At 38.0% G+C, this 144,179-nt stretch overlaps 1 protein-coding gene and 1 pseudogene across 3 annotated transcripts; one reads left to right on the forward strand and one right to left on the reverse strand.

The window, feature by feature from the left end:
* Positions 1-47,988: 47,988 nt before the first annotated feature.
* Positions 47,989-95,452, reverse strand: Vgll3 (vestigial like family member 3). Of its 3 annotated transcripts, none has more exons than XM_052158662.1 (4): positions 94,778-95,452; positions 82,303-82,588; positions 70,673-71,200; positions 47,989-49,225 (listed from the first exon to the last, which is right to left on the reverse strand). In XM_052158662.1, the coding sequence occupies exons 1-4, from the start codon at positions 94,901-94,903 to the stop codon at positions 49,182-49,184; spliced, it is 984 nt and encodes a 327-aa protein (XP_052014622.1). In that variant the 5' UTR covers positions 94,904-95,452; the 3' UTR covers positions 47,989-49,181. The 3 variants fall into 3 exon arrangements, with proteins under 3 accessions (XP_052014622.1, XP_052014621.1, XP_052014623.1); XM_052158661.1 differs by having other exon boundaries at positions 82,303-82,591; XM_052158663.1 differs by having other exon boundaries at positions 82,303-82,420; positions 94,778-95,447.
* An 18,360-nt stretch (positions 95,453-113,812) lies between these two features.
* On the forward strand, positions 113,813-114,544 carry LOC127666042 (proteasome subunit alpha type-7-like; annotated as a pseudogene).
* Positions 114,545-144,179: the final 29,635 nt, after the last annotated feature.

Raw genomic sequence — 144,179 nt, forward strand, 5'->3', positions numbered from 1 at the left:
ATCTATCTATCTATCTATCTATCTATCTATCTATCTATCTATCTATCTATTTTTCTATCTATTTATTTTCGAGACAGGGTTTCTCTGTATAGCCCTGGCTGTCCTGGAACTCACTTTGTAGACCAGGCTGACTTCGAACTCAGAAATCTGCCTACCTCGGCCTCCCAAGTGCTAGGATTAAAGTCGTGTGCCACCACCGACCATCTGTCTTTTCACTCTTTATTATCAATATAGAAAATTGACAGTTCCCACTCAATTCATCCCTTGTATGTTTTGATGTGGAATGTGTTTTCAAGACATGAAGTAAAATATTTTAAGAGTTAAGCTTTACCTAATTATAATTTAGAATATAAACTACTTTTAAAGGGATGGAATTATAATCTATTTTATCTGGAGTTTTATCAGTTTTACTGTGTATTTTTCATAAAGAAACAAGGTAGGAAAAGTTTTATAACTAATTCAGTAAAGTTTAACACCCAATAAGCCACAACTTCTGAGATCATACATTATATAGGGATTGCAACTGGGCACAATGAGACTATAATAAGGAACTTTCTTATAAATTTTTCTCTGCAGGATGCTTGGTACACTCATGTTCCATATCACACCCTTTTATGGTTACTTAAGAATAACTAAGAGACATTTAACTATGTATAATTAACATAATTAAGAAGCTAACATAGTACAGTAAACATATATATGGTATAAGCATTACTTAATAAGTATATATATTCTAGAAAAGTCTTCATTTTAACTGAGAAGATAGAGGCTTTGAATCATGGAAGGTAAAATAGGTCAGGTCAGAGAAATGAACACTACAAAGTCGTGAAAGTAAAACATGTAAACATAAAACTTAAAACATCAAAAGCTTGCAGTCAGCAGAAAGCTGTTTTGAAATTCTTTCTGAGCCTGACAATACCTCTGAAGAATGAAAAGAGCGATGCATTGCAAATCCTGTGTTGACCTCTACTCTAGTCACCTAACAAGTTAGTCCAATGCCCTTGTCAACAAACATGCTAGGAAATGGACACATTCTGATGCAGTCAGTAATATAATCATTAAGTTTACAGCACTCACAAAATAGTAAATAATAACATGAACTCTTAAAGTCCTTGGTAATGATTTATTGTTATTATTATTATTATTATTATTAGTAGTAGTAGTAGTAGTAGTAGTAGTAGTATCCTTTTGTTAATTGAGTAATAGACACAGGATCAAAGGACAAATATATTCTAAATTCTCTTCTTTTCATAACAGAAAACAAAATACCTGGGCATTTAAAATGGATTGCTCCAAAAGCATGCTATATATTTTTATACTAAAAGGCTTCAAAGAAAATAAATAATTTCCAAAGCCTCTTTAGTCACCAAGTTGCTCTTACACAAGAGGAATGTGATGAGTTAAGTGTAAATGCATAAGAAACATGTGGATTGGATTTTCTTTAAAAATACACAAGGGTTTAAAAATTAAAGAGAAAAAGTGTTTGGCACAATGCATTTTTGGTGAAGCCAAACCAAAAGCATTTGAGACAGTTTCAGATTGTAGTATGAGTGGCCTTCAGCATTTCTGGTTTCTGGGTAATAAATTTTTCTAAAAGTTAATGCTATCTTTAAGAGAACTCAAATACTAAACCCTGTATCAGGAGTGGATCTAAATGAATAGCATTTTAAAGGTCTGTACTGAGTTTCTTTCTCTCTTTTTAAAAGCTAACTCTCATCCTAAACTTTCGAACAAATGCCCACCACATGTGTCATGCTCTGTCTCTATTTCATTATTTCTTCATGATGTTTCTGTTTCACGTAGGAGAAGAGACAACATCTGAATGTGAGTAAGAAAAATGTCAATCCTCCCCTAGTGGTAGGATTAATTTAACCACAACTTGTACTCTCAGATTGATTCAAATGCATTCTGAAGTTGAATTATATTTTTTAAGTACTTTTTGGTCCTGTTTAATTCTGACCTTTCCTTAAATATTAGTCAAAATAATACTTTCCGAGAATGACAGTTTGTTCCTATTTGTAGGCAAGGATTGTTAAGATACTTGGATGTCTGGGTTTTTATTTTTTTTAATTTATTTTTTATTTTTTGGAAACTGATAAGCTAAGATGGAGGGTGTGCTGGGAAGGCAGCTTCGTTGCTGACAGCCTTCGAATGGAATCACAACACATTAAAGTCCAGTGCTTTCCCTTCTGCTCTCTGCATCGGACTCACATGGTTTCTTTACTCAAACATTCATCTTAAGCACTTGAAGCCGTTGCCTTTTTATCTCAGCAGACAGAATGTGACACTGACCAACATGCTGATGCTGAGGTTCTCCCTGTCACCTTGTGCCATGCCCACCTCTCTTGTCACAGATGTATCCAACATTGGAAGCTGAAAATTCTTCTATCCCAGCCACTAAGCTGCGAGGATATGAAAGAGAGGCCAACAGTTTCTCTCTGCCCCTTAATACACTTTCAGATCTGAGTTAAGAGAAATTTAATATTTCTAACAGAAAACAGTGGCTTGATGGAGCTCAAAAATAGTATACTGCCTCCATGCAGAAGGCTCTTGGATCTATGCCCCATGAAAAGCTACTGCTTTTCAAGTCTGTAACCTTTAGTAATCACCACTGATCAAAAGCTTAAGTGCTACTTGGAATTTTCAAAAGCAATATTTATTCAATAAACATTTGCTGAAGAAAAATATGATTCCTTATATTCATAGTACTTAAAACATAACCACACCTATTTCTATTCTATAGCAACTATTTCTTGAATCATCCAAATTCTGTGAAAGGAAGGATGGTATTATTATTATATTATATTATATTATATTATATTATATTATATTATATTATATTATTTATCATTCCATTCATTTACATCTCAAATGATATCCTACTTCCTGGTTACCCCTCCACCACCACCACCCCCAGCCCACATCTGCCCTCCCCCTTCCCCTTTGCCTATATAAGAGAGCTCCCTTACCCACTCTCTTACCACACTGCTCCAGCATTCCCCTACACTGGGGAATCAAAACTTCCTGGGACCAAGAGCCTCCTTTCCCATTGCTGTTAGGTTAGGCCATCCTCTTCTACATATGTATCTGGAACCATAGCTCCCTCCAGGTACATTCCTTGGTTGGTGATCTAGATTGTGTGAGAAGTGGGTGGTCAGGCCAGCCTATGTTGCCCCAAAGATGGCCTTTTAAATGAATTCATATGCTTATGCTTGAAAATTGTTAATACACTTCATATAATGTTTACAAAAGTAATTAAAGGTGCATATAGTAAAAGAGAGTGTATATTATTTAGATGGGGGGGGTCAATCTGACTAACCAAAGGCTTAGAGAGGTTTAATCTAGTGGGCAGAGAGAGAGAAAGAAAGAGAGAGAGAGAGAGAGAGAGAGAGAGAGAGAGAATGATAGCAGACGAATAAACAGTCACCGCAGAAGTGAAAATCAGAGTAACTCCAAGTAGATTTGACATGGCCTCACTGGCTCTGTGATAGAATGCCCTACACACAAAGACTTCAGAGGCCACCGGGAGTTAAGGACAACTCTGAGCAGACAAACATCAAACTAACAGACACCTCAATGATATAACACAAGCCAGGATTCAAAGTGACTTTTGAGGTGTAGATATCCCAGGCCCTCCAGTATCTTTATTTTAGCCATTTGCAAAGACTGAAACATAGAGCAGAAAAATCACCGAGTTAGTCATGAGATAAATCAGTTTTCTGTATTCTGTTTCAACCATAATAGGAAATGAATAATCCTATTATTCCTTCACTTCAGATTTCCTCACTATTTACCAATGACTATAGTGTACCATACATTTCACAGACACGTCTAGAAAATATTCCCAACTACCATTCGCTGCAAAATATCCTTAATTAAGTTTTGAAAAACAAAATATAAAAATCTGTTTGGATGTGGCCAGAAAGAACAGCACATTCCCTGGATCACTTGATAACATACATGAGATAATCTTGCTATTTAAGAATATTTTAAGGAAACCATTTTAATCCTGTTCATGGAGAACCTAAACCTGTCTGCATAGAACGTAGGTGTCATGCTAACACTACAAATTCTGATTCAGTTGATGGAGGATGAAGCTAAAAATCTCCTCATTCCTGCTGAGTTTTGATTATTCATTATTTTGACCATGAGCAAATTTCTTCAGCTCTTAAATTGTCTCATTTATAAAACGAATAAGTGTAAGTTAGAATGAGGAGATAAGGGAACATTTTTTCTCTTATTCTCACATCCTCTTGGCTAAAATTCCACTGTGCTTTCAGAGAGTATGTCACATTCTACATTCTACATGAAATGCCATCTATGCATTTCTTCCCTTTAGTTGCTGAAACTCAGAGGAAACCATCAAATCTACAAATACAGGGAATTAAATCCCAGGGAAGGGCTGATAACAGAGGTCACAAATCTTTGTTCTTCCTTCAAGACCTTCAGGGAGAGTCAGGCTCACCCCAGAACCGAATTTCAGTTGTGTTTTCCCTGTCCCATGTCACTCTCCTCTTGTCATTTTTGTTGCCTGAGACCACCTTTTCTGTAAACCAGCTTTTCATAAACCCTTCTTTCAAACTCTGCTTTCAGATTTACTGATTCATTAGTATGTTTTGCCACAGCATACAGAGAGGAAACTTTTCACTTATATCATAGTTCTAAAGGCTAAACTATATGGAGAAAACAGTAATTTGGAGGCTGTTGAATGAGCTGATATCTTTCTTGGTGGCTCTGTTTGCAGATCTTAATATATATAACTCTGTCTCTTCCAATATACATGCTGTGATACTGCTTTTGTTCTGTTCCTTGCTGGAGGAATTGCATCACTGGGACAGTTGTTGAGGAGTCCTTGGCCACTTTGAGTTCATTCTCCCTGCTTCCTGTTCGTGGGTCCAGAAGTGAGCATTCACCTGCCATTCCCATGGTCATAGCTGATGCTTGGGGCCATGCTTCCCAGCATATGATAATAATAAACTGATATCCCTCTTGATCTATAAGGCTCACTTAAACCCCTCCTTCTATCAGTGGCCTTTGCCATGGAGTTTTATCATATCAGCAAACAAATGACCAATTCCTCTGCTATGAAGAATTAATAAAACTTAACATGAAATGAAAACTTTCCTGAGGGGTGAAAAGGCATTCTACAGTACAAAATGCATTTTCTCTGTGTGAAATTCTCTAGACCAGATTGCAGTTTGTGAAGAGCCTCGATACCCTCCATATGCATATGAACTAGTGAAACATTTCACCTCAGTGGTGATTCTTGACTTTTGTCACACTAGTTCACATGCATATTACATGAAGCTTGCACACTCTATAAATGGCAGCATATAGATGTGATTTTATTACTGTTAAGATGCTTCATTATTATAGGCAATATTCTGATCTCAAAATAAAACAATAATCTCAAAAATATACATATTGTGGATAAAGTCTACCTAGAATATAATACAGCTGTCCATTGGTATCAAACCCCAAATTTAAATAAAGGAAATAATACATCTTATTTAAATTTGACATGGTTTTGGTGGTGTCTTGACTTCTTTTTTAATTCTGAGAATAGAACAGAGTGTTTAAAGCATTCTGTACAAGTGTTCTTCCACTGAGATGTGGTCCCACCTAGCCGTTTTGAACAACTTCCAGACTAACGTGGCACACAGTTATAATCACTGTTTGAGATACTGAGGTACAAGTGCAGTGAATTCCAGCTAAACTGAAAATAACAGTGTGATCCTTTCTCAAAAGTAAATAAATAGATAATTCTCAAACATTAAACTAGAATCAAAGTCAATCACCAAACCCCTGATGAATGCTACCTAACATCTCAGTGAGGTTCTCAGCCTCTGATTGCAGATCTGTGAAAACCCAATATAAGATCAAGTATAGGTTTAAAACTGTTTGAAGGCCTATTGAGTAACCATCCACTTACTTGCAGATGTCTATGAGAAGTGCTCCACTCCTATGTTACAACATCAGTTAAACATTTGCTTGCATAGTTACCAATAAAAAGAAAAAAATGGTAAAAAGTTCTGCCACCAACTCCAGAAAGCCAAACTAAACCTTTTACATAATAAATTATAGAAAAAAAATGTTTTAGGAACTTTTTATAACAAAAACATGTACAAATAAGTTTACTACAAGCTTGGGTGAGTTACATGGTTATACTGCTGATCCATAAATACTCATCTATTCAGAGAGTCAACTTTTTCCCATGGACTTTCTCTTTTTCAGAACAGTAATATAGTACATGACAATTTTTGTAACCCTTTCTCTTATTCTTTCATATGACAATCAGTAAAGTTTCATCCTCCTAAACCTTTCAGTTGAGGGATTACTTAGGTAGTGCTCATATACCTTTCCCAGTGATCAATACCTTTGCTCTTGGTTTAGCTTTGATTAGTTACCAAGGTCTTTTCTAGGTTGTCATTATCTCAGGTGGGATAGAGGATGTCATTTCCATGTAAGTGAAATAACCTGACAGCAAGCTATGTCTCTCGGCCACAGTGTGTCTTCATCCCCGTCCCTGCGATGGCTGTATTCAGAAACATAATGTATCCTGGGGTCCTTTCATTTCAGGAATACTGATGCTTGATAAAGCTCTGTAGGGAATATCTCTTCATTGGTACATCCTACAATTTTCCCCCAGAGCATCTCCCTCAATTCTATCTGATTTAACATGTATAAATCCAAGATCTGGAATAAAACTTTTATTTGAGAAAGAGGCAGAACTTCAGCCTCGTGAACTGTCAGATTCCATATGCAAGGTGACTCCTATCTAATTGATTCCATTTAAAACAGAACCACTTATCGCAGGGAAATGAACTTGAATGAAATTGTAAGTAGGTGAGAGGATGAATAGGCATGCTATGGCTAATTAATGTGAAACATAATCATTTTATCAGACAAGGAATGCACAGTGAATAAATATGAATAGTTAGAGTCTTTCATAACATTTTTTAGGCATTTTTACATGCTTCATCTGTATATATTATATCTAAAGGCTATAAAAAAAAAAAACCTCCTAGAATCACAAAATGTCAGAAGAGGAATAACCTCAAAGAGCATCCAATTCCATCTTTTATTCTGCTGTCCTTCCTTTTGTCCAGGGAAAGCTAGATAACATTGAACTTGAACCTCAGCATCTGAAGCACAGTATCTAAAGGACCTTATACCTGGTCCAAGATATAGGCTCCCTCTCTCACCTTCTCATAAATGCAATGAAGATAATAGTAGTACACAATGTCCATGCAATGAGATAACTGGGTGTCTGTCTGTCTGTGTGATCTTAGAATTTTTCATATACTGAAAGTGTAACATTTTATTATTTATTAACAGTTCATCAAGAACATAATCGATACAATCACTGATTGTCACTGGAAGTGTAAAGATAACTGTCATGTTTGCTGGCCTTAAAATACTAAAAATGCTTGGGAGGAATGCCAGACTATTTCAGACTCCACTGAAGTATGAATGAAGATATGATCCTAAAGCAATCAATGGATGAAATAATACAATCAAAAAGTACTTCAGCTAAGTGAAATTTATGGAGCTGTCTTTCCTCAACAAACCAAAGCTATGGAATGCATTTAAGAAAGAGGAAAAAGCACCCTTCTGCTTGTTCCTTTCTGCTGAGTCAGACTCCTAGCTGGTCTGCTCCAGTGAAGACACCATATCCTGACCAATCGTGGGGACTCAGAGTACTTGGTGAGAACACACACCTTCCCCTCCAACTCTGGAGTCTCAGAGCTGCTGCTGGGGGGCCGGTGGACTTAGGACCCATCACCCATCAAAACTGCAATGCTCCAGAATACCACTCACATTCTGCCACTTCTGCCCCTTCCACATAGTCCTTTTGGCTATGCAGACTGCTAGCTGGTCTGCTCCCCTCAAGACACCATATCCTGACCCACCCTAGAGGACCCGCTACACTCAGAGCAGTTGAGGACCTGCTGCACTCAGAGAAGTTGAGGATCATCTGCATTCAGAGCAATTGTACAACAGTTTGACTGCTCCACTGAAAACTCAACAATCTGAAGGCCTCCCAGGAGACATACTGCAGCCAGAACAACAGATCAGCAGCTTCTCTGTCCCTGTGAAGAGCCAGCCCCCTGTTGGAAGGCCTCACAGGTGGTCTGTTTCAGCCAGGGCCTCAGACCTATCAGGAGCCATGAAGCAACCCAGGGACAAAAGAGTCAGACTCCAGACAGTCACCAAGGATATCCAGATGGCAAAAGGCAAGCACAAGACCACAAGCAACAGAAGCCAATATATGTGAGCATCATCAACACCCAATTCTCCTGCCACAGCAAGCTGTGGATACACCAACACACCTGAAAATCAGGAATCTGTCCTAACATCCTATCTCATGAAGATAATAGAGTCTTTTAAGGAGAATATCAATAACTCATTGAAAGAAATATAGGAAAACACAGGTAAAATGGTCAAGGAATTGAATAAAAAGATCCAATACCTAAAAGTGGAAGTAGAAACAATAAAGAAAACACAAATGGAGGCAAACCTGGGAATGGAAACCATAGGAAAGAAGTCAGGAACTACAGAAATAAGTATCACCAACAGAATACAAGTAATTGAAGAGACGATCTCAGGTGTAGAAGATCCCATAAAGGAGATTGATACAACTCCTAACCCAAAGCATCCAGAAAATTCAGAACACAATGAAAAGACCAAATCTAAGAACAATCAGAATAGAGGAGAATGAAGATTCTCAGCTCAAAGGACCTAAAAATGTCTTCAACAAAATCATAGGAGAAAACTTCCCCAAACTAGAGAAAGAGAAGGCCACAAAGGTACAAGAAGCCTATAAGACACCAAATGAATGGAACCAAAAAAGAAAATCCTATTGTCACATAATAATCAAAACACTAAACACATAAAACAAAGAAAGAATATTAAAAGCTGTAAGGAAAAACGGTCAAGTAACATGCAAAGGTAGACCTATCAAAACTACACCAGACCCCTAAACTGAGACTATGAAAGCCAGAAGAACCTGGTCAGAGGACACGCAGACTAAGAGAACACAAATGCCAGCCCAGGCTACTATACCCAGTAAAACTCTCAATCAACACAGATGGAGAAACCAAACTATTCCAGGACAAAACCAAATTCAAAGAGTATCTATCTACCAATCCATCTCTACAGAGGATCCTAGAAGAAAAACTTCAACACAAGGAAGGTACCTGCACCAAAAAAAGGAAAAGATATTAAGCATCTCACAACAAAGCCAAAAGTAGAGAAATACAAACACATAAAGCCACTTGCAAATACATATCAGGAACCAACAGTCATCTCTCTTTAATATCTTTCAATATTAATAGACTCAACCCCCTATAAGAAGACATAAGCTAACAGACTGGATTTGCATACAAGATCCAGCATTTTGATGCATACAAGAAACACACTTCAATAAAAAAAGACAAACATTATGTCAGAGTAAAAGGATGGAACAAAGTCTTCCAAGCAAATGGTCCCAGGAAACAAGCAGGAATTGCCATCTTAATATCCAATAAAATAGACTTTCATCCAAAAGTTATCAAGCATGATAAAGGACACCATATTCATCAAGGGGAAAATCCACCAAGAGAAAGTCTCAATTCTGAGCATTTATGTCTCAAATACAGGAGCACCAACATTCAAAAAAGAAACTTTATTAGAGCTCAAAACACATATTGAACCCCACACAATAATAGTGGGAGACTTCAACACCCCGCTCTCACCAATGGACAGGTCATTGAAACAGAAACTAAACAAAGACACAGTGAAACTAAGAGAGGTTATGAACCAAATGGATTTAATAGATATACAGAACATTTCACTCTAAAACAAAAGAATACACCTTCTCAGCACCTTATGATACCTTCTCCAAAATCAACCATATAATTGGTCCAAAACCAACCTTCAACAGATACAAGAAGACTGAAATAATATGATGCATCCTATCACCATTACTATTATTAAAGGCTGGTCTTTATTTTTTAATTGTTTTTTTAATTCGATATATTTTTATTTACATTTCAAATGATTTCCCCTTTTCTGGCCCCCCACTCCCCGAAAGTCACATAAGCCCCCTTCCCTCCCCCTGTTCTCCCACCTACCCCTTCCCACTTGCCTGTTCTGGTTTTGCCTTATACTGCCACACTGTATACTGCCACACTGAGTCTTAAGGCTGGTCTTTAATAACAGCAAAAAACTACATAAAGCCACATACACATGGAAACTGAACAGCTCTTTGCTCAATGATAACTTGGTCAGTGAAGAAATAAAGAAAGAAATAAAGACTTCCTGGAATTTAATGAAAATGTTGACATGCCATACCCAAACTTATGGGGCACAATGAAAGTAGTACTTAGAGGAAAACTCATAGCTCTAAGTGTCCTGGTAAATAAACTGGAGAGATCTTACACTAACAACAGAAACCTCCAACAAAATCCCAATACAATTCTTCAAAGATATGGAAAGAGCAATTCTCAAATTCACTTGGAAAGGCAAAAAACCCAGAATAGCGAAAATAATTTTTAACAATAAAAGAATGGCTGGGTGAAATCACCATCCCTGACCTCAAGCTTTACTACAGAGCAATAGTGATCAAAACTGCAAGAACTGGTAGAGACAGACACATTGATCACTGGAATAGAAATGCAGACCCAGAAATAAAACCTCACACTTATGGACACTTAATCTTTGATAACAATGCCAAAAATATACAATGGAAAAAAGAAAGCATCTTCAATAAATGGTGCTGGTCTAACTGGCTATCTGTATGTAGAAAAATGAAAATACACCCATATTTGTCACCTTGCACAAAGCTCAAGTCCACGTTGATCAAGGACCTCAATATAAAATCAGATACACTGAATTTACTAGAAGAGAAAGTGGAAAAGAGCATTGAACCCATTGGGACAGGGGGATATTTCCTAAACAGAACTCCAATAGCTCACGCTCTAAGATCAAGAATTGATAAATGGGACCTCATGAAATTGGAAAGCTTCTGTAAGGCAAAGGACACTGTCAATAGGGCAAAACGGTAACCAACAAATTGGGGAAAGATCTTCACCAACCCTACATGCAATAGAGAGCTAATATCCAATATATACAAAGAACTCAAGAAGTTAGACTCCAGAAAACCAAATAACCCTATTAAAAAATGAGCTACACAAAGAATGAGCTAAACAAAAAAATTTCACCTGAGGAATATCGAATGGCTGAGAAGCACCTATAGAAATGTTCAACATCCTTAGTCATCAGGAAAATGCAAATCAAAACAACCCTGAGATTTCACCTCATACCAGTCAGAATGGCTAAGATCAAAAACTCAGGAGAAAACAGGTGGTGGTGAGGATGTGGAGAAAGAGGAATACTCCACTGCTGGAGGGGTTGTGAACTGGTACAACCACTCTGAAAATCAGTCTGGCAGTTCCTCAGAAAATTGGGCATGATACTACTAAAGGACCGACTATACCACTCTGGGGAGCATTCCCCAGCATGTAATAAGGACACATGCTCCACTATTTTCATAGCAGCCCTATTTATAATAGCCAGAAGTTGGAAAGAACCCAGATATCCCTCAACGGAGGAATGGATACAGAAAATTTACACTATGGAATACTACTCAGCTATTAAAAAACAATGAACTCCTGAAATTCTCAGGCAAGTGAGTGGAACTGGAGAATGTCATCCTCATTGAGGTGACCCAATCACAAAAGAACACACATGGTATGCACTTACTGATAAGCAGGTATTAGCCCAGAAGCTTGGAATACCCAATAAATAATTCACATATCAAATGATGCCCAAGAAGAAGGAAGGAGAGGCCCCTGGTCCTGGAAAGGCTCAGTATAGCAGTGTAGGAATACCAGGACAGAGAAAAGGGAATGGTGTGATTGGGGAACAGGGGGAGGAAAAAGGGCTTATGAGACTTTCGGGGAGGGGGGATCCAGGAAAGGGAAAATCATTTGAAATGTAAATAAAGAATATATTGAATAAAAAATACCAGTAAAAAATTAAAAATAAAAATAAATTTAAAAAATCAAAGAAAGAGCTATAAGCTATTGTTATGACTATGTGTGATCATGGATTGAGGATAATCCCACATCCATTAGGAACATACACATTAATCACTGGTATAAAAGAATGACCAGATTGCAATCAAAGAAGAATGTTTTTATTTTCCAAAGTTCTATCACTGTGGCCATATGTCAGACATAAGCAACTTAAAAATAAATTTATTCTGACTAATTGTTTCAAAGATTTAGTCCACTGTCACCAAGTCCCATCAGTGTCCACCCAGGATGAGGCAGAGCATCATGCGAGCAGGCATGTAGGGGGGAGCTCTTTGCCCCCAGCAGGCAGAGCACAGGGAGGATGGTTAAATTAATGGATTTTTTTTTTTTTTTTTTTTTTTTTTACCAATTTCAGGTTGCTTAGATAATTCTGTCTAAAACAGACACCCAGAGTTTTGTGTTTGATTCAGTTCCTTCCCAGGGGCTACTTTATCTGATGAAATGGATTATCAAAATGAACCAGAACACACAAAGAAATATTAAAGAAACTCCAATTCAACACTACTCATCAAGTTATAAAAGAACCTTTCAAAGAAAGAAGTCTGAGAAAACTTAAGAAGGTAATCAAGGTTTCAAGTCATTATTACCATCAAATTGCTACTTTGACTTCATTTCTTGATGGATTGTCACAGTGTGCTTCTCATTAAAATGGGTCTGTATCTATCAGAAAAAAATTAAAATCAGTACTGCTTACAATGATTCTGAGAGATATTTATTTATTCATTTATTTTGAGAGCAAGTCTCAATTCCCCAGGTTGATCCCAAATTCAAATACCTGCCTCTGTCACAAAGTTCTAGGATTACGGATGTATTCTGTATATCTGACCCAGATAAAGGAACATATTTGCAACTTAGTCATGCAGTCACTGATTTCATGAGGGATTGTTCTTTGAAGTATTGTGTAGGGATCAAAAATGTTCACTATCCCAGTCAAAATGGTGCCCAGAGCTTCCATGCAAATTAGTGTAAGAATCTGAGTACATATGTTGTTGTTTTTTTAATCTCACCTCATTTTCTTTTTCTACTTGACTAAATTCAAAATGGGTTTTAGCAGCTTGGGGTTCAAACTTCTTTCTCTGCATTTTTCTAAAACATTTTTCTCTCTGCAAAGCCGGTCTTTGTGGGTGCAGCATTCCCAAAGAGGAGTTTTGCTACTAAAACCAAAGGAATTAAAGACATTCATGGGGAAAAAAGACTGGTTAATTTTAAATAATGGTAACTCTTGTAAGCTATTCATCAGATTAATATCTGAGGATAAACTTTGGTAGGAAATCTTCTGAGAGAGACGTAATGGGATAGCTGCAAATGGTAATGCTGCTGTAGTCAGGAAGATCTTTCCTGGTGGAACAGAAGACATAATGGAGAACAGACAGAATAACATCAAACAATGCTCATGTTTCAGAGAGTAGTCTAATGTTAGTCTCTAATTTATGTAGCTCAGAAAGAGTCAGTAGTAAATAAATAGTATCATTTATGTTCATATATTAGTGAGGCTAAAACCAAGGTCCATAGTGATTATTTTCTGAGAAACACTACATTACCAAGTAGGGATTAAACATTAGGTTGAGCCTTTTAGAAACTAATGGTGCAACTTTAAATCTAACTGGAAATCGGACAAGGGTGCTAATGTAATGATTAAATAAAATGAAGCTCTATAGCTAGGTCCTAATATAACAGTCCCCCTCCCAGTGTGTGTGTGTGTGTGTGTGTATGTACCTGTTTACATTAATAAACTCAAGTGTGAAAATGATTGTAAAAATTAAAATGTAATAAATCTCTGAGTCTTGCATAATATTTAGGAGCCTTTCAAGTTTTGGTATGGTAGGAAAGGGCAAGGAAAAATAACACACAAACACACACACACACACCACATACCACACTTACCGTATATCACACACACACACATACTACACACACAAACACACATACACTACACACACAGAGCAATATACATGTAATAAACACGCATGCCACAAACACATACAAACACACACATATACTACACACAAATATTACACACACACACACACACACACACACTGCTCCAGTACACCTCTGACCATCCACTAACATGAAGGAAAAGAATCCTGAACCTGGAACAGCACCCAAGAGCATCTTAGTCATCACCAGAGAACCACAGCAGAGTCTGTCCTGACCAGAGCTAAGAGGAAAGGACAATGCCACCAGAGTTTGTTGGAAGAAAAGTGTTTACTTGGACATCATTGAATAATGAAAGTTGATGCTTTCTCTGATGAAATGTATTTCCTTAAATATAAGTTCACATTGAAGAAATCCAGGAGAGCGACTGAAGATGGAAACAAAAAACATCAAAAGAACTCATCATACTAATATAAAGATAAGCAAATAATCATACTAATGTGGTAGGTATCTTTACTTATTCTTTTACATAAACAACTAAAAATAATAGGATACTATAGGTTATGAATATCTTCAATGTTTTTCAGAGTTGATTGCAATTTTGATTTTTGGAATACATAATACTAAGAATGCCACCCTGTACAAATTCATAGTGCCAAGTGCTAGAAATATGCTTAGGAACATTTCAGAAATTATTGGAAATTCTGTTCTAATTCCAAACAAAAATTCACTTAATATTTTTGATGAAACTCAAATCAACAACTCAAATGGAGACATTTAAATCAAACATAATAATAAAATATAGTCAAAAATATCTAACCATGCTACTTACTTACAAGTTGAAAAATCACAGTAAGGAAATGTCAATAGCCTTTGTCTTCTTTAATTATACAGACACAGGAAAGTTGTTGCAATATATACCATCCCAGAGTCGCCGATCTGAAGCTGGTGTTTCAGACAGTGCTGGTGTCACATGCAGCGAGGGTACTACCGGTGCAGAAGCACAAGTCATGGGTTCAGAACCCAGGCTGCAGTGATGTCACTCTGCCAAGAGGGTAAGCACTGAAGACACATCTTGTTTTCATTACACGTTTGATTTGGAATTAATTTCAATTAATTTTGGCCCCTGCAAATCCACAAAACCTTGCTGCTGCCAAACTTTCCAGAACCCACACACAGCTGTGAGCCCTGTATGTGGGTGGCACCAACGTTACAGAAGCTGCATGCTAAGAAAGCCTCCTCTGAGCTTATACTGTATTCTGTGACATACACCCAGGGATTGCAAATAGTACTAATGCTTTCAATGGCCTCAGCTGAGTGAAAATTTATAAAACTTAGTATGATCATTCATAGCTACAGATGTTAGAAACTGTGTAATCAAACCCAGTGGGGCCTTCTCCTTCGAAACACTGAGCAGTATGCTGTAGGAACAAGTTTGTAAAAGAATTGAATCTCTCTTTTTCCCTAAAGAACCATTCACTAGGGCTGGAGAGATGGCTCAGTGGTTAATAGTACTAACTGCTCTTCCAGAGGTCCAGAGTTCAATTCCCAGCAACCACATGGCGGCTCACAACCATCTGTAGTGAGATCTAATGCCCTCTTCTGGTGTGTCTGAAGACACCTGCAATGTACTCATATAAATAAACAAATAAAAATTTAAAAAAAAGAATCATTCATTTAACTATTCCAGGAAACATACTCTTACCTTAAACTGTAAACTATTCCCTCATCTGAGTTATCCTCTAACCAGGGCTAGGTGTTTGAATTCTGACTTTAAGTGTAGGCACATTCATAAAACAGGAGCTGCTTCCTAAAGGAATCTTGTAGGAATGTAATGCCAGCCCAGATGGATACATCTACAACACAATTCTTGCATCTAAAGTTCAGGAAATATTAGGGAAGAGGAGCCAGAAAGTTTGTAAGAACCAGAGAGGACCAGGAAGTCTGCTTGAGACTGTGCCTCCTGGAAATGACAGGGAATCCAAAACAACACTGAAGCCATTTGGTTACCTAAACAAGACCTAGATAAAGACAACACAAATAGCGTTGTTAACCTGAAAAGGGGAGATACCATGGGACCCACCCATAGACAAAGAACTACAGGCAGCTAATGACTGCTGAGATAGAAGTAACGGGAAGGGAAGGGGGAGGAGTACAGGGAGGGGAAGGAGAGGGGGGAGGGGGAGTGGAGGGAGAAAATTAATTTTCCCTAGGTATGAGCACCCTAATTGGTTATCCAATTGGTTATACCATATGCTCAGGCTCAAAATCATGTGTGTGTGTGTGTGTGTGTGTGTGTGTGTGTGTGTACAACACTAAATCAGCTCAGCAGGTTCTGTTTATATACTTATGCTTACATTTAAGCATATCAATTAAAGAAAAAGAGACCACACATTTGAGAAGGAGCATGGGAGATTTGGAGAAAGGAAAGGAAAGTGGTAAATGAAGTAATTACATTTTAATTCAAATGTCTAAAATTTAAAAAAAAATAAACAAATTCAACTCCAAATGGAAGCATGTATAAACTCATAAGTCTTTGCAAAGAGATACTATGAGACTCAGAGATATAATTTAAGATAGGAAATAGATAATGACAGCAAAACTTACATTTCCATGAGTACAATAAGAAGATAAGTAGCCTATAGTCTTCATAAAATAGGGGATTTTTATATTACCCCTCTCTTAAAGTGATTCTCATTTAAAGTAATTAATATCTAGATATAAATTAAATTTTGGTACAAAATTAATGATAAAATAGCACTCTACATGAACAGTATCTAATTCACTATAAATTAAAAATGAGGAGGGCTGAAGAAATGGCTCAGCTGTTAAGAGCACTGACTGCTCTTCTGATGGTCCTGAGTTCAAAATCCTAGCAACCACATGGTGGCTCACAACCATTCATAATGAGATCTGATGCCCTTTTCTGGTGTGTGAAGACAGCTACAGTGTACTTAGGTTTAAAAAAATAAATCTTAAAAAAAAAAACAAGAAAAATGAAATTCACATCACATCAAGTTGAACCTGTCCATTTTCTGAAAACCATTTTCAGCAAATCTGTGCTTCCAGATCAAGAATAACTAACTAGACTTTGTATAAATCATTGTTCAAATACTGAAGAGGAAAAAAATCAGCCAAACAAACAAGCAAGCAAGTAAGCAAAAACAAACAAACTTGTAAGGTATTGCAGTGGCTATTCCTGGTTATCAACTTGACTACATCTGGAATGAACTACAATCAAGAATTGAGAGGGCACACCTGTGATCCAGATCTCAAGGCTGGAAGACACAAGTTTCTAACTTGGATCTTGACATGGAGATCTTGAGGTATAGTGGCCATAAAAAGCTTAGGCTTAGGTAAGGTAGTACATGCCTTTAATCCCAGGACACTGAGAGAAGGAGATCTCTGAGTTCAGGGTCTTGATGGGACAAAGCAAGTCTCAGATCCAGGTGTGATGGCACACACCTTAATCTAGGCCACACCTTCTGCTGGCGGCCTACAAAAGGACATTGGAGGAAGGAAGATTCACTATTCTTCAACTTCTTGCACTTACTTGCTAGCAAGTATGTTGGAACCTAGTTCTACAGATGACCAGATTAAACAACTATTCTGGTGGAACTGAGCAACTACTAGTTTCTTGAACTTCCTGTCTGCAGCTGCCCATTGTTGGGTTAGTTGGACTACAGACTGAATCATCACAACAAATTATTCCCTGAATAATTAGAGCCATTCCATACATTCTGTAACTCTACAGAACCCTGAGTAACACAGATAGTAGGCTGTATTTTAATTTTTTACTAAATAGTATTTCTTTAAATATTGTTTCCAATGCCACTTAACTTTTCTTGTATGTCATTGATTCCAGAGTACTTTTCTTTTTCTTGATTTTCGTTTACTCAAAATGTATTAATTATTTATTTCAAATTGATTACCTTAGTTTCACTTCTGCTGTGTCCCTATTATAAAATTTTATTTTCTTTACTTTCAAAATTCTGAAATTAGTTCTTTTTACTTTTTACTCTGATCCATCGTTTATTTTGCTAGAATATGGTCTTATGTATTTCTTTCAAGAAAAATAATAATAGCTTGATTAACTACATTTTTGAATTTTTCAAAGTATTTTTATCTCATTTTGATTAATGGCTTGACTCAATATGAATATCAGCCTCTAAAATCATATATTTTATCCAGTTAAAATCATGTATCATCCTTTAGCATCCCATGATGCTTATGAGAAATAGGATGCCAAACTTGAAGTTGATCCTTGATAACATAGGTTACTTTTCAAATTGAATTCTTGTTTGGAATCCTTCTGCAGTCAGATTTAAAGATTATTTCATACTCCCTGCCTAATAGAATCAAGGGATAGATTAGGTTAGCCCATAGTTGTATAGAGTGACTGGGAAATAAACTACACAGCATTTGGCAATGCAGGGGGGGTAAATTCAGGATGCTACATCAAGATGGTTAGTAAAAGACAGTGTATCATTGTATACCAGAAATACTAAGACAATAGATTTTTCATACTCTGACTATAAAAATAATCAATGCTTAAATCAACCTCTATGTTAACCAGCTCACTCTTGCCATTCCAAATTAGCAAATAATTTCCATCCCATACGCAAACACATCTTGCTGTATTCCAAAACTATATAATTTTTGTTACTTTAAGTTCATTTTAAATGATCTCAGTCTAGCTTTCCCAAATATGTGTAAATATATATATTCATGTGTATATACATATATATGCATATATATTCTTTGTCATTGAATGCTGTTTTTATAGTTTGTGGATTCATTTTATCACAAATATATTGGTTTTCAATATTTTTATGTTCACCATTAAGAAAGTCCTATTCATTATCCTCTTGATCATTTCCTTTTCTCCATATTAATTTTCCATTTTTGTGTGTAAAAAATTTGAGAGGTAAAACAATATGAGTTTACTCTCACTGTTAAAGAGATCAGAAATTCTAAAGCTGGGATGTCAACAGGGCTACACGTGCTCTGGTCACTTAAAGAATTCCATTTCTTTGTCTTTCATGACTTTCTATCTTCCTTGGCTGTATACTCCTTTCCTGACTCCTTCTGATTTCTGCCTCTGTTGTCACAAGTTTGTACTCATCTTCATAAAAGGATGTTTGTAATCACTCTAATGTTGCTGGATGATTAGAGGATAATCTTCTAAGCCTTAGAACCATTTCTTTATCACTTTTCCTGTTTTCCCCTCCACACAGCCCCTAGCCTATCTCCTCTACCCCTGCTTCTATAAGGGTGTCCCCCAACCCCCACTCACTCCCATCTCACTACCCTGGTGTTACCCTATACCTTCACAGAACCACTGGCCTCTCCTCTCACTGATGCCAGATAAGGCCATCCTTTGCTACATATGTAACTGGGGCCACTAGTTCCACGATTTGTACTCTTTGGTAGGTGGTTTAATACCTGGGATCTCTGAGGGTCTAGAATTATTGTTCTTCCTATGGGGTTGCAAACCCCTTCAGCTCTATCAGTCCTTTCCCTAACTCCTCCACTGGGATCCCTGTGCTCAGACCAATGGTTGGCTGTGAGCATTCATGTCTGTATTTGTCAGGCTTAGGCAGAACCTCTCAGGGGACAGCCATATTAGGCTCCTGTAAACAATCATTTCTTGGTATTCATAATAGTGTCTGGGTTTGGTGTTTGTATATGGGATTGATCCCCAGGTGGGGCATCAAATGTCCTTTCCTTCAGTCTCTGCTCCACACGTTGTCCTTGTGCTTCCTCCTGTGAGTATTTTGTTCCCCTTCTAAGAAGGACTGAAGCATCTATACTTTTATCTCCCTTCTTGAACTTCTTATGGTCTGTGTACTGTATCTTAGGTATTCCAAGCTTTTGAGTTAATATTCACTTATCAGTGAGTACATACCATGTGTGTTCTTTTGTGACTGCGATACATCACTCAGGATGATATTTTGTAGTTTCGTCCATTTGCCTGAGAATTTCATGAAGTCATTGTTTTTAATAGCTGAGTAGTATTCCATTGTGTAATTGTACCACATCCATTTCTCTGTTGAGGGACATCTGTATTCTTTCCAGCTTCTGGCTATTATAGATAAGGCTGCTATGAACATAGTGTAGCATGTGTTCTTGTTATATGTTGGAGTATCTTTTGGGTATATGCCAGGAGTGGTATAGCTCAGTCCTCAGCTAATACTATGTCCAATTTTCTAAGGAACCACCAGACTGATTTCCAGAGTGGTTGTACCAACTTGCATTCCTACCAACAATGGAGTAATGTTCCTCTTTCTCCATATCCTCACCAACATATGATTATATCATTTCCCCTTTCCTTTCCTTCTTCCGTATCCCTGTTCCTGCCCATTTTCAAAGTCATGGCCTTTTCTTAGATTGCTACATGCATATATATCTATATCTGTATTTGTATCTGTATCTGTATCTATATCTAGAGAGAGAGATAGGTAGATATACAATTGTATATGTATAATAAATAAAATCCCCTCAGTTTGCCTCTTACTCATCTGTATGTTTTCAGGACTAGCAGTTTGCAGTGAATAACCAATTGGTTGCTCATTTCTGCTGAATACTATTACTCCCATCCTCAACATTCTTTCCCCTATACACTTTGGCATGTCTACATTCTTTTCAGCTTTTATTTGGGCAGTAATTTGGTGGAACAAGGCTTTGACATCTTTGAGAAGTATTCTGTTTAATAAACCTTCCAATTTCTCTATTCTGCTCTTTTCAGTTACCATTTTCAAAAACTAGAGGTATCGTCTATATCTATCCATCTTCCTGTTTTCTAAACCTATCTTACTCTGGTAATCATGTAGACCTTCACTTCAGATCTATTTTAACACTTCATGTGGGTATTGCACGTATTATTTTCTTCATATATTATAGTAATTTTTATTTTATGAAAATTTTATCTGTGCTGACTATAAACTGGATACAGTCTTATGATTCTTGGTTAAGTAAGCACTACATTGAAATCATTCAGGAAAAAAATGAATATCCTAATGATAGCTTCTCTTTCTGCCCACCAGAAAACACATTATCATCCTGACAGGTGGTATTTCCATTTTCCCAAATTTTCTTTAAAGAAATGAAATAAATATGCACCCCCTTGAGCATCTTTGATTGGAAATTTCATAAGCATAAACTTTAATTTACATTTTTTTTACAATTAATGAAAAACTCTTCTGTAATGAGATCTTAACTTCCTTTGGTCTGCAATAACAACATACCTAAGGAAGGATGGTTTATAAACAACAAAGATATTTTCCCTTGTTCTGAACACTTGTAAGTCTACAATGAAACACTGGTGGATATAATATGTGGTGAGCACTCAATTTCTTGTTTATAGTTCTAGTTACCATTCAAGAGACTTCTCTTCTTAATAGCATTAAATAGGAAGGGAGGACTTAAACTTACAGACTTGTGGGGTAAACAAACATTAAGATCATTATAGATATATACAAAACATTGTAAGAAATGAAGCTATAGGATCTAATGGCATCCTTAATGGAATTGGGTATTGCTTTGTGATCCAATTCTATTCATTTTTATGATGGAAATATTTTTGTAGTGGACACTAGATTTTTGGGGACCGGAGATGGGATTTCATAGTTGAGGCAGATACAAGTAGAGAAATTGACAACAGGATTTGTTATGGTAGCTCTAGATGACGGTTAATTTGAATAGATTGGGATATTTCTAGCTGATGATGGAAAGTTCCCTCCTCCTATATCTAGGGATAAATAAGTAAGTAAAGAAATTCTACTCAGTGTGTGAGTAGTACTATCCTGTAGACTGGACATCTGGATGCAATGACAAAGATAAAGACTAATTCTAATGATTATCTCCTTCTCTTCATACTAAAGGTAATGATGATATTCTCTCTGTCATGTTGGACTGAAAGCTTTGAGCTGTGATAAATCCAGTCTCCTTGACATTCTTGGGTATTAAGCCATACTGACAAAAAGCTGATAAACACCTTGTTATTTTCAGAAATCAGTAAATTTATGACTAATCACTGAATCAGTAAGAAGATACAGATAACTGTCATATTAATTACAATACTTGATCTTGTTTATGTAATCCACGAAACTCATTGGCATTCAGTGAACTTCCATTATGCTCTTAGGCAGCCACAACTATCTCTCAAATCCCAAGTGACCCAAGACTATGATATAGAAATACATTTGCACCCTGTGTTCAAATAGCATATTTGAAACAACATATTTTCTATTTACAAATACTTTATATTGGTCCCTTTGTCTTTCCATTTGCTTTTCCACTAATGATCTTTTCATTTCAGCTGGGTAAGGGTTAAATTACATTCTCCTTTTTGTTCTGTTTTTTTTTTTTCTCCCTTGAGAGCTATACTGCATTCCACCCTCTTGATTGAAAGAATAGCTGCTCTTACATAAAAGACAATACTGAATACTACTTAGTCATGATAAATGGAGTAACCTAAGCCCACAGGATTTTTATCTTTGAGCATATTTTCACTCTGACATCTTGAAAATATTTTGTGATGCAATTATCTCCCCAAGTTTTCTTAAGCTGTTTGTTCCATTCCAAATGTAACATTCCAAATGGGAGTTCAAATTATTACCCTGATAATCATTCCAGGAAACCCTTTTCTCTGTAAGAGACTTTCAAGATACCATAAGGTATATCAAAAAATATTGGTCACTAAATTACGAAATTATGAAAAGTTGTGCAAGCACAGAAATATTATAGTCTCAGGCAAGAATTTTTTTCATGGTATTTGTAAGTACAGCAGTCAGCAAATAGTATTTGTAAAGTATAAAATGATTCTAAGGAATTTTTTAAAATGAACAAATTATAACAAGCAAGAACATCTATTGTAGCACCCTCAATAGAGAATGCTCCAGTAAGCACACAGTACTGGGGGAAGTATGCAGTTTGTAAAACACAACAGTGGGCCTGCTAAGCTATAAGAAATTTGAAGATGGAATCTTTATCAATATTGCCAAAAGTTACAGTGAGTTTTTGTTTAGAGAAAGAGAACAAGAGCACCAATAAAAGCTATATAAATGATGGCTAGTACATGAAGATCTTTGTAAATACTCTTGTGTTTTCTATTCTAATATCAACTTAAGAAAATTTAAAGAATCTGTCACACCTGAGTCAGCTGCATGATATCCTGCTTATCCTGATCAAAGTAATGCTTAATTGGAGTCATACAAAGCACAATAAAATACATAAATAATTCTCCCAAACAGTACACTGAAGCAATCAGACCCTGAGCTGAGTCTGTGTGGAGTACCAAATATGAAATGCAGAAGATATATTTTCGTATCTCCAGACAGCTTCTGCCTCTTTGCAGCATTGTTGAATCTCACAAAATGCTTAAGTCCTCCTCTTGGATGCCTTAGATTCTGTCCTTCTCTAATACAAATGGTAAAAACTATCAAAAGAGTTGGCTGGAGATCACACTGGGACAAATGTGAGAAGAAGATGTGTACTCTACAGAATCCAGAGCCTTGGTTAGTTCTCCCTCACATACCCGAGCTGTAAAGAAGAAGCAACAATTTTGAGTCAGGTCTGCATTCAGGCCTAGAACATAGTTTGTAATTATGAGTCTGGGCATCATTACCCACATTTGTATAAATAAGCAGCCATGAGAATGCCGGACTTTTGACCACCATCTCCATGCAGGCCCCATGTTGCTAATGAGCCATTAGGACTGTCTCAAGCACACCCCGACAGCTGCAGAGTTTTGGGTAACGGCTCTCATTTTCCTCTCCCTTCCATCTGTCTACAGATGGCTTAAATTTGACCCCTCCAAAAACAAAACAACAACAAAAAATTTTACCAAAAGGCAATTACTGTGCTTGTAGAGTTCTAATTTTAAAAAATGTCAAGATTATGATTTGCAGGAGAGCCCAGTAATTGTGGCTCATGTTGAGTTTGACATTCATTTTGTGTGCGGAGGTTTTGACACTATTTTAGGCTTGATTGCTAATATTACATTTAGATTTATTCAACCTGTCAATCATAATCCCAAGGATAACAGTTACAAATACCAGCCATTATTGCCAGAGGAAGTCAGTACTTTCAAAGCTCTTAGAATCATGCATTTTTCTTTTAAAAACTATCTTTGAACTGAAACAGGGTACTACAGCAACAGCATGTTTCTGTTTATTATGTACATCTGGGCTTTCCTAATTAATTAAATAATTTCCAAATAAGATCTTTCATCCAAGACTGGCAAAGCAGTTGAAAGGTATCACATAATTACTCATTATACTTCAAAGAAGTTATCTCTGTATGAAAAACAGGACCAAGATAACTTAAGAGAAATGAAATGTTGCTTAGTGTCTTAGAATAGTTCAAGGAAGAACAAACCTTTAAAGTTTGTTAATCCATATATCCTTTGTTAGATTCAGCAATAATTGATATGTATCAAAACATTTATTGTATTATTGTCTTCATTTTTCTTCTTGTTACTGAAGTAAAACACTTGACAAAAGTGACTTACTGGAGAAAAAACTGTTACATGGCTCACAGTGCCACTTTACAATCCATCATTGCAGGATGTCAAGGTGGCAGAACTTGAAGCAGGTGGTAGTCAGTATAGTCAACCAATGCAAAGAGCAATGGGTTAATGTCAATATGAGAGTTCAGTTACCTGTTCCAGGAGCTCTTGCCCAGAGAATGCTGTCTTGCACAGGCAAGACTTCCTGCTTCAATGAATGTAATCAAGATAATCTGACAAACACTCTCTACAGACTAAGCTAACATAGATAATCTTTTATTTAGATCCCCTTTCTGACGAGCTTCAAGATTTCAGTTGATGGTTATCTTGAACCATTATATATATTATATGTAGCTGCTGATCCAGATGGAGCACAGGGGAATGTAATTTTGACACAAAACTTACATCTAAGTCATTATTCTTTGGTAAGCCAATGTGTTTCTTTCTCTTTCATTTGGTTTTATTGTTGTGGTGGTTGCTTTTTGTCATCATTATTTTTGTATGTATATTTTTTTTGGGTGTACATGGATGTGTGTTAATGGTATCATTTCTAACTAGTTTCAAAACAAAACTGTCCCTTCCCTCACAGCATTTAGCTGTGACCTTCATGGCCGGCAGCCTCCACCCTTCTGCTGGTGTTATCTCCGGCCTATTCAAGCTGCGTTATCCTGGCCTGCAGCCTCCACCCTTCCCCAGGTGTTATCTCCAGCCCTTGTTCCTTTGGGAACAATACAGCCATTTTCACCTTAACTACCAAGGCTGCCTCAGGGCAGTCTCACCTGGAGACCAGCAGAAACCTGCGTGACTGGAAGCAGGCAACCTGCTGAGAAGAAGATCCAAGGAATTTGTGGCCATTTGGGGGGCAGGGTGGTTTTCTAAAGACTATATATATTGGCTAAATAATAGTAAAGTGAGTCTCTATGGGCAACTGTCCTCTTGACTCATTTCTCTTTCGTCCCCTTCCCATTTCCCCCCAGAATTCTCTTCCAGGGATCCGGTTCGCATGTGGCCGTGGGCAGCTACACAAAACAAAAATATTCTCTGATAGAAAATGAATTTTATTTTTAACTGGTCAAAACAACACTTAGAGCACTTGGTTTGTCCACATTCTTAAATATCCTACAAAGAAAACATCATTCCTGTCTCAAGCATCTTGTTCTCAGGGAACCTGATATTGAGGATTTGTGCATGTGAAGAACTATCTATGTGGAAAAGCTTTGTATGGTGAAAAATCCCAGACCCTACTAAATACAAGAGTGTATATAGCTTGTATATATCATAAGTCACCAAAAAAGGACTAAATCACTAACCAAATAGTATACATGGGCTGGTCCAAGTCTGTGGCTCATGCTACATTTGTAGCAGAGGGCAGGTTCTTGGTCCTGTGGAGGCTTGATACCAAAGAAGGGTGATGTTAGAGGGATGAGGCAGCAGTGGGTGGGTAGGGAGCACTCTCTTAAAGGCAAAGGGGAGTTGGAGGAGTGGGGAGTTCATGGAGAGAAGTCCAGGAGAAGGGAAAACATTTGAAATGTAAACAAAATAATTAATAAATAAAAAATAAAATAAATGGAGTACAGAGAAAAACAGAACTCTCAACAGAGTTTAATCTCTAGTGACAAAGAAACACTTAAAGAAATGTTCAATGTCTCAGTCATGAGAAAAATACAAATAAAAATGTCTCTGAGATACCACCTTACACCAATCAGAATGTCTAAAATAAAAAAAAACTCAATCAATAACACATGCTGGCAAGGATATAGAGCAAGAGGAACACTCCTCCATTGCTACTGGGAATACAAACTTTTACAATGACTCCAGAAATCAATCTGGTGGTTTCTCAGAAAATTGAGAATAGTTTTACCTCAAGACTCAGACATACCACTCTTTGGAATATAACCAAATGATGTACCACCATATCACAAGAATATATTCTCCAGTATATTCATATCAGCTCTATTTATAATAGCCAGATACTGGAAACAATCCAGATGTCCCTCCGCTGAAGAATGGATACAGAAAATGTGGTTCATTTAAACAATGGAATAATGCCCAAGTATTAAAAACAGAATATCATAAAATCTGCAGGCAAATGAACAGAACTAACTGAGGTAACCCAGACCCAAAAAGACCTGCCTGGTATATACTCACTTATAAGTGGATATTAGCTATAAAGTACAGGATAACCAGGCTATAATCCTAGGAACCTAAGGAACCTAAATAATAAGGAGGGTTTAAGAGAGGATTGTGAATCTCACTCAGAAGTGGAAATAAAATAGTCATGTGAGGTAGATAAGGGATAGAAGTAAATGGGAGAGGGATGGGGAGGGGAACAGGATGGGGGTGATGTAATAGGTGTGAATAAAGTCTGAGAGAGAAGATCAGGAGAGTGAATGGAATTGTTGTCTGGTGGTGAGCTGAACACCTCTAGGATATACCAGAGACCTGGAACTGGAGAGGCTCCAGGGAGTCTTTGAAAGTGATTCAAGCTGAGACTCCTCGCAGTGGGGGTCATGGAGCCAGAAGTGGGAGGAATAAGGACACAAATCCACCCAAAAGCCTTTGACCCAATATTTGTCCTGCCTACAAGAAGTGCTGGGACAAAGATGGAGCAGAGACTTGGGGAATAGCTAACCAATGACAGGCTCAACTTATGGATGAGAACCAATCTCTGACATGACTAATGATACTCTATTCTCCTCACAGACAGGAGCAGAATGTGGCTATGAGGATCCACTAGCAGCTAACTAAAACATGCAGAGACCTACAGCCAAACTTTAGACAGAGCTAGGGAGTCTTGTGGAAAATTTGTGTGAAGGATTGAAGGACATGGAAGGGATAGGAACTTCATAGAAAGACCTACCAGAGTCAGTTAACTTGAACATCTGGGGCCCTCTAAAGACTAAACCACAAACCAAATAGCATGCATGAGCTGGATCTACCCCCACCCAACCACCTGCACATATGTAGTAGATACACAGCTTGGTCTTCAAGCAGGTCTCCAAGAACTAGAGGTGGAGGTGCCCTGACTCTTTTTGCCTGCCTGAGGATCTTCTTCCCCTAACTGAGCTCCCTTGTCTGGCCTCAGTGGGAGAGGATATACCAGCCCTGCAGGAATTTGATATATCAACATGGGTTGTAACTGAGGGGGGGTCTCACCCTTCTTAGAGGAGAAGGGGAGAGGGGAGAGGAAGAGGGGCTATGTGAGGGGGAGATTGGAGGCGAGCAGGAAGGGGCTGAGATCAGAATGTAAAGTGAAAAAATAATTAATGAAAAAGGATATTCTAATAGTTCATTTTCATTACTATGATGAAGTAATGAGTCAGAATAAGTTTCTTTCCATCACAGTTTTAAGAGATGAATATTTCAGTAGCATTGCAGTTTCTGGTAAGGATATCCTTGACTGAATCACATAATGGCATATGACAATGTCAGAAGTATTTGTGGGAGGTAAATATCTCATTTCAAAACATGATGAAAGACTTGAATCCTACAATCTTTTGTGGGGATTCTGACAGCCTATGTAAGCTCAAACTTAAAATTTCTGTAATCTTAGTGCCCTCATCAAAAGGGCACCAAAATCCTAATGTATGAACCTCTGAGAGAAACTGTAAATTGTGTTCTAACTGTAACAAGCACTATAATACAGTAAGTGTCTTAGGATTTTACTGCTGTGAACAGACACCATGACCAAAACAAGTCTCATAAGGACAACATTTAATTGGGGCTTGCTTACAGGTTCAGAGGTTCAGTCCATTAGCATCAAGGTGGGAACATGGCAACATTTAGGAAGGCGTGGTACAGGAGGAGCTGAGAGTACTACATCTTCATCTAAAGGCTGCTAGCAGAATACTCGCCTCCCAGGTAGCTAGAATGAGGTATTTAAGCCCATTCCTACTGTGACACACCTACTCCAACAAGGCCACAACTCTTAATAGTGTTACTCGCCGGGCCAAGCATATACAAACCACCACAGTGAGCTTTCTTTTCCTTTTTTTTAAAGATTTATTTATTATCATATCTAAACACACTGTTGCTGTCTTCAGACATACCCGAAGAGGGCATCAGATCTCCTTATGACGGTTGTGAGCCCCCATGTGGTTACTAGGATTTGAACTCAGGACCTTTGAAAGAGCAGTTGGTGCTCTTAACCACTGAGCCATTTCTCCAGCCAGAGCTTTATTAAATATAAATCACATGTTAATCTAACAAAAGTAATTTACAAAAAAGTAAGTTACAAAAAATATAACTACATATACCACATTTTGTGTTCTGCTAACTTTCCCTGGGGAGACTTAAATCCCTACTCTCTCCTGATTGGGCACTCATTGACAGATCAAAGCAACAGTTACAACAAAATCAAACTTAGTGGAAGCAGTGAGTTTATTCAAGTTGCTTGCAAGAGTGTGTGAGAGAGGCTTCTCACAGAAGTATGGATGAAAACGTGAGTGAAAAGCCCACGCAAGTCTGATCACGATTTATTCAAGGTGTGAATGTGCAGATTTCTGAATGGCTTTTGGGCAGCTCCAGCTATCAGGTGGATTGGAGACTTGAGAATCTCCTCTCTCTTTCAGTCACTTCTGCTCTTAGACCCTTTGGGAGGAGCCATTTACGCCTTGTAGCCTGGAGAACTTAAAGATTGTTAGTGGTTTATTTCCTGGCTCTGAGGAATCCACCCTCTCGTTTTAGACAGAATGATTCACTTCAGAAGAATTTGATACACAACAATTAAACCAAAAAAAAAAATTAAAAAATAGATCAACTCCTCATACATTTTTTTAGAAATTCCAATGTTTATATGCATATGTGTCTATGTTTCTATTAAGAGTTATTCACTGTTTTCAAAAAATAATTCATTCAAAGTAATTTATCACCCCTGGTATGCATGATCCAATGAAACACCACAGCTAGTCACTTTCACCAAAGATGAGCTATGTATATTAATAATGTTTTAAAATAAGGTTCTAATCACATACAATCAAGAACTCTTAACCTCAAAAGCTAATACCTCACCTTAATAAAAATTCATGTAAATACTATAGTAAGTATAGAGTTAACTAGTTAACTAATTAATAAACTCCAGCCCTTCATATTTCCTAACAATAAGATGTCAACATAAAACAAAAAAATAAGCAATTGTCTACCTCAAAGTGTGTATTTATATACTTAAGGGCTAGGTTATTATGGCCACAATTCAAATTGAGCATGGCTTTTAAAAGAAGAAACACGGTGTTGAAATCTGTTCACAATGCAAGAAGATAAAACAAAATAGAGGGGCACTCTAGCTTGGAATGAAATGAGCCGAATACTATGAGATGTGACTGAATCCTCATTCAGAAACAAAATGTTGTCTTAACCAGAGAAAATTTCATATAAATCAATATAATCATTGAGACAGAATAGAAAACTCGGTGGTTCTTTAAATGTCTAAAATAAACATGAGCAAAATGGGTTTTAGCCTTGGCTGGAGATACGACGATCTCTAGACCTTTGAATTCATAGTGAAGAGCAAAAGCAGATGTTTCAGGATCTGTTCTGAAATGACCACGCTGACCCTTTGCTGCAAATCTGAATGATAAGAGCAAACAAATTGAATATGGTTTCCTATGTTGTAAGTATTCAGCTCTCGTGAGATGAACTTGGGTCCAAATCATCTCTCACTTCTGAAAGCTGGTCTCAAGAACCAAGATACAGCAAGAATAACTGTGGAACCACACATTTACACACTCTATTCACATTGAGTGAGAGCAAGACCTTGATGCTCAGGTGATTTTATTGAATTTTTATAATTAAGACCTCAAATGGCCAGGTGCATTATCTTCTGAGATAAGCTAACCAACATGTCTAAGGTTTCTCTTTTCCAGGGCCTTTGTTAAATTTATACAGTTTTCCATTGATCTTTACTATGAAGTATGGAAGTAATAAAATGCATTCTTAGAAGTCCCATGGATTCTCTACATATTTCTTCTTGCTCTAGTTGGCTGCAATGTATTTCCCCTTGGATCTGTAACCTCCTCCAACTTTGCAGGCACAGTGATACAAGTTCAAAATAAATAGGTGATGGCATCTACTCCCAATCTTTAGTGTAACAATTTCTATATCTGCTAGTGAACCCATTTCCCTTTTAACAAACAGAGGCCAATGACAAAGCAGCACTCAGTTTGTCAAAGACATGAAATGAAAATTCATGAATCGGGCTAATGTTTAAAAAAAAAAAGCAGTCCTTAAAACATCATGAACACATGTGTTCACAGTAAATGTTGATGAACATTTATAGAAGAAGCATGCATATATAAGTTACTGTAGAACTCAAACTAGAGAAATAGTATATAGTGTGTATCATCTGTGAAGACTGTGAATTGATTGGGTAGGTAGAGTATACAGAGTTTAATGTACTATGGCCATAGGACTTCTGGAAATGGAGGCTTAAAGACTGAGAACATATCAAATGCAAATGAGCCCCAAGATCATAATTTTAGCTTGTGAGAGACTAGGAGAAGCAGTGTTTCCTAAGAAATGAGAAGCTTGACAATGTATCTCTGATGGACCGAGGAATGAACAGAGAACAGGCAGAAATTATCCGGGTCTGGAAAGTTTGAAGAACGCATACAAAAGTCAAATAACATCTTTCTGGTTATTAGCTTTCAGTCCAGCTGTGCCAGCATTTTTAGAGCAATCCAACAGTGAGGAAAAATTAACTTTGTCATAGTGTTCAAGGATATAACAGAGGGGTAACTTGTGTGTTGCTTTTCCAGTTTTTATAATTAATTAGCACACAATGGGTAATTTTTAAAAAGCATTAGTTTATTACTTTATTGTTCGGAAGTTTAAGACTTGTAAGAGGTCTATGTTAAGATTTGCTTAGCCCAAAGACAGGAGAGATGGCCAGATGGCCATGAGAATTGATAAATGGAAATCTGCAACTAGCGGAGGTTAGGGAGTGGGAGACATCTTGAGGGCATGTCAGAGACCTGGAATAGGGAGTGTAGTGGCTATTCCTGGTTGTCAACTTGACTATATCTGGAATAAACTACAATCCAGAATTGGAAGGCTCACCTGTGATCCTAATCTGGAGGCTGAGAGACACAAGTTTCTGACCTGGATCTTGGCTTGGAGATCTCGAGGCATAGTGCCTATGAATCCCAGAAGATTAAGACAGGGAGATCTCTCAGTTCAAGGTCATCTGGGCCAAAGCAAGTCCCAGATCCAGGTGTGGTGGCACACCCCTTTAATCTGGACCACATCATCTGCTGGAAACCTACATACGGACATTGGAAGAAGGAAGATTCACTCTCTTCTTCACCTGCTTGCCTTGTGGGACTGAGCAATAGCTAGATCCTTGGATTTCCATTCACAACTGCTACTGACCATTGTTGAGAGTTGAACTATAGACTGTAAGTCACCAACAAATTCTCCTGCTATATAGAGACTAAGTTCTGTGTCTCTAGAGAACCCTGACTAATACAGGGAGGCTACCAAAAGTCACCGGGGGTGATCTTAGCTGAGACTCACAGCAGTAAAGATATGGACCTTAAGGTGACCATCTCCTCTAGCTAGGTAGGGACTCCAACCCACATGCAAATCTTTCAACCCAAAATTTATCTTGTCTACAAGAAATGCACAGATAAGGGATGGAGCAGAGACTGTGGGAATGGTCAACCAATAACAGGTCCTACTTGATTTCCATCCCATAGGCAAGCACACCAATTGCTGACACTATTAATGATATTCTTTTATGATTACAGACAGGAATCTAGCATGACTGTTCTCTGATAGGCTTCACCTAACAGTTGGCTAAGAAGGGTGCAGAGACCCACAGCCAAACACTGGATGGAGCTTGCAGACCTTTATGGAAGAGTCAGGGGAAGGATTGAGGACCCGGAAGGGACTAGAAACTTCACAGGAAGAATCAACTAACTAGGGCCCATGGGAGCTCTCAGAGACTGAACCACCAACCAAAGAGCATTACATGCTGGATCTAGGCCCACTGCACATATGCAGAAGATGTGCAGCTCAGTCTTAATGTGGGTCCCAAACAACTGGAGTGGGGGCTGCTCCTAAAGCTATTGACTGTCTGTGGAATATGTCCTTCCAGTAGGACTTCCTTGTCTGGGAAGTCCTCGGTGGGAAAGATGCGCCTAGCCCAAGCCCTGTGTAGGCTTGATGTCCCAAATTATTGTTATTGTTATTTAAGCAAGAATAGCATCTCCAGGAGCTAATACTTGGCCGTCGCATGAAGATGAATGTGAGGATTCTGCTTCAGAAAAATAACCAGCGCTTGCCTCCGTGGAACTGATACACTCTGAGAGTGGCTTGGCACAACATTGCATTCATTAGCCATTTCCAAAAGTCATAGTTAATAATAACACCATTTCATGTCTTCAGAGAGTGATGTTAACAGTGAGACACTGCCTGAACACGTGCATGTCTCTAGTGTAGAATAATCATATTCTTCCAGGTTTTGGGTGGAGGGAGAGCTAAATTCAGGACACACAACCACGTTGCTTCTTCCATAGTATTTAGTGTCCATTCCAGTCAATGAAACCTGAGGGATGTTCTTACTTGACCAGATGAATTGTGTGACAGACCATGGCATGAAGTTTCAAATGGTGTTAAGACTCTGTAATTAACTGTTGAAGGCCTAGCTTTCTCTAGGTTAAAATGCACTGCATAGCATTGTTCAATTCCAGTTACAGTAATTGAACCATTTTTATCTATTAACTGCTCTCCCTAATTTGGGCCCCCATATTAGTGATAAAACTGCATACGGTATTATGAAGATATCAATTTTCACCTCCATCTCCAGATTTCTAGTAAGCACCAATTTCTTTAGAAGGATGTTAGTTTCCACCTAAAGCATTTAGTAATGCCCCCTGGATGGAAGAGCTTTCTCCAATGTTTCAGAGGGAAAGAAACAAATTGTATGTAATGTTTTTTTTAACATTGCCAAATTTCTAAGTCTGTTGTATTTATTCTTCTAAATAATTAGAGGGAAGCTTTAGCATCTTAGCCTCATTAACAATAGCTCTTAGAACCACTGCTTTGGTCAGTTAACCAAGCAAGCTGTTAGGGCCATTTCCAGAAGATCCAATTAGTAAATTTAACAGTGCTGTCAATAGAGAAACCAACCTAATGTTATATTTCATTTATTAGTCTAAAATACTTAAGAATTATATGTGTAGATAACCTTTAACTTCCACTGATACACACAAACACACACACACACAAAATGGTTTCAGGGTGTGTATGTATATGTGTGTCTCTGTTTGTGTTTGTGTATCTGTGTGTCTGCATGCTCCTGAAATTCTTGTGGGATATATGTTGTCTTCTCCCAAGATAATTAGCCATCTCCTTATGGTGTTGCTGGAATATATCTTGAGTTTTAAGTCTATAGAAGTAAGGAAATGTGGTTTAGAAGGAGACGTGGAAGAAATAACAAACACTTCCAAATGGAAGATGAATTTTTAGAATTAGTTTTAAGACTTAGTTCCTTATAAGCATTCAACATTGCTCTAGTGTTTCTCTGTCTAAATCAATTGTTGTTCTCTCACCAAATCCTCTAACATTAATAGAAGAAACTGAGCACAAAAAAAAAACCTGAAAAAATTTTCCAAAAATTTCCAAAATTCTCCATCAAACTTTAGACTTCAGACCTTCCCATACCTACCTATAGGACATTTTAATACTCACTACATAACACTATCATGAGGTTCTTTGATGCTTTCCCTGTGATTTGAACTGAAAGTTTCAAAACTTCATTTGATTTCTTCCATCTTCGAAGACTTATGGTGCTATATCCACAGCTTTTTTGAATTCTAGCAAATGTGTAATCATTATCTCTGCTCTGTCAACAGAGTAGAGCAGAAGACTCAGCTTCCTTAAGCCTTGATAACCTAGGAAGTTGCATAGCTATTTCGTGCTATGGATTACTAAAATTCCCTCTTTCTTCCTGTAAGCAGGCATCCTTACTCAAGATGTGACATGTAAACAACTCTCCTTTTTTGAGACTTTGTCTCTTGAGATAAGGGCATATAGACCAAAATTATGTCTATAAACTAGAATCTTAGAAACAAATACACTCAGAGTTTCTGACACAGTGATGTAAATGCAAGAACTAGTGATAGAAAATCTAAGATAGTAAAGCCAACCAGAGATTAGTAATCTGAGAATGATCTTAGCACTTGAGGAGCAAAAGCAAGAAGCAGATTCCAGCCATCCCAAATCCTGGGTACCAGGCAAAAGTTGGGAATGTGGCTATGTGACAAGAGACTAGGACAAAGGTCTTTGGGCTTTGAGATCCAGCCCCAGCTTCTACCAAGTATGGTAGACAAGAGAAAATACTATCATTGGCCACCAATCTTCTGGGTGTTATCCTCTAATTTTTTTTATGTTGTCCTGATACTGCCTGCATCATTTCAGGATTTGAAAAGAATCTCTCCTAATGAATTAGCCCTTAAGCCTGCATGGAATAGGGCTTATGATTGTGTTTCCCATAGCTGAGGGACTGATCCAAGAAGAGAAACTATTCCTCCCTCTACTTCAGATAGAATTGTTTGGTCACTCTGTGTTACCTCCCTTCCTCAGCAAAGAGAACATCTAGCTGAATGTGTTATGTGTCTATAACACATAAGAAGAATGAAACACATTGGAAGGATAAAAACAGATTAAGGGTATAACAGGATAGTTGACAATGACTTGAGAGGAAATGGATATCTACTCATAAAAAGTGAAACCAACTATGAATAATTGGTAAATAAATGGGAATGTGATGGAGATTCAAATACGAGGAAGAGCCAGACCAAGTTGATTAAGGATTCCTTTAGGGCAACATAGTCATATCAACTAACTTTTATCCAAGTCACCAGATTATGTCTTAAAGAGGTATTAAATTCTTTTGGATTATTGAAATAAATTTGTCTTTCTGATGACCACGAGGATATGAGATTTGAGGAAGCTGAGCAGTTAGCAAATGCAGAGAAAGTATATTAAAATTTATTCCACTTAAGTTGCCAGCAGAAACTATGGAAGCCAATGCTAAGGGTAGATTATTAAAATTAAAATAGAGAAAAATCACAAGGCTTTGACTCTCTCAAGTAAGAGAAAGTTAAATGAATGGGAGATGGGGCTAGATAACCTGTTATGTCTTCAGTGACATATCTGTAATGTCTATTCTGCTGTGCATGATTAGTAATAGGGATGCTGTAAATGTTTTTACCCACCCCCACCCCCCATTTCTATTTTCCATTCTGAGTAATTCAAACCAGCATGTGGGATGAGAAAAACTTCTAAATTACACACAGGTTTGCATATTGGCTCCTTGCAGGATAAACTGTGTTAAAAATACAAGTTCCAGGATGTCAAATCCCTAAGGGAATCATGTCTCTCTTACGTCTCATTTTTTCCCTTTTCAGATTACATAAATACCAATGGCATTTGTTGCAGGGATTCTTTGGAATTTTTCTTTGTTGCACTCTGCACATTGTCTTTATTGGACTGTTTTAGCCTGGACTCCCATTAGCATCTAAAGAAGTTGTCAATTTTTTTTTTCCAATTATACTGTTCTTTCCAAACTGTTCTAGCTCCAGGAAAAAAAATAATTCTGGTGCCTAAATGGGCTTTGGTTGTATATTGAAAGAAAATGGGCATGCTATCACTGAACTCTCAAAGGGGAAGAAGCCTAGAATGTCTTGTTTTACTTTCCCAATTTAATAAATGAGGAAACACAACAAGGACATTTAGTAATTTTTTCCAGGAGTGCACGGGTCGTTAGAAACACAAGTAGGTCAGGAACATTTTTTTTCCCTCAGATAATCTAGAGAACATTCTTTCTGTACTACTTCAATATCAAAAGACTATTAGTACTTGCCCTTACTCATGGTCATAGAGTCCTAAACACCTCCGAGTGTGTTTTACTTAAGAAACAAACACAGGACTGCTCCACCCAGAAGACAGCCCATGCCTCTCTGTGTTTAGATTCAAGATTTTTGTACACAAATTCTTCATTCAGTGTCATTTTCACAAATGTTCTCCTTGCCTGTGTAAGGTGAAAGTTCCCTCCAAAACATTTTAGCTTTTCCTTCTGTCTCTTTCTTTCTAAAGGAAACCTTTTAAAAAGTTATCCAGAATATAGTCCTTTTAGCTTGTACAAATTCCCAGTCAAATGTACTGCAGCAGAGAAGGAAGCATAAAATTTCAATGACATAATTCAATGTACTGAAGTAGGTATTGCTTCTCTGTCTCTCTGTCTCCATCTCTCTGTCTCTGTCTCTGTCTCTGTCTCTCTCTCTGTCTCTCTCTCTCTCTCTCTCTCTCTCTCTCTCTCTCTCTCTCTCTGTGGGGGGGGGGGCTGTAATTCAGACCAAGCTCACCAAGGCTTGAAGAGGAGTTTTGCTGTCCTGCTCTGTTCCTCTTTGTCTTATTCCTAGAACCTGAAACACTTCAGGCACTGGTATGTCTTTAGTGCTCAGTGGCCATGTGAATCTCTGCTGTCAATCATTCAGATTTTAGTATACTTACTTCCAAGCTGAGGTGATGAATTGCTTTTTCACAGAGGAGATGCAGTTACATGCTTAGACAAAGGCTTATTCATTGTGAATCTATGAAGGGCAAGGCTACAGGACTCACTCTTTCACTAGTAGCCTTCTAGACCTTGGGAAGAATGAATATCCATCCATGCTATTCATTACACAGTTGTGTTTCTTTTTAAATTAGTCTATATTTAGCTTATCTACATTTAAGAACATCATATTTACCTCATCTCATCTACATTTAAGAATGGTTCTGTTCTCTTTCAATCAGACATGTTTATTATATATATTAAAAATGTAGAGGCCTCGATCAGCCTCATGATATAAAAGGGATGATCTAATGAAAAGTCAATTTAGTAGCTGGGTAGAGCTTAGAGTAGAGGCAATACTTATGACATTTTCCAACCATATTCATCTACAATGCATTAGTCTACATCTTATTGTAGAGTCAGCTTCTGAAGATACTTAAAGACAAATAGAAAGCACCCAGCAGGAATTTTGTAAATGAAAAGACAACTTGAAATAATAAGGAGGAAGCAAACATAAATTGTTTAGCCTGAGGAAATATTCAATTGTAACTCTGGGTTACACAAATCATTCAAAATCTCCCTACATCTGAATTTTCTTGCTTAAAATAGGAAGACAGGAACTGGGCCTGGAAGTGCTGCTGCAATTCAGTGGGGCTCTCAAAGTCCCCATCTATGACGACCAATAAAGGCTAAGCATCATATGATCATGAATGAGGTATAACAATCACAAAAGAACACACATGGTCTGCACTAGCCCAGAAGCTCATAATACCCAAGACACAATTCGCAGACTAAATAAAGCTCAAGAAGAAAGAAGACCAAAGTATGGATACTCTGGTCCTTCTTAGAAGGGGAAGCAAAATATCCACAGGAGGAGATACAGAGGCAAAGTGTGGCACAGAGTCTGAGGGAAAGGCCATCCAGAGACTGCCCCACCTGGGGATCCATCCCATATACAGTTACCAAACCCAGACACTATTGTGAATGCTAGCAAGTACTTGTTGACAAGAGCCTGATATAGCTGTCACCTGGGAGGCTCTGCCAATGCCAAAGACAGAGTGGGATGCTCTCAACCAACCATCTAACTGAGTACAGGGTCCCCAATGGAGGAGCTAGAGAAAGGACCCAAGGAGCCAAAGGGGTTTGTAGCCCCATTGGAAGAACAACAATATGAACCAACCAGTATTCCCAGAGCTCCCAGGGACTAAACCATGAACCAAAGAGTACACATGGAGGGACCCGTGGCTCCAGCTGCATATTTGCAGTTGGACATCAGTGGGAGGAGAGACCTTTGCTCCTGTGAAGGCTCGATGCCCCAGTGTAGGGGAATGCCAGGACAGAGAAGCAGGAATAGTGGGTTGGTGAGCAGGGGAAGGGGGATGGGTAAGGGGGCTTTCGGAGGGAAAACCAGGAAAGGGGAAAACATTTGAAATGTAAATAAAGGAAATATCTAATAAAAAATAAGTCCACTATCAAGCAGATTTTATGCATGACACTATTGAAACCAAGTTATTTTAACCCCTTTATGCTTTTTAAAAATACTATGAAATAAGACATTACTATATTTTTTTCTTTATATCTATTTAATTACTTGTTTTAGAAGATCATCTTTCTTTCGTGCATATTCACAGTGTGAGAAATGAGAGTTCTTCAAAAATATTAATATAAAAATCAGAATTAAAGTGAATTTTAAAAGATTTATCTTTATGTGTATGACTATTTTGTCTGTATATATGTAGTAGGCACACCACATGCTTTCTGTTTCCAGGGGAGGCTAAAAGTAGTGGTCGAATTCCCTGGAACTAGAGTTATAGACAGTTCAGAGTCATCACATTGTGTCAAGGAGAAAAACCCCTGCTCTGCAGAGAGTAAAGACTTCTATCATCAAAGCCATTTCTCTGCCGTCTACTCTTGTTTTTAAAAGAACAAGGTCTTAGATGTTATTCAACAATTAAAGAGATTAGAGATTGACAATTATTGACAATTTCAGATTAAAAATAAGATTTCATCACAAAAAGATGTTGCATTTCTTCTAACCCATTATTATTTAATAACATTTGAGGTTTGCCTTGTAAGGGAAAAAAAAAAAACTGAAAACCTTAATCCTTCAAACCAGAATATTGAAGGCATTGGTTCTGTGTCTCTGAACTGGAATTAATGTTCTACAGTTCCAAAGACTGTTAGAGCTAGAGAACATCATACTAAGTGAGGTAACCCAGACTCAAAAGGTGAATCATGGTATGCACTCACTAATAAGTGGATATTAACCTAGAAAACTGGAATACCCAAAACATAATCTACACATCAAATGAGATACAAGAAGAAAGAGGAGCGGTCCCTGGTTCTGGAAAGACTCAGTGAAACAGTATTTGGCGAAACCAGAACGGGGAACTGGGAAGGGGTGGGAGGGAGGACAGGGGAAGAGAAGGGGGCTTACGGGACTTTCGGGGAGTGGGGGGGGGGCTAGAAAAGGGGAAATCATTTGAAATATAAATAAACTATATCGAATAAAAAAATTAAAAAAAAAAAGAAATCTAAGTGGGTCACAAAAGGCAGATTGGTCTTTCTCAGTCTCCCAAGACATCCTGTTCCACACCTTTCTATTAACATGTTCTGACAGAGAAGATATTCAGATTTGACCATAGCAGAAACCAGAGGACGCAGTATGAAGCTCTTCAGGTGTTGGTTTGGTCACACCTAAGTTGAAACCAGGCTGTCACTTGCACTTGAGTGGCTTTAGCAGTGATTTAACTGAAGATTTCCAGTTACTAGGTTCAGTTCAAAAGTGAGTGAAACCACTTTGTACTTGGTGATAACACAATCACAGGAGTTTAATTTGTTAATCCTTATAATTCTCCAAATAGTGACCTTTAATACCGTCTTCATTTGTCAGACGTCCACAGTAAGAACCAAGGAAAATATCCAAGAATATACAACTTCCAAGTTACACTGCCAAAATTCAAACTCCTATTTTGCTTTGCTAAAATTCAATATAAATCTGTGTGGGGCTCTTTGTGAAGATTTGGTAAGTGTGGGTGGTAGTTGTTTACAAAGAGAAATGTGGGGTTATTTTTATTGTTATCTCCTCTTTGTATTTGTCAGTAATTTTAGTTTCTCCCAAATAATTTAGATTTCTTTCCACTGATTCTCAATGTTTGACTGAAGAAATACAGTGTTAAATGACAGAAACTTGCTGCTGTGAACTCTCTATAGTTGAGGCTGTCCGTCTTCCCATTCTTAGCCCTTTTCTCTACAGACTTTCAACAAAATGTTTTCATAATGGACACATTTTACAGCTTCTCTGAGGTCCTCTCTTCTTCCTTGGGTTCTCAGGAGACAGGCACATGTTTACTTTCACAAACGGTTTAGGGTCTGGTGTTACAGAAAGCGATGACACACTTAAAATGGTTATTTTTGTGATAGAAAGACTGGACCATCGCCCCTGGAGGGCCACTCAGAACAGGACTTTCTCACCCACCCTTGCCTTGACAAGCCTTAATGGAATCTGGCCTGCGGAGTGTCTGTGTTCTGTGTGAGGCTGGTGTCAAAGCAAGCCCAAGCAAGTTCTCTGAAGTGCAGCCTTTACAACATCTCTAAACTCAAGAAAACATTTCTTCAAGACACCGCCCACCCTTTCCAGTGGGAACCCATGGAAATGATGCTCTTGGAAATAGCATGTAAGTGGGAGAGTGTGTGAGATTTGTGCTTTCATAATATTCATGGGGGGAGGGCAAGTCCAAGATGGGAAAATGAATATCATTACCACCAAAATGTTCTTGAAGATCAGGAAGTACACCCTGCAGCTGTTTAACACGGCTGCACACTCAACATATTTTGCATATTTACATACACCAACTATTTCCAAACAGGCTTGTGTTTGTTTAAAATCCCCCACAGAGATGTCTGGTAAAGCTGTCATTGTAGAGAGCTATTTGCTTAGTGAACTTTACAAAACTGTTTTCAAAATCATGCATAAACAAGAGCACTTGTGCGCGCGCACACACACACACACACACACACACACACACGTGTGCGTTCACGTATATTTGTATGAGCAAAATAGCCACTATAATTATCAACTTTGTAGAAAAATCTGGATTAATCTGCTTATCACACCTAATGCTTATGAATAAAAATAAGATGTAGCCTAAGACCAAGGAAATGGAGAAAATAAATTAGCTGAAGCTAATTATTTTAGTTAAAATTCTACGTACAAAATATTAATAAATATATTTCAGTAATCTTTGCTTAGTTCTAAACTGTCAAAACAGAGTTTTCTTGCTTGCTATTATCATTAATCTTTGACTTTTAAGCACCTTTACTCCATCTTTACTAAGATCTAATTGACAAAACAAAAACTATATAAATTCAATGTATACAAGATAGTTTGAATCAGTCACACACACTCACAAACATACATACATACACATTGTATAATTACTGCCATCAAAGTCATTAACATATCTGTCATTAAAACTGTTTTTTTTTTTTTTTGGTTATTTTGTTTTGTTTTGTTTTTTTGCAAGAAAACCCAGAACAAGATAGATTTTTTTCATGGAAGCGATTTCTTTTGGAAACTTAAAACACCACAAAACCACACATAACTCATTCAAAAACAGGCAAGGGAGCTTTCAACAGAAGGAACTGGGTAGTTTAAAGCTATATTTTCCTTTTAGCAAGATCCACAAGAAAAGGATAGAGTATCATGCTTAAGGGGGAACAGATTTTGTAGTTTTTGGCAAGATATTAAATCCTCTGTTGCTATATTTGGCTTTCTGTAAATAGCAGCTTGCACAAGTGCAAGGCAGGGATCAATGCTGGGTGTTCTCCATTCAGCCACAGCCAAACTTGGTATGGAAAGTGAGGCACTTGTGTTTGCATGCAGTTTCTAGCAGCCTCGAAGCTCATGTATTGGTCAGCAGCATTCCACAATATGACTTCCTGCTTTGCATATTAAATCTATCAAAGCCTGGTTGCTTTTCTGTAACACTTTCCCATTGCTTAACCGATAGCAGCTGGAGTGATTCAACCAGGACAGAAGAGTCAAGACTTTACCAAGTCAGCGTGGTTATCCATCACTATTTAGTCCAATGAAACACTTGGAGACTTAGCACATCACAGGATGGGCATAAGCCCCACCCCTGAACAACACAGTTAAATGACTGGTTATTGACTGTCCCTAGAGAAAACAATTCAGGGAGAAAGAACCTATCTAGGACTATTCTCTAACTATCTATCTAGGACTGTTCTCTAACCTTTTTGAGTTCGGGATGTGATCAAAGGGTCCCAGATATTTCCTGAAGTATTTGAAGAAACAGCAGAAATTATCTTGATAGCCTATTATCTAACAGAAAGACATTCCACACAAACACTGAGGCAAAGATTATATTCTATTCTTTTTGATGAAGTAATAAGTCCTTCCTGCTTATAACCTGATTTTTAACAAAACCACGAAAGGCCATAAAAAATTGTAGTAGAAAAATGTGTTTACATTCTTTCCCCCTAAATTTGAGAATACATTGCATCTCATGCGAAAATAGGGACCTTGCAGACAAGGGCTGTGAAACATAAACGCTATCCTGAATTCCATAAAGAGGATCAATTTATAACCACAGCGGGGAATTATCTATGCAGGGAGAAGGCAGACAAGAGAGGGAAAGCCTGACCAGATGAAGGCAGCTGGTTTTGAATGCGGATGTAGAGGCCAATGCCTGGAAGACTGCTAAAACTGGGAGCAGGAAGAAGCCTAATTCTCTCTGGAGTGTGCAAACAGTATGTCCCTCAGTGCTTTGTCGCTCAAGACAAAACCTGTGCTAGAAGCCCAACAGGTGCAGAACTGTAAAATAATCTGCCTGCATTGTTTAAAGTCACTATATTTCTAGTCATAGTTTCCAGCAGCCGTAAACCTCTCATATGCTACCCAAGTTTATTTCAGACTGTTAGGAAAAGGTGCCAAATTATCTCACCTGTGGTGCTAGAAGATATTTCTTTTTTAAGACTGATTTCCAAAAGCACATTTTTCTATTAAAGAACATTTAATAAGAAATAAGGAGGAAGGACTCTGCAGTGAGCAAGCACAACATCCTCTACAATAGAGACCTTAGAAACCTCTCTTCAGGAACACCTCCTCCATGTCAGCCACCAGCAGAAAAGCTTTGCTGTGGTTCATTTATCTTTGCTTACGTGAAAAGAAAGTTCTGAGCTGACGGACATGGAAACAAAGTTATCAGGACATGTTTCCAAAGGGTCAAGCAAATAACTTAGCAGCATCATACTAAAAAACTTCTCAGGGCTTCTGCTGTTATATCATTAATCAATTTCACTTGCTCTTCCACTATAAACATTATGTTTCATAATCCACTCCAAACTGTAACAAAGAAATGTCATGGCTCTGGAAATTAACCTTGTAGTTTATAAAAAGACCAAAATGAGATGATTGAATGGTATCTACAAGTTGTTTAAGCACAGAGGAAATGGAGGTTGAGTAACTAGAAGCGCAAACCCAATCATTAAAGTCACATTAAATTATTTATTGAACAAATTAAAGAAAATGACATCTGTTCTTCTTACAAAGTCTTCCATGATTGTATAACAATGACACAGTTAGAAGTCCTTCATTTGAAGAGTGAACAAAAAAAATCATATGATTTTACAATTATAAAGTCAAAAAATTTAGGAATTATCCGTTATCCATTAGTTAACAATGACAGCATAACCGAGATTGCTTGATTTCCTTTTCTAGAAATAGGAAATCAAGATGGCAAGATTTCTCTCGGAACTAATAAAGCTGGAATCTCACTGTATGTTGAATGCTGTAAGATATGACTTCTATTATTAGGTTTCAGTTTACCTTATCAAGTGATAAATATAAAGTTTATGATATTGTGCATCTTTCTCTTTACAAAAACATTTCACCGTACACAATGAAAACAAAAGGAAATTGTGTTTCCCTTTAAATATATGCACTTTAAAATGATACAAAGAACTCACATGTAAGTTTTCCCTACATTGTACATCTTGAAAAATACCTATATGGAATAGCATTTGAAAATCAGATAGGATGTTCACAAGTATACATGTCCTACACACTGAGCCAAGTTTTTAAAATTCATTACATTCTGTATTAGGACACTCACCACAAAACAGAAGGGGGTAAAAATGTCTACCTCTATTAGTATAAAGAGAAAAGTTCACATCTTAGATAAAAAGAAAGCCTCATTATGAATTTTATTTTTGAAAAGAACTAATATTAGCCTAAACTTTAGTAGTCAGAGATCATTAAAAAAGAAATTAATTGGTGATGGTGTGCCCCTCTCTAAAAGACTGTATGGCCCTGTTTATTTACACAATAGAATTGGAAAACTACATTAAAACCTATTAGAACTCCCTGCAATTTAAAAGGGAGTTTTAGAAAATGTCCTTGGAACAATGTAAGGTGGACAAAATTTCAAGACTATTTCCTTGACTAATTGCTTGGCATCATAAAATGTTTCAAGCAAACAAAAGCTCACAACGAAAATTTAAAAGGTAAGGCATTTAACTATAATGACTTATTCTATAGTTTAAAAATTCCCAGAAAGCACTAAGAGAAAAAAATACTATGCAATATTCTACAAGCCTAGCTGTGACCTAGTCCCATGACCACAGAACCATGGCAATTAACATTGTGAAGCTATTGAAGGTGAGGTTCCCTTGCTGGCTCCAATCATTCCCAAACACCAAAGCCTCCTTCTTTCATAGTGTATATGTGTGTGTTCAACTACACTTTGAGACACACATATCAACCTAATTTTTCTGAATTTTAATCCAAGTTTTCATGATGTCATGGTAAATTTAAACTATTCCTCAAATTGTAGTATTTTTAAGATGCTTGATTTTAACATGTCTTTCCAGCCTTAATATTATATAAATGATATATATTAAGTATTCTGCAGGAAAAAAATACACCAAATAAGCTTAGTCCTTGGTGTGTCTTGCATGTTGAAATCACAGGCTCACTTCATTTTGGGTTTCATGCAGCCTCTGCTGTCCTCTCGCAGCTGGGAAGGTGACCCATCACAGGGACCTCGACTGCCATCAATACCCCTTTGTAACTGCAACGACTGAGTGAGCTCCTTCCATCTTCAATCACCAGCACAGTGTCAGCATCTGCTTCCAATAAAGTTGTTTCATTTTTTTTTCTCGAGTAAATCTGCTGACTGAGATTGTAAAGGGAATGCTCCCCGCTCCCTTTCCATGAAAGAGACTCATTTTTGTTTGTTTGTTTGTTTGTTTTTTCAACACCATATTGTGCAACTTTTCCTCTGAGGCAAGGAAAAACAAGAGGGGCTGAGGAGAGGAACATTCTTAGTCCAGTATCACAGAAACACAATGTATATCTGACAAATACAAAGGTTGGTGACTTGGTAACACTGTCCTCCTAACTTTGGAAACAGTAATATATAGAGAGTTGTGGGTGAATATGACTCAGACTCTAGCTACATACTACTAGATGTTTAACATTTCTTCAGAATCACATTAAAAACTCATAGTTCATTAAGAAGTTAACATTTTATCTCCCATAAGTAAGAAAAATGAAGATTCCCCTTTCAATGAATGACTCTTTACAGAAAAGCAGAAATTGATCTATTTAGGTCTCAATAATGAATACACAACATTAAGGTAAAGGATATTTAAGAGCTCAATTTAATAACTAACTAGCAGAACTGATGGTCATTTGAGGAGGCTGTCAGTTGTTTGAACATCTATGCTGTATGTCGGGTACATCTGTACATGTTTCCTAACTTTCACAGCCATCTGGGTAGGTAGCATTATCCCATTTTTATCATGAGGTAAATAAAGTTCTGAAACAATAAACCACAGTTGAGTCAGAATTCAGTGATCAGCCAAGTTCACACTCAATGGTCCTGTTGACCCACTCTCCCTCCGTCAAAACAGTAACAGTAATGTGTGTCCTTGTCTTGTCCATCACTTACTGCCATTCCCACTGACTAGTCCAGCAAATGCTACTTCACACAGGGATGCTTCTCATAAGGGACAGCATGCAATCTATAAAAGCACGGTCCCTGTCACTTGAAATTACAATATCCAGTCAGATAGTGATCTTAAGGCTACTTCCTGTCCCCTGTTCTGCAAGCTTCAGAACAGGCAAATACTATTGGTAGAATAAACTATGAGCTCCTCTGGAATATTTGCTTTTAATGCTACAACTTTGGGAAATGTGTTCTTCAGTATTTTTGTAACCCATTCATTCTTGTTTTATAAATTTTAGGATAATATTTCTATTTGGGGGGTTAACATGCAAATCTCAATAAGGAATTCAAAATAGAAAAGTTGGAAGAGTTAAAAGAATAGGTAGCCTTTCAAAGATAATATATCAACTTGGTTTGTAAAAATGTTTAGACTATAAACTTCAGAAGTTCTTTAGAAATTAACAAGGAAAGATCAAATATCTGCAGGGACTCTAATAGGCAACATTATGTGGTTTCTTACTGTAGAGAGTTCAATGCTGAAATAGTAGATTGCATACAGAATAATAAGGTTTTCTGGTATCAAGTGCACAGGCTTTTAAACAGACTGAAAGAAATTCGTGAAACGGTCAAAGGTAGAATGGGTCTGATGAATTCAGAGGTACAGGAGGCAGAAACCCTTCAGTACAGCAGCCTTGCTGTAAAGTGAAAAATCCAGATTCAGAGTGTAACAGCACCTTACATGCAATTAAATTAAGATGATTTATTTTGCTATGGTACTGTTCCCTTAATTCTGCTTGTTACAATAATGTCAAAACACTAAGGGATGCTGGACAATTAGAGAGACTCCTGTTTCTTCTCCTTTTATTAGATTTGGGTCTCCTCCTTTGGTGACAATGTACCATTGATACCTATGCCTGTTCTCAAAGGGAGAGCGCATGCCTTTGCTGCATGCAATAGGATTCAGATTCTTCACTTTCCTTTGGTCTTGAACCAAACCATGCTTTGGCCATAGTTATGAGGCTATCAGAGCAAAACCACTAAATTACCTACTCTCTTTTTCAATCCAGGATGATGATAAAGAAGGAAAGAAAACAAGTTAGTCTTCTCATCCTCCCTTATCTGGGAAAATTTAATGGAGTGAGCTTAGTGATTTCAAGTGCGGAGCTGTTCTAAGAGATACTGCAATGTAAGTTAATATATCCCAAGGGAGGATGTGATAACAGCCAAGTTTCCCTCATGGGAGTTACTGAGTATTCAGTTCTTACAACTCAGGCGGATTCAAGACAACATGAATTTGATAGATTCATTCAACTCTATGGGTCCACATATTTATGCAGATACAGATAACAAATAAAATAATTTTTATTTGTTATCAAAATCCAGATAAATATGCACAGAATTTAATGAGGCCCATTATCTGGATGCTAAAGTTCCTAAACTGGTGAGTGGAAGCTTCCTTAGGTCTAGATTATATTGATAAAAATGTGAAGACTATGTTAAAGAAAAATCAAGATGAAGCAATGATGGAGTCTGTAGATGCGAGAGATGAGGGAGTTTATAATTCAAACCACATCAGGAAGAGAAACAAATGTCTAAGATATAGCCAAGTGAAATGTTTGGAAATGAGCTGTGAGAATTCTGTGTAGCTGCTTGTTGTGTTGTTAATGTGTAAAGTATTCTCACCCATGAAGTTCACAATTAAAAACAGAATGTGGCATGCGTGTCTTAACCTTTTGCTTTGTGTGGGCTGAGAGGAATGGAAGAATTTGAAAAACATTATCAAATAAAAGCATCTATACTACACAGCATCCTGTATGGCTCAGAGCACCTGAAAGGAAACAATAGGCTGTGTCTTTGATTTGCCACTCATCGCTACCTTCATAATCCCAACCTTTGCCCAATCCAACTTCACTTTTTCTTTATGTTCTGGGCCATGTTAAGTTCATTTCTCAACCTTGCAGTCTTTCAACCAGTTTGTATAATTGAAGCATAAACTTAAATCCATTACCACTTTTATTTTGCTCTAATTTTTGAGAAACTAATTACACTTAAAAGCAAATGAAAATCTTGCAAAAGGTTCAAATTAAAACATTACATAAAGAATACATTACTTTTCAGTTTACAAAGGTGAGGGATAGGCAGCACTGTGACCTGTGTCAGCCTCCTTCCCCGACACTACTCATTCTGCATTCACCCCAGAAATCATGACTTTTCAAACAGCAATGAATGAAAGGTTAGAAATTAGGAAAATCTGTCAGTGAGGTGCAGTTACCATGGCTAAATGCATTGGCTTCACCTATGTTGAAACCATGTGTAAGCTCTATTACTAATTGTTAAGATAGGCTGGACTTTACAGAGAAGTATTGTTCATTAACCAAATTTTCTTGCTAGTTAACCTCCAAGATCTATTTGGAAGAAATACCCTTTACTTTGTGTCCCTTTAAAGGAAAATGCCCCCCTTTCAAGCTGCACAGATATATATAATGGCAAACTAAGAGACCTATCATCAAATTAAGTCTTCACTGAGTTTCAACATAAACACAACATTGCAGGGTTTATCTATGGCAGTGCCACTGTTGTAGAAAGGATGAAACCCTTGAGGTACCCTCGGAAGCACAGACACAGCGTATCACTCACTAAAGATCAGCGCTTGAACATTTTGGCCAGTGCTTTTCTGAGAGCAAGTTCTTTAAACAGAACTCAACGATTGTTACAACATTAAAAAAACAAAACAAAAAACCAAAAACAATATTACAGCTTCAAAAATATCTCCTCCGAGCTAAGCCAATTTTGTATTTCTACAAAAAGAGATGAAGATGAAGTTAATGGTTTTCCTGAAGGAATGCGCATTTTCATTTGATAGATCATCTTCTTACAAGGTGGTTGGTTCAAAAAGGGAAAAAAAAGGCACACAGAAACTAGGCCAGGCACTGGTACGAGGCAAGTAAAACGACACGTTGCACAGGTGACAAAGGCTCAGATGAAGGAAAATAAGCCAAATACTCTTCTTAAATGACTAGGAGGACCCACTATGTTTTCTCCAGAAAAGGTTCAAATCTAAAGACCTTATATGTCCTCTTCTCAATCCTTGTTTCCTGTGTCCCATTCCTGGATGGGACATCCCAGTGGTATCTTCTCCCAGTGGGCCCTTGCAGTCATGCTGCCATATGACCTGCTGATACCATGCTTCAATACCAAGTTGATTCTTTGCTCTTGTCCTGATGCTGAAGACCTAAAATGATGAAAATGGAAAATAATGCAGAATAAGTATGTACAAAACATTCATTAATGTTCATGACCTGCAATACACTGACTATAGAGAGTTAAACCCAGGCAAGATGAGACAGGTCCAAAGGATGACCTATCCATCAACAAGGCAATGGAAGACACTGTGTGAAAAGAATTCTCTACTAGAATAATGCTGTTTATGCCATAGACCTTCTATGCTGTTTCGTTCTCATTTTCCAGGATTAGGAGTGAATTATAAGTTTGATAAAACTAAAAATTGTGCCTTAACTTTAAGGAGGAGGTGATAATGAAAGAGAAGAGAGACATAACAAATTTGAGAAACATCTGAACAATACTTCAGTCAAAATTTCCCAGCAACCAGTCCAGTTAGACTTGTAGAACTAGAAGGTTTGGCTGTTTTAAAATTTATTTTATTCAGAGCGGCATCATTAAAATTATAGAGAGGGGTTAAATATGAATAAAACATGGAAGTTAGTACTATTGGTGCACTGATAGGACATAGAAAATAGTATTGTATTCTAGTTATTCATTTACTTCTTTTAACATCTTTTCCCATAATGAATTTAAAGTGGCTCAGCAGGGTCTACAGAACATTGCAAGCAAGTGAGATTAAATAAGTTTAAAACAGATACATCAGAACTCTAACTGATGGTTAAAATAGAAAGTTTATTAAAGCGCTGCATAGAAAATCATGAAATTGACTTGGGTCTATCACAGTCACTTAACCAGTTTCTCACACAGGCAATAAACAGAGCAGTTACTGCCCAAACCCTCGAAGACAAGTTTTATTTTGTGGATGTTTTTTGTTTTGTTTTGTTTTGTTTTTGAGATATAACTGACAAACACACATATTTAATATATGTATTAAAATATTTTGATGAACATACATATTGAAATCATTGTTGCAATCAGGGCGTTTTCACGTCTATTGTTACCTTTATTTTTCTAGTTGAGGCAGCTAGAAAAATTATTTTTCTCACTAATTAGAAAATTAGTTATTTTCTAATTTGGAAGAGTAAGCCCTCTGAACAAACTCAAGTCACTCAGAATCAAAACTCACAATGTGAAATGAGTCCTCCAAAATGTGGGCAGAAAGAGATGACAATTGTGTTGGTGCCAGGATCTCAAACTATTCTTTTGATTCTTTGTTTAAAAAGTGTTATCAGTCTGCGATGAATATTAGACAAAAGAACAAAAAATGACTCCAGATAGTTTTATATTTTGATTGTTACTATAATAGAATCTCTTGTTCCTCTACCTATCAAATATTTTTTTTTTACTAATCAGCGATATCATTATAAGCTATGTCATTGGATGCAGATATTAAGACAGCATAAAGCCAGGCATGGTGGCACAGCCTGTAATCCCAGCAGCACTTGGGAGGCAGAGCCAGGTGGATTTCTGATTTCGAGGCCAGACTGGTCTACAGAGTGAGTTCCAGGACAGCCAGGGCTACACAGAGAAACCCTGTCTCAAAAAACCAAAAAAAAAAAAAAAGAAAAAGAGAAAAAGACAGCATAAGCCTGGCAGTGGTGGCACACGGCTGTAATCCCAACACTCTGGGAGACAGAAGCAGGCGAATTTCTGAGTTTGAGGCCAGCCTGGTCTACAGTTCCAGGACACCCAGGGCTACACAGAGACACCCTGTCTCAAAAACAAACAAACAAACAAACAAACAAATTCAAAAATAAAAAAAAGACAGCATAAAAAGATAGAGAATAAATAAACATTGAATACACATCCTATTGAAGGAGTGAGAGGGTTCAAGGACACCACAAGAAAACCCCCCAAATCAGCTAAACTGAGCCCATAATCAGGGAGCCTACATGGGTCTGATCTAGGCCCTCTGCATGTTATGATTATGTAACTAGGTCTTCTTGTGGAACTCCTAACTCTGACTTTTTTGGTTACTTTTGGAATCCATTTCCTGGGTAGCCTCCTCTGACTTTAATTTGAGGCTATGTGTATAGTCTTACTGCAACTTGATATGCCATGTTTGGTTGATATCTCTGAAAAGTCTGGTCTCTTCTGAAAGAAAATGTAGGAGGACTTGATCTGGAGGAGTGGGGATGGGTGGAGACTGGGGGGAGAGCAGGGAGAAGAGCCAGTGTAAAAAACTGAGGGAGGGGGAGAGAGAGAGAGAGAGAGAGAGAGAGAGAGAGAGAGAGAGAGAGAGAGAAAGAGAGAGAGAGAGGATAACTATGTAGGCATAGTCTGCACAGTGCAGAACATCAAAGTATAGACTAAAGGCTACAGATCCTGGGTGTCAAATGAATGACTAGCTATTATTATCTAAGAATACTGGAATTTCACTTAATATAGAGCTTTTGACTCTTGTTTCAAAGAGGAAGATAAAAAAGGAGACACAAAAGGAAAAGAAAGGATCAGAGATACATCAGTACACTCGACGTTGCTTTACTTATTTTCAACTAATTGTGTGGGTTGAATAATTTGCAACCTGACATAGTCTCTGTGGGGTGACTCGTATAATCTAAGCCACCTTTACTGACAATTTGCTGACTACATAAATATTTTTTTCATTATTGATATTTCTCATCTTCTAGATGATGCAGTATTTCCAGCGCTGAAGTCTACATCAATCTATAAATTGTCAACACTGCAAGTCATGAATACTGCTGCAATCATTGAGTGGTTTGGATTTTTTTTTAAATAAAGGCAATTGCTAGTTTGATGTGCAGATATATGACTCCCTTGGATCATGTAAATGTTTGCTGTAGCCAAGTATGGAATTACTTAAGATGGACCCCAACTTTTCAACCAGAATAGCAGAAATCACTCTCTCATTATAAATGCATCTCTTCTGTGTTTGGTTCCATGGCTCTGTATTAAACTCTACTCCAGAGTAGAGTTTCACAAATCCAAGCCAACTGACAATTCATCTATAACCTCGCAGGTATTAAATAACTATTAGATACTGATTGCTTAACTTCTTCTAGGTGGAAGACATAAATTATATCTTTGCTCTAATTTCCAGCATCATTTTTTGTAAATTTCAAAATAAATATAACTAATTAAAAAAAGAAAGAACAATGATGATAGACCCTACTAATAGCCTCACGAAAGCAAGGCTGCCACATTTCTAGTAAAGAAAATTGCTGGTTTGGGATAAATAAGATCCAGCTACTTATTGTTTTTGCCCAACAAAATGAAAGAAGACAAAATTGTGCATCATAATCCTCGTGTGGTTTATATGAGTGTCAATTTTTCAAAAACTCCTTGCGAGAATAGACTATCATCTGCTATAAGCATTGCTCCTATTTGGACTCCTTTGCTCCTCCAATGCCAATCAACTCTACGAAATGAGGACCTAACACACTCTGCCATTCCACTGGCTGACAGAAACCCCCAGATTTGCTTCCTTGATGTCAGTAACACCATGTTGGTTTCATTCTTCAGTCCATAAGATAATTTAGTAGAAAGTAAAAGGAAAGGAAGAGGACGAGGCTAGCTAACACCCTGAGAATTTGTGTATACCAAGCTTCATCTTTACAGAAAGTGCTGGGAATTTTACATGGAATCATTCACTGAATCTTCTAAACCACGCTCTAAATAATATGGATTACTCAACAAGAGGGCAGAAATTAGGGGAAGCAATGGCAGAGGCAGGATTGTAAACAGGAATTCTGATGGCAGAGACAGTAGTCTAATGATAGCATATATGTTCATTTTATGTGGCCTGGGTTGTTTGAAATTATGGCAGGAGGATACTAGCCACACTTGACTAATCCTCACATAAACAGCCTATTGCAAAATTAGTTCACAAAACTACAAATCAACTTCTATATTCCCTTTTCAACTTTTTAATATATTTTTTCTGAGCTGATATCAAGACTAACAAGACGAGTCATTTGATAAATTTTTGACAACTACATTAACTTGAAATTTATTTCTGAAATTTAATAGCTTATTTCTAAGATATGATAAAGATTGACAATGCTTTAGACCATTGCATTAGTACAATATAATTGTTCTAGACTCATTCACTTCCCTAAAGTGAACTTTTTTAAAATGAAGAACATTTGACTCAAGGTCTTTGCTGTGTTTTATTTTCTATCTTGACTATTGGCTTCTTGTTTATTGTAAATCAGAAGTAAGCCATGTATTACAGTAAAAGAGTTTGAATGTGGGATGTACTTAGAATAGAGCCCGAAAGAAACTGAAGGCTCAGAGACACACTTCCTCACTTCAGTTCCAACAACAACAACACCTGATCACCACAGAAGAAAAGAAACAATATCCATACCCAAGCAAACAAACTTGAAATAATTAGGAATGTGAGAGAAATCTGGTCACGTAAGAGGATCACAGTTTGCTTTCATTTCAAAAATCTGTGAGTCTGGCAGTCAGTCTGTTCAGGATGTTAAAACAAATGCTGCAAACTGGGCAGCTGATTAACAGCAGAGATTCCTCCAGCACCATTGGAGAGGCTCAGATCTAAGATCAAGACAGCAGAAGATTCGGTGTTGGATGAAAGCTTGCTTTCTAGTTCATAGAAGTTCCTTTCACTGTTTCATAAAACAGTAAGGTGGGGGGGGGGGTGACTCTGTGTGTGTGTGTGTGTGTGCATGTGTGTGTTGTTGTTTTCTCAAGCCATTTAGAGAAGATGAATTCCCATTTCTGAGAATTCAGCCTTTGTCACTTATCTACCCTCCAAAGGCCTCACTAAAACCAACACTTGGTAGAGATTTGATGCACCAGGGTGTGGGGACATCAGGACCCTACTTTCTCTGGGGAGAAGGGTAGCAGGGATGAAGGAGAGTCACTGTGATATGAGAAGAAAAAATGGAGAGTGCAGCATTTGATATAAATAAATGTATTAATTTTAAAAAGAAAAAAAGAGAAGTAGAATTTCAATACAAACTTTCAGGAGAATACCAACATCCAGATCACAGAGCTGACAGAGTCTTACAAAGATGTTACTGGGTGCAACTTTTCCACTCCTGAGAAAAATCATGCTCTAAATTTTAAGAGGCAACAATTTCAAAGTTTGGTGTTGGGCTCAGATTGTGGATATAAGAATCAGAATAGCAGCGACATGTATGTAAGCATGGAAAGTCTAAAGTCTTTTCCTTCCCTGACTTCCTTCAACTCCTAGGCATTTTGTGAAAACATCCTGAAGCTCCCAAAATCTCCCATAGAAGACACAGAGGTTGGCTCAGAGAGATTCCGTTGAATCTACCAGAGCTCCTGTACCCTGCAGTGGAAAAGAAGGTATGGGCAGTTCGAAATGAGCATCTTGGGATCACAATGAAATGGTAAGCTTGCTGCCAAGTTTAGAAGATAATGATACATATATAGAGAATGCATAAGGTGTGGGAGGGTAAGATATGAAAGCAGGGGTGGAATAGGAATGATATGACATGAATGAATGACACCGAAAAACTGATTGCAACCCACTAATTAGATGTTTGCATAACTTTATAGAACTAAGCATAAGGAATAACTTGAAATAACTTTATCTCTAGGTGGGATTTTTGTTTTAAAGTGGGAGCAATGATAGCATGACTAGATTAGCTGATGATTAGCTAGACTTTCCAGCATGGGGGGGGGGGTGGAAGTGGACACAAAATTTCAGAATGTTCTCATTCAGAGTGAGTCCCAGGACAGCCAGGGCTATACAGAGAAACCCTGTCTCGAAAAAAACAAATCCAAAACAACAACAACAACAAAAAAAAACCTGCAAGTCATTTACCTAGGAACACTTGCTATTAGATTAACTAACTGGCAACGTTTTCCTGTATTTAAAGATAAATACTCTGCTTTGCTACAATAAATGTAAATAGTACTTCTTTCCAACTTAAATGCATACAGCATCCTATTGTGATAAATACCCAACCTTCCCCCACCTGAAAGAATGACAGATGACCACAGAAATGTTCATGAGACAGTCATATGCATTTATATGCCTTCATAAAATTAACACTGCAAATGTTAACACAATTGTGTCTGTTTGCCGTAGACTTGGCGTAGACTTTCAGGTTAGATAGAAGTTGGGGCTTTGTAAATATGATCTGTGTAAACACAGCACCATACTGTTAACTTAGAGGAGGGATGGAGAGTAGAAGCAATAGCTACCCAGTTGGGCAACAGTAATGGGATGAGTATCCACACATGTGTAATCACCATACTTCTTTTATAACTTCTAGAACAAATTGTTTTAATCTCAAAACATCAGAGAATTCTTACTTTAAAAATCATTATCAATACTACTTGGATAGAAAAAGCTCTAAGAAACATTCTTTTCCACTGGTGTTCTCAATTTAAAGTATATTTTAGATATGTGGGCAATCACCACTGTTTATACTGTGGGACAGGTTACTGCAAGAGCAGCAATATCATTGGAAATTACATGCATATCTTTATTCTTTTGGGAGACCTCATAGCAATTATTGTACAGTATGACAATCCTCAACAGATGTATATAATGTGCCTGCATATGGACGTACACATACATATGCATAAACATATACATACAAACTTGTTTTACAAACATATTTGTACTATTGCTGAAGGCACGTAGATAGTCAGTTACAGTTACATATTTAGCTATGATGCCAAAATGTGCTCAAGATGACTGTGACACTCATTTTTTTTTAAAGAAATATAAAATCAAGAATTGATAAATGGGATCTCATGAAACTGAAAAGCTTCTGTAAGGCAAAGGATATAGTCAGTAGGACAAATTGGTAACCTACAAATTGGAAAAAAAAAAAAAAACTTCACCAACCCCATATGATATAGGGTTAATATCCAAAATATATAAAGAACTCAAGAAGCTAACATCCAAAAAATCCAAACAACCCAATCAAAAAAAATGGGGTATAAGGGGTAAAAATGGGGTAGTGGCGCATGCCTTTAATCCCAGCACTTGGGAGGCAGAGGCAGATTTCTGAGTTCAAGGCCATCCTGGTTTCAGAGTTCCAGGACAGCCAGGCCTACACAGAGAAACCCTGTCTTGAAAAAAACCATAAATAAATAAATAAATAAATAAATAAATAAATAAATAAATAAATAAATGGGGTATAGAGCTAACAGAGAATTTTCAACAAAGGAATCTCAAATGGCCAAGAAGCACTTAAAGAAATGTTCAAAGTCCTTAGTGATCAGGGAAATGCAAATCAAAACAACCTTGAGATTCCTCCTTATACCAATCAGAATGTCTAAGATCAAAATCGTGACAGCACATGTTGGCAAGGATGTGGAGAAAGAAGAACATTCCTCCATTGCTGGTGGTATTGCAAACTAGTTCAACCACTCTGGAAATTAATCTGGAGGTTCCTCAGAAAATTGGAAAGAGATCTACCTGAAGACCCAGAAATACCACTCCTGGTCATAAACCAAAGGATGCCCTACCATACCACAGGAACACATGTTCAACAATGTTCATAGAAACCTTATCTGTGATAGCCAGAAGCTGGTAACAACCCAGATGCCCCACTTATGGAAGAATGGATACAGAAGTTGTGGTTCATTTACTATTCAGCTATTAAGTATATAATGAGTTTGGCAGGCAAATGTATGGAACTTATCATCCTGAGTAAGGTAACTCAGACCCAAAAGAACATGCATGGTATGTAATCACTAATAAGTGGATATTAGCCAAAAAGTACAGTATACCTAGTATACAATCCACAGAACTCAAAAAAGTTAACAAGCAGAAGGGCCCAAGTGGGAATGCTTCATTACCACTTGGGAGAGAAAAGATAACAATCACAAGAGGCAGAGGGAGGGAGGGGAAGGGGGAAACATGATCAGGTATTGAAGAGAACAGGACTGAAGCCCTGAGACCCAGCAGAAAGAACAGGAAGAGGCAACCTCAGGAGGTAGGAGGTGAGGGAGGGACCCTATAGAATGTACCAGAAACTTAGAAGGGGAGAGACTCTCAGGACTCAAAGGGAGGGACCTCAGATGAAATACCCAGCAGTGACGAGAGGGAACTTATAGAGACCACCTCCAGTAGAAAGATAGGACATCAAATGGAGGGATGGGTTACCATTCCACAGTCAAAAACTGACCCAGAATTGTTCATGTCTAAAAGAACCACAGGAACAAAAATGGATAAGACACTGAGGGAAAGATGGTCAGGAGACCAGCCCAACAGAATACATCTCAAGAGAAGGCTCTAAGGCCTGACACTATTACTGATGTTTATGGTGAGTTTACAGACAGGAGCATAGCATGGCTGTCCTCTGAGAAGGCCAACAAACAGCTGACTGAGAGAAATGTAGATACTTAAAACCAATCATTGGACTGAAGTTAGGATCCAGGTGGTTGAATTAGGGAAAGGCTGGAAGAAGCTGAAGAGGAGGATGACCCCATAAGAAGACTCGCAGTCTCAACTAACCTGGACCCCTGAGATCTCTCAGACACTGGGCCACCAACCAGGAAGCATACAGGAGCTGGCCCAAGGCCCCCAACTCATATATAGCAGAGGACTGCCTGGGAGAAGAAGTATCTAACTCTCCAGAGACTTAGGCTCAGGGAGTGTGGAAACCTGGAGGCAGGGATATCCTCTTGGAGACATGGAGAGGAGGAATGGGATGAGGAACTGTGGGAGGGCAGACTTGGGTGGAGCAAAGACTAGAGTGTAAAAAATTCAAAGTGCTAAAAAATTATAATAAAAAATAAAATATTTATTATGGTCATTATAGATTTAACATGTCTAGTTGTTTGATTTTCATTGTTTCAATATTAATGAATATGGACACCAGATGATTATGACTTTCTATTTTATCTTTGATCAAATTTCATACTTTATCATTGATCAAATTCAATGATTAAAGTGCTACTTGATTTCTCTGTACCTTTTGTGCATTAGATGAGTATGTTTTCTTACATAAGTATTTTTTACTATTTGATGATTTGACTTCATACTTAATACATAAATGATTAACAATGATTTAAAGTTATTAAAAATAAGATGCCTTATTCTAAAACCAAATACAGAATTAAATTTATTCCTTATGGCATTTCAATAACAGTTAACATCTCAAGAGTGCAACCCTTCTACATTAATAATGGATGAGGCCTCAGTCAGGAAGTAAAGGACTTAGTAGCAAAAGAAGACTTTTCTACTTACAGATACATGTTCTGGAGGCACATTTAGAATCTCCCTTAAATCTTCCCAGAAACAGTACTGTCAGGAACAATAGGGTGAAAACTGCCCCAACTTGTCGGGGTGTCTTTCAGTTCAGATTCAAAGGAAGGGTAGAAATGTAAAACCCACCAAACCTGAATTTGCTTTTAGATCATAATTTACTGTGTAAAGGTAAGAAGGGCAACACCTGCATACCCGAGGCAAACACTGTGGGTGATGAGCTGTTTATTGCCAGGTGTCTGCTGTTGAGACTACAAGCCACAGTAGTCAACCTAACCTCTTAAAGCCTTCCTTTCCTCAAAACCACAAAATGCTGTGTAGGGCCCTCTATCCTTTTCCTTTATCATCGTCTCCAGTGTCTAGCTGGACAGATATCCATCAGGTACTTAAAGCACCACACACATGAGATGATCAGTATACAACTGAACTTCTGACATATATGAATTATACATCACGGTGACTAGCAGTTTCCTTTTTATCATAATGCCCATATCTTGAGTGCTGAGCTTGAACATCAATGGAATTGATCACCTAATATGGAATGTAGACACTGCTTACCAACCTGAAAAAATCATTTCAAGCATAAAGACATCTTAAACTTAGGGATAAAATTAACAAAAGAACGAAGAATGAAATGAAATACTCCTCTGTAAATTCTCTATAAACTACAGACTTTCTGTAGAAAGAACTGAGAAAAGCAAGACCAAAGGGAGTGAAAAAAGTTTGGATCACTTATTATAACTAAAACCACACGTTATAATGCTCTCAAGAGATTCTAGCTATCCAGACATCTGTTGGATAGCACATGCACATGCAGCCAAATATGCATCTTTAAAGAGATTTCTAGGTTTTACCATGACAGCTTTACGATTCAGAAAATAGATAATCCAACTACAAGAAGAACTAATCTGAGAGCCTTGCTTGAGGGCCCTCCTACCACAAAAGAGAAATCTTGGTATCTGGGAGTATAAATTATTACCAAAAAATCCAAATTTTCAAAGTAACTTTGGAACTGCTGAACTATAAGCATACTTTAATATGAACTTGAGCTAAGTCATCAATCTCTCCTTTGAAGCAAAATGTATTAGAAGAAACTCTGCAATGGGATGAACTACGTGTGTGTCAATTCTTGTAGTGACATCAGCAAGAGTTTCTACCTTCTTTTGACCTGGATGCAAGCTTACTCTCTGCCAGGGTACAGAAGGGTATTCCTAGCAAATAGAAACAAGGCTTTGGTGATACTGAAGATATTGGGCCACTCCACACAGCACAAGCAAAGTCAGCAGGAAGTAAGCTTTGGAATACATGCTTGTGGTTTCAAAGAATGAACTCAATTCTCCCATACATCAGGTTGTTCCCACAAGAAAAAAAAAATGACACATTTTGCCTCTCATCAGTTCTTTGCAAGATTCTCTTGGTGTGTCATCTTTTCACTAAAGAATTCAGAACATATTGGCTGCAGACAACTGTTTGTGAAACCTTATATTGTTGATAAATAGCTGAACGGGAATAAAGATAGCTGTAAATTCCTCAGGCCACAGAGAATGCCTTGCCATAATGTTTGCAGCCTACTTGAAAGTTCATGAAAAACTGGCTGAGAATGGATTGTGAAACACATTTCTCCATTTGAGCATCCCTTTAGGGCTTTTCCTATGTGAGTTATGAGCCACAGCAGAGAGACAGTGAAAAATTATTTGCTGATACACAAAAACCCCGATTCATGAAACATATATTTCAGATTGTGCATTGTTCTCCACTGAAACTCATGCAAGGATTATCTGGTGTGTGTGCGGGGGGGGGGGGGGGGGGGGGAGTTGTTTGTTTGTTTTTGTTTTTAACCTACACAATTTATGTCACCCAAAGCACATGTGATTCTTTCAGGGAAGAAATCATAACATGACTTGAAAACTTCTCAAACTCCCAGCCGCAGAAAACAAGACCTTACAAAACAAGACCATTTGAAGAGCTTCTAAACATAAAGAATTGAAACATTAAATTTCTTGTTTGATTAATACATGTCGCTTTCCTGTGGGAATATCACATTGTACTCTTAGATATAATTATTTAAACAAGCAGTGTTTTCTTTGTTAAATAAATAAATAAATAAATGTGAAAAGATGGTGGTAAATAATTTTGTCTGTAGTTTTAAGAAAAATGTTTTCAGAAGGAGGAAGCTACACAACTTGTACAGTAATCCTAAAGATTTTAAAACCCAGTTGGAACAAAATTAATGTTAAGATGGAAAATAGATCAGCAAATGCAAAGATAAAGTTTTCAAAGAACAGTGTTAAGTAGTGCCATGATTTTGAGCCTAATTCATAGTCTACCTTTCTTGCTACATATATAATTTCTTGAGTCCTACGAATGGATATCTTCATTATATGTAAATACGTAGCTATGAGACCAGTAACATTCATTTCTATTTCTTCACATTGGGACCTAAGAGTATCTTAGCAAAAAAAAGCTATGTCTTTTATTTCCTAAGATGTATCTGTTCCTAACCTCTCATCAAATTCTTATTGCTTTTTCTCTTTCTTTGTCGCACCATTTTCATTTTTGTGCCTAACCACTCTCTCTCTATATATATATATATGATTTCTAAATTCCACTCTTAGGGGAAATTGGCTAACAACAATCCCAGCTAATTTTCTGGAGTAAAAATAGATTAAGTATGATTGAATATAGAATCAATCAATAATATATATATGATTTCTAAATTCCACTCTTAGGGAAATTGGCTAACAAAAATCCCAGCTAATTTTCTGGAGTAGAAATAGATTAATTATTACAGTCAGAGTGTGATAGAACTCTTGCATCAGTTTCTCAAGATGCTTCCCACATTCCGTGTGTTGATGTGTTCCATCTTTATTACAGGTCACGGCAGAGTTCATTTCATATCACAATGACGATCAGGAAACACAGCCATATTCCCTGAGTCACTGACTTCCGTAGTTGGGTCAGGTCAGAAAAATGAAGATGTGAGAGGTTACAGGTAGGGCTCACCTAGCCCAGTGCAATGAAGGACTCTTGGAAGAGTCTTGAATTGATTTTACAGTCTATTCCTTTTAAACTCTACTCTAGACTCATATCCTACATCTCTTTTTAAGTTTAAAATGATCCTCACATATTGAGTATACGTTTTGTAGACCTCAAGTGATTAGGGAAGGGGCTTATTAAATAACTGATCTTTTTTCTTTCTTCCTTTACTTCCAGGTAGAAATTGTTACAGTATCAGCTTTCAATTCTTCACACCACCAATATATTCATGTAAATGTTTGTATGTACATAAACATGCTATGTGTGTATGTATACATAATTTTTTCCTATTCTCGTACATCCATATATGTGTGTGTGTGTATAAATATACATATATATAAAAGTATATAAACTATTCTTTTTCTAAACTTATATTTTTTCTTATCACTAATTTCAAAATAGAGGCATCATTACTTGTAGCATCCAAATAGAACATAACCTAGGAGACTGGTTTTCTTGGGTTTTAATAAATTTATATACTTGTATGTGCCACACCAAGACACAAATAAGTCATAACCAACTTGTTTTTGAAAGATGTACACATCATTTTCTGCATATTTTTATTCAGGCATAGCACATCAAACATAATTTACTAATAGATTCCACTTGATGACAGTTCTTGAATATCAATCACCTTTCCTTATTTTAAACATTTTCAAAATATTTTCTTAATATTTTGTGTGCTTTTAATTTTATCTATGCATCATAGAGTCATGAGGTAAAGGATTCTTATATGTTAACTTACTCTCCAGGATAGCTTTTTAAAAGACTACAACTCTTTAATTTTCTACCAATTGAGGAACAACACTTTCCCTTAATCAAGTTGGCTTTTGCAAGGCTTCAAAGTCACAAATGCACGATTACCTATATTATATGCAAATTGGTTTTCTCTAATGATCACATTTCTCCACAAAGATTCCAAAATGTGATGAAAGTGAAATAAAGTCTGAAGTGAACTCTTCAATTTGAACGTGTGACTTTGTGAGATCCTCCTAGAGAGGGCAGTCCAGGAAAGACTATGATGTAGTGTCTACTTCTGTAGAATAAGTGGAAGTTTCAATAAGGGCTCACAGAATTCTGGGTTGTATTTGTGAAACCTACAGGGTTGTGCAATCCATTTGTTCTCTCTGGTTCACAATCCTGTGTGTTTTCATGAAGACTTCATTATTTGGCTGAATTTAGCATGCATCCTAGTATTTCACATACATCAAAAATGGTTTCTGTTGCCCTTCCGGGCGTGAAACTATGACATTGGACTTGTGCCTAATACAACTAACACCACTCAGAAGGGTGTAAGTATCCTTTAACATATCTTTGATGGTTTCCCCCACTTCAGTGGAAAGTAAGGTTACAGCATATGCCAAAAGGAAGAAATAGAAATGTGATATGATTAACTGTTCATGACCAATCTCCTTACTGCTACTAAATAATAATACATTTCATAATAACAGCAAGAGTCCAGACACAGCATCCACTGTGCTGTATTTGAAAGTTTTCTGCCCATTGTAATTAAAAAAATCTGCATGGGTATTTGTGACATTTCAGCTACCTTAATTAAAATCACACCAACAATGTAAATATATAATCCTATAAATATTAATGAGTGATATTAAAGCCATTGAAAAAATCATATAGTTCAGGTTGACTTCTATATCAAAATTTGGTTTACTCTTTCTGTTTCTGAGAGGAAACATTTAGAAATACTTTCTATTTTTTTGATAAAACAGAAGACAATCTCATAAATTCCTACAAATCATGTGTAAAAATTACCATAACTGTTAATAAAAGGGTCAGTACATTACCAATTATTCAGAATCCAGATGGCTAATATATGTTCCCTGGGAAGAAATGAAGTGAATGTTTTAACTGAAGCATCTATAGTGTTTGTCTATATTGTTTTCTATGCTCTAAGGTGAAATTATCCCAGTGCCCCTGTGTTTTCTTTGAGGTGTAAGGCTGCCTCTTGTGGCTCCTTGACAGTTCCTCTCCAAATGTGCAACATACCTCTGTTACTCTAAGGCCTTGAATTAAAACACTACAGTATCAATAGATACTCAATGCTCTTGGACAAATAATGATCGGCTTTCTTTATCCACTTATTATAAATATGAATGATTTTTAAAGTTATTAGATATAAATTACAGCTAGTTTACAATTAGACTACAGTTAGTAATATTTTAATGTGACTAGGAGAAATTAGTAGGTCATTTCAGGGCATTTCTCCCATCATTGTAGCCTAGGTTTTTAGCAGATGGCTACCAATTTCCAATAAGTAAAATTATTATAATAAGTTTATTATCATTTTATTGTAATAAAATAAGTAAAACTGTCCGATAAGTTTCAAGACGTAATCTACACATGCAAAATTTACAGAATGGATTGGAATCAGAAACTGCAACCTGATTCCCCCATTTCTTCAACAGACAGAAGTTTTCTCATTTGTTCTTATAAACTGTTTTATTCTAGCTTTCTATTCTGTCTTTTATAAAAACAAAGATATGATTAAACAATTCACATCATGGCAAAGCAGCCCTTAATGCTGACTACCATAATCTTAATCAGGGACATAGTTTAACCTATCTAAAAGGAACACTATAGACTAAATCACAATTCAGCAGGAGTGGAGGACTGAGATGATGATCGGTATTAAACCATGGATTTTAAGCACAATCATCAGACAATCTGTTACTGAGTTCCTCCCCTATTCCAACATATTATAATTTTGAGCAACACTAATTCCAAACTAAAGTGCAATAAAAGACCTATTTGTTATTTGTGGACAAGAGCCACTTTCATAGAATATTCAGATTACAAATTTCATCTTAAATCAGAATTTTGTTATCAAAATTCATAAAAACTAGTGTGTCTGTGTTTTTTACTTTATCAGCTTTAGTCACTCTGAAGAGAAATAAAAATATTTGTTTACTATTTTCCAGTGGTGCCCAGTATTCTCTACTTATATGAAAATGTATGCATTAGAAATTATTTCCAGGTTTTCTTTTTAAAAAAAAAACTAATTTGTTTTGAGATGGGGCTCATTTGGTAGCCCTGGATGACCTGAAACTCACTGTATATAGATGAAACTAGTTTCAAACTCACAGCGATCCACCAGCTTTTCCTTCTGAGAGCTGGGATTAAAGCAACTGTCAGATTTATTTTTTAATGTTTGTACATATATGATTGAATGCGGGTTAGCACATGTGAGGACAGTGCCCATGGAAACTAAAAGTGAACAGCAGGAAAAGCATGGTACATGTGGAAGCCAGTGGACTTTGGGGACTGGGGTCCCCTTCTGTCATGTGGGTCATGGGGATCAAATTAGATCATCAGATTTGGGCAAGATGCCTTTAGCCAAATAACTGTCACATTGGCCACAAGAAAGTTTCTCTAGAAATCATCCAGTTTATACCTCAATATCTTAACAGAAGCATATAGTTTCCTGTGTTTATGGAAACCTTCATAGCCCTTTTCACAAGTAATCTGTGTCTCCAACATTTAGAATAATTTTATTTCTCTACCGGGAGACAACTTAATATCACATGATACACAATCTTGATTTGAAATCTGAGGATATATCTTAGTGAGAAATGAAGCAGATTTTAGCAATCATTATAGTTTGGAGAAGGCTCATCTGAAGATTCTCTTACTGAAGCAAAATGTTTAGTAGTGGCTTATATAAATTTATGCCTGTCTTTGGGTGTATTTCTTAAGAAGTCAGAATAACATCAACATATTTTCATTGAGTTTCATACATATCAGATTTTATGAGCATATGATGTAGTACAGAATGTTGTTTTATTTTCCTTTGAATTTTAATTTTAGGTCACCTGTTCTCTGTCTCTGTCTCTCTGTCTCTGTCTCTCTCTCTATGATATTCGTCATAGTAACAAACAAAATCATAACAAACTTGTAGCAGAAATAACATGAGGTCTTGTAAGAGAAATAAATCTGGGGATCTTCAGAGGAACACAATCTGAAGCCAGGAACAGCTTGTGTTTATAGAGAAGCTACATCACAAAGCAAAACTCCTTTTACTTCTGGTAAGTTCAAATGTAGTGAACTATGAGAAAGCTACAGATGAAGTTAACTTCATAGTTCAGGAAAAATGTCTCATTAGCGAAGCTTTACTTGAAGTAAAAATTAAGACTGTGGCTTACAAGATTGTACATCTTGCATTAGGTAAGTTGCGAATAAAGACTGTAAGTTAGGATGTTTCCACAGAAATAGAATCATTATGACCAGGGGATGGTGGCAGATTAGAGATACTTACTGTCAACCTATGTGTGTCTGGTAACACAATGCACACAATTGCAATCCCTTTGAGCATTAATATGTATGTGTGAGAGGACAAATGCAAACATTGCACCATTTAACTCCTCCTTACACAAAGAAACGCAGTCGATACTCTGAGTTTACTCTGATAAACACATTCCGTATTATCTTTGGCCTACCTACTTTTCTTACCCTATACTCCTTGACAAAAATTCATGCAAACTGAATATATTTGACATGTCTTCTGGGGAAAGAGTTAAGGAAAGTGAATTATTCAAAGCATATTCTGAGAAAAGTCTACTCTAAAGTCACTGTGGTCCTAAATGGGTAGAATCTAAAAATCTCCTCCTGAACAAAACTTAACACGTGCATTTACTAAAGAACGGAGAAAAGCTTTCAATATGATAAATTAATGGTGATCTCTATGACAGTTAGAGAATACTGTATCACAAAGCTCATTTGACCATAGCTCTTGCTTTCAGTCAAACCCACATTTTGAGAGTACCGTTCCCACAGGATTTCGAGATGCCACTTTTTAAACTGCCAATAAAAAGGGGAAAGGTCAACGTCAGATTCCTAGCAGTCTTTGGGATCTTGGTAAGGAGGGCAGATACAGGTGACTTGTGATCGTATCAGCATGTATGTATGTAAAACCTGTTCAACAGAGAGAAGAGTAGGGCAAGAGTGAGCCAAGTGTGACAGCAGTCCAGATTTTAAGGAGACATGAATGTGCACAGCTCTAGCAGTGAAGTGTAATAGCAATTTAAATTGCATGCACAAATGACTATCCTCGAGGGAGTTTATGCCATCACAAAATATGGGAATTCATTTCATTCTTAGGGAAGAATTATGCCTACCAACCTCAGAACTCTATTATGATATGTGATCGCTGATTTAAATCCCGAAAATACCTTAAACAAAAATTTGTACAAATATAATAAATTAGTTTTTAAGCATCACATATACAGAAGCACATAAAAAAATTTTAAGTGAGGTTATCACAACATCACAAGATATACTTTCAAGATATTTAAAAATATAGTCACACAAACATTTATACATGATAGCTTACGGTAATAGCTATCTTATTAAGTTTAATTTATTTAACAATGTTAATTTATCATTTAATCATATTAAATCAAATATTGGAACATTATCAAATACCCACCAACTAATGAATATGTAATTAAAAAGATGATGTTTTCATGCAATGAAATAAGATCCACTCCTAAAAAAAAAGGAATTCTGTGCACATATTACATGTCTGACACTTTATGCCACCATGTTAAGTGAAAAAATAGGACATGTAGAATTCTATTTTGCTTCAGTGAAGAGAAAGGGTAGCTTTGTAGAGGCATCAAGTAAATAAATAACTACCAGGAATGGAGAGTAGAAGTAATTAGGGAGTAAACTTTAACAAGTAAACTGCTTCTTACTGAGGAGTTAGAATGTCTTGGAATTAAACATTAAGGATTATTATTCAAGATAGTGAATAACTAAACATGGCTAAGTCATATTTATTAAAATTGAGTGTATGCTTTTTGAATTATTACTAAGCAATAAAAACCAAGTTTGCATTTAGATAAATAGAAATGTGAGCACCCTCTTGGGGTTGCACCTGTGTAATTGTTTTACTGAACTGACTTGTTTCATATTTTATAGATGAGGAAGAAGAAACACCTTGCTCAACGCCCACACTGTTTCATTTTATGGACCAAGCTGAATTAAAAAAGTGGGCACTTTGACTCCAAACTCAGCCTATCCACTAACTTACAGAGGTTGGAGCTAACCAAGTTTCCAGAAAATCCTGAAGAACAGCATCTTTTAGGTTTTCTCTACGGTTTTAGTGTTACCAAAGGAGAGCCAAGAAGCAGTGATAGGGTGAAAGAACCAGAAAACTATAAAACGTTCCTGTCTCTTCCTAAATAGAAAAACTGTATCAAACCATCAACTATACCGCGTACAATACTTTGACCTTTGTCACACGCCAAGTTCAATCCTCCTCCTTAGAGCCCTTCAATTTCTTTAAATCCTTCACAATAAAATTGCAGCCAAAAATATCACTTCACTTGCAATAAATAGAATGTTTATGTTCTCCCAGATTAATATAGTGAGATCCAAGTCCACAAGGTAATAGTATTAGGATGTGAGTCATTATGCCTAGAGAAAAGGCCCCTTGTGAGTGGAATGGGCTCCTTATAATAGCAAGTACAGGCTAATTCGGCCCTACAACCATGTGACATTATACAAGAAAGATAACCAGTTATGAACAACAAAGCTGGCTTTACTGTGACGTGAAAATGGCCAGCATCATGACATTAGTCTCAGCAGTCTCAGAATTGTGAGAACCAGTTCCTTACTGTTTAGAAACCACATTGTCTATGATCTTTTGTGACAGGAATCCTAAGTCCCTTATAGTAGGTGAAGCTACTATATATATATTTTTTTTACCAAAATATTCTTGAAGCAGTTGAATTACTTTACTTCTCATCTAATGAAAGATGAAAATTACCTATATTTTGTCAGCTCAGATACCTGGAGTTGGGGAAGTGTTTTGACTGCCTCACCTGACACAAGTCATTCCTTGCTTTGGAATTTTACATGGAAACATCTGTTATTACAATCAATTTGAACAACAGAAGGGTAGTTACTGCACTCTTACTGGTCCATAGCGTGAATGTTGTTCCACTAAATCCCTTTCCCTTGCTGATTAAAGCATCCATTATCCCATTGTTACCTCAAGACACTCTCAGAAAGTGTTCTTTCTGGTAATTAGTTTCGAATGAACAAAGACACCTTATCCAGTGTCATGTCCCCCCCTTTCCCAGAGTCAAGCTACAACCAAGAACTTGTAAATGCTGAAATATGAAAGCCAACCCCTTGGCTCAAGGATGCTGGCCCAAAGGCTGATTCCTGTAAAAATTGATACTTGTCTTGCTCTTCCACTTGGGATTCAAATGTGGCATTTGATATTATGTCTGAATTTTGGACTAGAAAATGGCCACTAAGACTCAGTGTCTTCTACTATCTTATACACTGGCCCTTGCGAGAGTCGCTGGCTCTTCCTTTACAGCCTTTTGCAGGATAAACACACTATGCTGTGCCTTCAGCCGTTATTGTGAGAGGCACCCAGAGCAAGCATCAGTCCTTTTTACAGTTGTGGCTCTCTATGTGATACAAATGAGATACAAATGACTATGGGAAGAGTCTCTGGAGTGCAAATTTTCCCTGCTGCTACTTATACATTTAGTTCAAGATAATAAAAAATTCATTGTAGAGATTAGTCTAACCAGACACTTCCAATGATTATGCCAATAATTTACCTTAATCTGTGTGGGTGCTTTGTTTTTCCAGTTGGATGTAAACATAGACTAGTGATGAATCATAATTATTCTCAATTACTAAGCTTACACTGAGTAGCCTTTTGGGCATCCAATGGGGAAATTTGGGTTCCACACTACTAATCATTGTAACATTTTCATTTACTGCCTTGCTTGCTAACACCACTGTTACCCTGACTGCATGGAGAGCTACACAATGTCGAGCTCAGCATTCTCTTGGAGCAAGTACAAAGATAAGTTTGGGAAACTTGAAATACTGCATGGGGGTTTGAGAAACTTATTATATACATGTATGTATATATATATATATATATTAATTTAAAATTATATATAATGTAGTTATACTAATATCTTGACATACATATAAGAAGAAAAAATAATAAATGCTTAATAAATGTTAAATCATGGGTTAATAAGCTTAAGAGATCCTCCCAAGACATTTCAGTGAACAAAAGCCTTTTGTCAACTTCCAAAGCTAAGTGCATGGATTTTCATCTTTATGAAATTCTTTCAGTTTGGAGTTCTGAAATAATTATGTGAGCCAGACTCATTCTCAATTTTGTGAGTACAAAAAAGTAACCAAAAGTAAAAGAAAGCAATAAGGAATCATGCCCATTTTCTTCTTATTATTGACAGACCATACAGAAGGAAAAATCATCCCTTGCCTATTAGGAGCACAGTTACTCTTACTCCACGGAGGCCACAGATGTGAAACACAGCAACCTTCCAACAGACACATCTCAAGATAGCAGCTACTATACTGAGACTCCAACAAGGTCTACTCTCCTGACACTAAAACTTCAGCGTAATTTTCCTTTTAATACATGACAACTGACAAAGGCTAGCCCGTGATGCTTAGGCCCATAGCACAGTTTTCACCAAGAAAGAAAACCCAATATCCACCATAGACTCAACCAGAAGCTAAGATGGGTTGGGGACAACAATGATTCCTGAAGTGCCAACACCATTATCTTCAGGACCATCAAACTATAGAGACATGTGTTCTATAATATATATTATAATTATAATATATAATGTCTCTATATGTATAATATATATGTGTACATATATTCATTACTTCTAAGTATTTTGAATATTAACTTTACAGTGCTCACTGATGTCCTCTGTTACTTAAACTAGAGAATGTAAGAAGAGGAAGGAAGGGGAAAGAAAACAAAGAGGGGATAAAGAAAAAAAGAGAGAGAATAGAAAAAAATTCTGCTCTTAAAATATGGTCCCTATTTATTTTTCAAAAGTCTGGACTGTAGACCACATTCCAAAAAACAATGTTTTATAATGCATAAGTGAAGCGTACCACTACGTTTGAAATCTACTGGGCAGAACACATGGTATAGAGTGCAGAGTCATGGGAGATTTACAGAGGGGGTGAGTTATTTGTAAACATAAGGTAGGAGAGGATCATGTTCAAAGGAACAAATTCCCCACAAAGGAGATGAGAGAAAAGTGCTGAGACTTTTCTCAGGCTAAGCTTTCATGAACTAGTCATTCTCCTTTCCACAGGAATGCAGGAACTATTGCAAAATGACTCTGTTCTACAAGCACATTAGCTTCGAGAGAAAACTATTTCAAAAACTATCTTCCCCCCAAATGATATCTCAACCTGTTCTTCTTTCTCCAGAATGGAGGAAATCTGTCGGCTCACCTGTATCGAAGCCCACACTTGGCACGATGTCCACTGTCCCATGAAAGGCTCCGGCCCATGCTGAGGTAGCACTGGTGACTGTAGTCAGATCTGTCTTTGCGATGTCGCACTGGGGAGCAGGAATCCTGGCGGCCCGCACGGATGGCATTAGCAGGTGCCCATACGCGGGATCCAAAGCAGAGGCAGCCGTTGGGTGGTGGTGGTGGTGGTGGTGGCGGTGGTGCATGTGAGCATGAGGGTGGTGATGTCGCATGTACACATCATGCATGTGGCTGTAGGACGGGCTCACCTGAGATGCCAGAGGGTAATGCCAAGACTCAGATGCAGTAGGGGGTGGGGCGGGGCCAGTCTGATGCAGACCATGTCCTGGCCAAGAGTTGGGGTCTGCTGATGTAAAGGTGCCATGGGGTGCAGTGACTTGGAAGTCAGGATGAACTCCCCCCAAACAAGGCGCAGGTGGGGGCTGGTAAGAGCTGGTCCAAAAGGAAGTCGGGAAATTACTCCGCTGGCTTGACAGAGCTGGGCTGTCTGAGAAGACAGAAAACACATCATTTACATAAGATACAGTTCTGAGTTTGACTTGCCTTTACTTGTCCAGTAATTTTTTACAAGCAAGTTCATTACTATACTCTTTTACCCTCTCCAAAGACAAATGATCTGATACTGGGCTAACCTCTGGGGTCCCACGTCACAGCAATGGGACAAGATTCAAAGTCCCGAGAGAGACCCTGCATTTGCTTCCTGAGCTTCTGCTATTCCAATCTGAGCTGAGGTTTTCACAACTATAAAGTTTCAGTTCCTCTTGGGATCCTTGTGGGTCTTAGTTCTAAACAGAGGTCATTGGTATCGATTTCTCTGGTTAACATTTGTGCCTTTGATGAGGTGTATGCAGATTGAAAATATGTTCACTTCTTTTAAATACCAAACCAATTTTTATTTAAACATAGCATTTCAATTCCAGAAGTAAGAAACTGTAGTAAGATCATATACAATTGTCCTCACCAAATCAATGATCATCGAAAAGAACATATTTTATGTTCTTACTTTTGAGAAAAACCTAGGAATTGTGTGGTCTTGGAAATAACAGTGGTTAACTTTCAGTGAGAGTAGCCAAATGTCCAACGTTGCCTGAAGGTCGCTCATGAGCTCATCCGATTCTCACTCCAGTCCCATGAGAAAATGGAGACAGGCAGAAGTGAGGAATAGGCTTACTCCACAAAACCAGATAGCCTGCCTTAAGGGTCAAAGGAGAGTAGACTTCACAATTGCCATAAGAGGCAACGATTATGACTACAGACTGATCATCAGTGGACAAAGGACAGTAGACTTCACAATGGCCATAAGAGGGAACAATTATGATCACAACTTGATCACCTTGATTTGGAGAGTCTCTAAAAGTAATAACCAACATAGGTTCAGGTTGTTATAATTTTCAGGATCTGTAGGTCTTACAGAAAACTGTAGAACGCACTTTGAGACAAGAAAGGAAGAAGGAAAATACTCCTCTCCTCCATCAGCCCCTCAGTCCAATGTCTCTATCATCACAACACCATGGGTCAGACATAGAGGAGTCTAGCATGCAACATAGCTGTCACTGTTGATCATCAGGAGGAACACAGGAAGGAAGGTGACATGTGAAGATGTTTTCAAGAACAAGTCTTCAGAAAGAGCTGGAAAAGTGATAACCATGTCAAATTAGAATGGCTGAAGAGGAGTTAGACCTAAGATGAGGTGAGATGGAGTTCTGAGTCAATGGAATATGAGGCAAAATATGAACATCTATACTCAATCTACACAGAGGCGCCCAAACACAACAATAGTACCACCAGCATCATTCGCATTTAAGTGATAAAATTCAATAAGCAAAAGTTGGCCAGAGAAAGGGGAGATTGAGGGGAGAGGAGAGAAATGAATGTCAGACAGACAGACAGACAGACAGACAGACAGACAATGAAGATATGAAGGACTCAAGAGTGTGGGATTCCTACCCAAAGAGTTGATGTGAATTATCATAAGGCATTTTCCAGGGATCATAGAAAGTTTTTAATCTAGAGAATGACAAAGTCAGACCTGTACTTAGAAAGGTCTCTGCCCAGCCCATAGAAGGTTTCTTATAGTAATGTGGATCTATAGAATCTCTCCCCTGTGAAACCTTCACTTTGATTATAGACTTGTCTTTTCTCACTTTATAGCCATAAAGGGTCTTCTTGATCTCTTTGTCATTTTCTTCATTAAAATAGAAATAACTTGCTTTAATTCATTTACTTGTAATCATCTTCCCCAATATTTTTCATTCTGACAAATATTCTATTGATTATTCATGTTAAAATTGGACAGAAGGTCGCAAGAGGCATTCCTTGTGCATATGCATTGCTGATGTTTTTATGCCAGGTTCTGCAGCATAAAAGAATCTAGATTTCCCCTTTGAATGAAGAAGATCCTAGTGATAGAAATATACTCCAAAATGTTTATCATTTCATACGCTTCCAGAACATGAACACCTTTTTCTTACCTCAATATAAATTACTTGAATAACCTGCCACATGTATTGTGGGGTTAACCAAATCAGTTCATCTCTCTCAGAGTCTGACATTTTGTCTAAGTTCCCTAATGAGGGCAGGAAATGGATTCTTTCTGTCAGATCTGTACCAGTGGTACCATGATTCACCCCTTCTTCCTGTGACCAGGGACCCAAAGTTTCAAATTCATCTCCTCAGCATTACTATGGGCCTCAGAACCCTTGAAGAAATCTATAAAACAATACTCTTCAAGAAAGGCACGGAGAGAAAGATTGCTGAAAGATTACTCAGCCATTCTCAGTAAGCTCATAAATGAATGACTGTTTGGGGACAGTCCCCACTGGTTAAAACAGAACTTAGAAACCAGCCCTGAGGGCATTGCAGGGCAGCTTGCCAGACACTAATCTTCCATCTTCCACTTTGTGGACACACCTCCTATCTTTGGTATGAAATCCTTCATTCTGCTCATAACTTGTACAACCATAACCTAGATATAAAAACTGATAACTCCTGATACACAAAGGGGCACCAGGGATACAAGTTCCTCTTATTGAACCTCCTGAGGAAAATGTCCAAAGTACAGAGATAATATCCCACATAACTGAATATCTTCCTCTTGATTTGTATCAAGATAAAACCATTTTTATCCTATAGCTGTATGAGGATTGCAGATATGCACACACAAATTCACACATTGAATACATTCCCTACAAAAATATTATTGTCCTATTTATGAAATCATCTATTATGACAAGTGAAAATATTATCATTGAAAGAAGAAATGTACTTTTTAAAAGCCACTCTCTAAAAATTGAACCACCCTTTAAAATTCCCCAAGAAAAAATAAAATTACAAAGCAAACTTAATATTTCCCCTGTTGGCAAAGAGTCTCCTGAGATTAATATAAAGTGTGTAGGAATCTAGATAACCCTTTTCAACAAATAATACTGAATTTTACAAGTATGTGATACAATATTGAATGGAAAATATGTTCATGAAAAACAATCTATGATTCAGAATAACTATTTGGTATTTGCTTATTTAAAGAAAAAAATGTGACACAAAGAAACAGATGCTACACTGTGCTTTGTGTTGGAGAAGCAGCAGGCTTATTTCATATGTATGTGAATTTTTTATTACGTGACTTTTTGCTTATGAGTACTTAATCACAGCCACATTTGGTGGATAAGAAAGCAGATGAAAAGCTGCAGGAGCAATTTCCACACAATGTTACCTTTAAAGTTAGTGGAAATGATTCAGAACTGGATAATATTAAGACTCACTCAACTGGGATTCCAGAGTCTTCAGTATTCAACACTCCTGCAATATTAGCATTCGAGTGGTAACGATACTGAGTCTTCTACATACCAAATAATCCAAGCATGATCTTGTTGAGTTCACTTTTAGGAACATGCACACATTTATTTATAAAAATGGAAAATGAGGTGAAATTGACGTATTGTTCAATACAGTCTTTCCAAAGTATATCAAATATACTTTCTGACCATCTGACTTTCAGGGAAATTTTTGTTTCATAGAGAAACAGAGGAGCTTGACCGGAGAAGCCAAGTGTTCTTTTAGATTACTTTGGATCTAAATTCTTTGTAGAATTGCACAATATTACTTTTTATAGCAACCCTACATACCAGAGAGAGAGAGAGACAGACAGACAGACTGACAGAGACAGAGAGAGATTGAGAGCGAGGCAGAGATTGAGAGAGAGAGAGAAGGAGAGAGAGAGAGAGAGAGAGAGAGAGAGAGAGAGAGAGAGAGAGAGAGAGAGAGAGAGAGAGACCACAAAAACTATGAAACAATTTAGGAAAGATCCAACTTTGTAAATAATAAAAAATAACATTAAATAAAAAATAACAAAGAAATGCTATCATAAGTCATCTGTAATAATCTCCTGCTGACATATGCTTAGAGCAAATGCAGATGAAAAACGCTAGTATCCAATATAAAATGTTCTTTTAAACTTCACGCTAAAGAAAAAATTTAGAGCACTGGGGTGCGTGCCTCTGAATTCAGTACTCAGGAAGAGGAGGCAGGTGACGGGGTCTCCAAGTTCTCTGAAAACCTGGACTAAGAGTGTCCACCAGGTGAGCAGAGCTGGGAACCAGACCTGCCTCAGGAAGGAAGAGGAGGGGGAGAGGAAAAGAAAAAAGAGCCAGGCAGTGGTGGCGCATGCCTGTAATCCCAGTACTCTGGGAGGCAGAGGCAGGCAGATTTCTGAGTTCGAGGAGAGCCTGGTCTACAGAGTGAGTTCCAGGACAGCCAGGGCTATACAGAGAAACCCTATCTCAAAAAAAACCAAAAAATCCAAAAAACCGAAAAAAGAAAAAAAAAGCAAGAATACTATTTAAACTCAATTATTCTTTCTAAGATTTATTTATTTATTATATGTAAGCACACCGTGGCTGTCCCCAGACACACCAGAAGAGGGCATCAGATCTCATTACAGATGGTTGTGAGCCATCATGTGGTTGCTGGAATTTGACCTCAGGACCTTTGGAAGAGCAGTCAGTGCTCTTAACCGCTGAGCCATCTCTCCAGCCCTAAACTCAATTCTTAATCTACAGGTTCTGGATACTTTTAAGACCCATTCCACGATTCTTCTGCTTCCTATAAAAAGCAACTGCCAGGTGGGAAAGGGAGTGAAATGTGTCCCCTTCTCTTCGGTCATGCAGGAATTAGGCAAAGGTTTCCCTCCAGGCTCTTTGTTACAGCATTGCTCAAAATCTTAGCCTTATGACTGCAATTGGAGCTAACCTCTAACCTCGGGGCACTACCACGAGGTGAGTCAGACCTCGCTCTCCTCTCGCTTGCCTTTCCAACTTCCTGGAAGCAGCAGCCTCCAGGGCCTCCCTGAAAACTCTACTCAGAACCCTTTATTCCCAACCAACCAACTCAGGATATATCCCTTCTTTCCTTTCCTCCTTGCCTCGGCTTTACCTGTACTATTCACCTTCCCACACAGCCAAGTTCCCCACTGTGTCAGCTAACTGACGGATACATTTATTTTCAAAGTGTAAGAAAAGGAAATAAATGGCAGAAATTCCCATAGTCATGTTTTTTAATTGGGATAACTGCTCTGCTACGGCTTATTTGACCATTCCCCTTCTTGATACACATATTCAGTCTCTCTCTCTCTTTCTCTCTCTCTCTCTCACTCACACACACATACACACACACACACAGTCACACACACACACACACACACACACACACACACACACACACACACACTGTCCATAAAAACCAAAACATGGGTATATCTGAAACTGATGTTTCAGTCTTGATGGTCCATGAGGGTAAGGAGACAATCATGTTTATTTTATTCTCATTCCTGAAATTCACTGTGAGGTTTGATATGACTCCCAAAATATTGTATCAAAATAAGGTACAAAAATTTCATCCTCCTCACTGTTTTCCCAACAGCTGCACATCTCAAAAGACATTTCCTAGCCCTATGGAGAATAATTGAATTCAATTGTAACTCCTGTTCTCTTAGTAGATATGCCCTCTTTGTCTAAAGGTTTACTAAGGACATATATTATTCAAACATAGCTCAGGTATAAATTCATAGGTCACATACCTGTAGATTATCATAAATCCATACTATAAGCCAGAGTGTTTAGTGCAGCTGCTGGCAGCTTCTTTCAAAAAAACTATCCCTAAATGGTGCCATTAATATTATAATAGCCTTGAGTCCTTCCTATATCCTGGAAATTGCTTTGTGCTGGAAATATGAACTTCTAGAAAACAAAGTTTCTAGATTAAGACCTCAATATTAGTTTTCCATCTGCCAAGTAAGTGGGATATCTATGGAAAAGAGAAGGCATCTGCCTTACTGACTGTGTTGCTTCCAGTTCTGTATGAAATCATTCTTGTATGCTTCCACACATTGCTTATAATATCCCTCAACTGTGAGTAGTACTGAGCATACGTTACTGCTGCAACAGATGGCCCCAAAGAGATTTTTTTGTTTTATCTTTAGCTCTTTTTTATTTCAATTTTAAACTTTAGAATTGCATATATGGCCACACTGTATTTACCAGATTTTCATATCTACCTCTGCCCGACCAACTCTTCCCACACCTATGTATCTGTCTCTTAAATTCTTTGTCTTCTTTTGATAGCCCACCAAATCCAATTAGTGTTCATAGGGAGCCAAGGAAGTGCTGAGTGAATGGCCGTTCTTGATATGAGCTCAGCCACGTAAAAGACTAGAGTGCCTTAAATCTTTGGAAATGTCAAAGCCTTCCCTGGGTGGGGCTCTAAGAGACGGCAAGCTGTTCTCTACTATGTGCAGATGCTGAAGTGTGTGTAGAAAATGTGCACTATAGCATTCTCCTTCCTTGATGTTTATAGCCTGAAGACTGACTTTTCCCCCACTGAGACTTCTACAAAGATTAGCTAACCCTGTCTATCTTCTTGTGCAGCTGCATGCTAACTCCACCTCCCTCATTAACTGTGTACAATAAATACACCAAGCTTCCGGGATGCTGTGCCTTCTCCATCTGACCTAGGCAGAGCTTGGGAAGTGTTGTGGAAGAGTTCAGGGAAAGATTGAGGGAGCTGGAGGTGCCAAGGAAACAGGAAAATCTACAGAGTCAACTAATGTGGACTCACGGAAGCTCAGACTGAACCACGAAGTGAAGAACGTTCATGAACTGACCTAGGCCCAATACATGTATCTAGCAGATGTTCAGCAGGGTATCCACGGGGTCCCCTATCAAATGAAGTGGGGGCTTTTTGACTCTGTAACTTCCTCCTTTTGGATCTCTTTTTCCTAGGTGGACTGCTTTGTCTGGCTTCAGTAGGACAGAATGCAGTTAGTCCTGCTTCGACTTGATGTGCGAGGGTTGGCACCCAGGTGGGTCTTCCCTTCTCAGAGGAGAAGGGGAAGAGGGAATGGGACAAGGGGGTATGAAGGTGGATCTTAGAGGAGATGATGAAGCAAGGGCTATCACTGGATGTAAATTGGATAAGTAAATTAAGTGGAAAAGAATCAACTTCCTAAAGACTCCATTTTTATACAAGCTGTTAATAAATTAATTGTTTCACATTCAAAATATATGTAATACTATAATCACCAACTGGAGACCAATAGGGTAGATAAGTAACCCATCCTGGGAAATAATACGTGAAAGAACACATAACAGACCAGAGGTCATCCCAATTTTAATATCTGACCAGGGTATGTGTATAAGAGAATATAAAGACATCATTTCCACTCCTAAATTGAAAGACCAATATATGAACTGCAGGAGATATTCCATTATAGTTAAAAAGTTCACTTCTAAGCAAGAAAGATAACTGGGTACATAACTTCAGTTAGTCATGAGGAAGATACAAACTTGATCTGACTAGAGATTTTAATTCACTGCAACCAATAAAGTTCCTGAACTGATCAAAGAGCTGAAGAAACACTGAATGCTTGGTCTTCAGTCAGATATCTTTTCCAATCCCCTACTCTACAAAGGATAAAGAAATATTCTAGAAGAGGGAAAAAAAAGAATGTCAGAGGTTGGTGATGGATCGAAGTGCTATGAAATTCCGCCCCCAGGGAATAGCTATAGCTATTATACACATGAATCCACATTAACTGTGGCTACTTGTACAAGGCTTGTACATGATCAAAACCAGCCAGTTCAGATGAAGAGAGAACCCCCGGGCCCCATTCCTCAAAGAGATTTTGAGGTGTTGCTCTAACACTATATTGCACATATCAGGAATAAGATGAGGAGCAAAATCTATAATAAATAGAACCTGGAGACAGAATTGTCTAATTATACGATGCTTTTTCAATTAATATTGAATTATGACCAATTCACTTCACTGGATATGTAAATCTCAACCATTATACCTCCTCCTTGAAAAAGTTTCTATATCTTTAAGTTTTCCCATAAATTCTAGTCAAGTTTTGAAAGACATTTGTAACTAGAAGCAACAATGGCACCATTCAGCTTATAACGGAAAATAGGCAATGCACTCAATAGTCTCCAACATTGTAGAATTAACTACACCAGCAATTACTTGATCCTATGAATTAATTGTAAATAAAAATTCAAACAATATGCACACTTATATCATCAGCATTGTAATGCAAACAGAAAGATTGCCTTGTCATAAGGGAATAAAAAGACAGAAGTTGATAAAACAGGACACCCAAATTTGATATGTGACCTCTACATGTAGATACAAAGGCTAATGCACCAGCAGGCACATATACACATTTGCCAGAAAAAAACATATAACATACATTTGGAGAACCAAAGGAAGAAAAAAAAAAAGGAAGCGACAGAGGGAGGGAGGGAAGGAGGGAGGGATGGAAGGTGAAAGGAAAAGAGGTAGGGAGGGAAGGAAACTGCACTCAAAGACTTCATACAACCGATTAATTTTTTTAAATGTTCCTTTGAAGACTGTACAAAATATTTGATACATGGAATGAACTTTCCATCTCTTAGTCACTGAATTATATTTATCTTTGAGTATTCACATAGAAAAGTGCTACTTTGAGTATTGAGGGAATCGATGTAAGATAAATACATATTTTTAGATTTTTCAGGGCAAGAGACAAAAAGACATGAAACACTGGGTGGCCATACTACTCCACATATATGAGCATAATTCCTTCTCATTCAACATTCTAAGTTCCACTCGTCTTTAGCAAATTTTCACTGGCTATTCCTTCTGTGTAGATCATTTTCCCAGAAATGGTCACATGTTGAAAGCCCTCATTACCTTCAGGCCTATGTCAAGATGTCGCTATCTTTTTGAAGGCTTCCATTACCACTTTCAGTAAAGTAGGATCTTGCATGTCACTTATTGCATCCGTGTTTATTCCCTGTCTCTACTGTTAGTAACTCCATGAATGTAGAGCAAAGTACCTTGAAATTTACATAGCATATAGTACATGCTTAGGAAAGGTTTGTGGCAAAGTCAACTAACGAGTCAACGGATAGACAGGAAGGCCAGATTTAAGATGACACCGAGACAATGCTCACAATAGCTAATAAGACATGACTTCTATTCTCTATTTCTGTATAAAAATCAGAAAGCTAGTCAATGCTTTCCTCTCTGGCTGCTGTTCTAATTTCTACATAGAACACTTAACTTAGTCATTATATACATACTAAAAGTCTTCTGGATTTGACACTATAGATGTCTGCCTCCTCCAGGTAATCTGTGACCCTACTTTCTCCTTTCCAGACCAGGTCATCACAGGATTACATACGGCAATATGCTGAAGGAACCATTGTAATTATTACTCTCCTGGAACTAATTTATATGGTTATAATTAATTATTTGGTACATAAAATTGATTACCTAAAACCATCTGATTCATGGAAATTTTCTGATTTTCTTCAAATTATTCACATTCTTTCTCATGAGTTATCAAATACGATATTGGCTCCTCCTGTAAGCCTTGGGCTCTCAAGGGCTCTCTGTCCCTGTACAAAGTTCACAGGACATATTCATCAATCAATTAAGCAGGAGTCATGTGGGTGACTTCGCACAAGCCTCTATTTGAGCTCACATTCTATTAACTCTCCCTCTTACAATGCCTCCTTAGTGTTGAATACATTTGATAGAAAGCAAAGGGAATAAAGAAAGGAAAGGAAGGAAGAGAAAGAGAGAAATAGGAGAAGGAAGGGCCAGTAGGTAGGAAGGCAGAAGGGAGAGAATGACAAAACATGAGCCGGAAGAAGAAGAGTCTATCTGTAGATAAGGGCCAGCGGTGTCAGCTGAGGTCCTCTTGTGCAACAGCAGAGCCATGCCTGAGACAATGACTGCCTGAGACAATGACGTGAGCCGTTAGTCACAGATCACAAGACCCTTCTGCAGGTGGACAGCCTTTCCTTGTCACGGGTACCACCCAGGACAGTTGTGACTGGTGATTTCCGCCACCTTCCTGCAAGTATTCTGGCTCTATAGATGCGTCACAAGCCAAGACTGATTCCCTGAACGTGAACTTCATTCTCTTTACCTGTCCAGCACTAAGTAAACACAAATTAACCCACATGCAGAGAGCTCGAAAGAGGAACCAGAACATTGCTTTCTAAAAGGTTCCCTCTTGGGAGCTGGAGTAATGGCTCAGCAGTTAAAAGCACTGACTTTTCTTCTGAAGGTCCTGAGTTCAAATCCCAGCAACCACATGGTGGCTCACAACGATCCACAAGGAGATCTGACTCCCTTTTCTTGAGTCTCTGAAGACAGCTACCCTGTACTTATAATAAATAAATAAATCTTTAAAAACAAAAAATGAAAAATAAAAGGTTCCCTCTTGAGGCCCACAATTATAAGCAATTTTCTTGGACACTTCTTGGAACCGGGTGAGCTTGGAACAAACTATTTGCATCTAACACATTTCTCTAAAGTTGCCCTTAATAGGCTGCACTGTTGTTCCTCTCCAGCCTTGTCGACCACCAAGTCTCGCACCCACTGATTTTTTTAAAACTAGAACACAGATGCATGCAAGCCCCTGTGTTCATTACACGGAAGGAAATAAAGAATTCTTTCGATCCAGAGCTTCTTGTTTTCTGAGGTACAAACACTGGTGTTAAGTCACCGGAGATAAACCTGTGAGAGGAGTGTACCCTGTAAACAGTGCATAGAAATTGAGTAGACAGAAAGCCACCAAGAGAATACAGGCAGCTTTCAAGGGTCTGTGTTACTGAGTCAGAATCAGAACTCAGCTGTGTCACCACATGTAACACACCTAGTGCAGAGAGCAAGAGTAAGCTTTTAGAATATGCGTTTTAGAAGCTTATCTGGACACGCCTATTATGTCGGGATCCGCACTGGGTCACAGGGCTTCAGGAAAGAAGCTTCGAGCTCAGTCTGGCCACTATAAACTGGGGCCACTTGAATCATGCTTTTTCCATGAGGAATTTAAGGGGTGTGACTGCATCCTTTCCAACCCTGCATTCCACATGTGACAAAACTGATCCAGCTGTTTGTCTGAAAGACATTCCTTGCTGTCCTTAAAAATTAAAAAAGCAAGTGGATATCCGTTCTCCAGGGGCAAGCTTCCAGCTGGAGCCCCGGTAGAGGCAGTTGCGAAATGGCGTGCTCCAAAGGGCATCTGCTTTCTCAAATTCTTACCTCGCCATAGGGGGGTTAGCCCCATCTTGCTTTTTGAAATGGCAGATTCGGGATGCAAGGTGTTGGCTTGGCCCAAAGCTCGTGAGAAGTGTTCATCCACTACTGACCCAATGTCTCCCTGGAAATAAGTGAAAATGACACAGCGAGAGTTAAGGTACTCCATCTCGGCAGGCTGGTCTTTCTCCTCCTCCTCCTCCTCATCCTCCTCCTCCTCCTCCTCCTCCTCTTGTTTGCTGGGAAGCGTGACTTCCAGAGAGTCCTGCATCTTGCTGTATACCGCTAACTTCTTCTGGGATAGAATAAACAAAACATAGTATCAAAGACAGTTTGTGGAAAAGCATTGACTAGTTAACTTTTCACTTTAAAAGAAAAACAGAATCTAAATATTAACATATGTTTGCAAACTGATTCTCCTTCATCTGTTTTATTCCATCTTTTCCTTCCCCAAACCAGTTGCCTCCCTCCCACACTAAGAAAAAAAAAAGTCTGTTATTTCAAATTTGGCAAAGAGAGAGGGCTATTATCAAATTGTATAATTTCAGAGTGTCAGACGGAGTTTTTGTTTGTTTGTTTTTCAGACCCAGCTATACTAAATGAATAACTTTTTTAAAATGTGACAGATTCCTTTTGTTTTTGTTTTTTTTTTTAAGGCCCAATTTTTATGCACTTTAAACGATTTAATGTACAGTAACTTTCTACTTTAGGACAGTGGAGGAGACATGAAAACTAACTGTCCAGGGAAGGGTGGAAAGGAAAAAAAACAGCTTTTCATAAATGAAATAAACTAAAATAAAACAGGAATGCACCATCTTATAAAAGGATTTGGCAGACGTGCTGAACTCATTTCTCAAACATCAAACTAAATGACAGAGTAAGTCTGTGTGAAGATCCATTTTGCACGGACCATGTTTTTCTTATGTTCCACTCACTACTATTATCATAGAGGGGGGAGAAAGAGTTTATTAAGGCTTACTGAATATACAGAAAGATACTAGCAAGGATTAACTCTTCAAATAAACATGGGCAGAGTTGGATATCTGAAAGTATTTCAACATATGGTCATACCTACAGTAATCATTAATATATATTACCCAAGAAACTGTCCTAAAACCTCACAAATATGACTTGAGTTGATTTTTATAACTATAACTTGGTTATTATTGCTGTATGCTTTTAAAAGACAAAGAAACTAAGGTATACAGAAGTTAAGTACACTGCCAATAGTCACAAAGTATATGTCTGGTGAAAACAGAATGCAAAGAAAATAAGCACGCATAGACATATATTGTGCAACCATGTTGGGAGGCAAGGTAGCAATCTCTAGTATGGGGAGGTAGTCCACGAGCAACATTTAATAACCATGATCAGCACTGTTCTACTGAATGGAAATTTGGCAGCTAATTGCTATCTTTATCACATCAGTTTGTCAATTTTTCCAAACATTTTCACTGAGTACATGTGACTTAAAGATTATCAACAATGTCACTGTGAACAACACATAGGAATACACTCTGGGAGACCATACAAACATTCCCTATGAAGAGCATTAACAACAAAATTCAATGTTTTAATTCAATATCTTATTATATCATTTTATTATTTATGCAGAAATCACACACACTGTAAAAATAAGTCTGAATAGCAAAACCAGATAATTGCAAAATCCTCACTAGTATTACATGTGCTAGTACTATATATACTCCCATTTAATGTTTCTTATGGAATTACTTGTTTTGGAACCAATAACCACAAATCATAAGTTTATCTTTAATCATTTTCGTCTACCAACAAATATATGGTTCTTCTTCCAGATGGCCCCAGAAATGGACACATGACATGGGACTGACGGATACATAGGAGATGTTATTTAAAGACATATTTGCCATCTTTTATATAAAAGTTGTGTTAATGAGGCTAGTGTTTTCTTAAGAATAGATCGTTTATTCCACGTGAAGGAAGGTATCTCACTGATGAACAGGTAGTTGTAATGCTGTCTGGTTATATGTCTCGTGATCTGCTTTTGTTCAAATTTGACTTCAATAGCAAAATACCACATTAAATTATGTTATGTGAATGTGGGTATTGAGCTAAATAGCTTTCAGTTTTTAAATTCATTTATAAAATTAAACAGTATAATTCACTGGTCAAATAGTAGTGCTATTTTTCTGGGTGCATAGATATTTACTAAAAACCTGCATGGATATAACCATGCATAACTCTGTCCTGACTATTCTGGCTTATTTGAAAGACCACTTTTATACTGAAATGAACTTGAAGCTGATCCACAGAGTAATCTCTGTGCTCAGCATGTTCATCACCGCCCAGGAGACTGAGGAGGGTGGCCTTGCCCATATCTCTTCTCTACCTTTACCTTTACCTTTTAACATTTATGTTAATTACCCAAAGGAAAGCATTTGTTTCACTGCCCATTAACAATTATATCTTAAGTAAATTAAATTAAGTACATGCAGAATATTTTTTTAAAAAAAACTATCATAAAAATCTAACATAAATACAAAACAGCTTTGTGATAAGTGATCAGCACCATAAGCCATCTCAGGATGAATGACTGGCAATTGTAATTAAACTGTAGATTTTCATTTTATGGCTGCACGGCTTCCTAAATTTTGCATAATTCAGGGGGAATTTTTTTCTACCAACCATGGAATGACTGACTACTCATAAATTCATATTTAAAGAAAAATCATATACTTATCCATAGGAGGTGAGGTAATGAGTAACCTGTCTTATATAAAAGTAACTCATTAGTCTAATTTGTAAAAATCTTTCCTTTGTTGATGCATTCACTGATGCTCTGAACTCTTATATTTCACACATAGACAATATATCTCTACTTGTACAACTATGCATGGCAAAATATCCCCTGTTGACATTGTGGATACCTGTAATTTAGTCAAAAACAATCCTATGATCTCCTTAACAACAGTACATACAAATGCTTATGATTCTACTTGTACTTTCCCCATATCTTGCTCTAATTTTCATAAACTATAGTGGAACTACTTGAAGATTTACATTTCTGAAATATATTTAGCCTTGAAATATCACTGGTTGAAGAAAGAATTTCAAAGTATCCAAATGGCCCAATATTTACCATATTGCTAAACTTGAATTTGCATAAGCTTGTCAAAGGGCAGCAGGAATGAGGTGGGAAGGAAACAAACATGTCCCTGAAGCTGCTTCCTGTGGCTCATATGCTGACATCACACAATCTAACTTCTCAGACTTGAGCACCAAGCACCGTATGACACCAGTGCTTTCTGCCTTTTCTTTGAACATATCCCTCTTTAGCTACATTCTATATGCTCTGAATCCTTGATTCTTTCATGCTTCTCCCCAAGGGTGGCATGTTTTGTTGGAAAAATATAAATAAATCTAAAAGTGGAAATTAAATCTGAAAGTGTCAGAACATAGATGTGCAGAACCAAGACAAAAATGTCACCTAGTTCGTACATTTTTTCAAAATGCAATCACTTTCTATAATATATCCAAATATCAGATTAGTATCTTCTTACAAGATTGTGAAGAATTGTTTTTTTTAATAAAACAAACAACAAAGTCCCTGAAAGAGCTCTTAAGAACTGTGAGTGGGGACTATAGAGATGGCTCAGAGAGGAAAGCACTTGCCAAGATGAGTCTGGGTTTCCAGTAGCCATGTAAACACTGAAACCAGCCTGCAATCCAAGCACTGAGGAAACAGTAACAGAAGATCCCAGCTGAATACCATATATCTGAGCTCTGGGTTCTAGTAATATACCCTACCTCGCTATTTAAGGTGGGAAACAGTGGAACATAACAGTCAAACTCAACCTCTTGGCTTCCACACACACCCATGCACACAAGCAAGCATCCCCTAATACACATGTATGTCAACAATCTTGTGAACACACATATACAGCCACACTTGTATAACACACACACAGACACACACCAACACACAGACAAATTGGTTTGGGTAATATACACTGCTCAGTGGAAGCCATTTTCTCCACACAATAAGATATCAGTTTGCTGAAACAAGCAAGGTGTTCATCGGCAGAGTTAAGGCCAGCTCACAAACATAACAGGTAGGAGAGTAGAAGCTGGCTTAGGCAATGCAACTCTAATGATCACCTCAGAGGTTGCAGTCAGGCCCAGCAGAAACCAACTTCAACAGGAATGTACAAGGGAAAGGATTTTGTCTGACAGGAGAAAGACTTCCAGGTCAGGAGCCAAATACCACTAACTCCCCAAGGCTTAAGCAACAAAATACCAAGGACTTATTGTGTGTATGTGCAAAGTTTCATCCTAAGGAAACAAAACTATTTTAATGAATCATTGAAATCAGTGGATATTTAGAAAAAGGATCTGGAAAAAAAATCAAGAGTTCTGACTATCTCCTTTAAATGAAGTGACTGTTTTGTGTTAAACAGAAAGAAAATAAAAGAGAGAGAGAGAGACAGAGAGAGAGAGAGAGAGAGAGACAGAGAGAGAGAGAGAGAGAGAGAGAGAGAGAGAGAGAGAGAAGGAAGGAAGGAAGGAAGGAAGGAAGGAAGGAAGGAAGGAAGGAAGGAAGGAAGGAAGGAAGGAAGGAAGGGGAGGAGGGAGAGAGGAAGAAAGGGAGAGAGTGATGAAGGAGTACAGAGAGGAAAGGTTTGAATGACTAGTCTGTTGTAAAAGTATTAAGTACATAAAACCAACCCATTGATCTTTCATCATGTTTTTAGGATTTACTTATAGAGCAGATACTTTAAAATATCTCAGAGATCTCTGGGCATATCAGGAAATATGTAGGTCAATTGGCTTAAGGAATATATGGCACAGAACATCTTTTGTTTTACAAAATTTCCAAACGACATTTATTCATTTGTTTGTGTCTAAGCATGTGTGCATGTGTTTGTGTATGTTTCTATGTGTGTCTGTGTGTGTATGTATGTGTGCTTCTGTATGCATGTGTATGTGTGCATGTGTGTATTTTCATAGCTTACATGTGGATTCTTTCTGACCTCCTGAAGGAGCTGGTGGAAGGACAAGGATGGAATTGATGCTTCAAATTATGCTATCAATTTATGAGACTTGATGCTAAGTACCATCTCATGAGAACAATAGCTTTTGTTTCACTTAATTTTCCCTTATATGCAAATACTGACCAGAATGATTTCTCTCAATTTGCATATGGAAAACTTCTTTCCTTAGCTACAATCAGCTGACTACTAACAGTTATGGATTAGAACCTGTTTCTGTCTACAAGCCTGTGCTGAGAAAACATGCCAGTGTGCTGGAGTCGCTAGAAGATGCTTATTTTAACTGAAGAAGCAAATTGAAGCCAACAGCATGGCACCGCATGATAAGAACAGTCTACAGTTATTTACAACCCTAAGAACCTAGAAATAGAAATATGGGTGAGCTGGAGATGTAACTAGAGCCCTTACCTAGCATGTGTGAGGCTCTGGATTGGATCCCTAGTACCACAAAGGAAAAATAACTTTAGTTTAAAAATTACATCTTAGATATGGCTGCTAAGTAATACAATGACCTTAAAATGTATATATTCCTAGATCATAATGAACTTCTATGTCTAAGTAGACTGTCCCAGGCTAGATACATACTGCAATTGTTTCCATTTTTTCTATAAATCCTATTGTGAAAATGTGAACAGTCAGTTTCCAAAGAATAGTCATACTTCAGGCTGCTGTATTTGTTATATTTGCTTTTTTTCAATTATTTCCTTATTAGCAGAGATGAGCAGTCAAAAAATACATTACTCAACATGATAGAGTTGGAACACATAGTTTCAAATAAATCTATTCATTATTAAAAAAAAAATCTAACCTACCCCCCTCAAGAATGAAAATTTTCTAGTTTTTACAATGTTCAAAAAAAAATGTGCCACAGGCTGAGAAGCAATTTCAAAATTTGCATTCCCAAAATGTTTTAAACTATGATCACATCATTAGGGAATGTGTTATTTCTCAAGGCAACTGCTTTGAATGAAACAAGTTTCCCTTGTATAAATTTCTGGTATATTTGTATAATCTCTTAGCTAGACTTAAAGATATAACCTCTATTAGTTATTTTTCACTCATTCATTTATTCATTCATACATTGTATCTATGACTTTGCAAATACTTAGATATGCAGAATGAAAGGTTCAGTCAGGGCCAGAACTGCATCTGTTCACATACTTGGAAATGCCTTGCTAGGGCAGCAATAAATAGAGACTGACCCTGTGGATTATGCCTATCATAAGCTGTATTATTTTTTGAGTGTCTAGGATTCAAAAATTTAAACAAGACAAGCAAGGCAATAACATTAGGCTAACTCAGAATGGTTTTCAACTTTCTACGGAGGTTCATTTAGTAAAACAATGCTAGAAACCAAAGTGACAAAGATGACTTGACCACAACTGATTCTATAAATCTCAGCAGCAAGTAACAGAACCTGGTGGCCCTTGGCCTCCACTTCTGAAGATAGGGCGGGCTGACTTCATTATCCTATAGGTCGCATAATAAATACATGTACATATAATTGCAATGTGTAATCTTTCTATCAGCAACATTGATCTTCAGATACATTCACATTTGATTTGGTTTCCTGCATTGGACACCTCTTCTGATTTTAAAGAATACTAGCCAAAACACCAAATCTTCAGGGCACACAAGCCTGATTTTCTCCCGGCTGTGGGTGGGTGCTTCTTTTATCTATGTCCACATAAACAAGAAGAGATGAATACATCTTTGCAGACCTCCCCCAGCCCTCAAGGAATGATATAGATGGAAGAAGAAAAGACACCTGTTGAGTTCAGGTCATCTTCTCTTTCTGCTTATCTTTGAAGACCAAGTTTTAAAAAAAATAGTTAAGTTTCCGGTTCAGACTACACTTGTAAATTACTGGCATAAATCTGGAATCCACTGAACTATGTACAAATATGGCATTTATGAGTTGTTCTAACAACAGCTGTGTAGGGCTAGTGGTTCAAGGCACTTTCTGGGTCAGCCTAAATGGGTTGTCAAAGCATAAAACCAGCTGCTTAAAGAGGTGCATTTTGAAAAGCCCAACCCTGAATGACGAACTGCCTTCGCAGTCCAACAGAGCTGAGTCTCATCTACTATGGAGTGCTTGGTTTTCGAATGAGAATATTGCAACCTTCTTCTGGAGACAATCCTTTCTTTCTTCCCCTTAAATCTGCTGCTGGTTGCAAAAACACTCTGAGATTTTGAAAGGAAGAAGTTCCCTGGAAACAGGACCTATTGGGGGAAATCCAATTCAGGAACATGTGTTAAGTGACAGCCTTCTTCTACCTGACAGTTTTAGGTTGGGACCTGTCCTAGCATCATGTGCATAGCTGATTTTGTCTCATGGAAAATTCTCTTTCCACAGATGGTCCAGTGGAGTTAGTTTAGTGTCTCACCGGTGGTAGTGAGAAGAGATGTTAAAACAAACCAGCAGGGCTACTGCTCCAAGCCCATTTCCCTTGATGTGCATCCTCATCTCAAGCTGTGGGGAGGGTCTACCAAATACTGGGGAAAATGGGCACTTTGTCAGTCAAATCCACTTACTGGTGGTACTACCTCCTGCTGGCTTGATTTCTTGGTGAATACTCAGCTCACTGGGTGAAACTCTCTGAAGACTTCAATCCCACCCTCTCTGGCATCATTGTGATCACCAGGGTAAATCACTGCTCTGTCAACAGTTTGCTTACTTTAAAACTTAACTATTTCTGTCCTGGACTTCTTTTTGCTGAGAAATCGCTAGGAACATGAGACTATGGACAACCTAAGCTTTCAAGTCTTTGCCCATCAAGTTAATATGTGTAAGATGGAATTAGAGAGTCTGCTCTTGTTCAAAGAAGTTCTGTATAAATCCTTACAAATATACTTAACTCCTTGCTTACAGTTCCAAGACAATTAAGTCCTCTGCCTTAAATAAGTTGACTGTGCGATGAAACTATTCAGGTTAAAACTGAGATCTTGCCGCTGAATAAGTCTAATCTTATGTTTGAATAGTAATGAAATCTAAGATGCATAAATGTGACTGTTGAGGCCATTGGTTGCATTTTATTTTAAATAAACCAATGTTCATTTGCTAAGTAGATACACAACTTCTTTAAGACTACATGGAGAGCAAAAGTCATTAGCATAATACATCTGCTTGCAAAGAGACATTGGAATTTTGTTTTGTTTTGTTTGTTTTTTGTTTTGCTTTGTTTTTTTTTTGTTTTTGGGGTTTTTTTTTGTTTGTTTGTTTGTTTGCTTTTTTGAGACAGGGTTTCACTGCATATTCCTGGCTGTCCTGGAACTCACTCTGTAAACCAGTCTGGCCTCGAACACAAGAATCTGCCTGCCTCTGCCTCCCAAGTGCTGGGATTAAAAGAATGTGCCACCACCGCCCAGTGAGACATTGAAATTTTTAAACTTAAAAAAAAAAAAAAAAAAAGGAATACTCTACCCAAATCTTGGAAAGAATATGAAGCTGCAAGGCCAAAGAATCTACTGCATATTAATCTTCCTTATCAGAAAAAGCTGATTGGGGTGCAAAGACAAAGAAAATAACCTTTGTGTAAGGAGGAGACAAAAAAGGCCTGGGAAACTGCATGTCTTGGTACAACGATGCTACCCAGGGAAAGGAGATCAGCTGGTCCTTATTCTGTTACCAATCAGCACAGAAATTTTAGCCAGGAATTTCAACCCCATGGATCTGGATTTTCCCATTTATAATATATTTCCTGTCCCCTAGGATTTTCCCACATCAGAAACAGAATCTCAGAGTCCTTTTAAAACTTAACCAAGGTAACAGGGAAGAGACAATGAGTTTGAAAACTCTGTACATACCTCGCTGGAATCTTGCCTATCAAAGAAACTTTTTTTTCCCCACCCAGCTGCTACCCTTAAAGAAGACAAAGTAAACATGTTCTAACTTACAGGAAGCTGACAGTGACCATTAAAATCTATATAGACATGGAAATTCAGCTACTGCTCTCTCTTTGTCATCTCTTCTAAAGCCGTGTAAGTCTGAAAGCTTGACTTCAAGTGACCTCCTGATTTTAACATTCTTAATATGGGAGAGGATTTAGACAACAGACTGCCTGCCTTTCAGATGAGACGTCCACCGGGTATGAAGGGAATCTTATGATTTCATATTGTTGCCCTCAATTTTTTTTTTCCCTGACACGTCGTATTTCGAAATGTTGTGCTGTTTCCTACTGTCACTAGTAGACTACAAGCACATTCCTTTCTGTTCACGTTCTGCAGTCTCATCAGCCTCAGAGCATGTAGTGAGACTGAGTCAAGGCTTCTCCCAGGGAGAATGGAGGAGGGCTGGCCAGAGGCTGTGGAGAGATGGAGGTGGAGAACTAAACGGCTCAGAATCTCTCTCTAACTTCTGCATCTATAAAGATCCCTGTAAGATTTAAGCCCAACACACAATTTCTAGGAATTAACCCTGAGGATCATAAATGTTCTCTTCAGACACTGGCAGATTAGTTTGATTGGTCTAGCTGGTGCAGTACACTATGGTGTGGAATTTATATGAAGCTTACTGGTGTTTTTTCTTTCTTTTTTTTTTTAAAACATTAGCCTACTACCTGCCTACTCACACAATCGGTTCAATAAAAAGCCTATGCTTCAAACTTTTAGATTGAACAGAAAAGCTGATTGAACATATGGCTAGAAAGCAAATCCTTTTCATTTCAAAAAAAAAAAATTCAGAGGAGAGGAAAAATGCCCCCCATGCTTAAGATCAATCCTGATGAGCTCTTTCATAAACTAACATCTAAGAACTTCAGAGTGAGGAGTGTGTGTAGTTTCCTGGTAGACTGAGTGCCTGGCACACTTGAGACTCTGCATTCTATCTCCTTGCCTTCCAGAAAAAAAAGTAAAAACAAACACATAAGAACTGAAGATCCCTACTTTGGAAGGGAGAAAGCATCTAAGGGATACATTGTTACGATTGAACGGGAAGCCCCAGCCTGAAATGTCAAAGATCTGGCATCATTATTTCATGAATGACCACAATGTTTTTCAGATTACTCTCCTTTTTATGTTTCAATGTTTTTCCTCCTCAACAAATCCAAGTTGTTTCTGTTGTGGTGATTGTTTTGCTTAATGCATAAGACCTGCAGCCCTCACCTTTGTCTCCCATGCAAAATGCTAATAGGAGTTACATCCCATGTACCAAGAAAGCAACCTTCACCGATAATAATGATAAAACCTTACGGAATGCAAAAACAACAAAAATATGTATTCTCAGATGACTACGTTAGGGCCAGGACAATATTAGGCCCACTTCACCCACGCACTGCATAGTCTAAAAATGCTGTCAGGCTGATAAGAATTTCCTGACTTACTCTTTTTTCCAATAGAAAATATAGGTCATCAAAATAAGCTCCGACGGTAACAGAACAGCAAAGACACTGTCAAGCCTCTTTAGCCCAGTAAACGGTCAAATCGTGTATGTCCTAGAGAAAATTTTAAATACCAAAGAAACCAATTTAATGAGAGAAGGATGCAAGTGTGTACCTCTCAACTCAACCCTTCCAGTAGACTCAAGCACTACTTAAAGGACGTCTATAGAAGCTCAGAACAGAACCGAAGCTGGCGTTTATGTAACTTCATGACACAATTATAAGCTCTTTCTGCCCTTTATTTTTATTTTCTTTGTCAGTTTGTTGGTAGTTTTAGCAAAAGAATGGAATTTGGGGCTCAAACTTATGTCTATTGCAAAATGAGATAAAGCACCCAGAGACAGTTCGCATTGAAAACTAGCTTTCATGATTAATGATTTTTAATTTGTCTAATACAGCCTTTGATTTTTTTCTTGCTGAAGGAGAATAGCAATGCTGACCTCTACCACAAACTCCTATTTCAATAGGATTAATTTCATAATTCCATAGAAGACAACCATATTGCAACATCTACTAGTCCTTACTTTTTCAAGAGAGAAAGTTATCTCTGAATATTTAGGAACACCTAAGTCTCTAGCTCATCCACATACCAACTGATAATTAAGGCCTCTACAGCATGAGAGATGGACCAATACCCAAAGTCTCTTTGCCTAGATTGAACCCACACCGAGACTATTTTGTATGTGTCAAAGAAAACATGATTAGTCAAAATGTTTTTGTTTGCCACTCTTGACCACAAAATACAAAAAAAAAAAAAAAATGTTTCTCCCATCTCTCCCATCAAAGGTAATGTTGTTTTAAAATGGTAAAGCTGTCTGATTTTACAGTAAATAATAAATACTAGCAAGGAAGTGGGCTCTTCTGTCTTGTGTCTAATTGGTCTTCATTAAGATGGGACTGTTTAATGGTGAATCCTGGACTTGTACCTTTCAGAGTTAGCTGAATCTGACAGCCACTAAATCTCAAACAGACTAAGAGCCTCTTTCCCAAAGAGTAGCTCTATTCTTCTAGAAAAGGGACAGGGGCAAAGGAAAAATAGAAATTCAAAGGTCAGATTGCTCCAAGGGTCAAGCCCTGAAGGCCAGAATAAAACATATGGTTCCTAAGAAATTAAAAACAAGTCAAAAAATACTGTAAATCATTATTTTCTAACTATATCTAGCTGTATTTTTAAGTTTCGATGAAATTAACCTACTCTAAACCCTGATTCAGTATAGCCCCTTGTCACAGGCACATTTTACTGTTTTTAACATAGTTCCAACTAAATTTTGGTGCACTTGCTATGTAGCCACAGAGTCCTCTCAAGCATTCCTAGTGGCAAGGTTTTCCTTGTGTCTACTATTATCATCTAGTTGCCAGGTCCTTTTTACCAACATTTTCAATCTCTTGGCTGGGTGGGGCTGAGGCATGCAGATACTCCTGGCTACCTTTGGGCTAAGAAACACAAGTCCACTGATGAACACCAGCAGGCTCCATGCTTTGTTAGTTATAGAAAGTGAATGAAGCGCCTTTTGAGAATCCCTGTCTAAATCACAGCCGCGGGGAGAAAGGCAATGGATAAATTCTAGAAACACCGAATGTGTCTTACAGCCCGACCAGTTTTCCACCCTAAAAGTCCCAGAACGGTCACACCATGACCTCCCTGTTCAGGTAACCTCTGCTACCTCAGTTGCATACTTCCGCCACATACTCCAGAAAATGCTGGAATACTCTACACGCCCAAGGAAACAAAGTATTTGAGTTAAAAGTTTACTCACACAGTCCTAAGACAGATGCCTTTTGCGAGCTTCAAGGAACTGAGTCCTAAGGACCAGCGAAGCTGGAAGCAACTGCCTCTGAGTCCAGGTGACACAGCTCAAATTAGCCCCCGGCCAGGTAAAGCCTTTCCAGAGATCCCAGCCCTGCCATGCTCAGTTCTGCCCTTCCGGGAGTGTCGTTTTCTTCCTATGGTTCCCAGCAAGTCCTAAAGCATCCTTCACGTCTCGGGACCCGGCGGTGCACGGCATGAGCCTGACACCGATACTCGGTACCCCTCGTCCCCGCCCCCGGAAGGCTGCCCGGCCGGTGACTCACCTGCTGGCCAGGTTGGGGCGCCGGATGATAGCAGGCTGTAGGGCAGGTTGCAGCTGCCACAGGGTTGGGCAGATACTGGGGCGCTCCATAAGGCTGGGGGTGATACATCACCTCCGCACAACTCATGGCAGCGGGGCCAGCGGCGGCCCCAGAGTCGCCGCCGCCGCTCTACGCGCTGGCGCGAGGGGCGCCACCGCCACCACCGCCGCAGCTGCTGTCCGCGTCGCTGAACCAGCTGCTACTGCGGCTAAGGCGGGTCCTCGGTGGCCTCGGGCTCCGCGCCGGGAGCGAGCTCGGGAGGGGTTGGCAATCAGCGGCGGCCCATGCGCGGGCACCTTCATTTTCAGCCCCTCCGGGTGCCCCCTCTGCTCGCGCTTATATAGCGACGGGACGACGCTGCAGCCCGCCCCGCGGCAGGAGCATGACAGCGCCGGGCTCCCGCTCAGGCAGTCGCACCCGAGACAGGAGCAGCAGCCGCAGCCGGTCCCCACTAGAGCCGCCCCAGGAGCGAGCGGTGCTTTGCATACACACAATGCACGCCTGGGACTGGTCCTATCACCAGCGCGGGCGGCTGGGCGAGGACCCGGAGGCGGGGGCAGGGTAACCGGAATGTGGGGAGGCGGGGAGTTTGCCTCCCAGCTCTCTGGAGCAGTATATCAGAAAAGTTCCACCAACTCAGGTCCACAGCGGGCGGGTCGCCCAGCAGGGGGACCCTGGGGAGGGCGGCTGCCGATTGGAGCGAAGTTTGCAGCCCTCTCCGCCTCCGGGCGAGAGTTGCTGGTGGGAGGAGATTGGTATGCGGGAGGCTCCGCGCCCTCAAAACTCCTCCAGTCCCCACCCAGTCTCAGTCACCTGGAGGCCTGGCCAGAGTTGCCCAAGTTTTGGGAGCTTTTTCAGAGAGCATCAACTCTGATGATGCTAGAACCAGATTAAAGGAAGACCTAGTGTAAATGAAGAGAGTTATAAAACAGTCCAGGAAAAAAAATGCTGGGCAGTGGTGGCGCACTCCTGTAATCCCAGCACTTCGGAGGCAGAGGCAGGCAGATTTCTGAGTTCGAGGACAGCCTGATATACAAAGTGAGTTCCAGGACAGCCCGGACCAGAGAAACCCTGTCTTGAAAAAACAAAACAAAAACCAACAACAACCAAAAAAAAAAAAAACAAAAAACAAAAAACAAAAAAAAATATATAAAACAGTCCAGTGGGGAGGGGGAATATGGAATTAGTTCCTTCATTAAAAATAAACCAAAGTGAAAGTTAACAGGCACATCTTGGTGGCCCGTCATCCTGGCGGGATGTATATATACCTTTTCTGGCCTTTACCAGTTGGCTTGAATGCAGCAAGAGAAAATAATTGGCTACCCTTTTCGCAATCATTTAAATGTGTTGCTTATATGCAAGTAGCTTAAAACCTTCTACAAGATGAAACAAAGATTTATTTTTAAGAATAAAAGTATGCTCCAGTGTAATCATCAACTCTAATTCGACTTTTACCTCTCTGACAAACAGAAAAATTTCAGTAAAGACCAAAAGGCCTAGTCCTTTTCAAAGGAAATGTCTCTTTGTCAAATGTAATAATGTTGCATAGAGTAAATCACACACATACACACACACACACTCACCAAAGCTCACACTTTGAAGCCATTACACCCTCCCACCACGACCACCACTGTTTGGGGGACAGTTCTTTAAAGAGGTGACATATACAAGCACACGTGTTTGTGCGCATGGCTATATCTCCCTTACACTCACACAAACTATGATTGCGTTGGGTATTTCATAATGGGACTTCTTCACACATTCATTATTTTATCGACCAAATATTAAAATATGGTATTAAGACATTATGTAGTTCAGATTTTAAACTGTACTCTTTCTGGTCAAAGACTATTCCTATCAAGGAGATAGAGAAGAACTTGCTTTATATGATAACTCCTTTGACCCAAGTTGATCTACCCTGGTTAGACCCTTTCCTGTGATCTATACTCTTGGACTGCAGCTTCTCTCCAGGCAGTTCTAAGAGGTAGAGTCCTAACAGCATTCATCTAACCACATTTCAACCTGAGCTTCCTTTTTTGGTGCCTGTCACAGATAAGGAAACTCCATCTCCCAGCCTACTAGGAATACCTGGGAAGTGCCCCACCTTCTGTCTTCACACAGTGCCTGCTTCTGGTCTTAACCTTCAGTAGGTATAACCTAAAACTGACACTTCTTCTAACGCTTCTGCTTCCATCCATTTCTGCGAACCCTTGTTTGTCCAGCTATCTATTCAGATTCTTGGATGGGGCTTATTAATCCTAACACAGCCCTATAGTCAGACATCCCCTGATCCATTCTTCAGGACCCAGATTCCAATATTGATCTAGCCTCAGTAAGTCCAACACAGCCCTGATGCTTTGGCTGCCATTTTAAATGTACTTTCTCACAGACCACAGACCCAGTTCTGACCCCTGCATCAACTCCATGTCCTACCTTCTCCTGCATTCATACAGCTCTTCACATATGTGTCAGTTGTAGTTTCCTGTAATGGTTTTCGTGTGTCACAAAAAGAAGTTTCCTTGACGACGGATGAAGACTACACTTATCCAAGTATACAAGGACAAATCTTTGTAGATTGTTTTTAGGGATTGTGCTAGTTTAGTAAGGCAGGCATTGTAGAGTCTTCTCCAATAGCGATCGATACATCTACAAAACATTCCCACAACAATGACTGGGGAACATTTCAGAGGAGGGAGCAGAAAGATTGTAAGGGTGTGATGATCAGAAAGTTTGCACCCATACAGTCTCACCAGCCTGGCTGTGTAAACAGGAGCTGAGCAAGGGTGACACTGATGGACAAGCCAAAGTGGATAGGGGAAAATCCACAAGGTTTCAACCTTACACAAAGGATCCGTGACAGATGAGAAAAGGTGGGGGAAGTGAGTGCAGGACAGGCAGTCTGCCCTAGTCTCCCCATCACAACCATCACTGTCTCAGTGCAGGACCAAGCAAGTTTATCTCTGAATTGCAAAATGTTATGGTTGGAGCCAGGCAGTGGTGGTGCACACCTATAATCCAAGCACTCTGGGAGTCAGAGGCAGGCAGATTTCTGAGTTTGAGGCCAGCCTGGTCTACAGAGTGAGTTCCAGGACAGCCAGGGCTATACAGAAAAACCCTATCTCAAAAACACCAAATCCAAAAAAAGCAAAATGTTATGGTTGGGTTACTAAGTATCTATTGTGCAAACTATTCAAGACAAACAAACAAACAAAAATTCTCTTAGAATAATTTATAAATTAGTGAAAGATGACAAAGCACACAGGATCAGTGAAGAATGTACTGTTTTCTATTGTATGCAAAGTGAGAAATTCCTTGTATTGTGAGAGATCTTAAATAAAGAAAATATCTAAGAAAAAAAGAAAAAAAAAAAGACCAAGTGGACTAAGGAACTGAAGGTAGCATTCAAGGACTTCTTCCCTTCAAGGTCAGACATCCTGCCCAACAATCTTAACAACTGCACCTTTTACTTCTTTACTGCCATATATCTTAGTTATTTTTTTTCAAAATTATATGTTTAATATCTGCCTCTGAGAGACACCCCCCCCCACTCAATGTTTTTAGACCTCTAAACAACTAGCCCAGCACAGAGTAACTTGTTTTTCTGCTTTCAGCTTGAGAAAGATAGCCCATCCTCTTCTAGTTCTATTGTTTAACTATACAAAGCCCTAAGGACATTTGCTCCAGATAATCTCTAACCTTCCTTACTTCCTCATTCTGTACTTCCCCATTCCATGCATGTTTTGTCCTCCACCCCTTGCCTTGTGAATTGTGTCCTCCAACCCTTGTCTTGTGATTTTTCCCCTTTAAATACCCCTGACTTCAGTTGCACAGGGTCCTCAGTCCTCTACCCCTGCACGGTGTATGGTTGTAGAACCCAGAATTCTGGAATAAAGAAATCCTCATGCTATTGCATCAAGACCATTTCTCGTGTGCCTTTTGAGGTGCAGGGTGCTGGGGTACCCTCGGTCTCTGGGGGTCTTACATTTTCTTTGTGCATGGGCAGGGAAGTGTGACTTTCCTTCACACTCGAGAACCAACTCAGAAGTAAAGGGGATCCCCTCTGGAATGTGTGTGTGCCGGCTGGTATTTGTGTCCTGAGTGTCTGTACTGCTCTGGTTTCTGTATCTGAGGAGATGCACGTTTTCAGTGGACAGCTATCCTCTCGGGTTCGTGAGAACCAGAGGACCATGGTGAGCAGACGTGCTCTGTACCACAGGCTGCGACCCAGGGAGACGTTCTCAATTATTTTGGGGGAACTCCAGAGACCCTGGAAGAGTCCCATTTGAATGTTGGAGAAGACATGGTAGTTCTACTGAATTGGAGAACTTATACGCCCTCACGGCCATCTGATTTTCTGATCTGGTTCTGTCCGTCTCAGTGGAGGCGAATACTTGTCAGTTTTGTGTGTCTCTGTCTACAGTTTGACCACTATATGGGTGCCTTGGTTTGTTTTCTGTCGTCTCACTGTGTGTCAAAATTTGAGTCTATAAGCCTTTCTGAAAATTTCGGCTTTGCTTGCAAGTTTCTGGGGCTCCGAGAGCCTGTCTGGTGCGGGGCTTGACTGGCAGCTGCTAGAATCGAGATCACAGGGGTCTGGAGGAAGCTTTAGACCCAGGAGAGAGCTGAATAAGGCTCTTCTCCATCTGTAAACATTGCTGTCAGTAACAATGTGAGCCATTTTGTTTTGCTTCTAGTCTCTGCAGTTTGTGCAGGAGCACCTGGTATCTGAAACTGGGCCCCTTTAGAGGCAAATTGTGTGATTTCCCTTGCTCTGTGCTCTTGAAGATAGAGGCCTGACAGTGGCAGGGTGTTGTTGGTGTTGTTTTGTATCATGTTTTGTGTTCTTGGACTTAGACGGACGATATTATTTGGACTTTAGACTGATTTACAGCAACTCTGTCTGTGGCACCAAAATCAGGTCACGTGACTCAAGTGCACCAACTTAGAACAAAAGGAGAGACAAACAACTTGGACTCTGACAACCCCTGGTGGGAAAAATAAGTCTTGACAAGAAGCTCAATGTGGCAGGTACGAGAATTTTGGGTTTAAGTTGGTACAGATGGTTTATTTCTTTTATTTTAAATTGTTTAAATTATTATGATTGATGTGATGTTAAACTTTGTGGTTATATTGTTCCTCTGGGAGAGAGGTCAAAATAAGGGAGAGCTCCAGAAGACTAGATTCTACAATATCAAATGAAAAATCTGTCTTTGTGATACTAAAATCTTGTTTTGAGATTTACATTACAGAAAATACCACTCCCCTTCATATCTCAACATCCATGCTCAGATTGAAGAAATGGTCTTTCTAGAGAATATAGAAATGGTCAGATTTAAAATGGGGAGAAAATAAAGTTAATTTCATTTGATAAAAATCTTTATAATTGATAATTAAGATAATTGTTTATTTTGATAGAAAATCAAGGCTTTCATTGGTATAAATACTAAATTTGAAAGTACAGGATTTACACCCAGTTCTTTGTTATTATTACCCATCTGAGATGTTTAAGCCTATGAGTTTAGGGCTAAATAGAAACAGAAGGCTCTGAGTTTATTGTTAGGATGTTTTCTAGGTTTTAATCAGAAATAGCTGAAGATAGTTTAACAGACAACAGTCCACATTACTTTACACAGATAGCTGGTTTTCAAAAACGTCAAAAATCTGTGGTATATGATGTTTATATCTTAAAAGCTATGTTAAGCTTTCTATATATTTTCAGTTAATATTGGTCACTCTTAGATTTCTGATGGGATTGAAGACTGTTAGTCTCACAGACAGCCCAAGCTATTTAATCTTGAGAAAGCTGATATAAATTTAAATAAATGATTTTCAGGTGACATAAAATTTAAAGCCAGGACATGAGTCAATTCTTACAATGTTAATTCTTAAGTGTTAATTCTGACAGTCTTTTAAGATAATACAGATGAAAAGGGTTCTGTTTAATTGACAGGGATAATAAACTAGGTGTTATGTCTATCTTATAGTTTATAATTTACAAAATGGTAATAATTATGTTCAGTTGATATTTAGAGAGGACCACGGAGTGGAGCAGGAGAGGACCTGAGACCACCTATCCTGATACCATGGTAGCTCTCTCACTAAGGGTATGTTTCCCAAGAGACTAATTAATTTCTTTGAGACTGTTTTATTTGTAATACCGGGAGCCAAAAAGATTACCTACCCCCTCAGACAAAAGGTAAGAGGCATCTGACAGACCAACACCAGACTCCATTGGCAGGTCTCAAGGGCATGGCAGTCCACGAATTTGACCAAGGTATGTAAGGTTAAGAAGGGGCCAGGTGAGTCACCTGCAGCTTTTCTAGAGCAGCTCATAGAGGCATTCTGCCAATATACATGCTATGAATCCAGGGGCTTGGAATATAAAGCTACTATGACAATGACTCTTATAGACAGGGCTAGTAGAGATATCAGGAAAAAGCTTCAGAGGCTAGAGGGATTTGGTGCAGGTTGCTGAGAAGGTCTGTAGAAGGATTTAGTAGTGTAGGTTATTGAGAAAGTCTGTAGAGAGATTTAGTATGGTTTGCTGAGACAAGGAGACAGAGGAGGAGAAGAAACAGAGAAAAAGAAAGAAAATGACAGAGAAGGAAGGAAGCTACAGAGAATCCTGGCTATAATAGAAAAAGCAGAAAAGGGAGACAGAAAAGGACCAGTGTGCATACTATAGGGAAAGAGGCCACTGAGCCAGAGTGTGTCCTAAGAAATAGAAGCCGGGAGCAGGAATTCCCAGGTCTTGGGAAAGGTGCCCCCAAATGGCAAACCCAGGTGTTAGCCCTGGGTGAAGATAGTGACTAGGGGAGATGGGTTTTCTGACCAACTCCCCCAACTCTGGATAACTGTGGGAGTAAAAGAGAAACCCACTCAGTTCTTGGTGGACACAGGGGCTCAACACTCAGTCTTCCAAGCCAATGGCGCTGTTTCCAAGAAAAGATCTTGGATACAAGAAGGCCCTGGCACCAAAATGTATTCATGGACTACCCGAAGAACAGTGGACTTAAGGATGGGATGGGTAGCCCATTCATTTAGGGTCACCCCAGACTGTTCCTACTCTCTGTTGGAATAAGACATACTCTCCAAAATGGGGAGGCGGGTAGATATGCTTCCTGCCCAAAGGGCTGCAGCTAACTGGCCCAAAAAGAGAGACTGACCCCAGCTGAAAGTTGCTACAGACCGGAGCAGTTTTCTCCATGATGGAAGCTGGTGCTGCTATGGTGGATAAATGTCATCTGGGTAGAAGATTACCCCCTGGCATATCAATGCAGAAAGTGGAGCTTACCCTCACCAAGACCTTGGAACTTGGAACCAGCAAGAAAATCAACAGCCACATGGATAACAGGTACATCTTTGCCACATCCCACAGCCACGGGGATATATACCAAGAAGACTGCTCACATCAGAGGAAATCTTGGACTTCTTAGATGTCCTAATGAAGCCAGCCACTGTGAGTATTCACTGCCCAGGACATCCGAAGGGAAAAGACTAAATGGGCAATAACCAGGCAGAGCAAATGGCTCCAGGAATGGATATGCAGGAGCCTATACTGATTATGGGTCTGTAAGAGACACCCATTGGAAAATGGGACAAAATTAAGGAACAGCCTCACTTAAAAAAGGACTTAGATTGCTGGCCACCCTACCAACTATTACCAAGAGAAGGTACACACAAGAAGGGAGAACTATACTCCCCAGAACGTAAGCCAAAAACTCACTAGGCCAAATGCACAGATGGATTCATTTAGGGGATTAAATACCTTGTCCTGGCAATTAAGACACCAAACGTGTATATTTATGACTCAGGTTTTAGGCTAGAGAGATAATAGAACAGTGTAAGTTATGCCAGCAAATAAATGCTTATGCAGTAAAGAGTAAACAGGGCAAAAGACCTAGAAGAGAACAGCCTAGAGTACATTAAGAGATTTTATAAAAGCTAAGGCAGGAGAATATGTTTATAAAATATCTTCCAGCATTTATAGATACTTTTCTATAGATGGGTTGAAGCAGGAAACAGCTGCCAAGGTTAGAAGAAATTTTCCCGAGTTTCAGAGTGCCCAAGGTAACTGGATCAGATAATGGTTCTGTTTTTGTTTCTAAGGTAAGTCAGAAATTGACAGAGATATTGGGGACTAATTGGTAACATTATTGGATGTACTGTCCCCAGGGCTCAAGGCAGGTAGAGAGAATAAACAAAACCCTATGAGAGACCTTAACTAAATTGACCTTGGAGACTGGCTCAGGCTGGGTGATGCCTCTCCCCTTGTTTCTGAAGAGCCCCTACCATTTTAACCTGACCCCCTAGAGATCCTCTTTGATACCCCAACTCCTTTGGTGTCCACTGGGCCCTCCCAGGAGGTGTCCCACAATATGAGATTTGCCTTAAATGCTCCAGGCATCTCAGAAACTCCTCACTGCTTCCAGATAGGCACTGGATCTGTATAAGAAGGCTTCAGGAACAGTTGCTGGAACCCCGATGAAAGAAACCCTCACCAAATTGACTACAGAGACTGGTGCTAATGATTAGATAGCTCTCCTACCCTTTGTGCTCTTTGGGCCTTTTTTCTCTAGGCTCAAGACCCTCAAGTGGGTGAGGCAGCAAGCATGGAAGGCCTACTCAGGAGAAAGAGACTTGCAAGTCATTTCCAAGTTGGAGGTTCGGTCTACGTTAGACGCCACTGCACAAAATACCTTGAGACTTGATGGAAAGGCCCTTATCTTGTACTCTTGACCACCCTGCTTTCTACTTTGATGAGACCTTTTGTAATTTTACTCCTTTTGCTTACAGTTGGAACCTGTGTGACTAACCTGTGTGCAGATTCTTATGCTAAACCAACAATATCAGAGATTAGGGCAGGACAATCCAGAATATATAGAGTCAGAGATTTAGTTCTATAGTTCTAAGACTTGAATTATTAACAAGAGGAGTGGGGAATGAGAGACCCCCCAACTCAATGTTTTTAGACCTCTAAACAACTAGCCCAGCACAGAGTAATTTGTTTTTCTGCTTTCAACTTGAGAAAGATAGCCCACCCTGTTCTAGTTCCAATGTTTAAAGATACAATGCCCCAAGGACATTTGCTCCAGATAATCTCTAACCTTCCTTACTTCCTCATTCTGTGCTTCCCCATTCTGTGCATGTTTTGTCCTCCACCCCTTGCCTTGTGAATTGTGCCCTCCAACCCTTGTCTTGTGATTTTTCCCCTTTAAATACCCCTGACTTCAGTTGCACGTGGTCCTCAGTCCTCTACCCCTGCGCAGTGTATGGCTGTGGAACCCAGAATTCTGAAATAAAGAAATCCTCATGCTATTGCATGGAGACCGTTTCTCGCGAGTGATTTGGGTGTGGCCTTCCAAGGTGTGGGGTGCTGGGGCACCCTTGGTTTTTGGGGGTCTTACATCTCTTCCATGGGATAATTACAGAAAGTGATTGATTCCTTTACTTTAAAATTAAGATTTAAAGGTGTTTGGTGTATGTGTTTACTAAGAATATGAAACAAGTATACATTCCACACTGCTGTGTCTTCCATGGCCTTTAGTATGTATAATGGTTAAGTAAGAATGGCCCTCATTTGTTCATATGTTTGAATGTTTAGTTACCAGGAAGTAGAATTCTTTGAAAGGATTAGAAGGATTGAGAGGTGTGGCATTGATATGGGAAATACATTACCAGGATTAGGCTGTGAGGTTTCAAAAGACCAAGACAAGCCTAGTCTATCCCTAGGTCTGTAGATCAGAATGTGGCTCTCAGCTTGTGCTCCAGAACATTATCTGACTGGATGCTGCCACATTCCCTACTATGATGATAATGGATTAAACCTGTAAAACTATAAGTAGACTTCAAATTAAATGCTTTCTTTTGTAAGAGTCACCTTGTCTCTTTACAGCAGTAGAACACTAAATAAGACAATCCTATAAATATTCATAAGAGTAAAGAAAACTTTTTGGTTCTAATGAAAGGTCATGCATGGGCTGGATGTGTTTGCCAAATATTCTTACAAGGAAATAATTTTTTTTTGTGATATTTTATTTCTATTCTGCGATGATAGCAAAGAAAATGAGTGTAAAACTAAGTTCTACCAAGGACCAGCCTCACCTTGAAAGTGACCAGTGCCTGAGAGAAGGAGTGTCTGGGAGGAATCAAACAACTTGAAGTCAAATTGTGGCTCCAAGCTGATGGCCTATCTTCTGTTTTCCAGACTGTTCTCCTGTTCTCTCTCTCTCTCTCTCTCTCTCTCTCTCTCTCTCTCTCTCTCTCTCTCTGTGTGTGTGTGTGTGTTCTGCTCAAGACAGCTTTTCAGACTGCTCTCTGTTCTGCTTTGTTTGAGACAGCTTTCTCTTGCTATTCTAAGAACTCTTGGATAGCACATCTCTTGCATATCAAAAGCCCAGCTTTTTATTTACATAAATAAAAAGTAGTTATTACTCCAGGATTTCTTTTGATTATCCCATGAATCAGCATCCCATGACCCCAAGCACCTTGATTCTTACAATGAGACAGCAAGCATAAGCACAGACAATGAGATAGCTGGGTGGGACCCTGAAACTTTCATTCCTACCACACTGGGGCCTGGACCTAACCTCCCTCTGCTCCATGATGACCTTGAACTCAGGAATCTACCTGACTTTGTAGGCATAAACAAGAAAACAAAAACAAAAACCTTAGCTAGTGGGATCTTGCCTTGGGATTACCACTCCCTGCATTTCTTTACTTCCTTCCTTAGTATCTTTCTGATAAGCTAGTTCCTAATGCAGCTGCCTCTGTTCCTTTTGATCTCTGAAGCTCTTTACACAATTTATATTGCACTTTATACTTTTCGTAGTTAAGAAATTATATACTTTTGAACTCATATTTTCAGAGTTTCTCCCTACAGCCGTATAGGCTGTCCTGAAAGTCACTGAATTCTACCATTTTGCTGAGTCATAGACACACCCTTGCCTCCCAGGATATGTGCTATCTCTGATTATCATGAACTCAGTAACCTTGGCAGAGAGGACATTCTTTGAAGGAGGAACAATGAAGTATGTTATCATACAAATAAGCGTATATCCACAGCAACCATCAACATTTGTGAAGGCTCTTGCCCTGATGGTTCTTTTCTAGGGTCAAGAAACCATGTCATACTGTCCCTTACATGGACAAGCCAGACCTAGCAAAGTTCTGTCCAGAATTAGATTCTAAAAAATGTATGGACCAAGAAATGAGAAAGAAAAACAACAACACCACACAGGACCACATTGGAAACTATCTCTGTTCCTCTCCTTTCTCCTCCTAGCTCCACCTCCCTTTTCCTGTCCAATCACAGGCCTTCCACTGTCCTAATGTGATTGGAAATGGAAAATCCTGCAACAAAGTGTAAGAAGATGGCTATATGGATTAACCTGATTGAATAATTCCACAATTAAAATACATTTATGTAATGGTGTATTAGTCAGGGTTCTCTAGAGTAACAAACTATGCATAGTCTCTAAACAGTACAGTATGGAAATTCATTATGATCACAAATTACAGTCTGTAGTTCAATTCCCCAACAATGGTCAACTGTGAATGAGAGATCCAAGGATCTGGTAGGTGCTCAGTCTCACACGGCTAGTAGATCCAACAGATGTGCTGGCAAGTAAATACATGCAGGCAAAGAAGAGTGAATTTTCCTTCTTCCAATGTCCTTTATTATATGGGACTCCAGAAGAAGGTGTGGCCCAGATTAACGGTGCATGCTACCATGGCTGGATCTGGGACTTGTTTTGTCTCAGGATGACCTTGAACTCAGAGATCTCCTTGCGGTAGTTTCCTGTGATTTGTAGGCAATATGCCTCAGGATTTCCAGGCTCAAGATCTGGGTCACAGATGAGCCTTCTAATTCTGGATTGTGGTTCATTCTAGATATAGTCAAGTTGACAACCATTCAATATATATACATTGAATTCATTCGGTATATACATTGAATACCCATTACATATGGTAAATATTAGTTGAGTGTTTCTTTCCTACCTTTGATAATTCAGTTTCTAAATAATATTTATAAACAGCCTTAAAGCATGAAAGCTGGGAATATATCAATACTTTATGCTATTTTGTCTACTCTCCTGTCAATAATGTACTGATATAACTTGACACATTCTGCTTGGGCCACTCTTACTCCCACTGCCCAGCCCTATGGCCGTGTTCTCAGTATTCATCTACCCCATGCATCTTCTCTTTCCACCCTTCTGCTCTTCTCCCCTGGCAAACGAAGCTCCACCTATCTCTCTTCTGCCTGGCTAGAGGCTGTTGGCTTCTTTATTTAACCAAAAGTTTTAAATTAAGGAGCAAATCTACATAGCCCCATTTGCTGTATGTGAAAATGTCATCATACATGAGCCAACCAGATCTTGGGGGACAGTATTTAGCATCGCAATACATGGCAACAGATCAAACCTCAACACATTTAAAATCTCAACTCCATCGAATGAACATCTGGTTGGCTTCATTTTTCCATGTGCAGTCAAAAACTTACATGTGAATAACCCTTACCTGTGAGGAAAAAAAACAAGTAATTTTTAGCTGTGTAACAGATCTTTAGTCACACGTCCACCTTTAGTTTGTTGCTTGTTCTTTTGTTACTAAAGACAAATCTCGGCTAATTCCCTGACAATCTTGATGCCTACCTCTGACAAGTGGAATGCATCCAGATGAACCTTGGGCTGGGTATGAACCTGGTTCTGCCTGTGGAAAGGAGCAAGGCTAAGTAAGCCAGGGAGGATTAAACCCTTGATCTTGGCATCATTAGCACTGTGTTCTAACCCACTGGACTAACTAGCCATAGACAAAGACCAATTGAACTAATAAATCACAGCAGCCAGAGGGATCTGGTTTGAATTTATTTCTCATTTTTAATACATTGTTCTTATAATTTGATTTAAATATTTTAGAATAAATGAAGCCAAAGGTCTGTGCTGCTGTCATTCGAAGAGAGAAAGCAGAGAGGAAAGCTACCCACAAAGATTGTCATCATCCCAATGTATAAAGTGACTCTGAGACCTAGGCTCTAACTGTACACAAAAGGTGTCAGCAGAGAACAGAGAGAAAAATCATAATTACAAAAGTTAAACAACTTATAATAATCAAAAAGTTTCAGGCCAACTAGGGAAATGGAGGAAAGGTGGGTCTGTGGGAGAGGAGAGTTGGGATAGGATGGAGGAATGAAGGGAATGGGGGAAGGAAATCTGAAGTTGGGATGTATTGAGAACAAACAAAAAATGAACGAACTATTAGATATATTAAATGCTCTAAAAATAAAGTAAATATATATTTGATGAACACACAAAGACTTTGTGCTTAGAGAGAACTTCTTAAAACTCTTTTGAAATTCAATAACTTTTGTGGAAAAAATGAATATTCTAGCTATTTTCAGATGTTTGTTGCTTTTATGAGTGAAGCAAGCATGCCTCTTCAATCCTAAAATTTAATTATATCCCAGCTACCCACTTCATTCTCACTATAAAAATAGGACAGAGGAAAGGAGGGTTTAACACTACTGACCCCCTGCCTTTGGGTACCTGGTAGATGTTCAACACCCCACCTATTTCCAATGGCCCATTTAAAGTTTTACCATCTAGCAGCGAATCTCAATATTGGAAAATAGACTTCCTCTATATAATCATATGCTCTATTGCCTACACCTTATATTTAGACACTTAATTGTATGCAATTAGTGTTATTGCTCTTTATGTTGTTCTGATCATTTCAATTATGATAATTGCCTCCCTTATGAAAAGATAAATTCCAAGAGGAGAAAGGCAGAGTTAAATGTTTTGTTAGTGATTCACACAGCACCAAAGGTAGGTAAAGAGTGTAAACCTGCCAAATTTAATTTGAATTTAACTATGATGTCTAATTGTTGAAGGCTGTGGAATATTCAGTCTGTAAATGGTTGCATAATGCTCTTGCTTTGGTCTCTTTTAATCAGATAAGAATATGGATGCTCAGTACTTTTTATGCCAACTTTATGTGATATTCTATTCTGGCTAATTTTGTCTTTGGTGAGGAAATTTTATAGGACATTAGAAACATATTTTGTTTTCTTTAGAATAATGTCAGCATTAAGGAGTTTGGCATAATGGTTCGTACCTTTAATCCCCTATGTCAGTTATAACAGTAACCTCTTTAATATAACACAGTTCCCAGAACAACTTGAAGAAACTTAAAGAAAATATACATGAATTAGAGCAGTTCATCATTCAGAAGTTAGGATTTTTTTCATTGCAAACTCAGGTTCATGCTTGTGGTACAATAATGGGCAAACTTGCTGAGATTATCCTACTATCTTAGTCAGGGTTTTACTACTGTGAATAGACACCATGACCAATGCATGTTTTATAAAAGACAATATTTTACTGGGACTGGCTTACAGGTTCATAGGTTCAGTCCATTGACATCAAGGCAGAAGCATGACAGCATCGAGACAGGCATGGTGCAGGAGGAGCTGAGGGCTCTAATCTTTTTCCAAAGGAAGCCAGGAACAGACTGGGCATGCTCAGGCATCTAGGAGGAAGATCTCCAAGCCTATGTCCACAGTGGCACACTTCCTCCAACAAGGCCACACCTTCTAAAAATGCCACTCCCTTGGATGAGCATATAAAACCATTCATGCACCATCATATTATCTTGAGCAAGACAAACTCAAGCAAGAGAATTATGATGATGTGTTAAAAGGACCATAGTTTACCTTCAGAGTGCCTTCAATATTCTAGGTAAGCCTTATATGCTTTGCACAGTTGAACTCATCTCCTCTTCACAACATATCATTAGATGAAAGCAATAATTATCACCATTATACAGTTTAGAACATAGAGGTCCTATGTAATTTTTTCACCATTATCCACTCAGGAAACGATTTGTTCACCATTCTCCACTTGGGAAATCTGTTTCCACAACACAGCTCTTATTCAGTGTGCATATTTCTTTCAAGGAAGAAGTAAAGAAAACTGACATATAACTTAGGCTGATCCAGGTCATTTTGTCTATTGTACGGTAAGAACCCCTCAAGTCTTATAACTTTGTTTTTTCCTTTCTACACAAAGCCATCTCTAAAGTCTGCAGTGATGTTCTACATTCTAGATGAGAATAGTTTTGACCAGAAGAATGTGGCAATACCCTGCAATATCTCGTCTTGAAATCCCAAAGAAACACAAAGTAACTGCACATCTTACTTAAGGATAAAACCATACATCTATCTCTCCAATATTTGCCAGTTCATTTACTTATAGTATCCAAATATACATTTTATTCTTTCTTAAAAATAAATAGCTGAAATAACAGCCTCTGAGCTGCCAACTCTGAAATTAAAGTTTTATAAATTCTAAAAGGCTGAACTGTGTGTTTATATTTTTTTCCTGGAAGCACACCATGTACTGTATGGATAATAGCCAATATATTTTTCAAAGCCTAAAAGTAAATTTAGATATTTGATAACCAGGTAATAACATCATCAACTGTAGATAGGCTGAGAATATGGGAAAATTGATGTGAACAGATGGGAGAGAAGAAATGGGGAAGCTGTTTTGGGGCAATGTGAAGTGTGATATTAAATAATAATTGTTAATTAAAATATTGCTGCTTAAAGTGTGGTCTGTGGTCCTAGAGTATTGTTATCCTCTAGGTTAGAAGTAGATCATCTGGAGGCTGGAGAAATGGCTTACCTGTTAAGAGCACTGGCTATTCCTCTAGAGGAAACTGCTTTAATTTCCAACACCACATGACAGCTCACAACTGTCTGTAACTCTATCTGGAAAGAATCCAATACTCTCACACAGACATACATATAGGGAAAACACCAATTCATACAAAGTACAAATAAATAAACCATTGTTTAAAAGAATCAGTAGATAATCTCAGACCAAACTTGGCAAATACACATTTCCATTTGGGAAAGTTTTTCTAGATGATTCTTATGCACACCAAAATTTGAGAATCATTGGATTGCAATGACTCTTATTTACATTTAGAATCACAATGCAATATCCAATCTTTTGCATTCTCTCTAATGCTAAAGCTTTGGGTCATGCCACTTGAAAATTGAGTCAAGTAAAATGGTCATTAAGTGTACATCTTTGCCGGGCAGTGGTGGTGCACGCCTTTAATCCCAGCACTTGGGAGGCAGAGGCAGGTGGATTTCTGAATTCGAGGGCAGCCTCATCTACAACGTGAGTTCCAGGACAGCAAAGACTATACAGAGAAACCCTGTCTCAAAAACAAACAAACAAATGTACATCTTTAAATTAATGTCTTTATATTCATGGATAAATAATCACCAGTTAATGTTCGAATATTGTTCATCTGTGCCCTCAAGACAAGAAGAAATTGATGTAATCTTTAAGTATTCTCTATTATAAAATCTATTCTTCCTGAAGGCATAAAGTATTAACTAACTCAGTCAACACCAAGTTAATGCAATTTCCTTGGGTAAACTTAAAGATTTAGGGTTAACCAAGATATTATAGGTTTTCCTTGCTACCACTATACAGCAGCCAGGGCAAAAAGGTGCAAACATTGTATCCTATCAACCAACCAGACCCCCAAAGTTCCCAGGGACTAAGGCATCAACCAAGGGGCACACAGGGTTGCAGATTCATATGTAGCAGGGGATGGCCTTGTCAGGCATCAGCACGAGGAGAGGTCCTTGGTCCTATGAAGGCTGGATAGATGCCCCAGTGTAGGGGAGCTGGAAGGGGGATAGGTGGAGGAACACCCTCATAAAAGTAGGGGGAAGCAGGATGGCATAGGAGATATCCCGGGGGGGGGGGAACTGGGAAAGGGAATAACATTGAAATGTAAATAAAAAATATATCCAATAAAAGAAAGAAAGAAAGAGAGAGAGAGAGAGAGAGAGAGAGAGAGAGAGAGAGAGAGAGAGAGAGAGAGAAGAAAGAAAGAAAGAAAGAAAGAAAGAAAGAAAGAAAGAAAGAAAGAAAGAAAGAAAGAAAGAAAGAAAGAAAGAAAGAAAGAAAGTTTCTAATGCTCCATTCAGTTGTGAGGAACTGACTCCTCCAAGGGGAATCCTAGGAGGAGACTATTTCCTAAGTCTTCCTTAGCACCAGGAATCTACTTCCCTTCCAAGTCTCTCCCATATCTCCAGGCTCCAGAGAATTCTTATCTCGTTGAGGCAAAGCAAACCTGATTTTCAAGTAACCGTGTACATTTTTCTAAAGCTTAAACGCCAGGAATCTGGTGTTTCTCTTCTCAAGCCTCCAGCTGCTGTGCCCTGGGGTGAGGCCTTTCTGAAGTCTAGGAGGCCTAAGTGGAGGAAAGGTAACAGAGTGAGGCAAAAAGCACAGAGGTTATCATGGGGCAATATGGCAAGTTCCTTGCTGGGGACTTCGAATTCTCATTAGATATTATGAAGACCCAGAGGAATGGGACTCTCTACCACTTAAATCATGAGAAAATAAGGCCACATTAGCTTCTTCAGCTGGCATAATGTGAGGTGCCAAGTTCCTAGCCCCCCCCCACACACACACACAGAGAGAGAGAGAGAAACACAGAAACACATACAAACACACACAAAAATAAACATACACATACATCCAAATACACACGAACATGCATACACACACAAGCACATACACACAGACATATACACAAAAAACACATATATACAATCACACATAAAAATACACACACAGACACACAAGCACATACACACAGACATATACACAGAAACACACATACATACAAACACAGTCACAATAAAAATACACACACAGACACACATACAAACACACACATACACATACACACACACACATATATATATATATAAATTATACAGACATGCTTTATATTTCTTTTATCCTATAGCTTTCCCAAATATCACAAGCACTAGCAAAAAGAAAACTAATCTATATTCAAGACAAAAGCAAAGCATTATGTATCTACAGATATATCATTGTCCAAAATTATCAGCATTTGTACTAGCTGACTGAGTTCCATTCTCTACAAAGGAATGTGATGATGGGTAACATCTGCTCAGGCAACAAGATGCATTGTAGGAGAAGAATCCCAAATTTAGGAAACTGCAGTCCCTCAAATGGGCTGCAAGCGAGCCTTCATACATACTCTTCCTGAGCAAGACACTACTGTCGTGTGTGTGTGTGTGTGTGTGTGTGTGTGTGTGTGTGTGTGTATGAAAGCAAACTCATACTCTGTGGTAAAGGGAGACACTATCTTCCAATGTTATTCTCTACCCAGACCTCACTGTTGTCTGAAAAGCTGAGCTACTCCTGGCAGAGCAACTGTCCCCCAGGCACGCAAAAATGAGGGAAATCCATACCAGACTGGCTTGAAGCGATGCTACCCACTGTTAGCGCGCTATGACGAACTAATCCTACCTTTCTCATCACCGCACATTCAATTCCTGATCCACAGCCCAGTCTGTTAAAAAAGCTTCACACTTACTGAGGTTGTATCATATGCCAAGACTTTAAAACACTCCATGTGTTAATTTACCTAATTCTAGCAGCTATTATGAGACCGTTGGAGACATTACTTGCATTTTAGATCACTTGATATACGAGGGCATTGAAATAAAAAAAATTTAGAAAATCACCTAAAGTCGTAGAATTAATACGCAATGGAATCCAAATATGTATTTTTAAGCACATAATTGAGTGCATTGGTTCTTGGATGATTATAAACAGAAAGATACATCTGAGATTATAAATATATAAGGCCGAAATTGAGAGTTTGAGTAGGGGCTGCCGAATCGATTCAGTGGTTAGTAGCATCTGTTTATTCTCGCAGATGACCCAGGTTTGATTCCCAGCATACACATGGCAGCTCATAAATGTCTATAACTCCAGTCCAAGACAGATCTGATACTCTTCTTCTGACTCCCATGGCTACCAGGAACACACATTACACACATGCATACATGCAGATAAAGCAGTCACACACTTAAAAACATAAATAAATCTAAAAAGAAAACTTTAAAGAGTTTGAGTGGCAGTGATGAGCTACAACGGCGCCATCACGGTCTTCTCACCTGACGGCCACTCTTCCAAGTGGAGTACGCACAGGAGGAGGCAGTCAAAAGGGTTCCACCACGGTTGGTGTTTGAGGAAGGGACATTGTTCTTCCTGGTATGGAAAAAAATTCAGTGGCCAATCTCCAAGATGAAAGAACAGTACAGAAAATCTGTACCTTGTACAATAACGTCTGCATGGCCTTTGCAGGTCTCACCGATAGGCAGCAGCAGAGTCCGCGTAGAGTGCCAGAGCCACAGTGGAGGACCCAGTGGTTGTAGAGTACATCACCTCCTACATTGTGAGTCTGAAGCAGCGTTATACACAGAGCAACGGGCACAGGCCATTTGGTATCTCTGCCCTAATTGTGGGTTGTGACTTTGAGGGCACCCCCCAGACTCGATCAGACTGACCTCTCGGGCACATACCATGCTTAGAAGGCCAACGCCATAGGCAGGGGTTCCATGTCAGTGAGTGGATTTCTGGAATAAAACTACACAGATGAAGCTATCAAACCAGGTGATCTGACCATCAAACTCGTGATCAAGGCACTGTTAGAAGTGGTCCAGTCATAGGTGACAAAAACATAGAACTTGCTGTCATGAGGCGGGATCAGCCCCTCAAGATTCTAAATCCTGAAGAAATTGAGACGTATGTTGCCGAAAACGAGAAGAAGAAAGAAGAAAATGAAAAGAGGAAGCAAAAGAAAGTGTCTTGATGAAGAAGGCACTGGTCAGCTTTGAGCCTCCATCCAGGCAAGCCTCAGCTCTGTGGGCCTTGTGGCTGTTTGTCCGAGTCCAATAAACCACTACATTTTTTAACTGTTAAAAAAGAAAAGAGAGAAGGAAAGAGACAGAGAGACAGACAGACAGAGAGAGAGAATTTGACCTCAGTGCACATTCATTCATAGATCTCTAAAAGTTGATCTGAGATCAACTTACACATAGTATCTAACAATGTCTTCTGTGTGTGTGTGTGTGTGTGTGTGCATGTGCGCGTGCATGTGCACGCGTGTGTGTTTATACATGTGTGTGCACATACTTGTTGCATGTGTTGCTGCATGAGCATGCACTTGTATGTTGAGGTCTGAGGTTGATGTCAGATTGTCGTCTTTGACTGCTCTCTCAAGCTTTTTTTAAGAACAGGATCTTTGAGTCCACCTTAGAGCTCACCAATCTGGTTGTCTAGCTCTGTAGATAGGGATTCCCCATATCTGTCTCCTTCACATTAGGGTCACTCCCAGGCCACTCTACCCACAGAGCACTTACATGACTGCTGGGGACCCAAACTCAGTTCCTCAGGCTGAAAATATATTCTTGTATAGCAAGAATTTTATCCGCTGAACCATCATGCCTGACCTATGTATTGATTTCTGAAATAACAAGAAGTCTTCTCAGAGACGTCGATGTTACTTCAAACCAAACTAAAGCTTTCCAGTGTAAGCTTAATTGGCCTAACTTGGATAAACTTCATGGCAAAAAACTAATTCTCTGTGAAAAAGAATTATTTCATACTTGTTTTTTAGCAGTATGTTCATTGGCAGGACATTAAAAAAAAAGTGGATCTGCTCTGTTTTATGAGTTGTGGAATAAATGTACAATGGAAAAACTAGCTCACGACTAAAACAGAAAGAAGTCATTCCTGGGCGATGTGGCTGTCCCTGGACAAAGATAGAACTATAGCCGCACAAAATGCATGCTGCCTTGTGTCTTAAATTTTGGTCACAAAGTGAAGTCTGGTTTCTTGTATATATAATCTCCATATTCATCAAATGATCTATTTTGCCAGGTTTCTAAAATTATGCTGGCATACACTTAGGTAGAATGAGACAAACATGAATGTTGCTGCATACTAATATAAACATATATAAAGAGAGGTGAGATAAGAAGGAAAAATTCAAAAACTAAATTCTAATTCTACAAATAGTACTAAGGCATGGGATAGCACTCACCAGTTTGTATATTTTTAGTTTAATGCTTATTTTGTTTGATTGATCAATGTATCATACGTATGTGTGTGTTTTGAGGACATGTTAGACCAGTTTGTAAGGGGCTTGGCATAAGGCACTGCACAGGGTGAAGTCAATACTTGTGTACAATACCTTAGACATAGCTTTTTAGTGAGTAAAGATCACATTGTCAGTTATGTGCAGCCATTTCCTCGGGTTTTCCTTGGCTTTTTTATCATGACCTTGAAGAAGTAAATTCCCTTAGCTTAGAGATTTGAGCTGCTCTTACATGGTGACTACATTTGCTACTAATTATCCATTTTTTTCTGTATTTTACCCCCTTCCTCCCATATTCCATCCTCTCTTCTTCCTTCCCTCTTTCCTCCTTCCTTCCTTCTTTCTTTCCTTCTTTTTCAAAAAACACTAATGTAGAACATCCTGACAGATTAAATTATTTTGACGAACGTGTGATTCAGATCATATTTCCTCTGGACTTGTGTAGATAGCCTTGGGACACACTTTTGCTCTGCAGTTGGGAAGAGTCACATTACAGAATCTGAATGTTAATGCTGAATTTTTCTGCCAATTTAATTTCTTTTGAATAATTTCAGGAGTGCCTTACAGTGATTTTTTCCAGAATCTGCATCTTCAGATTAGATTCAAAATTTGAAAGTTAGAATTCAATCTTGGATCTCTTTGAAATTTATATGCTTTCACAGTACTAGAGTCTTGCATTTTTATACCACCTATACCTTTATAAGAACCAAAAGGACTGCAAAAATAAATAAGGGATAAGAGAGAAGCAGTAGACTATTGGTACACATGTGTTTGATTTGTAAAGATATGCCAAATTCATTTCACAGATAGATAGATAGATGAATGATAGATATGCTCTTTTGGCTGCGTAATGGCGGCTGTATGAATCTCATTGTTATAAAACTGTAGCTATCTGAAAGCCATAAACAAGAGTGATTTTTACATATTGTTAGAGTGTCATATTGAAAAATGGTAACAAATCACTGAGGCCTAGGTTAATTCATAAACTGTTAGCACTGTATGTTCTAATAATAAATGTGCTTGATTTTCAAATGAAGAAGCTGAAGACTAAAGAAACAGAACTGACTATCACTTAAAATAGGATCCTTCGTATCCTTTCATCCATAGAATATAGACTCAGGTATTTAATAGTGGCTTTTAACAAATTTTAAGTTCTCTCGCATTTTTGGAAGGGAGGGGACATATGTAGATAGTCTTTAGCATCTCCTTTCCTTTTGATATTGAATATTGCTTAAAATTCCATTGCTTCTTCCCATCCTCTTCTCCTTATAACCCTGCTTATTTTGACCAATTTCTCTTTGAAACTGGTGGGCTTCTTCTTTCATTATTATTGCTACATATATATGTATATTCAAATAAAATTTGCTAAATCTGTTTAGTATTGATTATATATATTATATATTGCAAATTATATATAGTATATTATAATATACATTATAATACATATTATATATCATATGTTGTTACATATGATATATTTATTATGTATAATACACATATTTAACATGCATATATTATATATGTTATATATAATTGATAAATATTTATGACACACATATATATTGTATTTAAATAGATATAAATATAGAGATAGATAGAAATATAACATATACATGTTTTAGGAGTCTGACTACTTGGTATTGGATGACCAATTGAGAGGTATCTTCCTTGGAAGAGACTATTTCTTCTTTTCTTATCCCTCATTAACCACCTGAAGCCTTTCATGGAGGGTTGAGACCTCTTGAGATTTCCCCTTTCCACATTAGTATATTTATTGGTGTTGTACTTGATCAGGTCTTGATTAAGTAGCCATGATGTTGCAGTGTTGTAGGTGTAGCTTTTATGTCTAGTCTAGAAAACACAATTTCATATCAGAACTTCTGGTCTTCTAGCTCTTCAATTTTTCTACCTTCTCTTCTGTCATATTCCCTGAGTCTTAACTACAGGACTTATTTGTAGATCAGTTGGGCTGGGTACCCAATGTTCAGTTGTTCTCTATCTTTTGACCAGTTGTGACTTTCTATAATGGTCTATCTGCTACAAAAAGATGCTTATTGATGAGAAGCAAGAGTTATACCTATCTGGATACAAGGATATGTATTTAGAATGTTGTTAGAAATTATACTTATTTAGGAAATTAACAGCTTTAGATTGTCCTGTAAGATCCCATGTTCTCACAGGATTCTTTCTCATCTAGGTTTACAGTACGGGGCTATTTTTCTCCTGTTAAATGGGCTTCAAGTTTAATTAGAAACCAAAGTATGCATGACGCTATTATAATTTAAGAAAATCTTGCTATGTTGGTTATTGCAGCTCACAGGCATCACAGTTGAGTAGGGCTGTTGACTGCCTTCTTCTATTGATAATTCGCAGCGCATCTTCAAGTACTATGAAAACTAGTCTTTGTTGCAGGATATTTAAATCACACCTTGTAGCCCAATATTGTGTTATTTACTAGAAAAACCTGCGTTCAGTTGTGGTGTGCTTCAGCACATACCTTTAATCTAAGAGCTTTCTGTTTATTGCAAATTGGATTAAATAAAATCAGCCATAGTTTAAGAGGTAGTAAAAGCAACCAATTGACAGGGAGTGAAGATAAGAAAAAACCATAGAGAGTAAGAAGAAGTCAGGAGGATGGCTACACACACAGGAAGTAAAAGGGATGAGCATTCAGTGTGAAGGGTTTTTGAGATGGCATGACAAGGATTTCTGATGGGAAGTTGGCTGAGAAGAAGAGGAATGGCCGACTGTGGGTTTTCTCTGCCTCTCTGAGCCAGCAGGCTTGAACCCTAGAATTTGGATCTAAAGTCTTCATGCATAAAATCTAATGATTGAAATTTTGTTCAAAAAAATATTTGGCATTCCAGTTTATGGCACAATCACATGGACAAAGATTTCACACTAGCTGCCGACAAACTGAGAATCCATCACAGAGAAATTTAGACAAGGACCTACTGTGCCCCTACAGGATAAAACTGAAGAAGGGTGGCCCAAGATTCTTAGAAAAAACCTTAGTTTACCCAGTTACTATTCAAGACTTACCAGGAGAGGATGATCACACCCAGGGTTAAGAATAAATTAAATTGCCGGGCAGTGGTGGCACACGTCTGTAATCCCAGCACTCTGGGAGGCAGAGGCAGGCAGATTTCTGCATTCAAGGCCAGCCTGGTCTACAAAGTGAGGTCCAGGACAGCCAGCGCTATACAGAGAAACCCTGTCTCAAAAAAAAAAAAAAGATCATTCCACATGGTACACATTCACCCAATGTAAAGCAGAAATTAAATTCATGGGCAACTCAGAGCAGAATTATCCCCCTGAACTAAAAATATTTGGCAACAGCAAATTAGAAGTTAATCCTCAGTTTCCATAGTGTACATGGTGTAAAGAGGAAGCTATGCTTATAGAACTGCAAAATAGGACTAGAGGTATTAATATTTTACAAGATCAGTTGCTAGGTAAAGATCACTATACAAAGTTACAAAGGCAACTTGAATTTGATAATCACACCTTGGCACTATGTCATTTAGCAGTTTTAATTGCTGGGGACATGGGTGAAGAATCAGGAAAGGAGTCTGGGTCATTTTCTAAAATTATGCAAGGCCAAACAGAATCCTTCACTGATTTTTTTCCCATTGACTTCAGCTCTAGATGTACTCAAGAACATAGCAGCTTCAGTAGATGAAAGAAAAAAAATCAGGAGAGATGAGAAAACAATTATTTTGCCAAAGTTCCATAAATAATCAGAGACCAAAGCCACAATACAAATAAATGGCATTGAAACTAAAGAGGTGGTAGACACAGGAGCATATATAAAAATAATTTCATCAAAATCTTGGCATCTAGATTGACCTCTTAGGAGGTAAATATTCATCTTCTAGGGATTAGAGCTTTATCTCAGGTAAAAACAAAGTGCAAGTTTGTTCAAGTATATGCAGTTATTCATAAGGAGGACACAGCAGCTGAGAGACATTGGATAATAGGAAAAAAAACCTGATGAATTACGTCAGTCTGTATATTTTGAATTTGTGTTGACCTTAGAATGGAAAAAAAGGCACGTGTTATTTTGCGGAAGAGGTTTTGTTTTTGTTTTCACAGAAGAAGAAAAGCTGTGGATACCATGAAAACTGATTAGATTTGAACAGAGATCTCCTGAATAACAAGAGGTGACAACTTGGTCATGTAGTCCAAATTGACTTATAAAGACTAACAAATGCCTTTGATTTCTTTAGGGGTATAATAATAATAATAATATTTTCAAATGATGATTCAGCAGAGGTGCATTTGTCTTGCTGGCATGAAAAGGAAAATGAGTTTTCTTAAACCATGTGTCTTAATTCCATGTTAGATTGTAGATTACCATGTGGCCTACACCATCTTGGACATCGGCTTTTGGTTTTCTTAAAAAAAAAAAAGATACTTTTTGTTGTTTGGTATTAGAAATACAGTTAGGAGATTTGAAATGTTTTAAGCCAATTCAAAGGGTTCCTACAGTTCTAACGTTTTTTTCTAAATCTCTAAGAGTGGGAATGATTTGGAACTAAGATAACATATTTGAGCAGAGCAGTGGTATCCTACCTTTAATCTCAGCAGGGACAGGGAAAGCTCTATAAATTTGTTCCTTCTAAATTCTAGGGGTATATGTAACATAGTGGTAGTAGTTCATGCCTTTGATCTGACCACCCAGGGACAAAACCTCTGATACAGCTCCTTTTATTTTTTTATTTTTTTATTTTTTATTTTCTATATTCTTTGTTTACGTTCCCCCCTCCCCATATGTCCCATAAACCCTCTTCTCTCCACCCATTCCCCAATCACCCCCTCCCATTTCTCTGTCCTGGTGCTCCCCTACAATGCTGGAACAAGCCTTTCCAGGACCAGTGCCCTCTCCTTCCTTCTTCATGGGAATCATTTGATATGCTAATTGTGTCTTGAATATTCAGAGCTTCTGGGCTAATTAATATCCACATATCAGTGATTGCATTCCATGTGTATTCTTTTGTGATTGGGTTACCTCACTTCTGATACAGCTTCTAATCAGTATGTTTGCACACTAAAGAAATCACACACCATTTATAGGTTTTTATAAAAACTCTCTTCAGGACTTCTAGAAAGGCACCTAATTTCTAATAGGTATAGGAGCAAAAAACGCTTTTGTGACTTCCAGGAATCTCATCTCCATGCATTGCAACCCTCATCTAATTGAAGCAATGATACCCTAATTATGGATATCATATGTATTGGTGAATTGACAACTGGAGACTCTTCTTAAAGCAAAAAGAAGTCCACCAACATTTGCCTGTTGGCTTCTATTGGAAATGATTTCCATAAATGAATAAATATTCTCTCTTTGAGAAACAAATCTGGACATTTTACAACACTGAGAACCTTATACTCAGTCAATGCCCACTTAGTCATGATGGTACCACTTACAAGGATGGATTGGATCCATTTAAAGGCAGAGTCTTTTGCGGGCTTAGTCATAGAAAGAAAGGTATTTTAATAGAACTAGTACCTATGTGAATTTCTTTGTGGCCAGGATGTGGTAGAAAAAAGATCTGTACCTTCCCCAACTCAGGAAATAGCTCAGTAGCTTATAATTCCCATAGATAAACCTCTCCCACAAAAGAGGCATGTATTAAACTATGGGGACCAACCAAATGGTCAAAATATTTAGCTAATGCACAGTTTTGTGACAGTTTGTCAACCATTGATGGAAACAAAACTAATAGAAAACAGCAGCCTATAGAGCAGGGGCATGAAATGGCCAATACAGAAGGAAAGTTTCACAAAATCAGCAAAGCACTATTGCCTGTAAGACAACTAGCAAACAAAATGATAATCTCTATCTTCTCCATTCATAGTACATATACAATGGTACAACTATGTAGCTATCAAGATGGAAAACCACTAACTCGCAGAAAAATGTCAAAAATTACCCGGTCATGAAAAGCATGAATGGAAATGGCAAAAAATTTTATGTAGCTCATACAGGCAAGACAGACAAAAACGTCTGAAAAATGATGAAATAGTGAGCAATTTGGCATCATGTTTAAGTAAGTCTAGATTATTAAAATTTGAAAAACTATAGATTACACCTTTGAAAAACTTGAAAGTCTATCCCTACCACTAAAAACCAAGGGTAATGGAGAATGAAATTAAACCAGGACAACCCTATGAGAATAACTATTGTAAGGAACCCATAGCTAAGCAATGGTTCAGGCCTTTATTCCAAGCATTTAGGAGGCACATGCCTTTAATTTCAACACTTGAGAGGCAGAGGCAGGCACATAAGAATTACAGTGATTTAAATTTAAAAGCCATTTGCCAAAGACAGGCTGAAATTCAAAGTGAATGTCCTTTGTGATCTACAAATAAATACACTTAAGACTTGTATTTATATATAAAGAGAAAGGGGGAATATAGGTATATTTACCCACACACACTAAGGTATATTTAGTTTCAAATTTTCAAAAGATTTTTTTTTTTTTTAATTTCAATTGAAAGTTAAGACTTTTTCTGTTGCCAAAAGACATTTTGCCCTAGGAAAGATACAACCTGCCAAAATAGGAAACCTCCAGAGATTGGGTTGGGGCAAGGTTTTGCTTTTATCTTTTCAGGAGAATAAAAGCACCCAACTAAGGAATCCACAGAGTGGTGGACAAGTGAGACATTTTTTGAAGGAAAGGGACCCGAGAGAAAATGTCCTAAGAGTAAGTTGGCCAAATGGTATTGGCCACCTCCAGCTTGTCTATGCTGCCCTCTGCAGACATAAGTGGCAAAAGGTCTTTATGTGATCCAAATTCAATTAAAAAGTTGGCTTTGAGATTGAAGTACAGCTCTCTCCATGTCTAAACCTTTACATGATTGTTAAAGGAAACTCCAAGGCTGGGTGGTGGTGGCGCACGCCTTTAATCCCAGCACTTGCGAGGCAGAGGCAGGTGGATTTCTGAGTTCGAGACCAGCCTGGTCTACAGAGTGAGTTCCAGGACAGCCAGGGCTATACAGAGAAAAACCTCAAAAAACCAAAAAAAAAAAAAAAAAAAAAAAAAAAAGGAAACCCCAAAATCTCTGCCTCATATCATAAGAGCCACCTGGTACTCTGGCACTAGACAGAGGAAAACAAAAAAGAAGGGACCATACTATTGTCACGAATCTCATAATCTTTTGGTTTTCATTTGACTCTTTGAAAATTTTCTTAAGGTATAAATATTATCTCAAAATATATAAGATTATTATGCATATATAAATCTTCTGTCATGATACTAGTAGTCAAAGTACTAACTAATTTTCAAAATAAACTTCATCTTTCCATAGTGTTCTGTGGTTTGAATCTCAAACTAGTAGTTAGAAACAAAGTTTGTGTACCTCAGATGTACTTGGGGTCATTAAACCTATTTGAGATTAGCTGACTATGGCATTTAAAATGTTTACATTTTCTACCATTCCTAACTGCAGTAACAGCAATGACCAATCCTCCTGGATTGTGGTAACACTACCATTGGGAAAAACTGGCCCATGGCTCCTCTTTTACTGACAGGTTTTGTGCAGTGGACACCTATGGGCTTAGTGCTATATTCTATCTATCCAGGATTGCCACTAAGCTGATGGAAATCATGAAAGATGAGCTTCACACCACAAACAGTTCAGGACATCCAAATTGCTGAGTGCATAGAAGACTGACATAAACATTTTACAGAACTTTGGCCTCAAAAATTCTTAATCCTAAAACTGTCAAATTCAACCAAGCTGGACCTTGTGGAAAGCTTAGCAGAAATAGTTTCATTATTGTAAATAGTTTTACTATGTTAGAGTTAAAAATCTTTCCTTTTTATTTAGACAAAAAGGTAAAAATGTTGCAAGATATTTGATCACACTGTAAACCCCAAGATTGTGTTATATACTGGAAAAACCTGTTCCATGTTGTGGTGTGACTCAGCCCTAGAATACCCTTTGATACAGGAGCTTTCTATTTATTCTAAACAGGATTAAATAAAGTCAACTAGAGGTTAAGAGACATAGCAACCAACCAGTTGACAGAGAGTGAACATAGGAAAAAAAACCATAGAGAGTAAGCAGAAGTCAATAGGACAGAGACACACAGGAAGCAGAAGGGAGGGACATTCAGTTTGAAGGGTTTTTGAGTCAATGTGAAAAAGAAGAGCTGTCTTCCTTTTGGGACATCCGCTGAGAAGGAAGGTCAGCTGGGTGTTTTCTCTGCCTCTCTGAGCTATCTGGCTTTCAACCCAGCAACAAATTTTATAATCTTTATTGGTAAATCTCAAACATTTGAGACTTTGTCAAAAAACCAGTCTTCAGCAACAGAAGATATTCAGCTCTATTCGACCAAATTAATATATATTTTTCTGCTATGAATATTTTGGTGGTGATTAATTAAGAAGATTTTTATGACTCTTTATTATAAACTCCTCTAGTTCTCAAAGCATTTGAAATTTAGGAGGTAAGTAATTAGAAAGCGTCAGATGTCTACTTCATAGCAACACTACCAGCCATAAAGCTGTTGGTGAGTTCCCTCATGAAGGCTACTTGGGGAAAGTTTGATGGCAGTATAGGCAGGACGTTGACATTACACATCAACTCTGTTTTAGAGTCGGATTTTAAACAACAAAACTATTCCCACAAAAATATTCTGAAACCCTAGGAATCATTGCACAATCAAGAAAAGACAGTCAAATCACAGGACACAGATGCCCTGATAGCTCAGAGCAAGGCAGCCAGGGCCAAAGTTCATCTCTGTCGCCCTGGGATTTACACACAGGATGAAAGGACTGTGAGCAATAAGCTCTCTGTAATAACACAGAGATGGGCAGACCGTAGGAGCATATGTTTATGGAGTCTTACAAGTGTGTAAGCTTTTGTAGTAATAGCTCATGTTAACTTTTGTTTTTGTTTTTGTTTTTTGTTTTGTTTTTGGTTTTTGGTTTTTCGAGACAGGGTTTCTCTGTGTAGCCCTGGCTGTCCTGGAACTCACTCTGTAGATCAGGCCTCAAACTCAGAAATCTGCCTGTCTCTGCCTCTCAAGTGCTGGGATTACAGGCGAGCGCCACCATGGCCAGCTCATGTTAACTTTTAACTCCAGTTCACCTTCTCAGAAAGTGGGAGATCATTTGGTGTTAACTGTTGGGGTTTTCAGTTATTGCTCTATGTTTTTTTTTTCATTTTGCTTTTTTAAAAAAATATTTATAAATAAATCCAGATGTTTATCTTAATTCATAAGTTCCTCAATTGAATTATTAATACATGTAAGACTGTTTTATACAAAAAAAGCAATGGTTTGAATATTTTTCTCATACTGGTTGTGTTAATCATGGTTCTCTAGAGTCACAGAACTTATGGATAGTCCGTATATAGTAAAGGAATCTGTTATGGTGACTTCAAGTCTGTAGTGTAACTCCTCAACAACAGTCAGCTGTGAATGGGAAGTCCAAGGATCTAGTAGTTGCTCAGTCCCACAAGATCCAACACATCCAACAGATGAGCTTTCAAGTAAAATGCAGCCAGGCAAAGAAGAGCAAGTCTTCCTTCTTCCAATGTCCTTATATGGGTCTCCAGCAGAATGTGTGGCTCAGATTAATGGTGTGTACTACCACAACTGGATCTAGTACTTGTTTTGTCCCAGGCTGATCTTGAACTCAGAGCTCTCCTTGCCTTAGTCTCCTGGGATTCATAGGCACTATGCCTCAAGATTTCAGTGCCAAGATCCAGCTCAGAAACTTGTGTTTCCCGGTCTCAAGATCTGGATCATGGGTGAGCATTCCAATTCTGGATTTCAGTTCATCCTAGATACAGTCAGGTTGACAACCAGGAATAGCCATTACATTGATGCATCTTACTTGTACTTTTATTGGATCTTTAATGTAAGTAACAAAGTAAGATTTGGTATTTTTTTTCTACATTTTACTGTTTTCTTGAAATGAGAGAAAGAGTGAGTGAAAAAATATGTGTGAGAGAAAACACTGTATTTCATTATTTTCATCTTTCTAGATTATTATTTGTTCTTGAATAATGTATGTCAGTTAAATTCTCATATGTTCACATAATTTGTAAACTGCCACAGCACAGTTTTGTAAAATTAACAAATTAAAATATTATGCCCTTAAGTACAGCGTTCTTTATTTAGCTTATGCAGTATTTCATATGGAATGAGAGTGACTTTCTCATGCCAACTTATTTTGTATAATACACAGACCATCAAAGCCCTAGTAGACATTATACATGTAGGATTATTTTCTAAAAAAGAAAATAAAAGTTTTATTTCACCATTGTAAGATGTTTTTTTACTAAATTTATACTTATTATAAATTATATCTCAAAGCACAAGAAACTTATCCCTCATCAAAATAAATTAAAATATTTTTCTTTGTCTTTAGTAATTTGGCTACTTATTTCAAAGTATATACTATTTCTTTACATATGTATGAAATATTTTAAATATGAAGAAATAACTTATAAAAGGAATATCAATTTCCTACTTTAAGGTTATATATAAAGGAAAACATTAAAAGAATTAATATTTGTAAAATTGTTTTAATTTTAATTAAAATACATCCAGCTATTTTACCATTCTGACTATTAAGATTTCAAAGTTTTTATTACACTCTCTGAAATCCTTTTGTTTCTGTTTATTATGTTGTTTGACAAACATTTATCTGTTCACATTTTCTGTTTATCTTTTCTTCAACATCATAAACATGGAATGATAAATTCTTTTTCAATTATCTCTGAGTCTTTTAAGCAGCATAATATCTTTGAAGTTTATTCACATTTTTATTATGTCATTCCTTGGTTCTTATTTTTCTTGCTGGGCATTGTTCTACCATACTAATTATCTAGCACTGATTTTTCCATCCTAAGGTGATATCAGTTTGGGAAGGTTCTATTCCTGTTGATTATGAATGAGGCTGCGATGAACATGAACATGAGTTTTGTGCATCATTCATTTCCCTTGGGATCAATAAAACAGAGGTAGGATCATAGCCATGTTTGTCCAAATTTAGTAGTATTTTCTCTCTTCTTTCATATCAAGTTTCACCATGTAACTTCCTTTAGACTCCACATGAAGATGTCTATGCACACAAAGCTTTTGGGTAAAAGCAAAAGCAAAACAAAACAAAAGCTGAAAATAGATCTACCCTACGTTAGGAGTTAGCTATACCTCTTCTGGATACAACCTGAGTAAAATCAAAGGCAGCTTACTACAGAGTGATGTTATCTGCATTACCATGCTCACTGTGGCTCTGGTCAGCGTTCAGATTACATCTATCAGCCTTGGCAACCATTGATGGATGAGTAGATTTTCCTTCTCATTTTTATAAGTTCTTTGAGAATTTCATGCGATGTATTTTTATCATATTCACTGTTCTTCACACTGTTCCTCGATCTAGCTTTCCTTCCCTATACACTTAACTTTGTGTCCTTTTAAAAACAGTGATGCATAGCATGTAGTTTTTACTACCCTGTTTTAATGTTCCTGGTGGGGTCATGCCACCAGCCATCCACTCAGGTCTTCTTGGATCCTTGGATGAAAGATACACACATTAGCTCATTTTTAACCTTTCTTACTAGCTCAATGGCTGGGCTTTTCTAAGACTCCTGCAGCTAACTTGCCCTTCCTTCCCTTTACTCAACCCTACATCTCTAAATCTTCCCTCTTCTTAGTTGCCCGGTTACCTTCTGTGAAGATTTTGCTGGACAAGATGTTTTCTGGCTGCCCTTTCATGGGCCACTTTTCATTTCTGCCTACATTTCAGAAGGTCTTTCCTTCAGCTCTGAATCTGTTCTGTCTCTTTTCCCAAAGAATCTTGATCTCCTCTTCCTGCCCTCTCCTCTTTTCTAGCCTGCAGAAACCAGAAAGTCCCACCTCTTTCTTTCATACCAGCCATTGGCTGCTAGCATCTTTATTGATCAATAAAGAACCAACTGGGGACAAGGACCTTAGTGTATAGACATGCAGATTTCTGATCAAAGCATCAGAACCAACCCCCTTTCTCTATTTTTGGATGTGTAGTTGACTTAATCAGGGTTCTATTGCTCTGAAGAGACCATGACAATTCTTATAAAGGAAAACATTTAATTGGGGGTGGCTTATAGTTTCAAAAATTTAGTCCATTATCATCATGTCAGGAAGCATGGCAGCATGCAGGCAGACATGATGCTAAGGAAGTATCTAAAACTGGCAGGCAATAGAGAGACACTCATCCTTGCTTAAGCATTTGAAACCTGAAAGTTCACCACCAATGATACTTTTTCCCCTACAAGGCCCCACCTACTCCAGCAAGACCAGATCTCCTAATCCAGGGATTCTTAACCTGTAGGTACAACCTCCATAGGGCTCACATATCAGTTTCCTTGCATATCAGCTCTCTATATTATGATTCTTAACAGTAGCAATATTATAGCTTTTATGTTGCAGCAAAATAATTTTATGGCTGTGTCACCACAACATGAGGCATAGCATTAGGAAGATTAAGAACCACTGTGACCTAATTCCTCCAAAGGAGCATCACTCCATATAGACCAAACATTCAAATATTTGTGCTTATAGAGCTTATAGACACCATTCTTATTCAAACCACCACAGAATACAAGAGAGTATTCTAGGCACTAGGGCTCACATCCGTAAAAAAAAAAAATTGAATCTTCTTTTCCTAACACCTATCCATTATGTAGCCTCTTAGTGACAGGGCAGGAATTCATGCCCTCTCCAGCTTTGCATATTAAAATTTTATCTGGCCTGAGCCAGTACAGATATTATTCATATTGTTTCAGTTGTTATTAATACATATGCAGAACTGTCCAACTATGATTAAAAAATACAATTTTTCAGTAATGATGCCTGAGCCTTGAGTGGATGGAGTATGACAAAATAAATAAATAAATAAATAAAATATCCCATTTCCCCTACATCATGACCATAGATTAATATGTATCTTCTTCAAAACAAACAAACAAACAAAACAACAAGCTCTCCTATGATCAGAGCAGACCAATGTATGACCTATGGGTATAAAAATAACTCAGTATGACTCAGTTTGATACTATGTCCATTTAGTGAAATAATAATCATATGTTCTCCCCTAAAGTATGTGATCTGGCTAGCCACAGGTTTTTCCTTTGCCCCAATAATAATGCAGGGTCAGTGCTTCCACTTATAGAGAAGACTTTAAAATCAATCAGGTGTTTGGTTACTCGCCTAACATTTCTACCGTGATTACACCAGTGGGCATTTCTGGCCAGGAATTGTTTTAGATTCCAGAATTCAAAGATGGGTAAGGTTAATAATTAGTTTTCTTTTCCAGTAGCACGCATTATAGTAGTATGAAAATTCCATAGTAGGGAAGAATCTTCCAGCTGGCTACCAGATAGAGTTCTTTATGTTATATGATTCAACTGTATAATGTCTTCAGAAATAAAATTTTACTTCCAAGCTCTGGGGCATAAACAGGATTAGTAATAATAATCTGTAATGTCTGGGTAATCTAAGGGAGCTTGTTTGCCAAACATTCCAAATGAGAGACCCACAGAGGCTTTGAGGGGAAATGAGATAACAGAGAATCAGCCAGCCAGAACAACTACAAAAAGGCTGGTCTTATTGAAAGATGCGTTTAAAACGTGGATTCACTGGGGGAAGAGATGGTGGATGGAGAGATGCATGTAGTGGAGAGAAGCAGTGGTGACAGTGGTGACAGGTTTGGGAGCAAGGCTGCAATGGACAAAGGAGCTTGTCACTGTTAAGTAGAGCTGGACTTTGGACTGTTGGGATGCTCTGACTACGACCAGCCAGACTTACTCTGTTCATTGCTTCTGCTTGGCCAACAGGAAGGGCCAAGGCATGGAGCTGCTGTGGCTTCTGCTGCTGCAGCTGCCACTTGCTCTGCTAATCCTGCTAGGGAGAAGAGAGCACAGGACTTCAGCAAATATGATAGTGGTACTGAGAATACATCAACTGCTGGACAGCTGATGCCAAGGGCAGGATAGTATAGCAACCTGGAATTCACATGGGTCCTGCTGGGTACATGCTGCCCAATGATCTTGCTGTCCAAGATCATTTTGACTCAGAGTAACAAGGTATCTAAGACAAAGAATGGTTCATTTTCAAATTTAAGTCTCTTCAAAAGAATTCAGTAGTTTGTGATGTTGCTGAAAGCCATGTAGATATCTGTGGCTAGAGATTGTGGATGGCCCTGATTAGTACTACCTCTGAAAATCATGTGGAAATCTGTGATCTATGTTGTTGTGATTAGCTATGGGCAATGAGTTTCTTTTGCAGTAAGATCTATGTCTACAAACTCATAACTGAGAGTGAGAGACATTTAAATCATCTGTGATAATCTCTCTCCTGCCCCCATCTTGAAAAATAAAAGACAAAAAAAGGAAGGAAGGAAGGAGGGAGGGAGGGAGGGAGGAAGAGAGAGAGAGAGAGAGAGAGAGAGAGAGAGAGAGAGAGAGAGAGAGAGAGAGAAAGAGAGAGAGAGAGAAAGAGAGAGAGTCCAAACACAGAACTACTGAAGATAGTCTTTAAAGAATGTGATAGACATACCGAGGCGTAGCTCTTCATAGCTGATGGCTTCTCATGGGGATGGTGGTTGGGAAGGAATCAGTTTTCTCTAAGAGGTTGGCAATGGGGAGTTTGACCATGCTCCAATGAGTATTGGGACAACAAAAATTGGAAATTGTGTTTTGTTGTTGTTATTGCTTTATTTTAATTTGGAGAGGGCACAAGGGACGTTGGACCTGGGCGGACCTGGGAGGAAAGGGAAGGGTGTATGATCAGGATGTATTGTATACAATTAACAAATAATTAATAAATTTATTATGTTGAGGACAAAAAACAAACCTAACAAATTAAAAAAAAAAACCAACAAATCAACCAACCGAATAAACAAACCAAGTAAAAAATCCAACACCATGTGTTTTACAGAAATGACACATGGAACAAAGCCAGAGCTCAGTCTACACATAACTAGAGACAGAAATGAACTCACACACTGTATGAGACAGAGGCTCAAGCTTGTAACCTAGGCTGACAAATAAATATTAGAAACTCTTTTTACTCAACCTTATTCAGCATTTGAAAAAGACATTCTTGAATTCTTTATTCTACTGACCTGTCTTTTCATCTTGCCTGTTTTCTTCTTCTTCTTCTTCTTCTTCTTCTTCTTCTTCTTCTTCTTCTTCTTCTTCTTCTTCTTCTTCTTCTTCTTCTTCTTCTTCTTCTTCTTCCTCTTCCTCCTCCTATTATTATCATCATCATTATTATTATTATTATTATTATTATTATTATTACTAGATCTTCTTTTGAGGTCATTTCTCCAAAACAAAGTCAATAAATTGCATAACTTGACCTCCATGCACTGACTGTACAGTGCTAGATGCTTAATATCACCACCATTTTTGATATTCAATTCTTTAGTCTACACTGAAGAGTTGAGACAAAAATAGAATCATTTTAAAAATGACTACTTTACTTATATCACATTTTTATTCAATCCCTTTTATAAAAAAATTTTTATAAAACCTTTTTAAAAAAGATTTAATTATTTTATTTATAGAATCAGTACACTTTAGCTGTCTTCAGACACACAAGAAAAGGGCATTGGATCCCATTACAGATGGTTGCAAATACCATGTATTTGCTGGTAATTAAACTCAGGACCTCGGGAAGAGAGCCAGTGCTCTTAACTGATGAGCCATCTTTCCAGCCCCTTTTAAAACCTTTTTTAACAAGTATCTCCATTAGGGTTTTACTGCTGTTAGATATCCTGACCAAGGAAAGTCTTACAAGATATTTAGGCACTATGTGAGCTCTGAATTGATATGAATGTAACAGTGTCACTGACTGCTTAAATTACAATGTTGTATATACTTGTTTATTAATTACTTGTTTTTAGCCTTCTAGGATGTAGGAAGAATTTCCAAATTTTATTTTTATTACTTTGGGCCATACCTACCCCCATCATCCCCACACATATTAAAGAAAGCATCACCATGGTCAAATTTGCTTGGGGGTTCTTAATTGCATTTGCTATTTTCTTTCAGTGATCTCTAGGATAACCCTGTCAGTCCCAAGTGACTACATCCAATTTATGGAATCCTATTGCTAGAACTTCTTTTGTAACTATTAGGTCTGACTTCCCTTTCTTTTAATGGAATTGTGAAGTGACTTAAAATGATTCTCAAGTTTCATGGAAAAGGAAGCTTAGTCACAAAAGCAGACTCAATGAACTCTGTAGAGAGTCCAAATATCAGCACAGATGAAGGGATTTTAAGGTAGATCAGATGTCAAAAATTTGATTCCTTGAGGTATTATGCACTCAATCATCCATGTCTGAAAATGTGACTCTCCCACCTTCTTGAAGAGTAAACTTTTGCTCCTGTGTTCCTGAATAGCTTTTATCCAGCAGCAAGTCTTAAATAGGATCAAACACTTCCCTACATATGCCATCCTGAGGGTCTTAGTGCTCTCCCTGTGCTTTATTTGACTGTCCCCAGCATTCTTTCTCACCCATTTTGTGTCACTGACCCAGGATTTTGACACTAAGTACACACAGGTACAAACTGGTACTCAGTTCTGTTCAGCAGTGCTTGGGTCAGATGTGTTGAAGTTGAAAACCTCTTCACTAGCTGAGTTGCTTACGGTTCTCTCTACTTGAATTAACTTGAACAATACCAACTTTTAGGGTTGTTATGAATATTAAATTCATGACCATGGTCAGCATAAAAACAACCAAAATGTTAAAAATCATCATTATTTCAATTTCATGTTAGAAAAAAATGAAAATATGCTTTCATAACCATATAACGAAAAATGAAAACCCTCATTTTTACTCTTTCGGATTACACTTCATCTTCCTTCTCAACCTTTCCTGAGAGTCCCCTATCTCTAAAGTATTTTTTTATACAAACTTTTAATATGTACCACAAGCTATTAAACTTCATAGTATCAGTGAAAACCAGAGGAACACCTACTGCTGATTCTTTTCCCATTTATCCATTTCTTACAGTTTACTAGTAATTAATCAGCAGATGGAACTATTAAAATTATACTCTTCTAAACTAAAATGTCACCTGATTTAGAAAGAAAACAGTCAGCATGTGGCTACGTTTTAAAGGCTAGCACTTAATTTTGCAATGTTTGTAACACCTCAGTGTTCACTAATTTAATATACACTAACTAATTAATTAAAATGCTATATATTAACGATGTAAATATATGCTAATTAATATACTAATTATTTACTTTAATTAATATACTAAAATTCTGTCTTTCATGTTGAATATTGTTCCACTACATCTACCAGTTTGTTATTTTTTTCTATTTTTTTTTCATTTTTTAAAATCTTTGTTATTGGACTACCTGCAGAAATATGTGAAACAGAATACTGGATAATTGTAGAAAAGGAATTTTAAACTAGGTGAACATAGTTTTCAGAAGGCTGAAAACATAGTAAGAACTAAAGTATCCATGGGGACATTTACCCAGAATCCAAATGTCTTTCTATACACCAGCAAGAGCTGCAGAGCAGTGGAGCCAGCATTAGCCAGGAATCCAAGAAGGAATTCACAGAAGTGTGATCAGATCAGAGACTCCACCTGTGAATCACTGCCTAATCCCATCATCCAAAAGAGGACTCCACCAGGAAAAGAATGTGACTGCCAACCACAGAAGACATCCCAGAAGCAATAGGGCATGAAAAAAATCAGAGAAGGAATGCAAGACAGTCCAGATAAAAGTCAGCAACTAGGCCAGTCAGTTTTCACATCCACTCCTCCCACCTTTCCTCCCTGGAGCTCTTTCCTGTGTTGATCTGCATTTCCCTTTAATTCTTCCTGACTCTTCACTTTACTTTTTCTTTTCCATAAAAACAAACTATGGCCTGCTCAAAGTCACTGTGCCTCTGACTCTTGAGAAATGTGACTAGTCTACATCATCTGTTAGCACAGATTTACCTCCTCACTTCAGTTTACCTTTATTTCTATTTATTTGTTTGTTTGATTTTTTTTACTTATTTATTTGTTTGATTTTTTTTTTTTTTTGAGACATGGTTTCTCTGTGTAACCTTAGGTATCCTGGAACTCACAATTTAGATCAAGATGCCCTCAAACTCGGAGATCTACTGGCCGCTGACTCCTGAATGCTGGGACTAAAGTCATACACCACTACTCCCAGAAATCAGCTCACCTTTAGCCAAAATGCAAAATTTTATTTATCTTCTTTTGCCCTGCTAAAGTTCCCACTTCTACTTTGTTTCCCAAGATTCCAATGCTATTCCCTAGAGAGAAGGCTAGGCTGACTTCATGACAGGCTTCAAATTGACAGTTCAGGATACTAAGCCTAAATCTCTCTTTTCAAGAACTGGGTAAGTTCAGGCAAGTCCAGACCTCAGAAGATGCCCTGCTACAGGCAAGGACAATGGGTCTGCAGCAGTTTTGAGACTTCCCCAGCAACAGTTTTCAGCTCCCTCCCCCGCCTCAGGCCCCAGAAATGGTGCTGGAATGTTCCTAGAGATAGAGCCAAGATAAGATAGAGGTTACTTACCCCTCCCCAGAATTACCCTAATGTGCTTTAAATCAGGCTTGGGATCTTACTTCTGAATCTTTCCATCCTTATAGATGGTAGAACCCAGCATACTGGACCACTGCAGAATAAAACATTCTGTGTTTACATACTATTTGAGTCCAGGGTATCTTTCTTCCCTGAATCATGGATGCTTACACTAGTCTTGTTTTGTGTATCATTTTTTCCTTCTAATTCATGTCTACAATGTCTAATGTTAATATCTAAAGTACTATAAACATTCCTTTACATACTAACATAATTAACCTTTAAAACATTTTTATTTTTGTTTTAAAATTAATTAATTAATTTTCATGTGTATAGATGTTTTTCCTACTTCTCTGTACACTAAGCCTGGTGCCACATAGACCATAAAAGGACAGACATCCCTGGAGCCAGAGTTGTGAATTATCATGCAAGTGCTGGGAATTAAATCCAACTCCTCTGTAAAAATATCCAGTGCTCTTAACTGCTGAGGCATCTCACTAGTCCTAAGGAATGTTTCAAGTATAATATTTCCCTATTTATGCAGTGACTCTGTCCCTTAATAGGGACTATAGTTGCAGGCAGTGTTTATTCACAAGGATCTACTGGAATAAATCCTAGTGCTGTCAATACTGGCTGAATAAACAGATATGAATCTTCAACATTAACATAAACTAGTACCAGTATCCTCGAATACTACAAACACTTCCACTGAAAGGATGAAGGTGACATGAATCAACAACAACAAACCCAACCTGTGATCTAAATCCTGATGTACAAGTTCCAACAAGAACCACCATGAAAACCAAGAGAACATTCCTGCAGCAATGGTATCCATTGAGAGAGAAATTCTAGACTAAAGATTCAAAAGAATGATTCAAATAATGTTCAAATAACAGAAAAGTACATGAATAAGCTACTGAATGAATTGCAAGAAAACACAATCATCCAAATTAACTAAGGAAATTAATAAAGGTCCTGAAAATGGAATTTAACAAAGATAAATAAAATGAAAAAAAAAACAAAATGAAATGATACCAGAAATGAAAAATTGAGCAAGTCAAATAAAGTAAAAAGCCATGCAAATAGACTATATCAGAGACTGCAGATAGTCAGGGTTTGAAGACAAAGTAGAGGGATTAGAACATTCAATGAAAGACAATACTAAACTTAAAAGATGTGGTTGAGGTACACAAGGTCCTTGGGACACAATAAAAAGACCAAATCTAGGACTATGGACACAGAAAAAGTCTAGAAAAAAGATTGGAACATATTTTCAATGCATACATAGCAGTTAATTTCCCGAAAATACTAAGAATCTCCTTTACATATAAAATGTCACTACAACACCAAATACAAAAGAACAGGAAAAAAATCCTCCCTATAGCACATTACAATCAATATTAAATATAAATAACAAAGAAAATGTTGTGAAGCGCTGTCCTCTGAGCCAAACAACTATCTTCTGTGGTTCAGCTGTGTCCTCTTTCAAAAAGGCTATCCCAGCTAAGTTGCCTGCCTGTTTCCAACCCCTCATGAATAGGTAAAAAGGGTTACAAGATCCTCACAAGACTATTTATCACATCTTAATCATCTGTTGTATATAACTCTGCTTCAATTTCTTGTGGCCTGGGTAAGATGCTAGAGTATATACGCCAGGGAAGTCTAGGGGAGAGAGGCTTTAACTGTGTAGCTACCATGAACCTATTATACCTGCTTTGGTATAAGTTTTTATTTTGTGAGGAGGAGTACCCCCAACCCTACAGGTACTCTCAAATCCTCACCTATGCTCTTTGATGAATCCCAATATACTGCTTGATTCCTGAGAGTGAACTTTATTGGAGTCATGCCTTGGTTTTTCCCTTGGACCTTTGTAGGAGTGGTAGAATTTGTTTTCATACTCTCCCTGGGTAGGAATTTGAGAAAGTTCAAGGCACATATGAAGGTAGGACTATCAAAACAACAGCTGATTTCCCAACAGAAACTTTAAAAGCCAAAAGGAAATGGAATGTTGTATTTCAAGTTATGAAAGAACAAACATGCCAGTCCTGACTATTATACCCAGCAAAGCTATCTGTCATAATTAATGAGGAAATAAAAAACATTCCATGATAAAAGCAGGCTAAAAGAATTTATGACCACTAAGCAAGGATGCCAGAGGAATTCTTTGTACTGAAAAGAACATAAACACATCAAAGAATCTATGATAGGGGTAGAGATGGACAAAGGATAATTACAGTAGTAGTTAAACCAATGGGAGTTAAAAAAACAGAACAGTATAAAATCTGCAAATTGATAGTATTGTTTCATACCTTTCCACAACAACTCAATGTTTTTAAGCATGCTCTTATTGTGTGAGTTATACCACAGAGTACGTGTGAGACAATTTTTAAGAGTCAGGTTCTTCTTTCATTATGTGGGGTATAGTGCTACCACCTGGGTTGTAAGACTTAGCAGTAAAGGCCTTTATTCAATGAGAGCTTGAAAAACCAGCTCTGAGTATTAATAGACTTGATTCCCAAGAACAATGCTTTATTGAAATGGTTGGATTAAAAGATGGGATACATCTTTTGTTGCTCTAGAGAAACATACCTTACTATCAAAAACAGTTCTCTTGCTTTTGAATAAAATGAAGGAAAAAATGTATTTCAACTGCATAAAACAATAAGACAAGCAGATAATTGTATTTTAATAATTGGGCAAATAAACTTCAACCCAAAAACTAACCAGAGGAGATAAGATCAGTCTATACTCAATAATTTTGTCTTTTTTTTTTTTTGAAAGCTGAGGACCAAAGCCAGAGCTAAATCTTCAATCCATATACTAGTTAACTAATAAGACATTTTAATACTATACATGTGTGCATGGAATACAGAAAAATTCAGTTTTGCCTAAAAAATAAAAGACAAAAAAAATAAGCAAACACAAAAGAACCCCCCCACACACACCAACCCAAAATACCTAGACACAGATTAATCCCAACATAGTAAAAGTAAGCAACGTCAATACCTCATTTTAACAACAGATAGAACATCTCCCCCTCAAAATAAACATTAAAACAGAGTTAATTAAAATCACAGATCAAATGAACTCTATAAATATCTACAGAAGATTGTGTCTGAACACTAGAGGATACATATTTTAAAATTGTATTCTAAAATTGATTAAACATTACAAAACAAAACAAATTTTAATACAGAAAGGAAAGCAAGTAATTCATGCATTCTATCTAACCACACAGATATAAAACTATATATTAACAGCAAAAGAAATTATAGAGAATTCACAAAGTCATTAATATTAAACATACTATTGAATGGTGGATTTTGATTCTAGAACTAAATGAAAATGAAGATACAATATACTAAATTTTGTGGGATACAATATAAAGAATCTTAAGAGGGAAGCTCATAGCTATTAGTACCCACTTTGAAAATTAAAAATTAAAAATCCCTAAGTAAATAACTCAATTGTTAACCTTATGGTTTTGCAAAGCAAAACTATATCAAAGCCTAAAATATTAGATGTAAAGAAAATAATTAAGATCAGGGAAAAATATTGAAGTAGAGATGGAAGAAGCAATTAAGGAAATGAAGGCTCTCTAAGGAACACCTGCACTGCCTGGAGAGGAGAAGGGATCCTATGAACATGATTACCCTAACAAAAGCAATGTGTAGATCCAATGCAACACCAACTAAGACCTCCCAAGGTCACTCTTCACCAAAACAGGAAAAAAAAATCTTACATTTCAAAAAAACATAAAAGACTTTAAAAATAAAACCCAATGATTAGTAAAACAAATAATGCTGGAAATACCACCATTGCTGACTGCATGTTGCACTACAGAGCTTAAAAAGTGGGGTATGTACACACAGACGATTCCAAAAAACTCTTATCCCTCACCCTGTATGAATTCCAATTCCAAATGGATCAAAGACTTCAATGTTAGACATGAAAATCGAAAAGCGCTAGAGGCAAGTATAGGAAAAAGATTTCAATAAATGAGCATAAGTAAGACTGTGGGAAGAGTCTTACAATTGCTCAGGATATAAGGTTAATAGTCACCACATGGAACTTTATGCAATTAAAAAACCTCTTGTTCAGAAAAGGAGAAAATTAAATGGCAGAAAAATCTTTGCTAGCTGTTTCTATGACAGAGAATGAAAATCCAAAATATTATTAAGAACTCAGAAAACTAAAACAAAACAGAAAACCTTGATACTCAATGAAAAGAGAAAAAGAACCTTTATCCTGAAGAAATATAAATATATTTAAAGAGTATTCTTTAAAACTGTTCCGTTTTAAGTGGAACTTTTATGTGACAGATGTAATTGTTGTCTAGGAGGCTTCCTGCTGAATGAGCTTACTCTTTCTAGTTCTTTCTGAACTCTGGCTGGCTAGCTCAACCCAGCTAGCTATTCTGGCTTACATTTCCTCTCAAAGCTGAACATGAAGCATAATCAATCTGGCGGTTTTTTAGCTTCTGACTGAATTCCTCTTCCTGGTCTTGTACTAACTTTAGCAATATATTCTAATCTTATGGCTTCTTCTCATTCTCTGGTTCATTCTGTCTTTGCTGATTTATCTTGCTCTTTCTGTAACCTGTCTCTGAAAAATTGTCCCCCAAAAAACTGACTCCCTCGACTCTCTCTCTTCCTCTCTCTCCCTACCTCTCTTCCTTGCTTTTGCTCTGTATTGCTCTCTTATGTTATCTCTCTTTCCCGTTGTGAGAGTTGGAAATATCCTATCTCTGACCCATACTGTTAAAATCTTTCTCTGATTCATCACATTGTCTGTCCCTCATTATACTTCAATTCCAAACCTGGTTTTATTTCATTCTACAAACTAACATTACCTACCTTGTTTGGGATTAAAGTTGTATACTAAGGGTATGTCTATATTCCACACACAGAGATTAAATGTGTGTTATTCCAGAAAGACCACAAAGACCTAGAAGGTCTTTGGATGTGAAACCTTGCCCTGGATTAAAATTCCTCTTCAGTGCTCACTCTCTTAGATATCAGAGTAATGAAAATTAAAACAACTTTAAGATTCCATCTCACTCCATTTAGAACGGATATCAACAAGAAATCTCTCTTGAAAGCAAATGGAGACCATCACAGAAAACCACAAGTGGACATAAAACAGAGGTCAACATATCATGAGCAACCCAGACCTACTGAGTACATATGCATCAGAGCCTCTTCTTCTGTTACCAGGAAACATCATGGAATAGGAGACAGAAGGAATGTAAGAGCCAGAATACTAGGAAGTCTGCTGTGAAACAATATCTACAAAATATGTCAAAATATATCTAATGTTGTGGAATCTAACCCCTAGGTAAAGAATACAGCCAACTAGATATGGAGAAAGAGAATTAACTTCAACCAGTAATAGGCTCCCTTATTGTTTGTCCAATAGAGAGGGTGGTCAGCTCTGAAGCCATATACACACAAACAAAGAAAGTGTCTTTGTGTATGTGTGGTATGTGTGCATGTGTGTGTGTATATATATGCACATATATATTCACACACATATAAAATCAAAGACAATGAAGATAGGAACTTGGAAGAACATAGGAAGTTTTGTAAGTAAGGTGTGGTGAGAAGAGAGGTAGGGGAAGTGGGGTATAATTCTATTTCAACTGAATATATATATATATATATATATATATATATATATATATATATATATATATATTCAGGGTTTCTCTGTATAGCCCTGGCTGTCCTGGAACTCACTCTGTAGACCAGGCTGGCCTTGAACTCAGAAATCCACCTGCCTCTGCCTGAGAGTGCTGGGATTACAGGCATGTGCCACCATTGCCAGGCTAACTGAAAATATTTTAAAGAAAATAAAATGCCCCATGACCTTCCTTTCTCTCTCTTTACTGCCAAATCACAGGCTCTAGCCTTTTATTAGCTAACTAACTTTACACTGGGAGCAGGGTTTACATAGAATCACTTGGTACACATGAAGCTCTCCTTATTGGGGCAACTAGATCTTGGGGGCAAATATTTAAGCATCTGAATACATAGCAGCACCAGACCAATCCTCAACAGGAGCGTACTAATGTTATTTTGCTAAATGGAAGTGATGTGTCCATCATGTCACCTTCTAAATAGTTACATTTATGTCCATCTATTAGTACTGTTGGTAGTTTTGGTTAGAGAAACTTTGTTTTGCAATGGCCTACAGAAACTGCAAAGTCAAAGTAATCATAATAAATGACTTAATGACATGATTTTACCTGGACCTTCTCTACTATCCCTTCACAACCCCACCAAGGGTAAAAATGTCACAGTGAAACCCATTATTGTGTATGATTAATATGTGATAAAAATATTTAAAATATTTAAATATTTAAATTCTCTAATCTTATGGCCATTTCTATAAATTCACATATTTTCATGTGTCTGCATAGTAAAACATTATGTCTGTGCTTTGAGTATCAGATATTACTACCAAATAGTCTGAGGAAATTTGTAGAATTTCTTCTTTGAATGAAATTTACACCTTTGTATTCCTAGAAATATCATTTCTGTTTCCCTGAAACAATTCAGGCAACCTTTCCCAAATGATCAGTTTACTAAGAATTTTAAGTGTGGCTAGGTACTCATTGGATCAAGAAAATGGGAATGAAATGCTGGTAGTACAAAACAACTTGAACAAATGTATGGAAACCTCCATGTTCAAAGGATAATGAAAACAGCATGCACTGTGGAGATACAAAAGTTGTGTTTTAATACCCATACTAAAGACTCCAGGCTTCCCCATAGTTATTAGGCATTCAAATGTACTTTTTACACAGCAGAGACTGAATAAAATTTACATTTCATGCTGTTAATGTGTGATGTAATCTGATGACCAGGTAATCTACCATAAAAGAGATATGCTACAGGCTGAGGTAACACTCATGATAATATGTGATAAATCTGACATAATGTATCTGGAATTATTCATCCCTATCATAACATTGTGAGGCCGTTTAAGATTGTGTATACTTACTACACCACAGGCTTGTGAGTTTATTTTAAAATGAGTAAATAATAAACACAACACCAACTTGACTACTAAAAGTTGATATAATCATGCAAATCAAATCAACCCTGAGATTTCACCTCACACCAGTCAGAATGGCTAAGGTTAAAAACTCAGGAGACAGCAGGCGTTGGTGAGGATGTGGAGAAAGAGGAACACTCCTCCAGTGCTGGTGGAATTGCAACCACTCTGGAAATCAGTCTGGCGGTTCCTCAGAAAACTGAATGTAACACTACCGGAGGACCCTGCTATACCACTCCTGGGCATATACCCAAAGGATTCCCCGGCATGCAATAAGGACACATGCTCCATTATGTTCATAGCAGCCTTATTTATAATAGCCAGAAGCTGGAAAGAACCCAGATGCCTCTCAAAGGAGGAATGGATACAGAAAATGTGGTATATTTATACAGTAGAATACTACTCAGCAATTAGAAACAATGAATTCATGAAATTTGTAGGCAAATGGTTGGAACTGGAAAATATCATCCTAAGTGAGGTCACCCAATCACAAAAGAACATACATGGAATGCAATCACTGATAAGTGGATATTAACTGGCCCAGAAGCTCTGAATACCCAAGACACAAATAGCATATCAAATGACTCCCATAAGGAAGTAAGGACAGGGCCCTGATCCTGGAAAGGCCTGATCCAGCATGGTAGGGGAGTATCAGGACAGAGAAAAAGGAGGGAGGTGATTGAAGAATGGGTGTAGAGAAGGCTTATGGGACATATGGGGAGGGGGGAACTGGGAAAGAGTAAAGCGTTTGGAATGTAAACAATTTAGAAAATTAAAAAAAAAAGGAGAAGCTTCTGACCAGCAAGAAGCTCTCTCTCTCTCTCTCTCTCTCTCTCTCTATATATATATATATATATATATATATATATATATATATATATATATATGTGTGTGTGTGTGTGTGTGTGTGTGTGTGTGTGTGTGTGTGTGTGATCAACCCTACAAAAAGAATATAGATTTTTATCTTAAACTTAAGAAAATTCAGGGCTTCAGATTACATGCAGTTGTCTTGAAGAAACTAAAGCTCAGTTGTTTAGGCCCAGGTATGCGACCTTTCTTTTTCTCTGCAAGTGACTTCTGGCTCTGTTTTCATCATGCTGTGGTCACTGATGGTGGTTTCTTCACAGGGCCCATAGGTTGCTTGGCAACCTGCTTGCTGTCGGTTTCCAGGCAACATGCTTTGCCTGTGGTCAAAGTTAGAGTTTGCTGTAGTTCTGTGCCTTAGAGATGCTACAGAATGTTTCTTCACTTGACTTCTTAACTTTAATCATATTTGTTAGTAGTTTACTATCTAATAAAATTATTGTGCTGACTAGTTTTATGCCAATTTGATAGAAGCTAATGTCATCTAGGGAGAGGGAATGTCAATTGAGAAAATATTCCCAATACTTTTGAGTGTGAACAATTCTGTGATGCATTTTCTTTATAGATGAGGGAGGATCCAGCCAAGTGTGGGAGGTATCAGTCTAGGTTGGTGGTCCTTGAGTGTATAAAACTACTGCTACACTGAGCAAGTCTTGAAGAGCAAGTCAGTAAGCAGCACTCCTCCATGGCATCTGCAACAATTCCTAGCTTCAGATTCCTTCCTTGAGTCCCTGCTCTGACTTCTTCCAGTGATGAAGTGTAACCTGAGTTGTAAGATGAAAAACCTTTCCTCTCTAAGCTGCTTTTCAACTTGTGCTTTATCACATGAAGAAAGAAGTGACATAAGCCGCAGGCTATTAATTGCCTCTCTGATGAGTCAAGTTTGGAGACTACACAGTTTGGATTTAACCTTATTGATTCTCTGAGTCACGTGTCCACTTATTCTAAGCTGTGAAATACCAAAAAAAAAAAAAAATCTAATGACAGATGACTTATTTAGCTGATTACTTTTCCTGTAACCAATACAGGCAAATAGTTTCAGTATATAAGTCTCCAGAATAGTCTTGGGAGACTAAGCCATCAATTAACATCCAGTAGTTTTGTAATAATGTTTTACTTAAAAGATCATTCCTCTATCAGTAAAGGTGTAACTATGGTCTAAGTGCTTAATGTTTCGGCAGTAATAGTTGCTTTATTTCTGAAGTCCAGCAGAACTTTCTGCATATGCCTTAGGACCTGTCAATGCCAATTCCTATGTGTGTCTCAAGAAAATATAATACCACTTTATGACTGCCACTTCTCTTTTGCTACCTGAAACTTCATTTTTCTATCTTTTAACGTCTGAATCTCCAAATTTCCTCTGGGTAGAAACTTCGAAGGTAATCTCTTCTGTGCCAACTCACCTGTAATGTGCACAGAATTGTTGATTGCCGTTTCTGTCTCGCTGTCCCATACCCTTAACCCCCCATCCTGCTCTTCAACTTTTCTGTTTTCAGAATCTTAACATCAAAGTGGCACGTAGGAATCTTCATTAAAAATATTAATGAATGAACCATTAATGAATTAATGAATGAACCATTAATGAATTAATGAATGAACCATTAATGAATTAATGAATGAACCATTAATGAATTAATGAATGAACCATTAATGAATTAATGAATCAAACAGTGGGCTATGGTTGGAATTCTTTTATTAGTTACTATTATTTGTCTTCCTCCCTCTCTTCCTTTTGCTGAGAATAATTTTCTACACCTTTCAGTGAGTGTGAGCTTGGTGAACTCAGAGCTCTGTCTTCTGGAAGTCATTAGGACCGTTTGTAAATGTTCTTGTGCCCCACTCACGCTCGCGCCATGCTGAAAA

The sequence above is a fragment of the Apodemus sylvaticus genome, chromosome 15, assembly GCF_947179515.1.
Source record: "Apodemus sylvaticus chromosome 15, mApoSyl1.1, whole genome shotgun sequence".
Classification (NCBI taxonomy): Eukaryota; Metazoa; Chordata; class Mammalia; order Rodentia; family Muridae; genus Apodemus; species Apodemus sylvaticus.

What these genes read in the sequence shown, in the direction of transcription:
- Vgll3 (XM_052158661.1), bottom strand. Translation starts at nt 94,903, where the DNA reads ATGAGTTGTGCGGAGGTGATGTATCACCCCCAGCCTTATGGAGCGCCC. An exon ending in CGCCCCAACCTGGCCAGCAG is followed by an intron (nt 82,592 to 94,777) that starts GTGAGTCACCGG and finishes ATTCTATCCCAG; the next exon opens with AAGAAGTTAGCGGTATACAG. An exon ending in GCTAACCCCCCTATGGCGAG is followed by an intron (nt 71,201 to 82,302) that starts GTAAGAATTTGA and finishes CTGTCTTCTCAG; the next exon opens with ACAGCCCAGCTCTGTCAAGC.